At 29.6% G+C, this 137,738-nt stretch overlaps 1 protein-coding gene across 1 annotated transcript; it reads left to right on the top strand.

The window, feature by feature from the left end:
- The first annotated feature begins 12,888 nt into the window (after positions 1–12,888).
- Positions 12,889–121,166, top strand: LOC142321290 (uncharacterized). The gene is made up of 7 exons (XM_075359286.1): positions 12,889–13,003; positions 89,120–89,353; positions 103,829–103,906; positions 106,694–106,875; positions 114,712–114,910; positions 118,442–118,548; positions 121,041–121,166. The coding sequence occupies exons 1-7, from the start codon at positions 12,889–12,891 to the stop codon at positions 121,164–121,166; spliced, it is 1,041 nt and encodes a 346-aa protein (XP_075215401.1).
- The last annotated feature ends 16,572 nt before the right edge of the window (positions 121,167–137,738 follow it).

The following is a 137,738-nucleotide window of genomic DNA, read 5'->3' on the forward strand; positions in this document are numbered from 1 at the left end:
CGATCGGAAACGGCACAAAAGTTTACACAGCTCAAGGAGAATCAACTCACACTGCCGTATCTATACCGGTTGAGTAGCGCTACCAACTTCGTGTCACAAAACAAAATTTCCCTTTCTTATAAAAAGATTACCAGACATTAACAATTTGGTAACAGGACTAAAAATCATCCTGTAGGTTAGTGAGTTTTCTAAATACGTTTTGTTTTTATATTTATAATTTTTTTTTCCATAGTATTATGATTATAAAGACTTTAATTTATTATTTTCATTGAACCGATATATTAACATTTTCTATTTATAAGGTTTTCATAATATCTCAAAGCGGACGTATTGATCAGTCTACCTCAATAAGGTTAAACAGTAAAACTATTTAGCGTATTTTTTTTATTTCTGCTAATTTTTTAAAACCTAACCAACATATTCGTCTACTGACTTATTTTCTACAAATGTGCACAGATTAATCTTAAATTTATGAGATTTCTGAGAGTAAACAGAATAAAGTAGGGTTCAGAATATATTGAAAAGAAACCTCACTCTTCATTAATCTTTAAATAATATAGCGTATCATAGCGTATTACATTGTATTATAATACGGTAAATATTTGCATTAATTAAATTACATTTTTTATTCGTTTTTTTGTGTGTTTTCTAATACTAAATTAGCTGCTATGAAAATCCAAGGTAGTTATCATTTATGTATTCTGAGTAAATAATTATAAGAAATTAATCAGTACCTTTCCGTTCTTAAAGAATAGAAAAATATGAATCGTTGTTACATCACCTACAACCATGTTCTGAATAATTTATTTAATAAAAAATCTGATGTGAACACCACATTAATTACATATACATTTTTTTTCTGTACTTCATTTAAACTTATGTCATTTAAAAGTGAGATACGATCCTCCAATTCTTTAATAAAGTGCACAGTTACTCAATTGTGGTGGATACCACATTGCATCAAATTATTTTGTGGTGTCCGTATTAGCATTTTAAAATTTTTTCGCGATTACGATTTTTTTTACTTCGTATAAGGAAGTAAAAATTTATTAAATGCCCCTGGACAATTTTATATCATATTATATCCAGAGAATGAGTTAACGTGCTACGTTATAACATATGTTGTTAATTTGAATTATAAATAAATTATAAATGATTTGTTGTCCATGATAAGAAACGTGGAGGGGAAATTTGATTAACTGGAAATTAAGAATAACAATTACAGTTAAAACAAAATTAATTCAATAAATCTTATTCCTAGTACGCTTATATAGATTGAAGGTTTTTTCTTTACGGTTGAATTGTAATGGCTGTTCAGTGATTCGTTAAATTAGTATTTAATGCGATGACAAAAAGTTCTAATGAAATAGATATTGTACTTCAGAACCGTACCATTCTACAGGCAACAAGTGTGAGTTACTTTTGGCCAAAAGCCGAGGGACATCTGCCAGAAGAATTCACCAATAATAAAGCGACAGCTAAGTCAGGAAAAAGAGCTATTACAGTTTGTATAACTGTAATTGGTCTATATTACATTATTATACTCTATATAAAATAAAATTTATGACAGCTCAATCCTATAGAAATATTATTTAAAGAAACTAGTATAGCTTTTTTTCGAAATTGGTCTAATTTTTAAATATTACTATATAATAATTATTTTATTATTAAATAAATTTTAATATAAGGATGTTAAAATGAGCTATTATCGAAAATAAAATGATCAGCAGTTCGTTTCTCCGATTAGTAATTCAGAATATATTTTATTAACATTGAGATAGTCATCATCGCATGTAAAAAAAAAATATTTGATTTAAATTTACAAAAAGAAGTTTATGTCTTTTAATTCAAATTGACAGAGTGTAATAATTTTAACTTATTTTTCTTTATATACTTCCGTATTTCTTTAAAATGCTCGTAGATATTTTTAAATTGTAAATTTCTTTGTTTAGAAGTAAAATAAGTTTACAAATACCTACAATTTTTTTTCATATATATTTCTTTTAAAAAATTATCATTTTGAAAAATATTACTTTGAACATTCATTCTTGATTAATGTTTTACAATTGAAAGAACAAATTTTTTTGGGGTAGGTGAATCAAAATTTTTAAAATAACGCAGCCCATATATATTATATACCTTTATAGAAGAAATTTAGTTTATTGAGCTACAGTTAGATTACAGCAACGGATTTTTTTTTATGAGGTCTTTGTTACTATCTTTATTCAGCCAAGAACTACTATTTTGCAGCCTTCTTTCACTAATCTCGTTGTTTCGAACGATCTTATCTATTTTCTGAAGAGTGTGGTTCTTCATAATGAGTGGCAAAGTGAATGGAATGCTTCCATCAACAATAAACTTTTTCCAGTTACGAACCCTTTGTCACTGTGGAGCTCTTCACTTAGGAATAACCGTTGTGAGGAAGTTATTATTTGCCGTTTGCGAATAGGGCGCTCTAGACTCACTCATGGATATCTCATGACTCAAGACTAATGGACACGTTTGTGTTCGTTGCGATTGCCAACTAACAATGCACCACATCCTTGTGGACTGGGTCTGTTATGCAGCCTTACATCACAAGTTTAAACTAGGGCCTAACGTGCGAAATATCTTCTTGACGATATAAATTTATTTATTGAAGTCATTTATATTTTTAGTAGTTGGACGGGGTTCGACTACCCATTTTAGTTATATATGACAAGTGAGCGGTTGGGACAGGTAAGCCGGTGGTGTATGGCACGGTGCTTAGTCCGCTTTCGCTGTTAGGTAAGATCTAGAAGCTATTTAGGACACTGGTCGCTAAACTGTTTCGAGGCTCAATAGCCGTTTGTCGCACATACATTCGGTCTTATGCTTTAGGGCGATTGAATGGGGAGGTGCTGGGAAATGCCAAACAAACCAAAAACCAATACGAATTATCTTAGGCAAGAATGTACGGATGTTATCTTACGATTGTTATGTCTTACGATTTCTTAAGGCCGTGCATCTGGATTCAAATATTCTATTAAAAGTAATCATGTTTCTGCATTTTGACGTTCGGCAATTTTATTTTAGGTTTTTAATATCGTTTTTATTTTATTTTACTTCAAATTTAGCATTCTGTGTAGACGTTTTACACAGTTTTAATTTTTAAGGTAAATTTTAATTGTTAATTTTTAATAATTTACTATGGTAATTTTGTGTCCGGGTGCTGATAACGACACCTGGTTGTGCGCATAGAAAAAAAATCTGATATAGACATCACATGACTTCCTTGCACGTGTATTAAATTACAGGTACACATTTTTTGCTGCACTTCATTTAAAATTATTTCATTTGAGATACGATCCTCCAATTCTTTAATAAAGTGGACAGTTACACAAGTGCATTGTGGTGGACACCACATTGCATCACATTTTTTTGTGTTGTCCGTATCATTATTTTATATTAGTTATTATATTAATATTTTTTTCACGTCGCTCACGTAGTTATGTGATAACGTGTCGGATTCGTAACCATCGGTTTGAATCCGACTTCATTTATTTTTTTTTAAATTTAATATACTGATCTATTAATAATTATTAACCTCTATAAATTTTTTTTAAATTAAAGTGAAAGTTCATAAAAGTTAGTTTCAGTATGATTTTTTATTTTTTTAATATTTTTTCAATCAGAGGTTGATTATTAATAAATCAATAAATTTAAATTAAAAAAAAGTTAAAAAAAAATATATGTATATGAAGTCTGATTCGAACCGATATGCCCTCCCCTTGTAAGATCAAAATATTTCATTCATTAAAATTTTATTTGGATATAACTCTGGAACCAATGAAAATAAGTACCACTTATGATATATCAAAAAGCTCTCAATGATAGTTTATTACTGTAGTTAAGATAACGTCCAAAATCCAAAACATTTGGATTTTCTGGACACTTTTAGTCCAATCGATTACAATCAAAAGGGGTGTTGCACGACTAATGTTACAACAGTCCTAAATTCAAAATTTCAACAACCTACGGCGTCAGTTGTGCGAGATACATACTTATGTACCGACGTCACGCCGATTTCGTTGAAATCTGAAAACCGAAATTTTTCGCGGTTATAATATTTTCTTTACTTCTACACGGAAATAAAAATTAATTCAATTAAATCAGTTTTTCCGCTTCTGTTGTTCTCTTGTCATTAATTTTGTAATAATTAATATTTACAGTAATTATTTGATTTAATAAATTGATGACTTACTCATGAATTATGCTAATTTTATATTTCTGTTTATTTTCAACAAACATAGGACATTTTGCATATGTTTTTACGTACGAATAAAAGGTTAGCAGAAACACAGGAACGCTATTAATGAACAAAAGCATAACTAATTTCCAGTAGCATAATTGTATGTGTTAACACAGTAAATGGACATGGTTCCTAAACGAATAAATGAATCGGTCAGCGTTCATTACTCGCAGCCTTAAGCAAGTATAAAAACAAGCAAATTAATAATAACCTACCTCCCAAATGAAAACTAATTGCTTATCGCAACCCTAATTGGAGTAATCAATTACTCCGAGATAAGCTACATAATGGAAAAATAAATGAATGTAGTTTATTTTAATAGCAATAAATAGTTAGTCACCTGTTTTAATGTAAAAGAGTAGATCTGAAGGTTACATTACTTATCCAAAATGTTAAAAAAATATTTTTTTGTATATTTCTTGGCATAGGAAATTCAAAAATAAAATAATGTTTTGAAAGTGTTACTGTAATAATATTGTTTATGTTGTTAACGATAAAAAATAGCATATAAATAAAACGCAAAAAGCTTCAAGGGAATGTATGTAAAAACAACTAAATTAGTCTAATCGTCAGTATTATTTTGTACGTATCAAACAACAGTAGCTCTGGATTAATGTTCGCAATATCAGTTGATTTCCTATTTTGTTTTTACAGAGCCGGAATTCTTTTTTTAAGTACTATATTTATAGACGTAATAAGAGAAGCGATTCCCTTATCGCAAACAACAGAGGGACATATAAACTACGCAATGCCTATAAATTCATTGAAAAATTGTTGTACTAACGACTTTTTAGATTAAGGGACCAAAAAATCCTCCAGACAATTAAATTTATAAAGTGTAATTATTTTTCGAATATCTAATCGATTGAAATAAAGATATTAACGTTAAATAAGCTTGATTAAAAAAGGAATGAAAAATTTTCTAAATATAAATATGTAAAAAAAATTCTGTAAACTTTCTTTTGTTATTTTTTAATTGATTTATTATATACTCATCGTATAATCAATCTGTTGGCTTTTTTTAACATTTTTCAAGCACTTCTCCATTCCTTTTACGTAGATTTCATAGGAAAGCTACCTATTGTAATGGGTACCATGTTTCGACTTGCGGAAAATTTCGACATATCGCGTTTCACATCTGCCGTACCCCAAAACCACCATCAGTTCAAAAGTTTATATATATATTTATTTATTTCACTTTCTTGTGGACACGATAACTGCCGTAATTTTGCGTCAATTACTTTCAAATTGATACATAAAATATAACGTCTCAAAATCTCTGTAGAGTTCGTTAATGGGCAAAATCGGACCATGGGGGTGGAAATGGGGGGGTTGCTTTTCCGAAAAAATAAAATATCGCTGTAACTTTTTTTAAAGTAAAATATCGAATTTGTTTAAAGTTTTTACTATTCTTTGGATAAGGGCCTAAAGCTTATCTAAGTAAATGTTTTGGTTATATCACCACCCATTGGCCTAGGGGTGGAAATAATGGGGTTTTGAAGGCAAAAAAAATCATACCTCTCTTAATAAGCACAGTATCGAATCGTAAAGTGGTCGTTAGTCCTGTAAACATTATCTAAAACGTTTTTCTGGAACAATTTTTGATATGCCTATCGGCAAGGGATGACTAAAATGTTGCTGGAATTGTAAGAAGATGGAGCTTGTCGTATGCTAAACATGTGAAACTTTTTGTCTCATGCAACCATTGTCGTAATGAGTAAATTTGAAGTTTTTCTTAAGTTTAAGTTGAAAATATTTTTTTATCCCCTACTTAGCAAATGAAATCTGCGGTGAAATCTGCTTCCGCCTTCCGGCGTGCCGAAAGGGATTTTTTTCTGCTAATATTGTAATTTTAATATAATTTTTTCTTTGTAAAATCTAACCTTTTTCTCCCGCTACAAATTTTTCGTTTATCGTTTACACTTTCCTTCATTACTAAAATTAACCCTAAATGATAGATTGGCCTACCAATCTAGTTTTTTGAAAAAATCGTTCACTTGTTTGAATAAAATTCTGTTCATTTCAAATATTGTTGACCCATTTAATTTTTAATTTGTACAGCTGAAAACTTCTTTCTTATTTCTAAATATGTGTTTGGTTCTACTAAATTTCTTTTCTGCATAAACGTTCCCCTTCCTTCTGCCACCTGATTGTAATATCTTCTATACCGCATACATGGTTTTTAATAAGAAAAAAAACACATAATGACAAAATTAAACATGTTTTACTTTTCTTAAGAATAACCAACAAATAACACAACGAATAAACAACAAAACACAAGTATCGTTTGATAAACATAAAACTGGAAAAATACCATTTTTCACCCTTTTTAATTACGTTAAACTCTAATATTTGAAAACTAAATGGAAACTAAATATTTAGCCATTATTTTAACCGTAATTCTTCTTACATTCAAGTATTAGGCATACACCTATTCAGAACTCGCAAACTATCCATGATTATGAGAATTTACGTCAGCACCATATCCTACGAGGGCATCCCATGTCTTTCTTCCAGGAATCTAATGCTGAACACTCCAGAATATTCTCTCACTTTACATTCTTTTCAAACTTTTTTCCATCGATCACCATAAAACACAATTCTTTCATTCAGACTGTAAATGTTAGGTCAGCTCGTACAGAGACCTCGTCAGAGGTAATTGAGATCAGAGATTTCAATTACCTCGCACTCCAGGTTAATTTATGAATTTCCTCCTTCTAAAAGAAGGTATTAATGATTTTGAGTTTATTAATGGACGGAAACTGACTTAAGAACTGTTGTTCAATTTGGTTTGTTGTATTTTCCCCAAAAGCCCCAACTACATTCGATAACTGTAAATTACCAACTCCAGCATTGAAGTCAACGACCACCAAAAAATAGTCTTTCCCAAAAATCTTATTCATGACCTTGTGGAGCTGGTCATTAAAAATACACGTTTCCTCCTTTTTCCCTAATTCAGGAACAGAAACACGTATAACTCTAAGATGACCTCACTCAATCTTAGACCCTTTTTTTCCCGTTGCCAGTGAGGATAGACCAACATTGTGAATTGCGCAAGCTCAGTGGTTGCCACGCCTCTAACCTCCCGGGACTCTGCAGGATCCGTGCCCTACGGAGGTCGCTCACGCGGTAGGCCGGGACTTGGTCTTTTATGTTGCCATTGTCTCTACTGTACCCCCTCCCCAAGGGATGGATCCAGCCAAGTCTCGGTCTTTTATTTTCCCACGAACTCAGGGGGTCCCCGGTCAGTCATCAAGGGCGGCCCACCTCAACGAATCGCTCTCTCATCAGCAGGGATGCCTCTGTGAGTCCCTACCTCCAGATTACACCCTGTCCAATTCCCTGGCGTGACATTCTTTGGCCTTTATAATCTGCTTGACCATGATAATAACAGTGTCTCATTCAAGTTTACCCCGTAATATGAACTTAAACCTAACTGTCAATATTCGTTCATTTATATAGGATTACTCAGAAATCCGTTTTTTCCACTTTTCATTCACCAGAATTGCCGCCACTCTAGCACATGCTCGTCGATTTTGAGGAGCTCCGCTATTTATCATGCAATAATTCTGCATGTCTTTGTTACTCTTTAATCTTTTCTTTGTCTCGGTTATTACCGCTATATCTTCCTACTGGCCTTTAAGGACGCCATTCAACTCAACTTCCTTTGAAGACATTCCTCTGACCTTCCACATTGTTAATTGTAACTTATCCGTAATCCCAAAACTTTTATGTTTTTAACTTTCCGGTTATTCTTACCCATAAAACCTGTCCCGTTTTCAAGGCTGTTAGCGAGTTGCAAGATAAGATTAATGATGGGGCTGCCACCTCCAAACATCTAGACTTGCTCTGAGTTTCATTCGGAAACTCACCTCCTAGATTCTTTCACTCTCACCATTGATATAATTTCCTCTTCTCCCGATTCCGGGACCATTGACCATTTTCTCACAGTTAAAGGGCAAGGATCCTTTAACTGGGTACTAATCGGTTTTTTTTACGAAGTTCATATACTCCTCCCCCTCCAAACTTCCCCCATCAACACTTCCTCATTCTCTTGCGAGAAGGGATCGTCTTGATTTGGTTATAATCGTAATTGAACCACGTAATTAGTTTATTTACACGTAATTATTTTTTTAGCGAATTAAACGTCTGCAGTCATTATTTGTAAACAGCGGTAGTACCCACTAAATTGATTTTAAAGACAGAAAATCAGCTTACGGTATTTACGAATAGGAGTACGGTTATCGAAAGCTAATTTGAATATAACTTTTTCCATATTTAAAACATAGATTAGCCTAATAATTTATTTTATCATAGAATATCTTCTTTTTTTTTAATTAAGGGCTCGCCTTAAAGACATTTACACATTTGCTTCGCTAACAATATCTTAGGTAACAATTGGATCTATCTTATATCAAATAAGACTTTTTTATCGAATTATAATATGTGATATTTGTTTGTGTTTTTTTTTTATATCAACCTTTTTTAAACAAATTAAGAGCCTATTACATATTAAAAATTGTTAATCTATTCATTCAGTGATGATAGACTAACGAAAATTAAAACTTTTTCATCATAAATAAAAATAATATTTTACGACAAAAATTAATTAATGTACTACATTTAATATAACTTACGCAGGTTATATTATTTGTTTTAATTCTAGAGTAGTACTCTTTTGTATACCAGCAATACCGTGGAACATTAAAAAAATTATGTATATATATAAATATTTATGAAAAAGGGGAATTTTCGTCAGACTTCAAAAAAAGTGTGATAGTAATGATACCAAAGAAAGCAGGGGCAGATAAATGTGAAGAATACAGAACAATTAGTTTAACTGGTCATGCATCAAAAATCTTAACTAGAATTCTATACAGAAGAATTGAGAGGAGAGTGGAGGAAGTGTTAGGAGAAGACCAATTTGGTTTCAGGAAAAGTATAGGGACAAGGGAAGCAATTTTAGGCCTCAGATTAATAGTAGAAGGAAGATTAAAGAAAAACAAACAAACATACTTGGCGTTTATAGACCTAGAAAATGCATTCGATAACGTAGATTGGAATAAAATGTTCAGCATTTTAAAAAAATTAGGGTTCAAATACAGAGATAGAAGAACAATTGCTAACACGTACAAGAACCAAACAGCAACAGTAACAATTGAAGAACATAAGAAAGAAGCCGTAATAAGAAAGGGAGACCGACAAGGATGTTCCCTGTCTCCGTTACTTTTTAATCTTTACATGGAACTAGCAGTTAAAGAACAGTTTAGATTCGGAGTAACAGTACAAGGTGAAAAGATAAAGATGCTACGATTTGCTGATGATATAGTAATTCTAGCCGAGAATAAAAAGGATTTAGAAGAAACAATGAACGGCATAGATGAAGTCCTACGCAAGAACTACCGCATAAAAATAAACAAGAACAAAACAAAAGTAATGAAATGTAGTAGAAATAACAAAGATGGACCACTGAATGTGAAAATAGGAGGAGAAAAGTTTATGGAGGTAGAAGAATTTTGTTATTTGGGAAGTAGAATTACTAAAGATGGACGAAGCAGGAGCGATATAAAATGCCGAATAGCACAAGCTAAACGAGCCTTCAGTAAGAAATATAATTTGTTTACATCAAAAATTAATTTAAATGTCAGGAAAAGATTTTTGAAAGTATATGTTTGGAGTGTCGCTTTATATGGAAGTGAAACTTGGACGATCGGAGTATCTGAGAAGAAAAGATTAGAAGCTTTTGAAATGCGGTGCTATAGGAGAATGTTAAATCAGATGGGTGGATAAAGTGGCAAATGAAGAGGTACTGCGGCAAATAGATGAAGAAAGAAGCATTTGGAAAAATATAGTTAAAAGAAGAGACAGACTTATAGGCCACATACTAAGGCATCCTGGAATAGTCGCTTTAATATTGGAAGGACAAGTAGAAGGGAAAAATTGTGTAGGCAGGCCACGTTTGGGATATGTAAAACAAATTGTTAGGGATGTAGGATGTAGAGGGTATACTGAAATGAAACGACTAGCACTAGATAGGGAATCTTGGAGAGCTGCATCAAACCAGTCAAATGACTGAAGACAAAAAAAAACAAAAATGTTCTTTTATTAATAATTTAAATTTTTAATGGACTCCTGATAATATTATCAAATCAACAAAAACAGCAACAGTAAAAAAAAAGAACAAACGGCGTAAAATAATAGTTTAACGATATTATTAATAAGTCCATTAATTATTCAGAAATATTGTTCAGGTAATAAAATATTTAAATAAAAAATTTTAAACGTATCTTCATGTAATATTTGTGCATTTGCATACCTTTACATTATAAATGTATTACTCGTATTTGTAAACAATATGCACATAATGTTTTTTTCTACTTTCCTTTTATCGTAAGATGCTTCAGCTCATAAATGTTTTTAAAATTTAAATTTCTCATATATATTTTAATATATGAAATATTCACCAAAATGTCCATTTTATGAAATTTAGTGTACATTGCGATTACTGCACTACCTAACATTTATACTAACCGTAACATTTGATTGGTTATACCAATCACACTATAATGTGATTACTAAATGTCAGATGTATATCAAATAATACACCGAAATCCATGATCAACACTACCTGATGAAATGTCACTGTCTGTCTATCTATAGAATATATATATAACTTAGACCAAGGGAAATTCATTACTTAGATGTGAATATGATATAATTCTATATTTAGAAATATTAAGACTAAAGCCGATCATCTTGTTCCAGTGTGTGTCTGTCGATATCACTGAATGATACAACGATACAGTTAAACAAGTACAAATAGTAAGTGCAATATATCCCCTTCAAATCCAAATTTCGCGAAAGAATTACCTATCAGTTGTAACCAAAAATGTTTCGTTTTTCCAAATAGGCAAAACTGTTAAGCTTATTATTAGCTCGTATAATTTTTCCTTCTTTTTTCTCTTTATACGTATAACACCTGTTTCCTGTTTCTTTACGTTGTCTATACTGTTTTCAATTAACTTTCGCAAAAATATTTTTTCATGATGTATAATGATAAAAGAGAAAGAATAAACATATTTTAAGTTGTAAATTGTGTTAATTTTATTAACTGTCTGTGTTAATTTTATTAACACAATTTTAAATAAAATTTACAAAAATTTTATTTTTGTAAACTTTTCGTATTATTTCATCCGTATTGTTTTATAGATGTTCTGTATATCTGTATTGAGTCCTAATTGTACTAGATGTGTGTGGTGTGAATACATCAAGTGTGAGGCCTAAGGCCTGTGATTTACATAATGAGGAGGATGATAATGACTTATTCTTGCTTGTAGAGGCTCTTTATTTCTACCGAGAGATCAGTATATTTGGATATCTTTCCGATAAATTTTATTTGTATGTTATGTCGTTGATGATGGCAATTTCGATTAAGTTTCATTTTTTTTTCTTTTTTGAATTGGAAAGTGATGTCTAGTGTATTGATGAGAATTGAGTTTTACAGGTATGAATGTCGATATCCCAGTGGTGAACTATTTTTTTGATTTTGGTCGCTGATTTATATTTATGATTAAGAAATAATTCATTGAATATTTGACTTATGTTTTAACACTTTTTATTGTAATGAGTAATATATTGATAAATGTAAATAGGTTAGTAATAATAATCTTATTATAGTATTGTTGAACATTGATTCAAGACTTATAACCTCACGTTTACTCTGTGGAATCTGAACTTGCATTAAACAATATAATAAATTAATAAAAAGTAAAATAAATGTCAACTAGTGACTGAATTGTAACACTTTCATATATTAAGGAGTAAGAAGAAGGCAGTTCATTTAATTAATAAAGAAGAAATGAGTTGAATCTGAACATCCAGTACAGTTTGCACTTAGTATTTTCGAGTAGGGATCTGTGTTTTCGATGAGTTTGTATGTTTTGGCTAGAGCTTGATATACTCTCTTCTCTTAAGTAATATCCAAAGTAATATCCTCTTCTCTTAAGAGGATTGGATGTCCAAAGGTACAACAGTAAGATGGCATCGTTACATAGGAGACTGCTCCTGCGTGTATCATGCGCATATAGGACAGTCTCCTATGATGCTGTGTGTGTCATAGCCAGCTCACCGCCTATCGATCTGTTGGCGGAAGAGAGGGTATTGCGATTCAAGGGGACACCTAAAATAGAGGCGAGGGCGAAATTAATGAACGACTGGCAGGAAAGGTGGGCAGCGTCTTTAAAAGGCGGTTGGACGAGGAGACTTATCCCAGATATAGGATGCTGGGTGGGACGGCGCCATGGCGAGATTAGTTATAGTCTCACTCAGTTCTTATCAGGACATGGTGATTTCGGTGAGTACTTACATCGGTTTAAGCTCCGAAGGTCTGCTGTTTGCAGGGATTGCCAAGAGACCGATGTCACAGTGTTGAACACACTGTGTTTAGATGCCATAAGTGGGATGATATAAGAGACAGGTATACAGCAGCAACACCAGAGACTGTAATCAATAGCATGTTGACGAATGAAGATATGTGGATGGAAGTAGCAAATATGGTTGGTGAGATTTTGAAGGAAAAATTTGAACAGGGAACCCCTTAAAAAAAGGGGTTACGAATTATGGCGGCGTCTAGGGACAGGGAGGCAGCTCCCATGACTAGGATGCCTGGGCATGCTCACCCACAAGAATGGGCATGTCTATGTACTTACGATGATGTCAAGGGAGACCCTCAAGGTATGAGCGGGAGGGCGCGCTGTGAAGGCCATATGGAATATATGTCCGGAACATCAGGATAGGGCCGGGAAGGGCAGCTCCTACATTGAGGGGTATTTGGGCTTTCCCGAGTGGGAGGTTCGTTTATCTCGGAAATATGTAGGAGACCCCGATGGGTGAGGACGAAGACAGGATGGGTGGGGGTAATCATCCGCCATTACATGCGGGGCCGACTAACGAGATGCCTAACGGCGATTCTGGTTGCCCCTGTATGTTAAAAGATGGGGAAAAAAAAAGAAAAAAAAAGAGCTTGATATACTACTTTAGCGTTATGTTTAGCTGGTACGTTATGTTTGGCTGTGTATCCGGTTCCGGCTAGAGTTCTTCATCTACCTATAATGTGTTTTACTGTTTCCTTTTTTTGATGGCATCTCCTACAATGTGTTATCTATAAAGAATGGGTCGCCGATATTGTATTTTTTTTTATTCCCGGTTGCTATGACCTGGTCTTGGATGAGAAGTAAGAAACACTCTGTTTCAGGGAATAGCTGACCGTCCTGTAACTAGGTGTTTGATTTTTTTTTTTGATCTGGTCTTTTGTGATGTGATGTGTGTCATGCAGTGTTTTTTGTGATCAGATGTTCATCTTTTATTGTTGTGATTGTCCATGGTGTTGCGTGGCTTTTATAGTAAGATAGGGCGAGGGATGTGTAGCTTTTGTCCTGTTTTTACTATCGCTGTATGTAGGCTGTTTGCTCCATATGAAAGTAATTTCTGAGTTTCTATATTTGTTTTGTGTGTAGGAACTGTATGTCGATGATTCCTCTCCACCTCTTTTCTCTCTGTGGTAAGACTTTCTTTGTATGTTTTGGGGTGTGATATCCTCTACATCCTTTAGTGAATTCCAAGCGGATAAGGATATGAAGTGTTTTTATATCTGAGTCTGCCATTTGTTGATGACAAAGGAGTACGTGAAGACGGTTATGGCAAATATGTGAATGCTTTGATGAGATTTTTGGAATTGAGTTTGGTTTTAAGAAATTTAATAAGCCCTCTTTGGAATTTGTTTTTGAGTTGCATTTTTACGTGTGAGTGATCAATTTTGATATTCTGATGGAAGCTTGTGTATTTGTATGTTTAGTTTTTGAGCGTGTTATGAAGTATTTCATTGTTTACGTTTTTCATTTCGGGGTGATTTTCCTATTTGCCTCTATTATTGTGGAGTACATTTACTTATTCCGAACTCTATATTAATGTCTGAGGTAAAAGTTTCTATGATTTTTAGGAGTCTTCTTGTGTCTCTGTGGCTATAGTTTTATGTCGGCCATGTAGACGAGGTGGTTAATTCTGTGTTGTTTTTTTTTTTTTTTTAGTCTAATGTGCCAGCCATAATCTGTATTGTTGAGTGCGTTTGAGTGTGGGTTAACGAAAAGACAGTACCAGAGCGCGCTGATTGAGTCTCCTTGGAAAATGCTGTGTCGTATGTAGAGGATTTGTTCGTCTGTTTGGATATTTGTCCGGTTTGTGTTTTCAAGTGGATTTTGGTTTGCCACGTGTGCATTGTTTGTGTAAGAAACTGTCTGAGGTATTGGTTGATGTTGTAGATTTCTGGAACTTTGATTACCCGGCTATGGGGTGGATACTGAGTCAAGGGTTTTTATTATTATTACTTATTATTATTGTTGTTGTTATTTATTTTATAAAGGAAGTTCCTGTGCCGATCCTAGTGCAATTTATTTCTTGATAATTTGAAAATATTTTAAGCCAAAGATTTTATTCTACATAGGAGATTTGTAGATTTTTTTTCTATTATTTTCATTACTTTGATTTAGATTGTTGATATTCAAAATAATCTCAACAGTCAAATAATAATTTATGAAAATTCAAGAAAATTATACCTTTCTTATTTTAATTAAGGCTAAATTGTCTTTTCATTTCTTACAAATAATTTTCTCCTATGAATACCATTTTTTTTTTTTTTTAGAGTAAGATATTTTAAACGAAAATAAAACTTAGAAATGCAAAATAAAATACGGTTTTTTAAGAAATTAAACTGACTTTCGAAAAAACGGCCTTAGTACTAAACGTGTATATAAAATTAAAGTTAGTGCCAAATTATAGATTAGTAATTTATCGAATGTTTTTTTTTTTTTAGAAGTCAAATTTTAAAAAACTGTTGCTCATATCGTGTTTAATTTTTAGGTATATATTAGAATGGTTTTTTCTTGAAAATATATTTCTGGTTGTTTGTAATATTGAAAAATGTCTTATCCTCTGACACGAAACATTTGAAATATACGATAACAGACTGCTATGTAATCAATTAACATGCCTTCAATCCCTGTCGAACTATCAAATTCACACGTTCTCTGATATACAATTGAACTATATAGGAATGTTATCGCTTTGACATGTTAACATTAATTTAATTTTCACTATCAAATTTGACAAGAATTTGTCGGAGCTATTTAAACAATGAGATTACCATAAAATTTAAATTATTTTATTTCCTACAAAAGAGTTAATAAAATTAAATAGAACTTTAAATTCAAATCCTACTTTGTTGTTCGCAGACTTCTTCTTATTTCCTTCATAGTATTATATTACATTACGGTTTATAATCATAAACCGTAGTAATTCAATCTCTTTTTGCTAATATATCTGAGGTATCCGCTTAATAAAGTTATTTCAACAAATTTATGCAACATATCTCTCTGTCGTATTTGATGCAGTAAAATTCAATGAAAATGTGAACATCAGTGAGTGTAGTTATTTGATCTAATCTGAATAGTTTAACCAATAGTTAAATCAAATAAAGATTCAAGGAGTGGTAACCAGAGGATTTATGTAAAACAATTGCAAATGTGGTTTTCGATTTTCAAACATAGCCTTTCATAGTATAACGACAGAAGTACTTTATTACCAATACTAGTTTTTAGATTACGTATACAATACTCATTTTACAAGATAAATCTTTATCCACATCTAAATTTAAATCGATTGTGAAGGTTGTTTTTTAAGAAAAAATTATGAAAGATATACTTTTCTGTTATATATTGAAGAAAATACGCGAAGATAGTTAATGCAACTACTACATTAGGAAAAAAAGAAGAAAACTGCAAATCGCCTTTTCGTACTTCACGGATACGAAAGGCTCTGACGAGACTACAATAATTGCGTTATGCGTTATATCTTTACCTATATGATTAAAGCTTACTAACTCCGATAAATCTCATTCCGTAATAACGATAAAAAATCATTGAAGTTGAATTTTTTCCAAGTCGTCTTTTACTCTCTAAAGTTCCATTTCATTATTAAAAATTTTTGCAACAAAAAACGGAAAAGAAAAGAACCATTTTTTGACTACCTTATTAACCTGCCCAACTTTACGTATAAGTTCCCTGAAACGCTAAATAGCTTTTTAAAAAAAAAATTAACTACCTAATTATTACTTTTTTATCAAGAATAAAAAGAAATCTCCGTGGCTGAATAGATAGCGTCTCGACATTTCGTGGGAGGTCTCGGGTTTGAATCCCGGTCAGGAACGGCATCTTTTCGTACACTACAAATTTTCGCCGGGATCATGACCATAGCTGTTGATGCCCGTCTTTCATAACAAAAGCATGAAAATCTTAGCTTAGTCCTCTACCAAAATTTGAACTTTTTAGGGCCTACGGTTTTTCAGTTAAAGGATATTTTTACTTCAAAACAAAGCAAATCCCGTATGTTTGTTTTAATAGGTTAAGTAAAAAAATTAGTGTAGCAAAACAAATTTAGCCATTATTATGATACCCACCGGGTTGGTCTAGTGGTGACCTCGTCATCGCAAATCAACTGATTTCGAAGTCGAGAGTTCTAACGTTCAAATCCAGTTACTTTTATACGGATTTGAATAATATATCTTGGATACTGATGTTCTTTGGTGGTTGGGTTTCAATTAATCACACATATCAGGAATGGTCGACCTGGGACTGTACAAAACTACACTTCATTTATATTCATATATATCATCCTCATTCTTCTCTGAAGTAATGCCTTACGGTGGTTCCAGAGGCTAAATAGAAAAAAAAACATTATTGTGATAAGGAAGAAGAGTAGTGTGAAAAAATAAATACAGAAATATATTTTATATATAAAGAAAAAATATAAATAAATACAGATTGTATTAATGAAATTTTTTTAAAATTCAGATTTAAAAAAAGATTATTAAAATACATTTTTAAGGCTTACTTGTCCTTAAAACAAAAAGCATTCTTTAAATATAAAAGCATTCTTATATATAACATATATAAGATTTTTAAAGATTTTTTTGTTATGCTAACATTTTGTTACATAAAAATAGGTATAAAATTCTGAACAAGCAACCTCAAGAGAATAGTTATTACAGATTATTTAAATCCTATAAAAATAGTATTAAATAATTATTTTATACCATTATACCAGCTTCTGTATAAAAAGAACAGTTTTGTATAATTTATATTCCTCTTAAAGTAATATTCTGGAGAAAGACAGAACCATAAAAGTAATTGAGTACCTTGGGTACATTATATTTTTACTTGATCCAAGATCATATTACTTTTAGAGATATCGCACCCTAACGGTAAATATCTGTTATTTATTTTTATACGTTTATTTTTGAACGATTTACAATGGATACGCTCAAAATTTTTTTATAATTTTCTCGGTCATTATAATATGAAATGTGTTTTATTAGTATAATAATTATAATGGATACTACGCCTAAATACTAACTTATATTGGAAATATTGTGCAATAACGTTATCCCTGCTTCAACCTTCGAAAATTAACAGTTTCAGTAGAATGTCCTGTTTATATATTCTATTTTAGACAAATTTATTCAAAAATGATTTGTCATAGGTATTCTTTTTAAATTTAATTTGTAATACTGAATTATACTGCAAATTATCGGTATTTCCAAACAGTTGACAACTTTCTATATATTTGTAAATTGTCTGAAATAATTAAATAATAAAAATAATTATTTTGCTCCTTGGCACATAACACTGGCATTGTTGTATATTGGATTTGAGACTTCAAGAATAAAGTTTCATTCAATTAATTTTTTATTACATTCCAGTTGTCAGAAGTAGATAAATACCTAACAACAGTAGTATTAAAAAATTACCCTTCCTACTTAATTTTTTTTTTTCATTACTTTCCAATGCTTGTTCTCTGGATGAAAGTAGTATTCTTCACAATTTTTACGAAGACTATTTTTAAATTCTCTTTTAAATAATTGAAATTTCTTTTATATAATGTAATTTTGAAATACCTTTTCAGGTTTTACTGAGAAAAAAAAATTATATACTATGATTCTGTTAGGGATTTAATCTTTAACTATAAATTCATGTGTCCGAATATTTTTCTACCTAATACAAATTCTACCTTATATTTCAGTATTCTACCTCATTTTTAGGCGATGTTCGATTTAAATTCAAGAAAAATCGGACTTATCAGTGATTGTGTTTCTGATCTACTATTAGGTAGATTTCATAAGAAAGCTACCTATTGTAATGGGTAACATGATTCGACTTCCGGAAAATTTCGACATATCCTCGCGTTTCACATCCCTCAGACTCCAAAAACACCGTCTCCAAAAGTTTATATATATATTTCACTTTCTTGTGGCACGATAATTGCCGTAATTTTGCGCTGGTAACTTTCAAATTGATACATAAAATACAACGACCCAAAATCTCGGTCGAGTTCGTTAATAAGCAAAATCGGACCATGGGGTGGAAATGGGAGGCTTTTTCGAAAAAACTAAATATTGTTATAACTTTCTTATTAAGTAAAATGTCGAATTCGTTTAAAGTTTCTGCTATTCTTTGGATAAAGGCCTTAAACTTATCTAAGTAAAGTTTTTTGATATCACCAACCATTGGCTCCAGGAGTTGAAAAAATTGGGTTTCGAAGACAAAAAAGAATCGTGCCTCCCTTAATAGACACAGTATCGAATCGGTTTAAAGTTGTGGTTAGCCCTGTAAACATTACCTAAAACAGTTTTTGATATGACCAACCCTTATGGCAAGGGATGACCAAAACCAAAAAAAAAAAACCAGTAAAAACAAAATATCGCTATAACTTTCTTACTAAGTAAAATATCGAATTCATTTAAAGTTCCTAAATTGATAGGAAGATAAGGTAATAGATTTTTATTTTCGGTATATTGGAACAAGGTAGGGTATCGATCGTAACCCACCGGGTTGGTCTAGTGGTGAACGCGTCTTCCCAAATCAGCTGATTTGGAAGTCGAGAGTTCCACCGTTCAAATCCTAGTAAAGCCAGCTATTTTTACACGGATTTGAATACTAGATCGTGGATACCGGTGTTCTTTGGTGGTTGGGTTTCAATTAACCATACATCTCAGGAATGATCGAACTGAGAATGTACAAGACTACACTTCATTTACACTCATACATATCATCCTCTGAAGAATTATCTGAACGGTAGTTACCGGAGGCTAAACAGGAAAGAAAAAGAAAGAAAGAGGGTATCGATCGTAAGTTGTAATACTTAATGTAGGTAATGTAGGCCTATTGTACTTTCAAATCATCTTCTCAACATCACTGTTGTTACATTTATTTATACATATTTTTAAATAAAACTTTCTGAAAACATTGTCTTCTTTTTAATCAATACAAAGAGACAAACCTAGAATCTCCCACTAATTCTCAAATAGGTGTGTTGTCAAGCGGTTCAGGAAATCTCAGGGAGTCCTGATAAATTTAGCAATAGCTTGCCGTTTAATGAGAAAGTGTAGTGTCCATAAAACATGGAATGTAATGTTTGATACGAGCTCGTACAATCAGAGTTCGCCTACCCCTACTTTGACCCGCTGAAATCTACCTCCGCCATCCGGCATACCGAAAGGGATTTTTTTTTACAGAATTTTAGGGCTTGTTTTAGGCATAAATTTTCACAGATACTTCTATTATTTATTGTATTATTAGTAAAGTTTGAGTGTGTACCGTATTTTATAGCATTATAGAGTGAGTAATTATATTTTCAGCCTCTAATTAAGTACTTTTTATGACAAGATGGAGTTATTTTACATTTTGTACAAAATTGAAATATAAGCTGATTATTTAAATCTGTATTCATTATCTTTGTTTATATATTTATTTTATTTATAAAACATTACACTTTACCAAAAAAAGATCTTATTATATTTTACCCAGCTATTTCAGTTTTACATTATTTTAATGTTACCTCTCTTAGTTATCGCAACTTTACTTGAAATATTTACCACAGGACTGTCCCTTCTTGATAAAAAATTGATTTTTTACATTTTATTCATTTAGGAGACACTTAACCAGAATAATAATAATTGGAGCAAAAATTAAATCCACTTTTCTTTATAAAGATTTTTTATTTTATTTACTCACTCAGGATGCATTTTAGTAAAACGTTTCAATGGAAGAATATGATTTTTTTAAATTGCCTTGGAAGTATTCCTTTTCATTTTTTTAATAGGCAACGGAGTTCATATTTTTTTCTAATTTTTTTTTTAAATCGAGTGAAAACAATTAAAGGAAATATATTTTGAATAACTTTCATTGAAATTGTTTTTAAGATTTTTATCAAGTGTTCCTTCCAACATTTAACTTGAAAATATTTTTTTTTCTTTACTGTGAGATGAGTTTGGTAAAAAATTTACGAGAACAACAATTAAATAAATAAAAATTGAAAAAACTTTTAAAAAATTTTTTTTTATTTTGATTGGGTTTATTTCCAGATAATAGATAAAAACTAATACCGAGGCAACACCGAATAATTTATTTTGTTTTTTGTAAAGCACAATATATCTATACTTATAATACCTTGTACGCATATATTATTTCTTAAGTAAGAATGTATTAAAAAATAAAATTTTTGGTATGCAACTGTATGCAAATTTGGTATGGTATGCAAATTTTTGTTATATGTTCGATTGTAATAAAAAGAAATCAATATTATTATTATTGTTAATAAAATAAAAAGCATAAAAATAGATAAATTGACATTTTTATGATAGAATTTTAGAAACAGCAAAAATGTTATAAGCTTTACTTCCAGGTAAGTTATTAGCGGTAAATATTATCAAGCTGTTTGACAATACTTTAACGAGATCATGAATCATGCTCAAAAAATATATACTGGTACATTTAAATGTTTGTTTAATGTAATGTTTTTTAAAGTTCCATAATTTATAATTCTTTTTAATAAAATTACTTTTTTGGGGGAATTTAAATACAAATGAAATATATACTATTTGGTTTATAGATAATTTTTTTTTAAATTCGTAATTAAAAAAAAAAAATATATATATATATATATATATAGTAAAAACGGAAGTTCCTTTTGGTTATTTTGTACCAAATTTTTCCTTCCCGAGTAGAGGTATAGTATTGCTGTAGTAAAAAATTATTCCCTTCCCAAATATTTCTTACTTCTCGATTTTTTTGAGATTTGAATTCTAAAATATTTAAATATAGATTAAAAATTCTTTAAAAATGCACACGTAAGTAAAAGTACATGTATGAAAAAGTATATGAAAGAATATAAATATTTTCACAAGTAAAAAAGGTATTAAACTTAAAAAAATATATTAAGCATTTAGCTTAATTAAGTCTTTATATCTAGCTTGTGTAGAAAGCAATTCTATTTTTTTCGGATCTAGAGGAGAGATAGGAGATATTACTTATTTTAAAAGCTTTATTTATTTTAAAAGAACTTCATTTTAATGAAGATTTAAATCTTAACTTTTTAGATTTTGTAGATTGTATCTGTTAATTACCATTATAAACAACGAATTGAACACTTTTCATAAAACCAAGAAGAAGCTACCGGAATGTCATTTTTTACAAATTGTTCTACCACCGACTCTTTCAGCGTATCAACTACTTTTGACGTGGAACATCTTTAAAATGAGACCGAAACATACGGGTATCAGAACAGAAATTGGTAGCGTAACGAAAAGGTCTATATCGTCCTGCCTTAATAGCTCCTAATAACTATTAGTCGTAGAGACGTAAATGCGATGTCATTTTATAACATAAAATCAGCTCGCCGATACGACTTCGAGTTTGCGTCACTGATGAACGGGTTGGTGGGGAGCGGGTTGGTACAGCGCACATCACACTATACGTGACCCACCGTGTTGGTCTAGTGGTGAACGCGTCTTCCCATCCAGCGTTCAAGTCCTAGTAAAGCCAGTTATTTTTACACGGATTTGAATACTAGATCGTGGATACCGGTGTTCTTTGGTGGTTGGGTTTCAATTAACCACACATCTCAGGAATGGTCGAACTGAGAATGTACAAGACTACACTTCATTTACACTCATACATATCATCCTCATTCATCCTCTGAAGTATTATCTAAACGGTAGTTACCGGAGGCTAAACAGGAAAAGAGAGAGACACTATACGTGACTCGCTGATATACAGATCGACCAATTTATCTGTAGAGTTGGCCAAATGAAGGAACTAATATTTTCCATCGGAAACTTTCAGTTTTGTTCAAAAAAATTACGATGGTGGCTCTCCCATAGAGTTAATCTACAGATAAGTTGGCCGGTCAGTAGCTTGGAGGAACTTCATTCAAGGTCTGCAACGTTTCACGTTAAACCAACAGCCGTGCGTCCCGACACAGCCCCGCTCGATTTTTTTTTTCTTTTTAAATCGTGTTATCACCAACGAAACCCACCAATTTGAATTTTAATACAATATTTTCCTTAAATCAACCGTTATCAAGTTGGGAATTGTTTTAAATCCTCTTGATAGTGCTTGGGCTAAAAGCGCCATCATTTTTAAATTCAGAAGTTTTTCAATTTTTCGTACTAAATCATTATGTACAAATCGTTGCCGGAGGTTTTTATATTTACTGAAAGGTAAGGAAAGTTCATTTGCACAATATCAGTTTGTCCTAATGTATTGAAAGCCAACATGTCAATAAAAAGGTAATTTAAAGAAAAATAACATTTCAGTTCTGTACTATGCTATCAACTGATCAAAGATATAAATATAAGTGTCTTCTTCGATAAGTGTCTTCTATAAGTGTACTTCTACTGGAAAAAATAAAAAATAACAAATTTACCCCATTTTATTATGTCTATACATTTGCGCATCAAAAATTCTCTGTATTTCTCTAGCATGCTTATATCCAAAGTTTCTGTATACAGAAATGAAATCATTGTAGGCGGGGGGTGAGTAATATATTTAAAAATTAAATATTATAGGGAAATAGCTAAGCATACATTTTGTTCGTAGCTGTGTATGTGCGTATGTATATATATATATATATATATATATATATATATATATATATATAAAAGATACCATATACATATGTATGCATGCATGAGTATAGTCAATTCTCCCTCTTTTCGCGAATTTGCTTTGCAAATTTGTTCAACACGGCCTTCTACATTAAGCTGCATTCTTCTTCCTCTTCTTTTCATCCCTTCTCATTCTCTGAGGAAAACTCTTTGTTCAGTATTTCAGGCTCAATGGAAAATCTCTCGTACTGTAGGGTATCTAAATAAAATAAATTCAGGCACTTAGAGTTACAGATAAATGTAAAATAAAGGTTTCAAAATGGTCTAACTTACCACATATCTAAATTCTACACAAACAAAATAGCCAAATGTTCTTCTTTATCAAAACGTTCATGTATATTATATACAAATTAACTAATACTCATAACCTAGTTTTCTTCTGTTTCAGTTTTTTTATACTGCAATTAATAATTTTTAATATAATAAAAAAAAGGTTACTAGTATATAATCTTATAAACTCCTCTGCCTGCCCAAATAGAATACTTTCTGATATCATAGAAAGTTGAAAATATATCCAAATAGTTATTCTTAGCATAAGTAGGTCAACAAAAAAAAAATTATTTCAAGATAATTTAAATGAGAGAAGGGTAAACAAATTTGATTAAGTGAAAAATCTACATTATTAAAAAATCGAGCGTAGTAAGCTTTTTAAAGTTTTATATTGTTTTAAATTTTGCCAGTATATTTACTTTAATGAGTAAACTGCTAAAATGAAACGTTCAAAACCGCTTAAAAGAAGTAAATAAATATAAGACTAGAAGCGCATTTCATTTATTAAACAGTCAGGATTCAGTTGATGTAGAAGAATGACTAAAGCAATGTAGAAGAATATAAAATTGTAAAACTAAAATTGTATAACAAAATTACAATCGTTAATCGCATAATTTACGCATTTTTTTGACAAAAAATGTTATATCTAAAAGTAGATGCGTAATTTTTGCGAGGAAACAATTTTACATAGGTTTATAATGAAAGTAAAATGTGATAATCAGTGAGAAAATTATTTTTATTTGATTGAATATTTTATTTTTGGATATTGTTTAAAAACTTCAAGTGCTTGAATTACGCGAGTAATTATAACTAAAAAAGATACTTACGAAGCACTAGGAAAAAATAATTAAATGTGTAATTTTTTTTAATACAAGATTATAAAATTAATTAATTTTTATATTTTAATTTTTTTTTTAAATTGTTGTAAAAATCTTTTATGAAAAAACATTTGGCATTTGTCTTGTTTAAATTTTGTTTGAAACAAAAATACAACAGTTATATATCACTGTTAAATTTTCATATAAATGTATTTTAAGTGTACATATATTTCATTCAACCTGTGTGATGGGAGGGGAACAGGATGTTTTGGCAAGTTTTATTTGCGAATTTGAATAGCGTAGCTATGAATCCGGTACATTTTTCTTGCCATCTTTTTGGAAAAAAATATTTCATGAACGTTTTCTCTTTATAAAAGTAATTGAAAGATTAATTATTTATTTTTAAAGAAAAAAGGATAATTGTAGGAAACCTACCCTAAATACTCGTATAATTAAGAAGACTTGAATCCTGTGCAGTTGGTGTTTGTAATATCTTCTAGAGTACCATTGGTGAAAAAGTTTATTTTAGTAATATTTAAAACCTATTTAGAAATTTGTTTTTGTTTAATTTTTTTTTTTTTTTTTTTTTTTTAAATGCTTGTAATATTGTTGAACTGTATAAAGATCAAATAAATATTTTTTTTTATCTGTTAATTAAAATTATAACTTTCATAATAAATAAAATTTATTTCATTAAATAATAAAATAAATCGTCCCCCTGATTCGGATTAAGCTCCTATATTGTATTTTTAGCTCATTTTTTATTGTTTAACTTTGTTAACATAATTTGCAAGCTAAACAGTAATAAACAATACTAGACAAAGAATTAAATTATATCATATTCACATATTATGTGACATCATGTCTAATACTGAAGAATGAGCCTTCATGAACAAGATTAATCATGTCTGTGTAGGTCAAAACATGTAGCTGAAAACACAGCTGTGTTGTTTGTATTATACACTGGATTTAGAAATGAATTAATTTTGTTCAGTCATATTGCTTTCTTAAGTTTATTAACAGTGGAGTGTCATAATGCCTCGAAATTGTGTAAATGATGTGGATGCCTTTTGTTATGTATGTGGTGAGTTTACCGTAAAATCAAATAGAATAAACATTACACCTTTAATTAAAAAAGTATATCATTTTTACTTTCAGTGTAAAATTAGTAATGAAGATAAGACGTGGGCTCGTCATATAATATGCACTAATTATTTTGTATATTTAAGAGGATGACTGAAAGGTACACGGAAGGCTTTGCCATTTGATGTAACTATGGTTTGGCGTGAACCGAAGAATCATGTAACCGATTGTTACTTTTGTTTAACAAGTGTGTCTGGAATTTCTAAAAACTCTAAACATACTGTAAAATATCCTTCATTGCAATCTGCAGTCAAGCCTGTACCTCACAGTGAAATTATTCCAGTTCCTGAGCTACCTGTGAATGTATGTTTCGAAAGCAGCGATGAAGAATCAGGCAGTACTGAAGAAAACAACAATGATTTTGATCTTGAATTACCTTCCAATAAGCCTCATCTTATATCACAAGGGGAATTAAATGACTTTGTTAGGGATTTAAATTTATCAAAAAATCAAGCTGAACTGTTAGGATTAAGACTGCAAGGTTGGAATTTACTTTTAAAAAAATACAAAATTTTCGGGCTTTTGAAGCCGACAAAAAGAACTTCCTCAGTATTTTTTCGATGAAAGTAATTTGGTTTATTGCATAAATATGGTTGAGCTTATGTTGCACTTAGGACAAGTTCATAAACCTAAGAACTAGCGCCTTTTCATAGGTTCGTCCAAGTATAGTTTAAAAGTGATTATACTACTCAACGGTAACAAATATTCTTCGATATCAATCGCTTATGGTATTAATTTGAAAGAGATATACAGTATGATGAAAGAGGCTCTTGAAAAAAATAAATTATAAAAAACGGATGTGGTGATTTGAAAGTTATATCTATTGTGTTAGGCATGCAGTTAGGCTGTACTAAATACATGTGTTTTCTTTGCGAATGGGACGGCGAAGCTACGGATAAACATTATGTTACCAAAGAGTGGAAGAATCGAGACAACTTAACTCCAATTTGGAAAAATATTATTCGTGAATCCTTAGTTGAATCCAAAAAAAAATATTTTTACCTCCTCTCCATGTCAAGCTAGGACTAATGAAAAATTTTGTAAAAGCAATGAAGAAGGATTGTCCCGGATTTTTGTACATCAGGCAGAAATTTCCAAATGTAAGTGAAGGAATTAAAGAAGGAATATTTGTTGGTTCTCAAGTAAGAGAGGGTCAAAGATTATGTACTTAACTCAATGTTAAATAATGTAGAAACTGCAGGTTGGGGTTCATTTAAAGACTTTTAAAAACTTTTGTAAACAAATTTCTTTTTAACAAAAAAAACCCGAAAATTACCACAATATTGTTAATCAACTTCTTTCTTCATACAGAACTATGGGATGTAATATGTCTTTGAAAATACATTTTCTCTATTCACATCTGAATTTTTTCCCGGACAACCTGAGAGATGTAAATGACAGAACACTGTGAACGTTTCCACCAAAACGTTTCGGTGATGGAAAGCCGCTATAAAGGGAAATGGAATACTAACATGCTAGCCGATTACTGTTGAACATTAATTCGGGATGTACCTGAGGCTACTTATAACAGAAAAGCACCAGCGAAATCATTCTAACACAGGTATGGCCATGCAAAATAATAAATTTTACAGATTTTAACTCTATTTTCCCTTATTTTTTTTTTTTAAGGGTAATTTATTGAAAACTACGGGTGATAGAAAAGTTGTATTTACAGGTTTGTAATTACGCAAAAAAGCAATTCAAGAAATGGTTTCACACTTAGAAACTTTAAAAATTTTTTTTGTCTTAGTGTTACTTGTTTATCATTTTTGTATAAATTAAGTTTATTAAATTTTCCTCCATTTCAATAAATAAGAAATATTATGTTTTACACTAAAGACGATAAACATCCTTCATACTTCAGTGGTTTAAGCTGAAAAAGTTTTAATGATTTTTATTCTTTTTCAAAAATGAAAAACGTAAACATTTTATAATTGAGTTTGTGTGCTTATTTAAGATAAAACTGGTGGTAAAACCTTTACAATAATATTCTCTAATAACTTCTATTATTGTATTCAAGTTAAAATATAAATTTAACTTACTTAAACTAACTTTATCTATTTGTTTGTTTTGTTAGATTTATTATAAGTCAGTTTCAGTACCTGGCAAAGATAAATAGTTCACTGTTCTTTTCTCCAAAAATCTTATTTCATTATTTTAATTTATTCGTAAATATATTTTTAATTATATTTAGGTTAAATAAACTATTTCATTGTTATTTTTATTTCTTTTTATTTTAAAATTAAACTTTTACATTAAGAGTACTAAATTATTTCTGAATATTAACTCTTTTTTTAATTTTTATGAAATTTTGAAATAGTTTATGGTTATGCAAAATTAAGTAAAATTAAATAACGAATAATTTTTAACTTCTGTTGATTTATACTTTTGATACATAATTTAATTTTAAGATAGAAATATATAATTCTAATTAATATTTTTACAAGATTGCATAAATTAATTAAATTGCTATCAAAAATACTAACTATTTTTATTAGATGTTATAATCTGACGTTTTATTGAATACAAAAAAATTTAAATGAATATCATTAGATTCTATTAAAAAAAGCATATACTGTGTATATATATATAAGAAAAGAAATGAGATGATTATTCACATTAATTTTCTATGTGGGTAACGTAGTTCAGAAGCTTTATTCAACGCAGTAGAGCGAAAATACGCATCTGTTGGAGACGTGTGTTGTGTTAGCTATAGATTTTAAGGAGTTTCTATTCCCTGTTGTGGAGAAATCTGTCAGACTTTGTAAGAGACTATGGTAGGCAAACGCTTCAGATATTTTGCGGCGTTAACACACGAGTACGTTACTACGTTCGTTACACTGAACCGCTATATATCTGTCCTTGTAGCATAAATGTGCGACCGAATGCCAGATGCCAGTCCGAGGTTTTGACCCGAATCCACAAAGAGCGAAGTGTGATACCCGACTACTGTAGTAGTATTCCGCTGTATTCCGTATAGTATCGACTGTTGAATTTAGCTTGCTGTTTTACTGCACCCTCCCGGCATTCACGGGAAAAGGGGGCGGGCAGTTCTCCTTGTTCATTCCCGTCTTTCCAATACACTCAACTGTATCTAGTAGCTAACACACACACTCACATGTATACGCTGACAGGAAGAGAGAAAGTGCAGAGGAGACCATTTCATCCCTCTCCTCCCTTTACAGTAATGGGAAAAGATTCTAAGTTCAAAATGCTGACTGGTACTTTAGCGACGCAAGTTGCTCTTTCTTTTATGATGGTTCATGCCGTTAATGTCAAAAATACGTTAAACTAACAATTCTTTTTGTACTTGCCTATTTTTTTTTTTTTTTTTTTTGAGTTACAATTATTTATTATATTTTATAGTAGGCTGTTACATATAAGCCATTGTAGAGCATATTAAATTGGAAATGTACATTTTAATATAGCAACAATATAATCAAGAATCTTTTTTTATTTCATCGCTCACACACACACACACACACACACACACACACACACCCGCGCGCGCATGCGCATGCACACATGCATATTAATTTTTTCGCAAGAAATCAAGTCAAATACTTCTTCATTATAAACAAATAATTGAAGGTAATATCATGAAAAATTACAAATACCTTAATGATTTTTACATTAAATACAATCATACTTAAAATACTTAAGCTGCTAAAACTCATACGAGATACTCATTACTTTTTTGTAATAATAATCTTTAATGCAGCTTAATCCATTATTTACAATTATTAAATGTACAACGAAATGAAAAGAAAACGAAGATAAAATCACCAAATCTTTAATTAAATGTATTAAACTAAATAATAAAACAAACGAAGGCCAGCTTTTATTAAATATATAATATATATATACATATAGGTTGAGACTTCATGGTCGATTGAGTCATAAAATTTTTCCCTGCCTAAGACTGTACAACTACACCAGATGGTTTCCCCTTCAAATAGTCCCTCGATATTAAGTCAAACCACTTGTCTCTTATATGCTTAACATTATGCTTAGAAAGACTGCTACTCCTATCAGTTATTTCAATAATAATACATTTTTTCACTCTCTATTTAGGATTACAATTTACATCCGATAGTATGCATCGGAAAGGATTTATTTTAGGAATATATAGTTGTTTTTTTTATTTTTAGTGCGTAATATTGTGCGCGCGCAGCTACTGTATTAAAAAAACCACTCGTTTGAAAAATCCATACTGTGGTTAATGATATACTTAATAATGGATCTCTGTAAAATAAAATGAGTTTGCTATGAGGTTAACATTAAAAAAAAATGTCAGTGTTTGGTCAGTTTAGATTACCGGTACTCAGTGTGTTGTAAACTACAATTTTAATTAAGATAATTAAATCTCTAATAAAAATAATTAATTTTTAACTGGTGGAAAGATTATATACTTCACCACCTGTTATTAATTTGTTTAGGGTTCTAATTCAAAAACTACAGAATCAATTTTCATGAATCATAGCCTTTTTTCAACCCTGTAGGTAACTCAGGTCAACCTGCTTATTGCTGGCGACGCCGAGAGTTACGTTGGTCTTGTGTTTCCTTAGTGGCCGCCCTTATGTCCGCTAACTGAACGGTAACTTACCCCCACCTTCCGAATTCTTCTCTTTTGCTCTTAAACTCACTGTACACGTCATTCAACGTTTATCCGTCAATAGGATCTAGCGGCTAAAGTTCCGATTTATTAAAAACTTTAAATTAACTAATAGAAATTAATATTGAGTTAACAAATAAGAAAACAATACAAAATATAATTTATATACAACTGATGATGTGGGATCCCACGAAAGTGCTGTTGGAATAAAGGGGAAAAAATAAGGTTAATGTCATTTCATTTACTTTGTATTTCTGTACTTGGGTTGTTCAAGTTGCTTTTTGATGATAAAAAAATACGATAAAAAAATCTAAAATTCATACAATTCACTCTATGGAATTAGTATCTACTTTTACTGTTTACAAAAGAACTACCCTACATTTTCTCAATGAATAGAATAATGTCACTATCACTTCTTGTTTTCGGCTACTGTTCAAAATGGAATGCTCGTGAAGCACCCTTCACTCGTTTGTTACCAAACGCTTTTGCGTTTGGTAACAAACGAGCGATTGATGAGCGATTTTTATCGCTCATCAATCGCTTTTATCGCAAACTGAACCAAACTCGAACGTGTAACTCTCACTCCGCTGGTGCTCAGCAGTATTGATATATGTTCTGATGCAGTAGCACTACCCGACCCGTCCTTTTGATTGTTCAAGTGTAATAATTTCCATTTTCCGCATCTATAACGCTTTTCAATCTATAACGCTTTTTTAGTCCTTTGTCGTTTCTTCTAGATTCTTTTTCCTTCATTTTCTTTCTTTTTTCTGAAAGCTTCTCTACCCGTTACACTGGCTCCTCCTTAAAGCTTTACGTCCCGAACAGCTCCTGATAAGCCGCCAAGCGGTCCAGATGAACTAAGGAGATTCTTCATTCTTGGAATGCGCAGAATTCTGTAGACTACGCCGTTAATTCTGTTCAGTATGGTTTGAAACCCTTCCCAATTCAATTTCAAGGTCTGACGTTACGCCATCTTTCGATTGTCCCTTCTTGAAACCCAAACAAATTTGCCTTTAAGTCTTATATTGCTTTCATACGGTCACGGCCATCTTCAAATGTTGTTTGACATAACGATGTACTTCTGTTAGGTGACAAACCAATTCTGGATTGTCCAGAACAGTTTTTCCGGGAGTGGCAGTCCGCGGATGTATTCCATTCGCGGACTGCCACTCCCGGTACGACTCCATCAATTTATCATCAAAAAATTCTATTGTGCCTAATAACTTTTGTTCACCGTGCTTCAAGCGCTGATCTTCTCCCGCTTTGGTCTTTCTCCAGCCACCTTCTCAGTTAATAGTGGCCCGATATCTGCATCTGCAAATTGTGTTTCTCTTAATTTTTACTTTTTACTAGCCTGATATAGTTATAGTTGTGGTTCACCGTATATCTGAAACTTTGGCTCATTCTTCTACCTTGCATCTGTGACTAGTCGACGTTACAGAATCGTCTGGAAAGAGCATCTACATTTGACTACTTCCTCCCTAGCCGATGCTCTGCGTTGAAGTCATAATATTGAAGACGTTCTACCCAATATGCTGTCTGTCCTTCGAGATTTTTAAAATTGAGCTGTCACGTGATCTCTGAATGATCAGTATGATAGCCGTTTTCTCATGATTCTCCACCTTGAATTTGGGAGAGTACCCCCCCGCCATCACCCATTGATATCAACGTTGCTCGCATCTGTATCAATGACGAATCTATCATTTGACCGAGGATAATTGAGAATTAGAGCTGAATATAATTTCTTGTTCAAGAGTTCAAACGATTCGGCTTCTTCTTGACCATCTATCTTTTGTTAGTTTGGTCAGTGGCTTAGCGGTATCGCAGAAACCTTTTATAAACGACGATAGTACGAGCATACTTCAAGAAAGCTCCTTACTTCAGGTTTGTTCTTCGGCGGCGGCCAATCGCGTATAACTTTTATTTTTTCTGGATCTGTAACCACTCCTTTCACTAAGACGACGTAATCAAGTATTGGAGTTCTTCACGAAACAGATTACTTCAGATTTGCATCTCACAGCCTTTCAAAGATTTTTTGCAAGTTTTGAAGTTGTTCTTCTATAGAACGACCACATCTATAGGACAATCACGTCATCCAGGTAGACTAGGCAGGATTTATAGCTTAAACCACGCAAAACTGACTCAATTAATCGTTCGAATGTTGCTGGTGCATTGCGTAGTCCAAAAGGCATCACTGTTAATTGCCACAAACATTATCCAATTCAGTCCTTTCTTCTTGTATTCTGGGTGGCTTAACCGCCATAGGACGCGCGCCTAGTTCTTGGTCTTGGTTGTGAACTTGTTTTCTTACCAATATCCACTCTTCAAATCTAGCCTAGAAAAACATCTACACTTAACGCAGAAAACCATTCTGCACCTTGAATCGTGATATTGTTGATTCGTAGTAAATGAAAGCAGTCCTTCGTAACGTCGTTCAGTCTTCCGTAATCCACGCAGAAACGTGGTTCACCATTGTTTTTCTTGACTAGAACAACAGGAGAGGACCAAGGATTGTCCGAATGACTCCTTTATCTTTCATATCCTTCACCATTTTGTGATACCGTGTTAATATCCCTGTTGATCAAAACTCCATTGATCAGTGCTTCTTAATCTCTTCGCAGATTTCCTCTTGCAGTCAAATTTCAAGTGCCCCTTCCTCCGCAGTTCCAACAGTCTGGTCGTCCGTAGTTCTTTGGTAGGGTAGCAGGCACATTTTTTCTCTAATTGCAATTGCTTTTTTAACTGGCCTCTTCACAGAAGTTTTGACGTCATTCGCTAAATCCTCGTAGCACATGATTCCGATTTTGAAGGCGAAACAGCGCGCTGGCTGCCTCTAGTCACAGACCCTGAGTAAGGGCGCTGTTGATCAACTTCGCTGACGCAAGAAAAAGGTGCCTCTTGATCTTGGTGACCCGTATTCCATCGATGAACGAGTGTGCAGCCTTCTCCTGGGTGTATGCTGGTGGCCACCCAACTAAAGCACGTTGTCCTAGCTGCTCGATAACGACTGCAAACTCCCCCTGTAGCATCTCGTTGGTCTTCTGGACTCGTCCCTGTAGCTCACATCTGTAGATAGCCGCCAAGTAATGCTGTCCGCAGCGACCCTCTAGTACTGCGATGACATGGTCATATCCACTCGAAGATGTTATACCCTGAAGAGTACCCTCTACTAGAGACGCTGAGGAGAACTGGAGACCCTCTAGTACTGCGATGACATGGTCATATCCACTCGAAGATGTTATACCCTGAAGAGTACCCTCTACTAGAGACGCTGAGGAGAACTGGAGACCCTCTAGTACTGCGATGACAAGGTCATATTCACTCGAAGATGTTACACCCAGAAGAATGTTTGGCTTGAAGTGCAAAAGGACGTGGCTTTCTTCGGAGCTGTCCAATCGTTATGACTGATTCTGCCTCAAACTTCCGCTTGAAGACAGCCCATGATGTACTTCAGTTAAACTTGGGTGGCTTAACCACCACAGGACATCCCATCGATGCACCTAATTCTTGATCTTGGTTGTGAACTGTACACCAATTCGCTACGGGCTACTTCTGTGAGCCGTGCGATGTCTTTTAACCTAACCTTTAACTTGTTTATTTTAAAACCATCTATTTTAAAACACCTATTTCATCTCTAATTCTGCACTAAGGTTTCATAATTTACCTGCAATACGAGAGGATGAATATTCATTTTTTCATTCATTTTACTCATACTTTCATCTAAATTCTCTTTTAGTTTATTAACGACCTTTTTATCCATATTTTCTTTCATTTTACTAGCATTTTCATCCATGTTTTTCTTCATTCTACTCAAATTTCATTTAGTTTTTGATATTTTCTTTCAAATTTTCATTCATTTATCATTCATGTTATTCATATGTTCGTTCATATTTTCTTTTATATTATTCATATTTTCATTTAGTTTTCTCACATTTTCATTCATATTTTCTTTGGTACTTTCTCATTCATGTGGATTAGTAGCTCAATAATGTCCTTATTGGTAGCAGCCAATTTACTGTTACTAGATTACAATTATAAATACAAAATCATATAAATAACGAAATATTTTTGTATTAGGCTAATCATGAAGCTACAATCCGGAGAATGAACATAAATATTTTATGTAGCCTAAACTTTTTATAATTGTAAACAAAATAACAACTATAAAATGGAATCTTTTCCATAATCGAATTTTTGTTAATTTTCATCCCCCTATTCATTTTGTTTTTAAACATAAATATAAATTATTTTGTACAAAAATATAAAATTAAGAGCTCAGTAAACGATTAAATTGTTTTTAATTTATAAGATTTTAAAGTAAAAACTTCAACGTATAGATTCGTTGTTACTAAATCTTATGTTTTGTAATATTAATTGTTTCTTAACTGAGTTAATTTTAATCAGTTTTCACATAAAACTTGTAGTTTAATCTTCTCATCGTATCACAAATTAATTTTTCACAATCTGAAATATTCATGTTAGATTAACTCTTCCCTCAAACTGTCTCTCTTGAAAAGGGAGGATAATATTTACAGTTGAGAGAATAGAATCAATCAGTAATTAAAAATAAAATTCCTGATGAGATATTAAAGTAAAATTAATAACTTAATGGCTTTTCTACCCCAAGAAAATAAAAATATAATAAAATTAATAATTTAAAGAATTGAAATTTTATAAATCAACAGCAAAAGGGACTGAGAAATAAAATAAGATCTTAGTCGATTTATTATCTTTATTTTGTAGAAATAATAATGAATCAAACCCATCAGCAAAGAAGTATGTAGTACAGTGGAACTTCAAAGGCTATTTAAACTTTGCCAGGGGAAAATGAAACCATCAATCAATCAATCTCTTGACAGTTATTCGTCATGCTTTGTTCATACTACAATTAATCGTTAATAGGCTTATATTTTATGCTTAAGATCATTTTACCGCGCTGTAATAAAAAAATAAATTTAATACGATGCTACAAAAATTAATCTTTTATAATATTCTCTAAAATTTACAACGTAACTAAAAATAATACATTAAAAGGTTATATCGTGAAATGTCAATTTAAAATTAATGATACTGCTCTGACTTTTTTGTTGTTACATTCTGAACAAACTAAACGTATCTTACATAAGTGTTGATACAGCAGTAGTTCTCAAACTAAAGATCCAACGATAACGCAAAAAACGTCGTATGATATTAAATTGTTTTTAACTTTACTGGATATTGCAAAAATCGTTTGTGTTTTCTGTGAGAGAAGAATCGGTTGAACAAATATAAAGTTTAAAAGTCATGCAGCATGCGTATTAAAATTCCATAATCTTTAATAAACCAATCAACAATCTAGAAACAAATCATATAAATTTAGACAACTAATCCTATAAATTGATATACTCATTTAGCAAAAAATAACAGCTACTTTATAATCACAAAGCTCCTTTTTCATTCCGAGTTTATTAAAAGGAACTATTACAACATGCTGCTGTTGAGTAAAGTTAATTCTACATACAAAAAAATCGGGTGGGTCTGTGTCGGGGCGCGCGGCCGTTGGTTTAACGTGAAACATTACAGATCTTAGATGAAGTTCCTCCGAGCTACAGACCGACCAACTTATCGGTAGAGTTAAATGAGCGAGCCACCATCATATTTTTTTTTTTTAACAGAACTGAAAGTCTCCGATGGGAAATTTTAGTTCCGTCATTTGGCCAGCTGTACAGATAAATTCGTCGGTCTGTATGTCAGCGAGTCGCTTTTAGTGTATTGGATTGAAATAAAAATGAGACGTTGACCACGTACTAAACGTGATTTTAACATAGTAAATGGTACATGATATTTATTTCGACTAATATTCAACGAAAATTTTGTTTAACATTGGTGTGTGATGTGAGAAGTAAGACATATAAGGTATAATATGAACATCAGTGTGACTGGTAAACATACAATCGATAATGGTGTTGCCCAGTCTTGTTATTTCTGTGGCCACGTAGTTGAGACCGAATTCATTCTTCATGAAGTCAATGAGGAAGCTTTGTCGCGGATCGTTATTGAAATCGCCACAGAGGACGATCTGAGTGTCAAAGAACTGGACGAGAGCTTGGTAATAATTTCGTCAAGTTCGCTGAATTTGGATCAGTCGCTTAATTCGACTGATGTTGATATCCATCAGTCCGGGAACGTCTTCGACAGATGTATGGGTGTTATCTTCACTCATTATGTTCTTTAGTTCGTGTACAATAGCGGTAGAGGTGCTCGCGCCATCGGTCTTCGATCACTGATCACGCCGTGCCGCGCCAGCTTTGCGTCGCTCCCGAAACAGTCTCGCTCGCTCGGTACCGGACATTAGGGTACCTGTGCGTGGCTCATAACCTCCCATTTCCAACGATATGCATAATTTTTTTTTCCGACTGATTTTTGCGCGGGCTGAGGCTGACATATTGAATTTTTATACTTTTAAAATGTTTACTTTCATCTTTTACGCATAAATATTGTCCAAAATACATGTATTATTACTTAAATTGATCTATCTCGATATACTCTAAACACGAGTCACCGCGCTATCACGTTAAGTCGTGAGTTATACTGAATGGAAATGAATGAGAGCGCCAGTTTTGGCCGACTTCGCTGTGCCCCCTTCCTACCAACCCGCTTACCAGTGACGTAAACTCAAAGTCGTATCGACGAGCTGACTCATGTAAGTTATAAAATGAAACCGCATTACGTCTCTGAGACTAATAGTTAGGGAGTTATTCAGGCAGAAGGATATAGACCTTTACATTACGCTACAAATTTCTTTTCTGGTACCCGTATGTTTCGATGTGATTTTAAAAACGTTTCATATGAAAAAAGATAAATTTTTAACAAAACGTATTTTGTTCAAAACGCATTTCACGCGTAATGTTCATCACAAAAAATTAAAAGGAATTGTGAACGTTTTACTATAAAATTTAAATCATTTTTAACTCAAAAAGTAGGAAAGGAGATGAATCCTTCCAATTAATTTCTCTTTAATTGAAAAAAGTAAAGAAGTAAATGAAATCAAAGATAAGAAAATTAATTTTACGTAATAGAGGTTAACGTGCCTTTTTCCATTATAGAGAACTGAATTCGGAGCAATCGTCCAGTTTATCCCCAACGATTTTCCTTCTTCCTTAGATTTACCAAAAAGAACGTACTTTTAAAGTTTCAATGAAGTTAGGTGGTGCTATCTGATTTAGACATCGATTATAATATCAATTATTGTTGAGTTGTACATTATCGAGTATCATTTATACATTCATTCAAAATACTAAGGCGGTTCAAAAAGTAACTTACGTTTGTGCCTAGCGTGGAGATGGGTGGGGATAGAGCCGCCATCTTGGGGATAGAACCACCAAAGAACACCGATATACTAGATCATGGATATCGGTGTTCTTTGGTGGTTAGGTTTCAATTAACCACACATCTCAGGAATGGTCGAACTGAGAATGTACAAAACTACACTTCATTTACACTCATACATATCATCCTCATTCATCCTCTCAAGTATTACCTGAACGGTAATTACCGGAGGCTAAACAGGAAAAAGAAAAGAGCCGCCATCTTGGCGTTTCTACATTCGGTACGCTTCAAGCTGTTGTAGGGTGTGGACTGTGATTTTTCTACTTTGTACGTTGTGAATTATTTAAATGTGCGTTTCAATAGAAAATCCCGCGAGTTGTGAGATGCGTTCAGCGATTAGGTTTTTACTTGCAAAAAACCTCAAACCAATTGAAATTCATCGGCAACTTTGTGAGGTGTACGGAGATGGAATAATGAGTGATGGTGGAGCGTGGCAGTGGGGCATTCGGTTTAAAAATGGCCGCATCAATGTTTATGATGAGGACTGCAGTGGTCAGCTTAGCCTTGTGACTGGAACTGATGATGAAATTCAACGATAAAATTCGTGAAAATCTTCGCTTTCCGATTACAGAACTCTCGCTTCATTTCCCCCAAATTTCACGAAGTTTACGACATGAAATTGTATCGGGGAAGCTTAGTTATCACAAGTTTTATGCCAAAAATCTAAGGCGGCAGATTTCTACAGGGAAGGAATTGATAAGCTTGTGTATCGTTATGATAAGTACTTCAATTTAAATGGCGACTATGTAGAAAGATAGTTTAAGATTGTCCCTTTCAAATGTATATAATAATTTTTTTTTTATTTCGAAACCTAAAATACTTTTTGGACAGCCCTCGATTTAAAGTAGTTTTACTACATAGTTTGAATAAAAAATGAATTCGTTCCAGCAGTGTGTGCTAAGAAATGAATGAAATGTACGAAAGTATGTCATTAATTTTGAAAGCTGTCTAGTACGATAAATATTTCTTTGATATCTGTGTAGACCTTAAATTTAAAACCGAATTTATTGTAGACTTACAGTTTAGACACATTACGAATCGATGTCACGCAGTTAAATAATTACCAAAAAGTAAATATGTCATTCCATGATAGCAATATTTTGAGAACTCCATATTTTCCCGCATGAGCTCTCTCGTTATAATTTGATTAACATATAAAATACTTTCCGCTTACAAAGACTTTCTGTTCAAGTTTTAGATGAAGAACACAAATATTTAAATAATTGAAAAAGAGTTTATGCTTTTCATCGAAACAAAATTAAAATAGAAAATAAATTTTCACTTAAATTTTTATTCTGGCGATTAGCGATACGGAAATCATTTAAAACCATACCTGGGAAATAAAAATACACTGCAGAATCTATCTTACGGAAAAGCAAATTAAAATTATCATTTAATTCTTAAGCAGTGTTTAACATATTGAAGACTGCAATACAAAAGAAAAAGCAATCAAATTTATAAAAAACTCAAAGTATATTTTAAAAGTTATTATAAATCTTTTATACTTCATTAGTGTCAGAATAATATTATAGGTCTTACACCAACGAAGAAGTACTATTAATTTACGTGTAAAAACAGGATCCTTATGATGAGTATAATAATTGACTATTTCTATTAATTATTCCAATTTGTATTGAGATTGTAATTATTTCACAATTTCAATACTCCTTCCCAATTTTAATTCTCCTTCCTGAGACAGCAATGTAATTAGCTGGTAACTGTCGTCATAAACAAATATGCTACTGTTATATTCAATCTTTCTATTTAACTTCCTCTTTGCAATGATCAATAGATTTCTGACATTAAATTGTTTTCTAGCATTTATATAATGCATCTTTCTTATTCGTATAATATTACTCTGAATTTTGTTATAAACTGTAGACAATTTATTAAATTTTTTAAAGATAGCCAGAGATACATTTTTTCTTAAAGTTTACAATTTTAAATCGTTACATGATCATCTATATTTGCTGAAATTGTTTTCAGAATTTTTTTTTAGAATGATTAGTATAAAACTGTTAAGGTGTTAATCCTGTTTGGGAAACGGTTTCTGCTAATTATATGGAACTAATATTGAATAAAGAAATTTAAGAGTTTAATAGTGAAAAGAAATCGTTTCCAGAGATGCAGGTTTTTGGAATTTAGAATCTAAGAAATATTGAGAATATCACTGCGAGGTTGACATTGCTGAATTGATAAAAAAAATATTGAAATCATTCTACTTACTAGAATTATTAAACGATGAACGAAAAATGGATTTTAGTTATAAGTAAAGGGTCTGAATCAGCTAATTTTTCTAAACTAACACTTTTACAATTTTTAATATCATATCAGTGATACTTTTAATTCATCACTTTTTTCTTTTTCTTTTTTTATATTCCTAAATGTAAGAAAAACAATAGAATTTATTCTACTACAAGGAAGTATTGCAATTGCGAAAAATTTCGGTTTTCAGGTTTCAACGGAAATATCTACTTAACCATTTTGATATGTACGTATGTTATGTATCTCGCATAACTCAAAAAATATTAACCGTAGCATGTTGAAATTTTGTATTTAGAACTGTTGAAAGATCTAATTATGCACCTCCCCTTTTGATTGCATTCGACTGGACCAAAAGTGTCCAAAAAAGCCCAAAATCCAAAAATTTGGATTGTGGCATTATGTTCAGCAGTAAGCCCTCATTGGGAGCTTTTCAACGATATTTCATAAGTGGCACTTATTTTCATTGGTTCCAGAGTTATAGCCAAATAAAATTTTAATTAATGCAATATTTGGATCTTACAAGGAAAAGGCACATCGGTTCGAATGCGATTTCATTTCCTTTTTTTTTCTTTTTTTTTGTAATTTAAATATATTGATTTATTAATAATTATTAACCTCCGATTGTAAAATATTTTTACAATAAATAATAATTCAGTAATAGCAAAATAAAAAAAATTGTAATAAAAAATATATGTAATTTAATAGGCGTACAAGGAAGTCATGTGGTGTCCACATCAGATTTTATTTTAATTGGTAACAACAAAAACGAATAAACACATGGCCCTGAAATACATTCAAACCCAGGCCTTCAGTCTTATTTTGAATTTTACTAATCGAAACTATAAATATGTTTAAATAAATATTTTTAAAAAATATACAATTAATATATTTTTATTTTCTCTTTTTCAAAGATACATATAACAGGGTATTCTATTCGTAAAGAAGGCAACGAGAAGCCATTACACTCCTTGTTTTTCCACAACACTAATGTAGTAAATCGTTATGCCATTTTTGTGAATGTCTGGCGTCTAATGCCAAATTTAATAACTCCTATTTTTGGCACGTAGTATACACATGGTTTTTCCTCCCCAGTTCTGACTCAAAACATAAATTAGTAATAATTTACATAATGAATTGATTTGTTTATTCTTAAATTTTAACAATGATAGCTTACGTTTATCTGAACCGAAATCATTAGTTAAAAAATTCATGTTATTGTATATATAAACACTAAATACTTTCTAAACCTCACGGTAGCAAATAGATCTTAATTTTCATAAATTTCGTTATTTTAAAGTAATTAATGAAAATAGGAATACTGCAGAACAGAAAATACAGAGTGGGAGCTTATACTTTTGATTTTTAGTTTTTGTATAGAATAGCGATTAAGAACAAAAATTAAAATTTGCCCCTTTTCAGCAACAAGTAGAAATTAATTACAATCAATGAATGTGTATGGGTTCAATGCTAAACCACGAGATTAGTATTTTTTCGATAATGCAAAGGATAAACGAAAGTCAAGCTATCAAAAGAACCTAGAGACATTTTATTATGCAAAAAATAAATCTATTGATATCAGACATAAGATTGAGACAAGAATTCTTTTAATTATTTAGTTTTTTAAAAAATGGCGTTTTATTGCAGCGAAACATAAATAAAAAACTTTTGAAACGTGATGTTACAAGAGAGCAATGAAAATTAGGTGGGTTGATAGAGTGAGTTGTTAACACAAATTGAAAATAGAATGTGTGAAGAATTTTTTTAAAAATGGACAGAAAAAAAAGGCTGGTATATATAGTAAGTTAGCATAGTTAAGGAAATGGAGTATAAAAACAGTAAATTAAAACAAGATTAGAATTTGACTGAGATATGTTGAGATCAAAAAATTTAAATTAAAAATGGAAAGTACAAAAGCAGTCAAATCGACTTTTATTTTTTTTAAAATAGTTAATTAGGTTAATAGTTTTTATTACTATTTGTTATTTAGGACGGTCATTAGATTCGTGGGTCAATTATTTTTAATTAAATTATCTACAGCGTTATGATTGTAGTCACGGATGAGGAAGTATTTTGGCCGTGACTATAAAAGAACAAACTCTGACTTTTCAATATCATTAGTTCGTAAAATAATTATTTATTCCACTAATTCCAGCTCTCTTCGAATCATTATTGGTCAAGCTATTTCTTTTAATATCCAGCTGAATAAAAAAACGATTAATTTTGCACGATAATCAAGATCACATTTTTATATGATCTCAAAGATTAATTTCTCATGATTGGTTACACGATTTTGATGAAATTTTTATGCATATCATTGTTAACTTTTGTACATATATTCAGCAGTTACAGGTAATTTTTACCAAAATTATTGAAGAAAATCACGTTTTTCTGTTAAAACTCTTTATTATCATCTGCTATTATTATAGAAGTATTGACGGAAGGGTCTTCGTGTTAAGGTACTACGTATCTACAACTAAAACTGAAAAAAATAACTATTTCTGGCATGCGGGTAATTTTTGATTTAACTCTTTTTAATTTCGATGAGTGGCCAACATCTTCAGATTATTGTTTGTTTTGTATTAAAGTTTACATTTTTTTTAAATAATTGCAACCAGACAAATTTTCAAATATTATAAGCACAATTAAGCCTTCTCTTTCTACATAAATCTAAACGTCTATATGACATGCATACTTCTCATTATAATCAAAAAGTATAAGTATTACAATCAGACGAATTGTAGGCAACCCGACTTAAGATACTAATCATTGCCGAAAATTGGCGTATTCTAAAAGTGACAGGCTTACTAAGGAAGTGAAAAGTGAGGTGGTTTCTCACGGCATTATTACCTAATCCTGTTGCACTGTAGTGAGAGACAGGAAAAATTATTTGGCTAATCTGTCATCTGATTTTCAAATAAGAACAATTACGCCTTAGTTAAATACAATTCTACAAAAATATTTCACAGTAATAGTAACTATTATTAATAAGATTGAATCGTCGAATGAAAACCACGTCCAGTTCTCATTTGAACAGGATGTGTTTTTTTTTTATTTCCACCTACTTCACTTAAATGAGTCTCTAAGCGCTACAGCCACATAATTCCATGTCTTTAGACGGAGTCCCTTTCTTATTTGTAAGGCTTTGGTTATTATATACTTGCCCTCCAGGCTGCAGTTGGCAAAATAACAGCTTATTTCATTTTCAGGTAAAGTGTGTTTGATATTCAGCAAAGCTAATTCTCCTTGCAGAGAACGCGGAACTTCTCCCATTGCCTCAATGACTACGGGTGCTTTCCTGACTGTATCCTTTTTCTTTTTTAACCTCCAGGTCCACCATTAGGTGTTGCTTCAGAGGATGAGATAAATGATTTGTAGCGCGTATGAAAATGCCATGCCTGACCGGGATTCGAACCCGGGACCTCCGGATGAAAGGTCTAGACGCTACAACTCGCGCCACGGAGGCCGGCTTCCTGACTGTATCCTGGTCCTAAATTTCCTTAATCTGCTTTATTTGCGCTCTGTATTTAGAAATCATTATGGTATATCGATTATTTATGTTCGATGCCAATGGAATCCTCACATCGATATGGCTTTATGTCCTTTGTGCATAAAGAAGATTGTTGGCGTATTACGTTCCACTGGTCTATGTGTAAATATCGTTTGTTCATAATACAGCTTCAATTTTTTATTCTTCTAAACGAGTAATAGGATATACGAATAGGAAGGCATAGATACGTTTATAAGACCACTTTTTTAAAGCAATCTTTTGGTGAAGAATTACTGCTAATTCATTATGATTCAAGTTATACTCTTTCGGAGCTAAAACTTGACATCATCCAGTTGTTATGGTAATAATGGTAATTTTATTATTTTAATTAAGATATGTAATGTGATATATCTTTGTTTGCACAACAAATATATCGTGTCTGGGCGAAGATAAGGCGGAAGCGTTTAGAAAAACCAAAAAAAAAAAAAATATATAATTCTTATTACTACCGTTGCCATCATTTTTTTTTTTGTCAGATGTAAGGATGTATATGACGTTAACATATAGATATACTTACCATTGAGAAATTTAAATAAAACAGACAATGATGCATACAGGGTATAAACTGCTCGGACATTTACATAAAATACAAAGATTAAACCGAAACATTAATCAATCAAATAAAATATGCAAATAAATGTTTGGACAATACCATGTAGATGGTGAGAACTCAATGTTCAGGAGTAAAAGGCCTTCGTATATGGTATTCTCAGCCAACATAACATACGTACACTGACGTTCATAGGCTTACTAAAACGGGTTAGCAGGCTTGCAGATAAGCAGCTATTATTTTTTCTTTGCCAGTTTCTAAATCAACAGCGATATTCACATTCTCACATACACTATACATTGGTCTGCGCACGCGCGCGCGCACACACACATACACACACACACACACACACACACACATACACAAGCAAACAAACAAACTTATATCAAACAGGTCATTCTTAGATGGATTTATCTTTTTCATTTTTAAATTTCTGTCACAGATAATCAATAGTGGAAAGTTTCTGAGAGAAGGGCTATGTCATCAGTAAATCGGAGACAGTTTACTGAATGATATATTGGTCAGTATAAGAAAGATTTAGGAAATTAGAGTGTTCAACCACTCTAATTTCCTAGAGTGGTCCACCACTCCAGGAATTTCCTACATTTTTCTTAAATAAACAATTTAGCGTAACAGAAGAAAATAAGGGATGGTAAAAAATGTAAAACCTTTTAACCGATAGTATGAAAAATAAGAAGAATCCACTATATATATCGTCTCATTTTTTTCTTGTCGCCGATTCATACCATAATAATGTTAAAATTATAATTTATTTAAGTTTATATCTGAAGTAACTCGAAGAAAGATTTCATTATTTGACCCTTTTAAGGTCTTCAATAGTTTAAAACGATGTTTAATCATTATAGCGATAGTACTACACGTGCGCTCGCGCGTTTGTGTCATATTCAAAGTTGGTTCTTTTGTTATTCTCTCTTCTAAAGCAATCAAATATTTTCACGTTTAACTCGCTTAAACATATTTTCAAACCGATCAAATATAATCGATGAAAATGATTTTTAAATACATGTTTATGTACGTATTATATCTAAATTACGTTTTTAATCATTAGGTCGATAGATGGGTGGAATATATTGAAGAGTTATAGGGAGGAAATGAATTAGAAAATGGTGTTATAGAGGAAGAAGAGGAAGTTGAGGAGGATGAAATGGAAGAAACAATACTGAGATCTGAATTTAAGAGAGCATTAAAAGATTTAAATGGCAGAAAGGCTCCTGGAATAGACGGAATACCTGTAGAATTACTGCGCAGTGCAGGTGAGAAAGCGATTGATAGATTATACAGACTGGTGTGTAATATTTATGAAAAAGGGGAATTTCCGTCAGACTTCAAAAAATGTGTTATAGTCATGATACCAAAGAAAGCAGGGGCAGATAAATGTGAAGAATACAGAACAATTAGTTTAACTAGTCATGCATCAAAAATCTTAACTAGAATTCTATACAGAAGAATTGAGAGGAGAGTGGAAGAAGTGTTAGGAGAAGACCAATTTGGTTTCAGTAAAAGTATAGGGACAAGGGAAGCAATTTTAGGCCTCAGATTAATAGTAGAAGGAAGATTAAAGAAAAACTATCCAACATACTTGGCGTTTATAGACCTAGAAAAGGCATTCGATAACGTAGACTGGAATAAAATGTTCAGCATTTTAAAAAAATTAGGGTTCAAATACAGAGATAGAAGAACAATTGCTAACATGTACAGGAACCAAACAGCAACAGTAATAATTGAAGAACATAAGAAAGAAGCCGTAATAAGAAAGGGAGTCCGACAAGGATGTTCCCTTTCTCCGTTACTTTTTAATCTTTACATGGAACTAGCAGTTAATGATGTTAAAGAACAATTTAGATTCGGAGTAACAGTGCACGGTGAAAAGATAAAGATGTTACGATTTGCTGATGATAATGTAATTCTTGCCGAGAGTAAAAAAGATTTAGAAGAAACAATGAACGGCATAGATGAAGTCCTACGCAAGAACTACCGCATGAAAATAAACAAGAACAAAACAAAAGTAATGAAATGTAGTAGAAATAACAAAGATGGACCACTGAATGTGAAAATAGGAGGAGAAAAGATTATGGAGGTAGAAGAATTTTGTTATTTGGGAAGTAGAATTACTAAAGATGGACGAAGCAGGAGCGATATAAAATGCCGAATTGCACAAGCGAAACGAGCCTTCAGTAAGAAATATAATTTGTTTACATGAAAAATTAATTTAAATGTGAGGAAAAGATTTTTGAAAGTATATGTTTGGAGTGTCGCTTTATATGGAAGTGAAACTTGGACAATCGGAGTATCTGAGAAGAAAAGATTAGAAGCTTTTGAAATGTGGTGCTATAGGAGAATGTTAAAAATCAGATGTGTGGATAAAGTGATAAATGAAGAGGTATTGCAGCAAATAGATGAAGAAAGAAGCATTTGGAAAAATATAGTTAAAAGAAGAGACAGACTTATAGGCCACATACTAAGGCATCCTGGAATAGTCGCTTTAATATTGGAAGGACAGGTAGAAGGAAAAATTGTGTAGGCAGGCCACGTTTGGAATATGTAAAACAAATTGTTGGGGTTGTAGGATGTAGAGGGTATACTGAAATGAAACTACTAGCACTAGATAGGGAATTTTGGAGAGCTGCATTAAACCAGTCAAATGACTGGACAAAAAAAAAGTTTTTAATTTAATATATAGAAAATACATTAACTTCCTGAAACTTGCGTGTTCTATTGGTTGATTAAATTTCAGTACAGTTAATATTCCTATTTGAATCAATTTCATAAATATTTGATAAATTTGCGAAATTAGATTGACTGATCGATAATTGTCACTATCTGAACTTATAACAGGCAACTTATAGGATTTTTTTTTATCCATTGTATTACTAAAGAGAACAATTACAATAATTACGACAGTTCCTCTTTATTTTGAGATTAAGCTACCTCATTACTATTTCTACGCTCGTTGAGTTGATTGATTTCCAAGTGACCGTTCATGCGTTGATATCAATTAAACCCAAACGGTCATTGTACACCGACCCACAAAATACAAATTATCAAATTCTTTTATAAAAGTAGATATTCCTTTAAATATATTTGAATCATAATCCTTTAGCAATGTAAAATATAATGCTAATTAATTAAGGTATTTTGGTTTTTTTGCTAAATAATTAAAATTCTGTTCAAATTTTCTATTACCTTAAACAAAATACTTTTATTATTGATGTTGAATCAACTGTTTAATATAAAATGACAAACCATTTTGAAAGTTTTTTTGACATTTACCACAATTCTTATATTTTCTTTACAAAAAAAAAGTAACAAAAAGAAAGAAGTTTTAATAATAAAAAAGGAACCTTACGAACAAAAGAAGAATGGATGATCTTTGGTTAGGCAGTTTTTTTTTTTTTTTTTTTAAGAAATATTAGAAAAGGAGACAGCACATTGAAAAGGAAAAAAATTGTTAAAGACGCTCTTATGATCCCTTCACAAAAGATTGCGTTGGTAAAACTAAATTCGTGTAGACAAGTTGTGTGTCCAGTTATATTTATACATTTTTTTTTTATGACGTAATTATATTACTAAAATAAAATGATTGTATTTAATACAACAAACAAAGGTAGATAATCAACCAATAAAAATAAAATCGGTAATTTCAAATGATGTTTCGCGTTGTATTTTTTTTTTTTTTTACCTTTTAATAATGTAATTTTATATTTTTAACAAAGATTGTTAAACATATTTTAGTGAGAACTGACAAATATTGAGTTAGCATGTAAGGAAAATGAAATAAAACAGTTTTAATGTACGTACATAAGAGCCCTAAATTATTTTCATTTAAATTTATTTTGGTTGCATTGATATGTATACAGCCAATCAACTTAGTACCATTTAAGAATCCATTTCATTGTGATCTGTAACGGATTGATTCGAAAATACTAGGAAAAGCTTAATACTGTAACACTTGGAATATAACCAAAGTTGTTTAGATGGAACAATTAACTATAATTTAAATATTATTATATTTTTAATATTGTGAAATAGTTATATTAACCTTTGGTGAAATTGAATTCTACTTCTACCTAAAAAAGGTATGAAAGTATACCTCTATATTGTTTGTTTTTTTTAAATTTATTAAACGTAATATTGTTTTAAGAAGACTTTAAGAGGCCTCGCTTTACGTGGAATGCATTTAAGTATCAGGCGTTTTGTCTAATCCTCCCACAGCATTCCCAGATTATAGGCAGGGATTTCCGGGTGTATCTTAGCATCATCATGATGGAACTGTACAGGATACAGAACCAAAAAAAAGGAAGATAAAACAAGGGTAAAAAAAAGGAACGGGTGGTGACAAAGAAAGTTCTACCCTCCTAGGAACCACAATATTAGATAAACAACTCTTAAGGAACTTAAGAAACTCTTCTTACTCTCTCTTCAGGAAACCTCGAAATAGTAAATTCCTGCAAAATTCTGCCCTTCGAAAAATCAGGACGCTTTATCCAGGATAGAAGTGGCACATTCTTAGGCAACAACTTTATGCTGACAAATGAAATATATATTTCGAAATCAAATGGTTTTCCTGCAGAAATTGAAATGCCATCTGAGTACTGGTCAGGATTGATAAAGGGACAACCTTGTAAATTTTTGAAATTTTATAACATGTATCCAACTGTGACAAAAAACCGCTTAGCAGATTGTATATGTTACTGCATGTCATCAAAGGAAAGTAAAACTTATTTGCAAAAAAAAATATTAATAGTAAAAACATCGGATCACAGACGATCTTCACTCTCAAAGTTCAAGCTCACACAAAGTTTGACTTATATAGGATGAAATAAAAAAACATTTTCCTCTTACTTTAACTGATGTGTAAACATTAATTTTTGTTTAAGCTGTTTTAAATATAGCGGAAAAGTAACATTGGAAATGGAATTTACAAAATGTTTACGTATTTAAAAATAATTTTATGAAAACAAGGTAGATAATAATAATAATAATAATACTTTTGAACTTGGTTTTATTTTAAATATTCGGTGTTTATACAAGAAAGTAACTGGTGTGAAAAGTAACTTCGTTGTTGATAAAGTTATTAAATGAAATTTCTTCTCTCTCATTCTTTTTCTCTCCCTCTCCCCCTCTCTCCATCACTTTATTTATGTATTCTGTTTCTCTCTCTTTTGAATGAAGTTGTACATTGATTTCAATCCACTATATGATAAACGTTCAGGTGGATGAAATAGAGAGGTAATATCAGTTTGTTTACCTTTACAGTGTGCGTACGGTGAGAGGTTTGCAAAGCTTCTCAGAAAACTTGTTAAACTGTTATCAACCACAGCTTTTACTCATCACAAACATCATTAAATCCATATATATATATATATATATATATATATATATATATATATATCCTTTTCTCTCTCTCTCGCTCTCTCTTTCTATATATATATTATTGCAATTATTTGTTTAACACTTATTTTTGTTGAAAATAAAGTAAGTAATCGCTTTGAAAATGTTATTTTTAATTAAGAAAACCTTTTTTATTAACGATTTTAATGTGAAATAAATTAATACTTGTAAAATAGTTTTAATAACTTATTAATTAAATTTTACAGTAACTAATAATGTTAATTAATTCTTTGAAAAACATAAAATATATGAAATAAACTTATTCAATAAGATGGCAAACTGTAGAACTACGAATATGTTAAAAAAAAAGGTTATTAATTTTATTAGATAAATGTGAAGAATACAGAACAATTAGCTTAACTACTCGTGCATAAAAAATCTTAACTAGAATTCTGTACAGAAGAATTGAGAGGAGAATGGAAGAAGTGTTAAGAAAAGACCAATTTGATTTCAGGAAAAGTATAGGGACAAGGGAAGCAATTTTAGCACACAGATTAATAGTAGAAGGAAGATTAAAGAAAAACTATCCAACATACTTGGCGTTTATAGACCTTGAAAAGGCATTCGATAACGTAGACTGGAATAAATGTTCAGCATTTTAAAAAAATTAGGGTTCAAATACAGAGCTGAGAGTAAAAAAGATTTAGAAGAAACAGTGAATGGCATGGGTAAAATCCTACGAAAGTACTACCGCATGAAAATAAACAGAACAAAATTAAAGTAATGAAATATAGTAGAAATAATGTAGATGGACCAGTGAATATAAAAATAGGAAGAGAAAAGATTACGGAGGTAGAAGAATTTTGTTATTTGGGAAGTAGAATTACTAAAGATGGACGAAGCAGAAGCGATATAAAATGCCGCATAGCACAGGCGAAACGAGCTTTCAATCAAAAATATAATTTGTTTACATCAAAAATTAATTTAAACGTCAGGAAAACATTTTTGAAAGTGTTTGGAGTGTAGTTTTATATGGAAGTGAAACTTGGACGATTGGAGTATCCGAGAAGAAAAGATTAGAAGCTTTTGAAATGCAGTGCTAGCAGAATGTTAAAAATCAGATGGATAGATAAAGTGACAAAGTTGCGGTAAATTGATGAAGTGAGAAGCATTTGGAAAGATATAGTTAAAAGAAGAGACAGACTTATAGGCCACATATTAAGACATCCTGAAATAATCACTTTAATATTGGAGGAACAGGTAGGTGGGAAAAATTGTGCAGCCAAACAACGTTTGGAATATTTAAAACAAATTGTTAGGGATGTAGGATGTAGGGGGTATACCGAAATGAAACGACTGGCACTAAGTAGGGAATCTTGGAGAGCTGCATCAAACCAGTCAAGTGAGTGATGAAAAAAAAGTTTTATTTTCATTATAATTTCTTAGTTTTATTTATGAAATTATATTTAATATATGAAATTATGTTATATATATATATATTATATTTTATGAAATTATAGATTATATATATTATATTACATTTAATATATTTATATTATATATAATTATATATATATATATACACGAGTATACATGGGAGCAACTTAAAACCGAATCGCTATAGAGTAATAATTTATGAATGAAATAAAAAAAATGAAAAAGTTCTGTAGCTACATTAGAAAATATTTTCAACTTACACTATTTCTAGAAAATATGTTTAAAGTGAGCTCCCTGTGCAGCGATGCACTTTTGTGCTCGAGTGATAATATTGAGACACAAAACGTCGTCAGTGCCGTCGAATATTTGTTAAATTTTGCCTTCAATTCATCGATGTGTGGAGGATTAAATTCATAGATTCTATTTTTCAAATAACCCCAAAGAAAAAATTGCACTCACTTTTTTCCCCCCAGATTTGCTTAATTTGGATAACGCTGATTCCTCCTCAAAAGCCTGTTGAACACGTGCTAATGAATAACTTAATGTGTGACTTGCTCCGTCTAGTTAGAAGAAGCTGTACTATTTTCACGATCTGTTAACTGAACTATAATTCTTCGAAAACTATGCGGTGAAACTTCTGCTGTTAAAAAATATTTTTTAGTAACCCCCCCCCCCTACACGAATACAAGAAATAGCAGACTATACGCTTATTTTCTCATCGTGAAGTGGACGCTCAAACGTCCGATGATAATTTTAAAAATTAAATACATTTTCTTTGACCTTATTAAACCCCCAGGAGCAACCGGCATCCGCCTTTCGTCATTACCTCAATTGCTCCCGATTGTCGTGGCAGCAGATTGCCCCACCCAAACTCAGCACCTACCAGAGCCGCCCGTCGGGATCTCCCCTGCATCACAGGAACATTCTGACCTCCTCTTCTGAGTGGCCGAAATGTCCCTCCCCAGGGAAACTACCTTTCCCGTCCCTATCCTACAAGGATCCGGACATGTGTTGCGCATGCCCTTCACCTGTCTTGCGCCCTCACATACCTCGAGGGTCCCCCATGCCGTCATCAGAAGCACCCCGACTCCTCCACTCTTGCGTGTAAGTGAGCCAAGTAATCAAATACTTGATTTTGTGCTGATTAACGTGCCTAGATGAATGAAACCATTCCTTGTCTGACATGAAATACAACATCGGGTCTATATGTCCGTAACATTGTTTATGAGAAACCAGTCGCAATAATTAAGATGTTTCGGTTTGTCTCTTCTCTTGTGTTGTTGCACGCTTACACGTCATACTTTCAAATTTAAAACATGAAAACTATTACGGAAAATGTGTATTTTACACCATTTTGTTATGGTAACGTATAGATTTTTTCGGACTGGCCAAAATTCTTCTTTTAATATTGACTATAGCCTCTAGAGACGTAATGGAAGGTTGGCTTTTGTTGTGTGATTGAAACCGACTCCGTTGTACGCCACTTTTTAACCAAATCGTATATGATACTCTTTGCTGGAATACTGTAATTGGGAAAATTTTTTACAAACATTTGATGCGTTTCTAGAAAGAATCCAACACACACATAGCTTCCATTACAGTAACCCTTTCCTCAATCGAATAAAGCATTTTAGAAAAACACAACTGGAAAATACAAATATAGTGCATCGAACACGAACAGTTTACAACTTATTACAATAAACGAGAGTAGTAACATAACCAACAGTGACGCTAGTAGTAGTAGTAGTAGTAGTAGTATTACTAGTAGTAGCAGGATTAGCGACGGTAGCAGCGTTAAAGATGACCTCAACTGTAGTTCGATGCGGGTGGGTTCAGGTTTTTAGCAGCTCACCCGGCATATATATATATATATAAAAATGTTAAGTTCGTTTGTGTACTCTTCAAAAACTCAAAATGTTCTGCACCGATTGAGCTCAAATTTTAGCACGATATATAACCCGCATCAAAGATTGTTTTCATCTATTTTTAATATATCTATCTTTGTAGATTTGTACATTTTTAATTTGGAAATGTAAACAAAGGAAAACCAATCAGATCAATGCAAGATGGCTGCTGTCAAACACAACGACCAATCACAAAGAGCCTGTATAGCCGTTGCCAATGTAAACAAAATCACAACTGATAAAGTAACAAATTTCTTTGAATTATATTTAACAGCTAAACATCTGTATTTTATTTAAAAAAAAAAAAAACAAAACAAAAGAGAAGCCACCAAGAAGGATGACTTACAGTAAATAAATAAAAACACCCAACTTTCTTATAGCCCAGATAGACTTAAGACTATGCAAACAAAAAAAGTCAAAATAACCAAATACACAGAAAATAATATCCCTACATAATGACCAAAAACTCCTTTGTTAGGTTAAATATTCACTTTTGTCTGAATTTACAGAAGGCATTTACAACGAAGCATTGATAAATATTGAAGTCAAGTGCTTAGCTAATGCAAATAATGTTCTTAGTCAATTGGAAATGCCAGCACCCACCCGAGCTGCGATTACTTCTTTTGATGTGGATTTACGCCGTCAACAGAGTTACAACATTGGTGATCTTCAGTCATATGTCCAATCAAACATTCCCAAATTAACGCGTGAACAGAAAGGCATTTATGATCGCATAATGCAAATGATAAATGACGGAGTTGAGGGACCTTCTTTTTGGATGCGCCAGGAGGAACTGGGAAACATTCCTCATTAGATTGATTCTAGCAACGCTTCGATCAAAAAATGACATAGCCTTAGCTCTTGCTTTGTCTGGGATAGCTGCGACATTGTTACCAGGTGGAAGGACTGCGCAATCAGCTCTGAAGTTGCCATTAAACATGCAAATCATCGAGACTCCCACGTGCAATATTTCCAAAGCATCCTGTATGGGAAAAGTATTACAAAAATGTAAACTCATTGTTTGGGATGAATGCACGATGGCGCATAAAAAATCGCTTAAAGCTCTTGATCGATAGTTACGAGATTTGCGTGGAAACGTTCAACCATTCGGGAATGCTTTGCTATTGCTCGCAGGAGATTTTCGGCAAACATTGCCTGTAATTTCTCGATCGATACCAGCAGACGAAATAACTGCTTGCCTGAAATATTCAACACCTTGGCGACACGTACGTTCATTGCAGTTGACTACGAATATGCGTGTCCAGTTGCAGAATGATCCATCAGCTGAGATATTCTCACGACAGTTACTGGACATTGGAAACGGAAATGTGCTTTTCACATGGACAACTGTATGTGCGTGTTCCCGAGTCGGCAAACCAGGTAGCTTTTATATCTACGCAGACAGTGGAAAAACAAAAAGTATTGTATATCCTCAAGTATTGCAAAATTAAACTTCTATGAAACGTATGCTTTGTTTTGTTTCTCATTTCTCATCCATGCAACCACAATGTGCCACAGCGAAGCGTGGCGGGTACAGCTAATATATTATAAATTAATAAATTACATATTTAAGGTTTAAGTTTTATTTCCAAGACCCATACTCAGTAAGAATATTTACATTACGTAAACGATTTGGAAATTAGAAAAAATAAAAATCATGATATCTTTATAGCCTTCTGAATTCAAAATTTTATTGTTTTTCGGTTGACAACTTTAATTTTGACTGACAGAACTTTTATATATCTATTTTGTTTCGAATTGGCCTATCTGGTGACTGACTCCACACAAGATTTTTTACTTTCTTTCACAAGGAAGTATTGTAATCGCGAAAAATTTCGGTTTTCAAATTTCAACGGAAATATCCATTTTGACCAACCCTGAATCCATTTTGACTAGTTTCATTGTGACATCTAAACGTACGTATGAATTTATTTGGCATAACTCAAAAACGATCAGCCGTAGAGTGTTGAAATTTGAAATTGAACTGTTGTAACATCTAGTTGTGCACCTCCCCTTTTGATTGCAATCGACTGAAGCAAAAGTGTCCAAAAAGCCCAAAACCTACGAAATTTGGATATTGGACTTTTTCTTAACTTCAGTAATAAGCCCTCATTGAGAGCTTTTTAACTATATATCATTAACGGTAATTATTTTCATTTGTTTCAGAATTATAGCCAAATGAAATTTTAATTAATGAAATATTTAGATCTTACAAGAGAAAGGAAATTTTTTAAAACTTTTTTTTAATCTATATATATTGATTTATTAATAATTATTAGCTCTGATTGTAAAAAAAAATTACAATAAATAATAATATTCAATAACAATAAAAAAAATGTTTGAAAAAATTCATTAGTTATTAATGAAATAAAATGTTATGTACTTTTCATTTTAATTTAAAATTTTTTACAGAGGTTAACAATTACGAATATTAAAAAATCAATATATTTAAATTAAAAAAGAAGTAAAAAAAATATTTATATATATGAAGTCGGATTCGAACCGATGTGTATATGGTTACAGATCCGACACGTTCTCCTCTCACCTACACCACCTAACTACTTGAGGAACGTGAAACAAAATTTATATAAGACTAATATAAAGTACTGATACGGAACCACAAAAAAATGTGATGCAGTGTGGTGTCTACCACAATGCAATTGTGTAACTGTCCACTTTATTAAAGAATTGGAGGATCATATCTCACTTTCAAATGAAATAAGTTTAAATGAAGTCCAGTAGAAAATGTGTATATGTAATGTAAAAAGCGTACAAGGAAGTCATGTGGTGTCCACATCAATTTTTTTTAATTTTATATAATAGAAAAAATACTGGCATCCTTATTTTTTTCATTTCCTCAAATATCTAATCCAAAATAAATAGGGACTTTTGATTTACGGTGCAGGGAAAATTTTTTAAATAATAATTATAATTCGTATTATTAATGTCAGCGGTTTTCAACTGAATTTTAGAAAAATGTTCACATTGCATACTAGATTTATTGCTTTCTCGAAATTTCAGTTGACTGTGTCACTCTAAGGTATATACTTTTATACAAAGCATTATTTTTATCAGTTATTTTCCTCTTTTACCAACTTATTTTTTATATTTTAAATTCAAGATCAGATCATACAAGATTTTTGTTTTAAATTCAATAATTTCTAGGGTAATCACTTTTTTATCACAACAACGGAAAAAACGGGTAAACTCGTTTATTTACAAAACGTATAAACACATATATTTATTATTCAAATATTTCTCTTCGCTACATTGCTGTATAAAAATTGTTCTCTATTGTTACTGTATAATTTTGTTCTGCCAAATTATTTTGTTAGGAAGTTTTGTTCTGAATATTTTTTCTACAACTATATTGTTTTTATTACAACGTTATTTTTATTATTTTTTTACTATTTTTACTATTTTTGCATTTATTATTTTTTATTTTAATTTTTTCAATACAATCTTTGTTGCACGCAATTGTTCTAGAAAAGGTTAAGATCTATGAGGCTGTTTTACGTAAATATATGACAGATTTAAATATAAATGTTTTATAAGTAATAATAATAGTGATCTTACTGTATATATATATATATATATATATATATATATATATATATATATATTAGAATGGAAAAACTAATAGGCTGAAACACGTCATGAGAATGGAAATATTAAGTAAACAATCTAGAAGGATCAGCATAAAGGACTATGAAAAAAGATCGATATAAAGGAAGTTGAAAAAATTGAAAATTGTAAACGGTCAAAAAAGAATTGGGAGTAATCAGTAACGCAAGGTTTAGCTGGAAATGAAGAAAATGGAAATGAACTTAATGCAAGGGACCTGTCTTAAATGAAGATGTCCTAATGAAAATAAATGTATTGTTATTTTTGAAAATTATTTCATGCAATTACGGGCTTTTAGTCATGTTGTTCTTAAAATCATAAAATACTTATTATTATTCTTTAAAAACAAGCTCATTTTTTTATGCCGTTCAGAAATAAACTAATTTACGTTTTAAAAACAAAAAGAACTTGAAGTAAGTATACCTGATATTAACTATTAAGGTGTATAACAAAAGGGCATTGTAGCAAACAAAGATGCGTTAACTTTGATATCGACCTGAATAACCTGTTGGCAAATGGGATGAATATTTGGACTACAACAGCGAGTGAATCGCCGGAGCTAATGTTAGGTGATCGTCGTGGAGTGGAATGAAGAGTGGTACGATGATAGTATAAAAGGAGGGGTGGATTTAAAGAAGGATATACACGTTGGCAAAGGTCCAAAGCTGAACATGGAACCCTTGATTACTTTCATGGTTACACTACACTGTACAATCCCTGTCCTCAGGGTTCTGCCTCGTCCTGTCATACCTACTGCTATTCTATTCGGTACCATGCCGTATTTCCTTCCCCTTTCTCTTTTTTGTTTCATCACTTCTTCTCTTCCAATCCTATCTTTGTTGCTTCTCTACTCTTTATTCTCCTAATATAAAAAATCCTCCTGTCTTTAAAAAAAAACTAACATTAAATACTTACTTCTTTATTCTACATACTGATATGTGTTGTACAAATTTGACATGACTATTATAATGTTTCAGATAATTACTTTAGATCAACTTCATAATTACCGATCTCATCTACATTTTATTTATGAGTGTAGGTAGGTTGCCGAAGGGCAGAAGATGGTTGAATCAATTTTAGTTTAAAAGCTCTTACGCTAGAATCTAAGCAAATCGAGTTGAAATTTTTGAACATTTCATTAAAAAGGTGTAATTTCCCTGCCATTATGCTTCAAAAGCTCACGTTAGGTTATAATTTTTAAGTAAAGTATTTCATTTCTGTGTAGTTATACGTACCGGTTTTTTTCCTGTTTAACTTCCGGGAATCAACGTCAGGTATTACTTCAGAGGATAAATGAGAATGATATGTATGAGTGTAAGTAAAATATAGACTTGTACAGTCTCAGGTCGACCAATTCTTTGGTGGTTGAAACCCAACCGCCAAAGAACACCTGTATCCGCGATCTACTATTCAAATTCGTATGAAAGTAACTACTGCTTTTACTAGGATTTGAACGATGAAACTCTCGACTTCAAAATCAGCTGATTTGCGAAGACCCGTTAACCATTAGAGCATCCCGGTAGGTTAGTTATGCATACCTTCCTTCCTTTTTCCTGTTTAGCCTCCGGGAATTACCGTTCAGGTATTACTTCATAGTTATACATACCTGAATTGATTTAATAAAACTGTCTCTGATTTGTTGAGATAATTTTTTTTTACAAAAGCAGTAAAATATATATATTCTTTATTAGTCTATTTTTTAACTCTGTAATTAATACTAGCAGGATTAAATTAATATTTCAGAATTTCACGATAGAAGGATAAGATTTCAGTAACTCTAGATTTAAACTCAATCTTACGTAATCAAACGCTAAATTATATTGAACATTATTATATTAACATTGTTATATTGAACTTCAAATATCAATTAAAAAAATTCTAGAATCAAAAATATGTATTTTTAGGTAAGTGTATTATTGATAAATAATAATTAAAATGCAACATAATTTTATAAAACCTTTTTATATATAAATAAAAGATTATGTAAAGTGAATATATTATTGTTTTTAACAAAAATCTGCAATATGTACATTTTTTCTGATCAAGTCTTACTTACAAAGTATGCATCGATTCTTCTCGTATTGTGGAGGAGTTTTACCTTGGCTCCGTAGATGCCATTTCTACAAATTGCCATCGACGAAAGATATTTTAAACGAAAAATTACATTATGTAGACGGTTTTATTTTGTTTTTAGGCAAATTTTTATTTGTTTGTCATCAATACTTAATAATGGAATATTTTAGCATAATGATATATATTCGCTGAAGTTATTTGATATTCAAAGAATTTTTATTCAAAATCTCAGGAAAATTTGTGGAGTAATTTTCGGTGGAAAAAAAAGGAAACATATATATATATATATATATATATATATATATATAATATAAAATCTGGCAAAATATATCATGACTCTTCCGGTTGTTAATAATAAAAATTAAAAGAGTTAGAAAAAAAAGAAAGAATACTTATTTTTTTATAGGTAGGGAAATAAATTTTAAAAAACGTTTTCTAAAAATATTCATGTTAATCTTAACAAATTTGCTGGAGTAAAACATTTTCTAAACCTAATAACTCCTTCAATGAAGGCTAAAATAAGAAACAAAAAAAAATCTTCTGCATTTTATGTACGGGAACTATATAATTTTAAAAAAATTGTAGACATAGGTCTACGTATATATGATGTATAAATTTTTTTTAAAAATTGAAAAATAAACCGTGGGAAGGTAAAGCAAAAGACAAAAACGTTTATTTCAATTTTAAAAGGTAGGTGTTGAATTTTTGAAAAATCTTTTTGGCTATATATACATGTTAGGCAACAAATTTGCTTTAATAAAGTTTTCAATAAAATACCTCTGAAGAAAATCGAAAATCGAAATTGGCTTTTCCAAATCCCCCACCCACTAACGATTTTTTTTTAGATTAACCATTTTTTTTTAGATTAGCCATGCCTCATACTTAGAAATATTTTAGCCGAATTTGAAGAAAATTGATCTGGTCAGTCCTGAAATTTTTTTGTCTTCAGTCATTTGACAGGTTTGATGCAGCTCTCCAAGATTACCTCTTTTTAGTAAAAGATTTAGTGCTAGTCACTTCATTTCGGTATACCCCCTACTTCCTACATCCCAAACAGTTTGTTTTACTTATTCCAAACGTTACCTGCCTGCACAATTTTTTCCTTCTACCTGCCCCTCCAATATTAAAGCGATTATTCCAGGTTGCCTTAATATGTGGCCTATAATTCTGTCTCCTCTTTTAACTATATTTTTCCAAATGCTTCTTTCCTCATCAGTCTGCCGCAACACCTCTTCATTTGTCACTTTATCCAACCGTCTGATTTTTAACATTCTCCTGTAGCACCACATTTCAAAAGTGTCTAATCTTTTCTTCTCAGGTACTCCGATAGTCCAAGTTTCACTTCCATATAAACGCTATTCTCCAAAAATATACTTTCAGAAATGTTTTCCTGACATTTCAATTAATTTTTTATGTAAACAAATTATATTTCTGACTGAAGACTCGTTTCGCCTGTGCTGTTCGGCATTTTATATCGCTACTGCTTCGTTCATCTTCGTCTTCGTCCATTCAGGCGGGGACTACTAAGGAAGGGGTCGTCAGAAAATTAAAAAATAACATTCTTCAAGTCGGAGCATGGAATGTTAGAAGTCTAAAAATCCTGGGATATAAGGCCAAAAGTAATACGGCGACACACATACGTAAATACATACGCACACTATATATACATACGTATGTTTTCTTGATCAGTCATAAAGATTTGCAAAACTCCGATACTCCATTCTAGACACAATCACCATACTTTCCCTAACTATTCTAACTATACGAGGTGCTACCCAAAAGTTCGGGGAATTTTATCATAAAAATAAAATAGCTTTCTATAACTTATAATTTCCACTGTCTCCTTCAAAGTAATTCCCTTGGGCATTGATATAGTGATCCCCGCGGTTTTCCCATGATTCCATGCATCTCTGGAAGTCTGCAGGTAAGTGTTCGAAGCACGTTCTGCGTTTCTTCCTGAATCTCCTCTACTGTGTTAAAATGACGGCCTTTCAATTGAAATTTTATTTCTGGAAAGAGAAAAAACTCGCACGGAGCAAGTTCAGGCGAAGACTACCGTCTTTTTGGAAGCCAAGAAATTCCGAACGGCTAGCGATGTGTGCGCGGGCGCGTTGTCATGGTGCAGAACCCAGCTGTTGTTACCCCACAGATCTGAACGTTTGCGTCTAATGCTTTCACATAACCGCTTCAAAACTTCACAATAGAACATCCCATTTACATTTTGACCAAGAGGAACAAATTCCTTATTGATAATGCCTTTGATGTTGAAAAAACAATCATCATGGACTTCACGTTGCTGCGAACTTGGCGTGCTTTATTTGGCCGCGGTGAACTTGGCGACTTCCACTGCGTCGACTGCTACTTAGTTTCAGGGTCATACCCGTATACCCATGTCCCATCACCGGTTATGATGTTAGAGATGAAGTTAGGGTCATCTCTTGCTGAATTTTTCAATTCACTTCAGACAGCTACGCGATTTCGTTTGTCTGTTTTGTTGTTCATCTGTAAATTATGAAATTGTGAAATTTATTCAGCTAGTTATCCATGTTACCAAGAAATTAATTTACTAAAGATCATAGGAAGAGAACTTCAATTAAGTCTATTTAATTAAAAGAGTTATTACATAATTTCCAGAAAGTTTAACCAACAATTTAAGTCAACGGTGATTTTCAGAAAGCTGAAATAACATGTATGAGAGGTTGAAATAGTATTCGTTTTCCTGTACCTCAACAAAATATAAGCAATTTTGATTCACTAGTGGATATCTATTTGTTCCATTTAATTTTAAGTATTTGCTTTTTACCATATTTTTTCAGATTTCATTTGATTTTTCGTTGTTCTATTTGCTTGATCCAGTACCTTTACCTATCGTACATTTTTTTTGTCTTTCTCGTTAATGTACTTGAATTTCATTTAACGCATGGATTCAACTATATCAGTAGTATTGGTTTGTTTATAAAGTTTTTTCTTATGAAATTTTGTTGAAAATGCATTTTCAGTTCGTTGATAATCTTTATTTTTTATTTTTTTTTTCTTGTTCTTAATAAAATTTATCAAAGTCTAAACAATTTCTTCAAAATATTTCTTTTAAATGTTTAAATAATTACGTTAAATTTTTTTCTTAATTGGTCTGATTTTCCAAATTGAGCTTATGCCGTTATCGATGATTCTTAATAATACAGTAGTCCTATAATTACAATGAATTCCAGGAGAATTTTTGTTGGCATATCCGAACAGTCGTATTTGACCTTTGTGAGACATAAGCCTCTACCGAAAATGGCTTAACCATTCCCAATAAAAGCCATCCTATATCAGGCTTACTAAGAAAAGTGGACAGTTAAATGGCTTCCCAGTGCTTCTGTACCAAGCTAAATATAATTTTTTGTATACCGACATATCAAGCTTTATCTCTTTAATACGTCACCTTATAAAGACTTTGCTCTCCGATAGCAAGATAACCAAAATATTATTATAATACTTAATTCTTGAAAAGTAATTATTAAAGACTTTTTAACTATTGCTTGAGTAGTAGTTGAAACATTTTTTATTAAAGAACAAACCTAGTCACCGTATTAAAAAAAGGTGTTTACAATTTCCTTTACGGAATATACTGATACACAACACATCAGTATTCCAAGTGGAAATGCAGATGATGTTTAACCCTACAAGAAAATAACATTATTACTTTCTTCATACCACGAGGACTGTATAATGAATTGAAATAACCGACTAGTGTCTACTGTATCTCAGGTGATTTATATTCATCACAGTCGTAAGAAAGACTGGGAGAATTATAATAGAAGCAACAAATTAATGTCGAGAAACAATGCGTTATATACATTGTCTCTGCTCTGTAAAGAAAAGTTTGGGTTCACATACATATATTCACAGCTTTTTAAACGATTTTACATGTCATTATGGAAAGCTTTTCAGTTTTTTTTTTTTATCTACACTCCAAAGAGTTTTTTAAATACTATTTTAATATTTAATCAATACAAAAAATTAAAGTCTTCATTTTTATGAGCTGTCCTACTTTTAATTCCATTGGTTTTATCATTAAAGATCTATATTTTTGAATATAATGTGAAAGAAATATTCAAAATTTCTGCTTTTTTAGTTATTTATAAAGTGGAAAAATCAGCGTATTTTGTTAATCACTTAAACCCCTAATAATTAAACAACGAAGGTTTTGAACTTCATGAAAATATTATACCTATGAATATGTAATTATGTACGTACTATGAATATGTAATATGTATGTAATTAGAAATTATATCTTTGAAAAATATGTTTGTAAAATCACCATCTACCCTTACAAGGTAATTCTTTTTTTTATATATATATTTTTTTTTTTAACTTAGGCTCTTCTAATCTGTTGACTTGGAAATTTTTAATGTGTTATTCTGAGTGTAGTCTGCTCCCAGACAACATGTTTAACGGTACATTTACACTTACTTTGCACTACATCTGCAGCTACGTCAGGCCTGGCTGGCCGGTAGCGGTAATTGCATTTGCCTATATATACACAGTCAGACCCGGCTGTAGCTGAAACTGGTTGGAAAAAGCAAAAAACTCTCAGTGAAGCGTTATCAAATTTAAAAAAAAAAAACTGTTCTTATTTTAGGATTAGAAAATCACAACCTTTGTTCACGTAATAAAAAAATTAAAATCAAACAAAATTTTAATGTTTCAGTCTACTGATGTGATCATTTTTTATGAATATTTATTTAGGTGGAAACAGTATACAAATTTTAGAAGACGGTTCACGGGGTAATAAATCCCTACACATTTAAAAGTAGGATTTGTATTCATTGTTCTAAAGTTTTACTATTTCAGCCTATCAAATTAAAACGTTTTATTATATATTTATCATTTTGTAAAAGAGGGTATCTAATAATTTCCAAAGCAGAGTAAGAAAATAAATAATATAAAAGTTAATTAACTACATATAATTACAAAATTTTATTCAGTTACAAATAATTTCATATAATAACAAAAATGTTGTGTTATTTTTAATAATATTTTATAATATCTTAAAATTAGAGTACCTTAACAAAGGATTGAACTTTTTTTTATTATTACTACTTCCCTGTACGAGGTATTGTGATCGCGAAAAATTCCGGTTTTCAGATTTCAACGGAAATATTCATCTTGACCATCCCTGAATCCATTTTTACTAGTTTCGGCGAGACGTCTGTATGTACGCACGTATGTACATATCTCTCTCAAAAACGATTAGCGGTAGGATGTTGAAATTTTGGATTTAGGACTGTTGTAACATCTAGTTGTGCACTTTCCCGTTTGATTACAATCGACTGGACCAAAAGTGTCAAAAAAAGCCCAAAATCCAAACAATTTGGACGTTTTCTTAACTGCAGTAATAAGTCCTCATTGAGAGCTTTTCAACGATATATCATAAGTGGCACTTATTTTCAATGGTTCCAGAGTAATAGCCAAATAAACCTTTTAATTAATGAAATATTCTTCTTACAAGAGGAAGGCACATAGGCTCAAATCTGACATCATCATCTTTTTTTTTTTTAACTTTTTTTCTTTTAATTTAAATATATTCATTTATTAATAATTATTAACCTCTGATGTAAAAAAAAAATTACAATAAATAATAATTCAATAATAACCATGAAAATGAAAATAAATATGAAAAAATATCAGAAATTATTAATGAAATAAAAATTTACGTATGGTTAATTTTTAAAAAAAATGTGTAAATGTAATTTAATAGGCGTACAAGGAAGTCATGTGGTGTCCACATCATTTTTTTTTTTATTCGTAAGAAGTAATTAAATGAAGAGGAAACGTCATAAGAGTAATAAAAATGTTCTAATTTTGCAGTGGGGACGAGTTAAATTTTGAACTGTCAGTAAATATTAGGATAAAAAATCAATAACAACCTTGCTAAATTTATTTTTATTTTTTTAAAAAAGCAAAATATTATTAAGAGTAGTGATAATTTTTTAGTTAATACTTATTTACATAGATAAAGCTTAAATAAGCGGGCTGTAAAATTATGAACTTTTTTTATGAGTATTTTTTTCATAGCCTCATTTTACTATGGAGGCGTATGTAATAGTCGGTACATATGCTTTTCATCTACAATAAAATAATTCATAATTACACATCATTATTTAACCCTTATTATATATAAACTGATAATAAATTACGATCCTTCAAGCGCGTACCATGAATGCTGATTTATGGTCATCTATTATGCAAATATATTTAGCATATTGTAATACGTTTCTGGTATATATGAGTTTTGCAGTTCAGTGGTTCGGTAATACCTAAAAACTGATCCAATGATTTGCATACTTTGTGTGAAAATCCATTTTCAATTTATGAGTATTAACTGTTGACTGCGATAAAGGAAGATTGATTTAGGTTTAATAGCGGTAGATTTATATTTATTACACATTTCCTATTTTATGGGCTATTTTAAGTATTTTAATAATAATATATATATATATATATATTTACCATCATTACGTCATTACTATGGTAAATTATGCCTACATTTCTGCTTACTATTTGGTATTTTTCACGTAAAATCTGATAAGGTAGAAAGCTAACGCATTGCGCATCGATTACTTTCCTTTTGTAGTATCCTATTAAATTCCTATTTCCAAACGTTTTTGAAACGATCGTCATTTGAAAAACCTACTTCTTGTTAAATTCAACTGAGAATCTTGTATAAAAATTCGGATTGAACTATGTTCAATTTGAAACTTTTCTTTCACTGTTAAGTTTTGATGGGGTAGCCTAATGGAAGTACAATTGAACGTCGATTAAAGGAATTAATTGACGATACAATCGTCCGGTTAAACAATTTATCTGTTTAATCAGTTTTCCTAACGTGCACGTTTTGTAAGCGATACACAGTACATTAATTTTTAACTTATCTTAAATCTACTGGAAATGTTTTATTATACTAACCTTTTCAAAAGATTTATAACTGATGATTGATGAATTAGAATAACTTTTTTATTCTTCATTTTGCTATTGAAATAATTTCAACATTTAAAATAAAAAACTAAGAAAAACCAAAAATTAAAGAATAAATCATTAACTAAAGAACATAAAATTATTTAAGAAAAAAAAAATTAACTAATGTACTTTACAATTGTTAAGTAGATATCATCAGCAGATTCACGGGAATTAATTAAAATAAATGTAAATTTAAATAAAAAATTAAATAATTATATACTTTCTTACGATGTTAAAAAGTATTCTTCACTGATATTTCTGCTTTGAAAAATTTCATTTGAGTCAGCTTTAAATACGGTACAATTTCATCGTAAATTTTTTGTCTTCTGTAATGAACTCAGATTACATACCTAAATCCATTTTCTAATAAAATTCCAAAACAGTTAATCCACATTATATATCCTAACCAGACTTGTCAGTTTCTAACATTACTCGTCAGACAAAAATCTTTTAACTGCAAGTGGGTTCTAGAAAAATAGTATCATTAGGGAAACTATTTATACTACTTTAGTGGGCTTTTTTATTCCAACAATCAGTAACATTTAACCCAGTGAAAAAAGTAACTGAAAACAATGGTTTTCAGTTGCCTTTTGTATTCCTCACTTTTTCTTCTGATAATGTTTCCTTGTTTTTTTTTTTTTGAACGTAGCTGTGATATTTTCGCTTATGTTTGTATCTCGTTTTAAGTCATCAATGACCATTGAGATTATGACATACACATAAAAGCAGCATCCTGACCCCCCCCCCCCCCCGGAGGAGAGAATACCCGCCTTACGACGATCCCGATTGCCACACCAGCCTTAATGGGCTTTACCGGAGGTTGTCTTTTAGACCCTCTAAAATTGATAACGCATCAGTTTGGCCTCTGTCATGATTCAACCTCTGTAAATGTCTCGGTGACGTTTCCATCAGTGTATTTATACAACCTACTATCTATTGCCTTCGTTTGGCAACTTCGAACTACGATCACCTACCATAACTTACAACTCTCAACTGTCAAATTAACTAAGCAGCAGTTTGGTTACATAACACAGTTTCCTGTGTTATGTGTTATGTACACATATATATATATATATATATATATATATGGGTGTGTGTGTGTGTGTGTGTGTGTGTGTGTGTGTGTACTTACTGAATAGATATATTAGTAAGAATAAAGACGACAAACTCGTTAAAAAAAAAAATTATTTCGATCCAAAATACATATATATATAGCCTTCTTTGTTTTAATCACCCACTCATTTTAGTTTTTCGTAATGAAAAATGACGAAAATTTTAAATTCCAGTACTTCGTATACGATTACTTATTGAATGTAAATTCACTTAAAGAATTGGAATTACTGTAAAGTGCACCACCTAATCTTTGACGTAAGCTCCAGGATTTGGATGAATTAAGGTTAAAATGTTTTTTTTTGGGGTTTTTTTTTCTTACGTTACGATGTTTTTATAAAAGATTGTTCTTTCAGTAACATCTTATTCTATATTTTTTTAGGACTAGGTTTTTCTTTTTATCATTTATTTATTAAAATTTCATTTTAATTTTTTCATTGTAGTTTGCTCATTTTGTTTTTCAGGTTCTTCTTTAAGTTGACTTAAAATTAAGATCAATTTAGCTTACTAAATCGTTTTCAACAAACTGGATACAATCCTCTGGGACTCAATCAATAAAATGCTTTCACTTAATTAAAATGTTTTTCATTTTTAATATTATTTTATTACTTTTTTTTAATACCTTGAATGAAGAATTTTCTTCAGTGATTTAGGTTTGGACAAAGTTCACGGTTCATCTAAATATTCTATGTAAACTTCTCATAATGTAGCATCATAATATGATCCATCTGAAAATGTAAGAAAGGAATCGATCTTCTGATTTAGAGTTCTAGGCTGATTAAAACCTGATGCATTGACATATTTTTTAATCGGTTTTTTTATAGTCAAAAAGTCCGTCATAATCTGAAAATTCAATTTATGCATGATCATAATGCTTCCTTTTTTTTAAAAAAGGCTTCTTGACATATATAAAAGAAAGCAAATAGATTTAGAATAATTTCTTGTAAAAACCTTAATAGACCAAGCCCCGTTATTAATGCTCTTATCGTATTGATAGATCGGTTTTCAGATGAATACTGAAATTAAGTTAAAATCGGTCAAGATTATTATATACGTAGGTGTGCGTTGATTGTAAATCATTTACTACTGACATCGTCGTACAATGTCTTAGAAAGGACGTCTACCTGTAAAGATCCTACTGAATCCCTTCTGCCTGCCTAGGAAAAACCGAAGTAAATTAAAAAAAAACCATAGTTAAGCTGATACCGTAAAAATACGAGATGCTAGTTGAAGTTTCAATTTGAATGGTAAATTGCACATTGCTTTTTTATTAACTAAATCCCAATACTTCATTAAAAAAAATCCCTTTCGGTACATACGAAGGTGGAGGTAGATTTCACTAGTGCTAAGTAGGGGATAAAAATATTTTCACCTTAGTTACAAAGTTTCCATGTTTATCATACAAGTCCCATCTTTTTCAATTCCAGCAACATTTTGGTCATCCCTTGCCGTAAGGGTTAGTCATATCAAAAACTTTTTCAAAGGTTTTAGGTAATGTTTAGAAGACTAACGACCCTTTTAAATCGATTCGATACTGTGCTTATTAAGGGATGTATGATTCTTTTTTGTCTTTGAAACCCCATTTTTTCAATCCCCTGGGCCAATAGTTGGTGATATCAATCAAAAAAATTTACTTATATAAGTTTTAGGCCCTTATCCAAAGAATAGTAGGAACGTTAAACTAATACGATATTTTACTTAATAAGAAAATTAATAGCCCTATTTTGTTTTTTTGAAAAAGCCCAACCACCCCTACGGTCCACCCCTACGGTCCGACTTTGCCCATTAACGAACTCGACCAAGATTTTGGGTCGTTATATTTTGTGTATCAATTTGAAACTGATTGGCGCAAAATTGCGGCAGTTATCGTATCCACAAGAAAGTGAAATATATATTTATATATATAAAATTTTGAACTGACGGTGCTTTTGGGGTCTGTGGGATGTGAAACGCGAAGATATGTCGAAATTTTCCGGAAGTAGAATCATGGTACCCATTACTAGGTAGCTTTCTTATGAAATCTACCTAAAACTGGAATGATGTGTTTGAATTTTCCCGGAATTTAAATAGTGCTTAACTATTCTCCTAGTAATTAATTTAAAATGTACTAATACCTGTAAGACCTTATTTATTTATCTGCTGGCTTATTTTTTTAAGTATAGAAAGAAATTTTTTTAAATACTATTATTTTTTTTTAATCGATAAGCAATTATAAAAATTAACTCTGATTCAATGATAGTCTAAGTTACTCAATTGTGACAATATAAAAATTTTCTGTCGTATAGTAGACGTCGAGCTGGTAAGGTGGGCGTTGATCCTATGTTAGCAAGATCACTGGTTAATAATCCATTTTATTTCATAACCCCTTCTTCAATTATTTTCCACTAACCGAATTACTTTAAATTTCTTTACTTCGCCACAGATGCAAACACGAGTAGCTACATTTATTTATTTTTTATTACAGTATTTTTTTTATGAAATCTAATAAATAAAAAAAATTTATATATAGATAAATAAAATTTATTAAGACTTTAAGGAACAACTGTTGACGAGATTTAATTTGTAAATTTAAAGTATTTTATTACAATTTAATTAATTTTTATATTTTAGTAGTAATTTCTTTCTTTGTAAATTTTCATAAATTTAAATTCGAATTGCTTTCTGAATTTATTATATATCTGATATTTATTATATATCGATATATATATATAATAAAAAGAAAGCTTATCACAATGATTATTAATCATGATTCATTTTTGTTTTTTTTTTTTTTACATAGAATTGTCTTACCTCCTTTTTGCCATTAGACTCGCTACGGTACAGCATAACATAATACGTAGTAAATTCACCAAATAAATATGTAAATATTAACAATTTATTCAAAAAAGTTTATTTATCCTCCGCCTCCTTGATAAATTTGTACACTGTTCCTACCGCATTTAAAAGGAAAATTCTCAAATTGATCGGCGGTAGAATAGGTAAAAGGTATAAAAATGTATGGAACTTTTATTTTTAGAGGTAGGATTTTTTATAATGCACAAACCCTTTGATAAGATTTTTTAACCGTTCCCACTATGATAACGACCTAAGTTTATAGGTACGAACAGTAACGTTTAATAGATGTCTCATTATTTGATACAGGATTATATTACCTCCAACCCACGAGATAAGACTTAAAAACAATTTCTACCTTTATAGAGCTACTTCATATTTTTAAATTTTAAAACTTCATATCGATATTTTGAAATTGAAAAAATTAAATTATGAATCATATTTTTACGGATAAGAAAAATAGTTTTATAGATTTATTTTTTTGATTGTTTAGCAATAGTTAGTTCAATAATATTTCCGATGATATCAATTTTTGATAAGGTAAAAAACTCAGAAGCGTAGAATTTTCATTAAAACTATCTTTCTTTGAGGTATAGTCTGCCCTCAATTTTCCCCATCTCTTTATTATATATTTTTTAAATTTAACGAAATCAGTCCAAGGATACTTAAATACCAAATCAAATTTCATGATTCTACTACACACCGATCGATTCTGTAAAGGGAAATAAAATAAAAATATTAATCCTGAATACTATTGATCTTGGACTGGTTTAAATGTTCCAACCCCCTCCCCCCTTCCTCGATTATTGAACTGTCAAACCATTTCAGGATCGCGGTTATTTTGTTCAAGAGCAGGACTGGGAAAGGTATAATATTTAATATGTACGCTAAAGAAACTATCAAATATGCCCTTGAAATGTTACAATTTATTTTACAAAAGAAAAGGAAGAATTGAGCAAGAAAAAAATAGTATATGTTCTCAGGCTTGCTAAAAGAAGATTACGAAAAATGAAAATGAAATAAAAACCAGGATAGCAACGGCTAAAAAGAATTATAAGAGAAAATAAAAAACAATTATTATGTTGTAAATTGGAGTGAAGAATTGAATTATTGTCTTGTGAAGTATGAATATAACACCTGAAAACTAAAGAAAAAGGGATAATTAAAGACAAGAGGTATTTAAAATATGGGAAGATGAAGAAGGATGAATAATGAAGTAATAAGGAGAATGAATGAGAATAGAAGCTTAATCAGAACAATCTAGAACAGAAAACGCAATTGGCTAAGGCATATCATCAGAGGAAGAGGATTGATTAAAATAGTTCTAGAAGAACCAGTAAAAGTAAAAAAAAAAAAAACAACGGAAAAAGTAAAAATTATAATCTACCAAAAATAAAATAAAATCACATTGAAACTCTTAGTTAGTCACAGCATTTAATTAAATGTAAATAAATTTTATGTTTATTTAACAGAGATAAAAATTTGTCTAGTATTTATAATTGGGCATAATTAGAAATCATTTTTATCGTCTAAAATTAATTTATGTAAATTTACAGCTTTGAATATATCTTATCAGCAAAATAGACAAAAACAGTTCTAATAATGAAAATGTTACTTTAAAAATTAAATGATTAATGTTTTCAATTTCGAGTTAGCGTTGTTTGAGATTGGAAATTATTGTTATATTAATATTATAGCCCATTATCAGCGCATAAAATACAATAAACACGTTACTAAATTAACGCATTCAACGTATCAGATTAACAGTATAAATTTATAATAAACATTGCAGGTTGATTTAAATTCCAATTAGATTATTCAACAAAGTGAAATTATAATAATCATTAAATGTAATACTATAATTACAGGCATCACTGTGTAATTTTGATGAAGTATTTATTTACACCTTTATTATAAACTACAATATCCTTGCTATGAAATATCATTCAGATTACACCTTGAGTTGTTTACTGTAATTAAAATGGATTTTATGTTAAATTGGAATAATAATAATAATAACTAATGTTTTAATTTTTATTAATAATAATTAGATGTGATTTCTTAGGTAATTCATTAAATATCTCATTTAATATCAAATTAAATGATAATGTTTTTCGTAAGACCTATAAACAGAAATAACATTGATCAAATATCAATATTTCGTTTTGGATTTTCTGCCATTACGGCTCTTGAGCTATGCTGCAAGAAGGGAAGTATATGGTAATCTGTCTTTTTTTTGCATTTCTCGACGTTTCATGACCCAGGAACTCCAAAAACAATAGTGGGGGTAATGTTCATACGTACGTATGTGCGTGTATTGGCCTGTTTAAAGCTTAATAACGTTTCACTGGTAAAACAATTTTGATGAAATTTTGTACAGTTTCGTGTATGTGGAGCAATTTATTGGTAATTTTTTAGGTTCAATATCTCTAGTGAGTTGGGTAGATAGTTTTATGGGTAAATTTTATCAAGATTTTGTAAACCTATAATCCCCACAATATTAAACTCAGTACATGCGTTGCATACTTATCTTGTCATTTTGCTCCAAAATTCCCCCTTCTTCAAACATCGAAAAAATTGATTTTTATTTTTATTGCATAATTTTTATATTAATTTCTTTTTATGTCTTTCTAGGCATAGTAGTTGAAGTGACAAAAAAACAGATACTTTGGGGACAATACTTTGCCGATCTCCGTAACGGAGTGGTAGCGTCTCAGCCTTTCATCCGGAGGTCCCGGGTTCTAATCCCGGTCAGCCATGATATTATTTATACGCTACAAAAATTTAATTTCCCAAGCACAAGCATCAAGCTTATATGGCGAAATCATGAAGCCAAATTACATGATAAAAGTTTAAAAATATCGAAGTTTTAAATTTTTTTAAAACGTTTTTGGGCTTATTTAAACTTTTAATAATAATATTATAATCAAATTTCATCATAATTCACCCTCCACCCACAAAAAAAGAAAACTTAGCTAACTTTTTATTGGTTGTATATTTTTCAGATGAATTATTTTTAGTCCCTTCCATTTCACATAGTAAACGTAAAAAGTCAAAAAATTATCTTGGAAAGTAATTTTGAAGGTAGTGGTGCAGAAAAATTAAAAACTACTGATTTTTTTCACCTTTTTTTGGTTTATTTAAACATAATGATAATTTTACAATAAAACTTCATCATAAATTACCTTCACCTCAAAAAATAAATCTCAGGTAACTACTTTTTACATGTATTTTTCCACTATAATAAATAACCAGTGCCAGGAAAGTATTACAACTTTGTTGTCAACTTTTTTTTAGGTAAATGACATACTTACTAGAGAAGCATGAAGACTGCATTAGAATTATGGCAGGGAAAAGTTTAGAGTATGAAAAATATACTAGCTTCCAGAGTTTGACCGGCATTCAATCCCCCCTCCCATAACTGGAAACTACCGAATGAAAATCTATTTGCTTCTAATCTCAGTCTAGTTATTATGATGCCCAAGTAAATTCTATAAGATTAATTATGTACATGAGCTTTTTTTAAGAGTTTAAAATCCAGGTCGTTCTCTATACAATTTTTAAGCAAAAATTAATTTTTTTTTTCTTGAATTAAACAAAATAAAATAAAACATCATTCAATTAAAAATAACGACGAATACAACAGTGGCAGCTACATTAAAAGAATGAAATAGAATTACTATTTTTCTCCTGCCTACCCCGTACAAAAATACACCACTTTTGAAGCGTCCTATGAATGCTTTTTTGTTTTATATTATCTGAGAAAGTAGTGAAAAACTACAAAACGAAGTCATATAGTACATAAAATTCTACTAGAAAATTCAATTAAGTGTTAGAACGTACATGTTGCCCAATATTGCCTCTGAATATTACGAGTATTTTAATATTGAAATTTTCTATAACCTCGCCATTTGTGAACGGATCGACAGATTTGACCTTTTTCTTTTACAGAAAATAAACCAAATATTTTTACTATAGATGTGTATTTCATACCCGTTGCTATTAAAAAAAAACATTTCCGCTATTTGACATTATGATGTCATTTTAATGATTCACATTTTAATCCTACACAATCAATCAAAATATTGAGAAATAAATACCTCTGATACGGCAAACTAAAAGAAAATCTATATTTATTAATTACTTCATCCTTCTTGCAATACGAAAAATATAAAATGAAATTTCATTACTTTTGTTTTTTTTTTTTTTTATATATTAATTATGGTTCAAACAGAAATTTTTTACTTTCCCGTCTAGATAGCGCTGTAGCTGAGTTATAGTTCTAGAAGGAAGACCCGGTCCAATTTTGGTATTTGCGGTTTTCACCGGATCTTGACGTTTTGACACTTAAGGAAGCCAAAAAACCGGATGGAAATTTTCTGGATATTAAAATCGTATGTACGTGTGATCGGTGTTGGCCTCTAAATCACTTTATATCTCCAGAACTACTGGACCGATTTTGACCAAACTTGATCAGATTACTTTTATATATGGGGCATTGATGCCATGTCACCCTCAGTATCTCGAGATTTCGCCTAATTAAGGTCATACTTTTATTATGTACGTTATTAATTAAAAATTTTTGCAAAATCGCACCCCGACCCAGGTGACTGCTGTGTTGTGACTTCACAGGTGAGCGATACAATTAAATAAATGAATAATATTTAAGTGTAAAAAAAGTAACTCGGTTTGGCTGGGTCTTGAATTCGATCGCCCGGTTGATTCAGTACCTGGTGCGTTAAGCCTTGCGGCTACACCAGTCTTTCGACTGTACAAGCGAAAATATTTCTATGTAAGCTGTAAAATTACATTAGTTTAGTTAGTGCCGACCGTTGCCGCTAATACCGCTACTCCCGCGCGAATTAAATACGGTATGCGCGCGCGCTTTAGTTAGAATATTGAATTAAATATACGGAAAAAAAAATTATATTTAAATAAAATTATAAATTACGTTTGTGTATGAAAGCCGTGCATCAGATACAACTGTGTTGTCAGCTTTTTTTTAACAGTATTGGATAAGTTTGGATAACATGTTGGATAAGTTTGGATTCCCAAACAATTTGTTAATGGTTAGGCTTAAAGTTTTACTCGATAAAAATTATTTAAAATACTATTTATTAAATTTTAAGCCGGCTTTCTTTAAAATAGCTTACTTTAAATAATAAGCGTGGACTTACTTTGATTGTTTTTTTCGAAGACAAATAGTAGAGTTTACATTACTAATTTTAATAAAGAGTTTGCATTTAATTAGGAACGTACCTGGATTTCTGAACATAAGCATCTCACTTGGGATCGAAATTCTATCCATCCGTAGGATGTTTTCAGATCGGCCTCTTAAAAAACATTCATATTAAACAATTTAACAATAAAAATTGCTCCAATTTTCCAGAGTAGGATAATGTCTAGATATAACCTTTTACAACACGAGATTTTTCAAGTGCTATCACTTACAACGCTAAATGTGATCTTAAAGATTAAAAATATGATATGACTGATAATTGTTTTCTCTTATTTGTTTCCAAAAACTCTCGTTTTTATATTTTTTTAAAGATTTTTCGTCCATTAAAAAAAAAATTGAAAAATTTATGTTTAAGCAGAAGGTGCTGGATAAAACAAAAGCGTAACGGGGTTTCCAAGTGAACAGTGCAACAATTGGTAAAAAAAAAAACGCCCTTATTTCCTGACAAGTATAATTCCATCCAGTGCTTTTGTATAATTAGATACTTCAACCGACCGTATATCAGAAGAAATTTGCCACAAATATCATTTAACTTTTCTAAGCAGTTTCAATACACAAATCATTAACATGATACAAAATTTTGAATGTTTCACTACTGTGTTGTCTTCAATCGCGTACATTCTCCTATGTAAAAATTCAAATGCAAGCTTCGCAAATCCCCCCACCTATGGACATACCAAATTAGCATACCAGTAATTTGTCTCACGTTCCGCGCACAACTTACATGAATTTTCATCGATGATATTTTTCTTTTCTAATCAGTATTCTTTGATTTATCAACATTTATGTTACTGAATTTTCAATGGCCTTCCATCTAATAAATAGGCTTTGAGGAATATTTGGAACAAAACGATATCTAAACCTACTGAACAAAGTACGACTACTGAACATTTCCTGCCACACTTCCTTCTATCAGTCCCTGCTCTACAAGCCTAGAAACAACTACTAACAGCAAAACCTTCTTCGTAATTTGCATCCATACAAAGTCTTCTGATTAATTGAAGTGTAAATAAATGATTAATTGATTCTGCATATATATTAATGCCTATCGTCACATACATTATGACAGGATCCTAAATGCAATCAGCATTAGATTTTGTCGAAATAAGGTCCTACATCAATTAGCAAAATTGACCCTATCAGCCCAAATGGATGCACCTTATAGTAGTAGTACCGGTTCTCAAAAACAGGGTAAAAAATTCAATTACTGTTCCCTTAAAACCCCTACACCATTACTGAGTCCTTTTATTTTGATTAATGAATTAGTATTCTAGTGAAAATTGTAAATCTATAAATGAATCTTATATATCAAAATTTGTACCCAAATGGCAAACAGAAGTTCAGCAACTTCTGTTGCTGAACATATTCTGAGTTACTGATTATACATTTCAATAATATGTCTTCACTTGGCCATGCAACTGTAGTAACATCATTTCAGTAGTACTTACGCCATTAAACTACATAATTTTGCCGGCCTCATCTGCAAGTACCAACGTTCAAGCATAGTACTTAGAAGAAAATTTTGAGGAAAGGAATCTAAAAATAAAGCCGGTAATGAAGGTCATTTCATTTTTTCTGGATAAACCAGAACGTTTTTCAATTCAATCACCTTAAGTTCTACTTTATCTTTATGATAAAATAATTCCTTTTTATTGAAAAGCATAGCCAAAATTATGAGTTCTTTATTTAAAACTAATTATTTCTAGACTTTTTAAACATAAAGTACTTGTTTGATTATATTTCAATATCTTAATTCTAATTTTTAAAGCAAACATGGTCTACCAAATAAAACATTAACCAAAATTTTTAGTATATTAGCATTAGATTTATTATCGAAATTTTAAAAACTGGAGACACATGCGTGTGGGAGGGCTTTTTTAATGATTAAAATATTCACTAAAATTGATTTTAAATATAATCGCAACTTTAAAAAACGTTTTTCCATTTTTTTTTTAATTTAGGAGCTCCCCCGCTAGGGGAGAGGTAATAAGCTATTTTAGTCACTTTAAATAATCTTTTTTATAAAAAAAGGGTGATCACTTATTTTGAAAATAAATTAGGAGACAAATTTCTGTTTTGAAAAAGCGTGGTGAATGCATGAATAGTGTTAAATATATAAATAATAATAGTATAAATATTAAATAAATCAAGAAAAATACTTGACGGGATGTGTTATATATATATATATATATATATATATATATAAACTTTAAATTTTATATCTGGGGCATATATATATGCCCAGATATAAAATTTTAAGGGTTAAAAATCTAAATTTTATGAACTTTTCATTTTAAAAAATGTTTACATGTGATTTATTACACGTACAAGAAAGTCATCTAGTGTCCTCATCAGATTTTTATAGTAGTTACTGTGAAACTTTAATGCGCTCCAATAAAAAATAGAAATGCTAATTGAAAACTGTTTTGCACATAAGGTTACATTTTTATTCAGGATTCTTTAAAACAATCATTCATAAATACATCATTCTTATTTATTGAATAAAATGAATTTGAAGTTACGGAAGGTGTTAAACAATAACCCTATTTTAAAGATTAAGGGGTAGCGTCGCCGCCTGTCTGTCAAGTTGTCATACTTGCCAGAGGCGGCGCTAGCTAGCGACGACCCTCGATACGTTTTGAGCATTAAAAATATAAAATTGCAAAAAGATTGCTTTTTTCTTTCATTTTTAGGCTCCCATGCCAATGCGGAAGCATTTAGATAAAATTAAATTACAAGAAAATACCGCCTAAGTTATGATATTAAAAAAGAACTTTATTAAGATTGTTTAAAAATACAAAGGTAAGTTAATTAAAAATAAATAAAATTGTAATTTTTTATTGGGAGTGAAAATATTTTGTTAATTTTTTTTTTCAAAAACTACTAAGAAGATTAAAAAATTAAGATCTTTGCATTTAAAATGCAATAGATAATTTGTGAGATGGATTTTAATTTAAAATAAATGTTTAAAAATCGTTTTTTTAAATTTAAAAAAATTGTATTTCGGCCGAAATACCCTACTCCTATTTTTTGAAAAACTTTAATTCCTTCTTTCACCCCAAAGGTAGTGCCTCTTTACCTACTTTGAAGAAAATCGGTCAACGGGGTCCAAAATTATAAGACAGGCCAATACACACAAACATCTCTGTCAAAATAAATTTTTTAGACTTGGAGAACCGGATTAATTTTTTTCATAGATTATTTACAATTTATTTAAATTATTATTTTGTTAAAATTTTTTAATGTCTCCTACAAAACTTAAACAATTTTTAAACAATTAAACAATTTTTTAGATTTTTTTACCTATATTTTTTTTCCTGTTATTGCTGTAGCAGCATATATTGCTATAACCAGGAAAGTAAAAATCAATTTTAGCTTTCTTCTTGACATTATTAGTTTTCCTTTTTGTTCATTTACGATTAAGTAAATTAAGTATTATACAAACTTTTAATAATTAATAATAAAAAATTAATTGGTCCTTTTCATCTTTGGAAAATTTTTATTTAGTTTTTAATGCTACGCAAAAGAATTTTTTTTATTGTGTTTCTTGTCAAGGTATTTTTAAGTATTTACTTTGTCGATTATTTAATTTCTGTTATGTTATAATTGTAACAAATAAACACTTTTACAGTATTTTATTACATACTATATTTATTATTCCATTATTCAAAATCTACCCGTACAAAAATTCCCAAACTAGCTGATTATTTGCAAACTACAATTACTTCGATTGATGAACACTAAATAAATTTTTCCTGAATTTCCTGTGGTTCGATTAAAATAAAATAATGACAAAGTTGAATCTGGTTTTTTCATAAATATACTCAAAAATATGTTTATAAAAATTCTTATTGGTAAAATGTTCTCATGCTTCTATTTATTATGTTGTAATATAGGAAATAAATAATACATAACATACTGATTTTTATAAAATAGTTATTAAGAAATTGTAAATGTTCATTGCATTTGCGGATTGTAATTTTTACTTCCTTGTACGATATAAAGAAAGTATTGTGATCGCGAAAAATTTCGGTATTCAGATTTCAATGGAAATATCCATTTTTACCACCCCTGAATTCATTTTGACTATATTCAACGTGACTACGTATTTTGCGTAACTCAAAACCCATTAGTTGCAGGATGTTAAAATGTCGGATTTAGGACTGTTGTAATATCTAGTTTTACATCTCCCCTTTGTATTGCAATCGACTGGACTGGCAAAAAACCCCAAAATCCACGAAATTTGAATTTTGGACTTTTTTTTAACTGCAGTAATAAGCCCTCATTGAGAGCTTCTCAACGATATATAAGTGGTATTTATTTTCATTGGTTCCAGAATTGTAGCCAAGTAAAATTTTAATTAATGAAATATTTAGATCTTACAAAGGGAAGGCTCATCTGTTCGAATCCGACTTTATATACATTTTTTTTTTTTTTTTTTAATTTAAATATATTGATTTATTAATAATTATTAACCTCTGACTGTAAAAAAAATGTTTACCAAGAAATAATAATTCAATAATAACAATACAAAAAGAAATATGAAATAAAATTTTATGAAATTTTCTTTTTTATTTTTATTTTTTAAATGTGTATGTATAATTTAATAGGCGTACAAGGAAGTTATGCGGTGTTCACATCAGACTTTTTACTTTTCATGGTTGTTTTAAAACTTTAATAATTCTCAGATTAATTTTTGTGTTGGATTTATGATTTTATTTTTAAATATTTATCATGCATTAAACATTTTTCATCAATGCAATATTGAAATAAACTATTTATGTTAGTATTATGAAATATTTAGATCTTACAAGGGGAAGTCTCATCTGTTCGAATCCGACTTTATATACAATTTTTTTTTTTTTTTTTTTAATTTAAATATATTGATTTATTAATAATTATTAACCTCTGACTCTAAAAAAAAAATGTTTAAAAAAATGCAATATTGAAATAAACTATTTATGTTAGTATATGTATTTATCAATTGTTGTATTAAAAAATTTTAAACTCAGAATAGCAAAACAGTAGATAGTAAAGAGTAAAGGTTTTTTATTAAATGTAATAAAGAATTTATATTTATTCTGTTCGTTTATTCCCAACTCAGGTTTTTTTTTTTTTTAGTATTGGTAGATTTTCATTCTGATAAAATTTTCCACATCGAGACAAACGATGTCTTCAACTCTGCTTACCTCGCTTTTAAATTTTATACCAGTTTATATCTTTAAAAGATAGAAATGTTATACAATATTTTCTCATGGTGTATTCTGTCTTATATCTAAAATTTAATGCCTGCTATTTCCTCAAAATAATATTAAGTATTCCTAAATTGTTACAAAAAATGAATGAAAAAATGTCGTTTTGATCAAATTTCCATTTTTGTCCTAGAATGTTTCTGCCCCAATTGTTTTTATTAGGGAATGATAATATACCTTTTGTAAAATGTATTTTTTCTCTAAAGTTACTGCAATCTTTTTCATATTTTAATTTTTTTCAGGTGTAAGCGCATTACCCCAGAGAGCAGTTATTTGAAAATGACTTATACAAACCAATTTTTTATATTAGCCCACAAAATTAAAATAGCATTTAAAAATGTACTTGGTTTGGAATATTTAAGAGATTTTAGAGGAAATTCAAAACACTGTTGAGGGGTAATAAGTACTGATTAAAATAAACGAAAGAAAACGTTTGTGGAGTTACTGTTCAAAATTTAGGCTAAAAATTTGAAATCTAAAGGCAAGATTTTTTTTTCGTTAATTAAATTAGTACTTTTTAGATTTATTAAACGATGTACAAATTTTCGATCTCGTACTATTAATCTTCTCTTTTCTCAACCTCATACATAACGCAATACGTTAAAAAGATGATTTTCAAGACCAAACTTAGATTTCAGAAGATTTACCCACAATGATATAGTTTGAAAAATCAATTGACCAATAGATTTTTTATAAATTATATCTATCACTAATGTAATTAGTATTAGATATAGTACGTACGTATGTATCTCGCATAACTCAAAAACGATTAACCGTAGGATGTTGAAATTTTGGATTTAGGACTGTTGTAACATATAGTTGTTTTTTGATTGCAATCGACTGGATCAAAAGTCTACAAATAAGCCCAAAATCCAAACATAAATTGGATTTTGGAGTTTTTATTAACTGCAGTAATAAGCTCTCATTGAGAGGTTTTCAACGATATATCATAAGTGGTACTTATTTTCATTGGTTTCAGAGTTATAGCCAAATAACATTTTTATTTATGAAATATTTGGATCTTACAAGAGGAAGGCATATCGGTTTGAATTCAACTTCATATGCATATATATTTTTTTCATTCAAATATATTGATGTATTAATAATTATTAGCTCTGATTGTAAACAAAATTTTACAATAGATAATAATAACAATAAAAAAAATAAAAAAATATTCGAAGTTATTAATAAAATAAAATTTTATATACCTTTAAAAATGTGTATATGTAATTTAATAGGCGTACAAGTAAGTCATGTGGTGTCCACATCAGATTTTTTCAGGATACAATAAGTTAGTGTGCGATATGAAATTTAATGTTACTTTTACTTTTTATTTTGCAGTCGGATGCATGTGTAGACTATATGAAATGGTGCCTCCACTTTGTTAAGACCAACAGGCACCCGAATTCAACATAAAATGTAAAAGTAATATTAAATTTCACACTGCAGACTAACATACTGCATCCTGGAAAAAATTCTTCTAAGACAAGAAGAAAAATTTGTTTAACGATTTTTTTGTTCGTTTTTCACAATTATTCTAGGTACAGAGTGTCCCATATAAAACGCAACCCAACCTTATATGGGTAGGTATTGAAATAATAAAAAGGCATGTGTAAACGTAAATGTAATTTTTATTATTACCATCCATTACCTTACATTTTGAGTAAATGTTGGAAGTGGCCGCCATCTTCTGGAATACAAGCTTCAATTTTTTTACAGCGTTTCTCGCAATTTTTTCTTGCAAGTTTGTGGCTGGATATTTAATACAGCTTGTTCAATATTGACTTTCAATTGTTCAAGTGTTCGTGGTTTGTTGATGTAGGCTTTTTCTTTGAAGTAACCCCGTAGAAAAAAATCCGCCGCAGTCAAATCTGGAGATCTTGGTGGCCACAAGCCTCGACCGATAACACGATTACCAAAGAATTCCTCAACGAAATCAGAAGTTGAACCTGCGTAGTGCGATGTCGCACCGTCATGTTGTAGCCAGCAGTGTCTGTCTTCCTCTTCCAAGAGTGCGATGAACTGAAATAAAATATCCTGATATCGTTCTGCATTAATGGTGTACTCGAAAAAAATAGGACCGATTATTTTCTTCCGCGATAACTCGCACCACACGCCCGACTTCTGCGGGTGTAATTGTTTTTCGTGATAAACGTGGGGATTTTCAGCGCTCCAAATTCTACTTTCTACTTTCATCTGTGAAAAATAACGAATCCATAACATTAATTCCCTCACGCAGAAATCGACGGAACCGTTGACAATATTGTAGCCGTTTTTCTTTGTCGGGCTCAAGAAGTCGATGAACCGTTTGAATGCGATAAGGTCGTAATTGTAATCGTTTGGTCGCCCGATGAACAGTCGATTTAGACAAATTAATTTCAGCAGACAAACGTCTGATCGATTTATTTAGCGAGGCGAGTAATCGGTCTTTGATTTCAGTGACTGTATCTGTATTCAACACTGACGAAGATCTTTTGTGTTCCTTGTTATTAACAGAACCGGTCTCTCTAAATTTTGCGACTAACCTTAATACTGATGTTTTGTTAGGTGCTGGTTTATCTGGGTACTTACGGCGAAAAAAATTTTGCACTGCAACCACTGATTTCGTACTGAAGTACGACTCGACAATGTAAACACGTTCATCTAGCGAAAACACCATCTTGTTTCTAGCAATACACTGAACGTTATGATTGCATTGTTGTTACTATCGGTAGTGTTCTACTGCGTCGCCGCGATATTCAGATGCTGGACGAGTCCATTTCAGTAACGAGTAGGGAAGTAAGCTTGACTTTTGAAATTTCATGGATGAGTGATTGATGGGTTGCGTTTTATATGGGACACCTGTAGATGTGTACAATTAATAATCGGGATTTTGTTTTTTAATAATTACTTTATTACAAATATTTTCAGTTATTTCAGTTGTTTTATAGATATCTTCAATAAAATGAATGGAAAAAATATTTATTTTCGTTTAATTCGCAGTTACATTCCAGAAATTACCTTTACATATTATATTTTGTGTAGTATACAAAATGGAACAAAACAAATTATTTCAAAAAGTTAATAAATCTAGTTAAGCTATTATTATTATCTACTTATGAAAATTCCGAAAGTCTCCAGATACCTTATATAACTTTATCGATTCCGGGGCCCGTAGGCAGCCGCGACCCTTGTTCGTGACGAGTGAGTAAGGTGTACTCTAGTACAGACTCAGGCCGATCATACCTGGAACGTGTGGTTAAGTGAAACCCAACCACCAAAGAACACCGGTATCCACAATCTAGTATTCAAATCGAATAAAGCAGTTGCTTTTATTAGAATTCGAACCTTCGACTTCGAAATCAGCTGATTTACGATAACGAGTTTTACCACTAGACCAACCCGGCGAGTTAAGCTATATGTTAATATCATACTGATATATGATAATATTTATCAGATAAATAATGATAAAATCAAACTGCTTAAATTTTAAGTAAATTATTTTCAAAATTTTGATTTATTGTAGGATTACACTAACTAAACCGCCATTCAGATTCGATAGGGTAGATTTTATGAGCTTATATTGATTTCCTGTACACAATCGCTAAAACTGCATTCTGAATTTTAAATCGACTTTTTACAGAATTGTAAAACAAGATGTGTTCGAAGTTTATAGCGTTTTGTCTTTCCTAAAGTAAGTAATAAATTTATTTAAAATTTAAAACATTCCGACTGTTAAACTAACCTCTGCATACAACTATGTATTTTACAATTGTATCTCGTCAATCGGCATTCCTCAACGAGAGTCTGTGCATCTCATTTAAATTTCTTTTCTTAATTTTTCATTCCAACAATACTCTACGTGAAAGCTTTCTTCTATAAAGTTAAAGATTTCAACAAACACATCAAATTTTGAAAATTTTTTAAGTTATTTTAATTAAAACAAGAAACGTTTTTCCTCATCTATAAAAATTAGGATCTAATTCCAACTGTGCATTCATGGTATCTTAAATCGTTTTCATAATAAAAAACAGTAATTCCATTTTATTTATAGGCTTCTATAAGCTGTAATAAAATTAAGCATCTGATTTTTTTTAATTATCAGCAATAAAATTGAGGTAATGTGAGATACTAACCTGTCGTTTTTATCTAGAAGCTAGGCAACATAATTTAAATTAATTTGATTTTTTTTTTTTGTAATAGAATTTCTATGATAATCAGTCGCAGGGTAATAGAATGCAGTAAATTTTGTAGCGTTTTCTACATGTTTTCATTGAAGTAATTTTTTCACATTGTACAATTTTGAATCTGGAACTATCTGTGTATGCAATGGTAACGTAAATTGTCTACAAAAAAAGAAAAAAAGACGCAGTTTTAATTCTGCATAATTTACGGACATTGATGAAATTTTACCGGCCTTAGAATATTTATCGAGTGTAATTTATAAGTGTGACAATATGATGTATGATGTAATTCTAACCAGCGAATCAGCGTTTGGAATTTTTTTTACGACAAAACACGATTTAAACTTTGATTTTTCTGTAAACACCCTGTTATTATTTGTTCTGCAAAAATTGACAGAATTCAAAAACTTGAAATATGTTTGGATATATTTTTGTAATTTGTATGAAATAAAAAAAATCCCTTTCGGCACGCCGGAAGGCAGAGGTAGATTTCACCGGTGCTAAGTAGGCGACAAAAAAGATTTCCACCTTAAAGTTACGAAAAACTTCAAATTTACTTAATACGACAATGGTTGCATGTGAAAAAAGGTTCACAAACCCCTTGTTGTTTATACAACAAGCCCCATCTTTTTACAGTTCCAGCAACATTTTGGTCATCCCTTGCCCTAAGCGGTACACATACACGCCATGATGATGGCTGCGTACACACACCCATCATCATGCACACTCTCAGGTACTTACCACATACTTCACAGAACTTACTTATACGGAACTTACTTTTCCGTTGATATCTGAAAACCGAAATTTTCCGCGATCACAATACTTCCTTTACTTCGTACAAGGAAGTAAAACTGAACTTTGAAATAGATACTACTAAAAATCGTAATATTTTACTTATCTAGTGGAGAAAGTAGAGCTGAAATTGTGGTTTTTCTAAAATAAGTTAAAATTAAGTATATTGGCTTAAGCTGCAATTTCTTCTTTTTTTTTAATAAAGTAAGACCGTTTTATAATGATACTGATGAAAACACGTAATTATCAAAATTACATCCTGTGTAATATTGCATCAATCTATTATAGTATTATTTGAATGTTTTTTGTCAGCAAGAGATTTTTCAGTTTTAAAAAACTCTACGCTGAAAAAAATTGATAGCCTAGCGGTGGTAATAAGTTGAAGATAGGTAAAATATTTTAAACTTTCTGATGATTTATTCGTTTAAACACTCTAATTGCTCGGGAAACTTCCGAGATTAATTAAAAATTTAATTTTTAGAGTAAAGTCATACGTAACGTAATTTCTTCTGATTTTGTAGACTATAAAAGATTTTTTTTGTTTTAAAAATAATGTTACCTAAATACAAGATAGTTTTAATAAACATAAAAAAAGGATTTCTCGAGTAATAGTTCCTAGTTTGTTTTTAGCACTCAAGTTGAACCATAAATAAGGGTGAAAAACCATAAAACGAGATATTTTTAAGAATAATACACCATTAAACTAGAGAAATTTTGTACGTCATGTTGGCAACGATTCAGTTGCAAAATGCGATAGTAACAATGTCGTGTTATAGTTGTACGTATGTTGGCTACATTACATGCATTTTACCTAACAACCGCGGAAAACGACACCCAATGGCAATTTTTATATTTTTTATCTTCCTTCGTAAATTTACTACACTAACTTCATTAATATTTTACATTTTATTCCGGAAAACAAACGTAAAAGTTTTTTTTGTTGTTTTTTTTAAGTTAAATCGGTTAAGGAATTTATCTTTTTTTTTATTAATATTCTTATTAGTTCATTTTAACTACATTTCTTTATAAAATGTTGCGATCAGTAGCGAGTGATTGCTAACGGCAATCTATAAACTCAATTTCAGACAACAAATATACGAAATCGACTCTTTGGCAACTCTCTAGACATAGGCAAAACACTTTTTAAAATATTTATTTGTTAATGATGTAACGATAGAATAACACGCTCACCTACGGTTCCCGAGACAACAGTAACATCTACTAAGGAGCGTGTAACAACCGATTCGACTGGAATAATCTGCGCTGTTACTAGAAGCCAGAACATTTTAATCGGCGTGATAGCTAAAATGTTAGTATGTTTGTACTTGTTTTCCAGTTTCTACGAGGCGATTTGCAAAGGTTCATTCTATTTTTGTACTTAGGTTTATACATAATCATTGTATCCGTGGCCCAAAATATGCATCCAGTTTGCTCAATGTAGGATACAAATTCAGCTGTTGTGCACTACACTAAATAAACTTACTGGTGAAACAATTTATAAAACTTAATTTATAAAACTGAAGCAGTTTATTTAAAGATAATAAAAATGAAATGTGTGTAAAATTTTGGTAACTTTTTTTTTACAGATAGATTTCGAATTTTTTTGAATTTTCTACAGACCTCCGTGACGGATGTTAATGTTCTGCCAATCATACTCATACTGTAGGACTAAGTCGAATCCTAGTCAAGATAGCATTTTTTGCAAGCAGTAGTTTCATTTAAAAGAAAAAAAAGATTGGATAAAATAGCCGTAAATAGGCGTAGGTCTGTAGGTACTGAAGAGAATACTTACATATATTTATACATATTTCCGATTCAGAAACTAAGGACGAACGTTACCTTTTCGTATAATTTTTTGTCTAATTTCCGTTTTCTTCTTAAATTCTAACTTTTAGAAAGGTGTAATTTTTATGATGGATAGATATATCGCTTTTATCCTCACCACTTTTAATTGTGGGTGAGTAAATTTCAAACATATCACTATAAATATTTTTGTTCATAAATATACATCATGTTTGCTTTATTTTTACAGTGTAATATTTGCTGTTTATATAAAAATAAATAACAGGCTAATACTACATTCCAAACTTCACCACTATAAAGCGTTATTAGTTCATCATTTTTGACGTGAAACTTCTTTAAAATCATATCGAAACATACTGGTACCAGAACAGAAATTTGTAGCATAACGAAAAGGTCTATATCGTCCTGCCTTAATAACTCATTTAGAATAAATTTAACTGGATCGCTGAAAAATTTTTACAAGCATAGTTCAGTATTGGTACTAGAAATAAATTAAAGAAAAAAGACCACATACATACATACATACATACGCGCACGCGCGCGCGCACACACACACACACACACACACACACACACACACACACACACACACACACACACACACACACACATATATATATATATATATATATATATATATATATATATATATATATATATATATAATGAAGGTCTGAAGGAGTTGCTTATTAAATACTGTATAGAATCCCATGTCAGAATTCATGATTTTCTTTTTCTTTTTCTTTCATAATAAAATAATTTATTTACTCTTGATAAAAACGTGGATATTTTCGTTGTCGGCTTTTCTTTACTTTTTAACATCCTCCTTGTTTATATTTGTTGATGAACTATTGTTCATCAGTAAATTTTATTTGAAATTTGTTCTTCTTATACGCTACATTGTAATTTTTTAAGAATTCTCTTAGGCTATAGTCACGTTTGCCTGAATAGTTTTATTTTTAAATATGAAATCAGCAAGGACGGCACTGAGTATTAGTTTTATTTATATAAATAAGAAAAAACTATACATACTTTAATATTTTTAAAACAATAAAAATAATTCCTGAATTACAGGTTGTAATTACAGGTTTACGTAATAAGTAAAATATATAGGACATATCTTTGTTGCCTGTTCAGAGATTAAAAATAAATTTATTATACTGAATAGCATTATTTGAAGATTAGAAAAATATAGAATTAATTTAACTTTAAAAAAAAAAAAAAGTTAAAAATCCCAAAAAAATAAAAAGAAAGAATACTTTTACACTTTTTTAAATTTCAATTTTTTAGTCTGTGACAATTTAAGTTTTAATAAGTTGGTAACTAATATTAAATTGGCGCTGATTTCTAAAACTGAAAACTTCAACACTGTGTTATCTTACAGTTGTTTCTTTATCATCATATACTGTAGCTGGTATATTTCTCTATGTCCCTTTAAATTCAGTTCAGTCGTATCAGTTTTCATAAAAGTTATCGAACAATTGTTATCAACTGCGTGAGTGATGCAACTGATTTAAAAACAAACATATAGGTAAGTTACGTACATTAATTTTCCAAATTGAAGAACGAAAGTCTTTTGTCTGTTAAGTATCAAATAAGAGGGTTTATATTTCTTTTGAAGATTGGTTTGTACACTTGAAACTTGGATGTTGAAATTTAGGATGGAAATTTTTTTAGTTTATTAAATTTCAAGCCTAATAGAGATTTAATCCTTCAAATAAGAGGCTGAAACATAACTGCTTTGGCACTTCGACAGATAGTAACCTTTAATTAATCTTTAAATCGGTAATTTCAATGTAAACACCTTATTCTGTTCTCTAACACTGATCAACAATGTTTTTATTAAATGAGAGTTAATAACTTATTCTTATAGTATTTTTCAAGCTGATTTCATATGCGAAATCAGTATTTTTCTATCAGGCTTAGTTTATTTATAACTACCATTCTTATATTTAGGTAGTATCTTGTATGAACTCCATAAGTACAGCATTTTTTGAATGTATTTTATTATATTATTTATCAATTAAATAACTTTGTTCACTACAGTCGCTTATTTACTTATAAACTGCCATTCAGACTAGAGAAATACTTTTAATTCTCATTCAAGTCCAAATTCTTGTGTGTGTAATATTCAGTTTTTGTAGCTGGCTTTCGTATGTTGTTCAGTAAAGTGAGTGTATGTTTATTAAATTAGTATATTTCTTTTTTAAAAAATATTAGTTATTGTAATGTATTAACAATGCCTCGCAGTTGCTTTAAAAATCCAAACAATTTTTGCGACATCTGTGGTGAGGTAACGTTGAAGTCTCAGAAAAGAAATATAACTTCACTGATAAAAAAGTAATATGAACTGTAATTTGGATGTAAATTAGGTGTTCAGAACAAATCTTGGGCTCCTCATATTTGTTGTACTTCTTGTGTAACATTGTTGACTGGTTGGCTAAATGGATCTTTAGTCACATGCCATTTGCAATTTCAATGGTTTAGAGAGGATCGAAGGATCACATCACAGATTTTTATTTTTGTGTAATAAAGATATCTGGGATAACAGCTAAAACTAGAAGTACTGTTAAATACCCTGATAATCCCTCTGCTATGCAGCCAATGCCACAATAGCCAAGAGCTCCCAATTTCAGTACCACCAGAAATATGGAACTTAGAAGATGAAAATGTTGAATCTTGTACTGACTTATCAAGTGCTGAAGAAAGAGATCCAGACTTTTTAGAAAATAGATATGCTGAACTCCATTTAATTAATCAGTCAGAATTAAATGATCTGGTTCGTGATCTAAATTCATCAAAGAATCCAGCAGAAATACTGTCATCAAGAATGAAAGGACGGCAACTGTTACAACCAAACACTAAAATAAGTACTTTCCATGATAAATAGTCGGAATTTGAACTTTTCTTCTCTCACTATGAAAATTGAGTATACTGTAATGATTCAGACTCTTTACTGGAAGCTTTGGGACATATGCACCATCCTAATGAATGGTGACTTTCTACTGACTTGTCAAAGCTTAGTTTGAAAACTGTTCTACTTCACATTGGTAATAAATACCCATCAAAACCATTAGCATACGCAGTTCACATGAAGGAATCTTATGAATGAAAATATGAAACTTGTAATGGGCAGGATTCAGTATGAGGAATATTTATGGCATATTTGTGGAGATCTGAAAGTAATAGCGCTTTTACTCAGATTGCAACTTAGATGCACTAAATTATGTTGTTTTTTGTGCGAGTGGTACAGTAGGCATAGGAAAAACCATTACATAAAAGAGCACCGGCCAAAGAGAGGGGTACTGACTGTAAAACACAAGAATGTTGTTAGTCAGGCATTACTAAAACCAGACAAAGATTATATTCTGCAACTACACATTAAGCTAGGTTTAACTTTTGTTAAAGTAATGGATCATAATGATCCAGGGTTTCTGTTTCTAAAAAACAAATTCCCTAATGTAAGCGATATTAAAATTAGGGAAGGTATATTTGTTGGACCACAAATAAGAAAATTAATGAATAATCAGGCATTTGAAGAATGTTTGAATGACTAAGAGGTTGCTGTGTGGATATCATTTCAAAATGTGTAATCAATTTCCTTGGAAACCATAGGGCCACTAATTACAGAAAACCTGTTAGTGAACTCCTTCAAAACTACAAAGAACTTAGGTGAAACATGTCACTCAAAATCTATTTCTTTCGACTTTTTCCTAACAACCTCAGCGCTATCAGTGATGAACATGGAGAACGCTTTCACCAGGAGATATCTATAATGGAAACATGATACCAGGGAAAATGGAACCCAAAAATGTTAGCTGACTACTGTTGGAATCTAAAGAGAGATCTACAGCAAATTACAGCAGAAAATCCAAAAGAAATAGATTTTAGGTGAGTACAAAATACGTGTAATGTATTGTCGTATTACTTACCATACACTTTTTGTTTCAAAAGAAATTTCAATTACAAAAACTGAGCCTGACAGAAAAATTATATTAACACATATGAAATCAGCTTAAAAATTACTATAAGAATCAACCTTTCACTCTCATTTAACAAACAAAAAATTTAATTTTGTTGATGAGTGTAATTTATCATTGTTGGAACATGATAAAAAATTAAAAAATGTTTAACCTGTAAGAATAATAAATAATTTTTTTTCTAATTTGACTGACTAAACCACATGAAGCAACATTTTGCATTCATTTCTCATTCTTCTGGGCGTTTTCTTTCTGGTCTTCCAGTAGATTTTTATTCTTTCTCTTCTAACCAAACATTTATGGTTTCTTTTTTCTCCTTCTCTTGGACACCCTTGAAGCAGTTTTCTGAACATTGTTCTATCTTTTACTATTTCTTCAGATATTTTAATTTCTTTTAGGTCTTTTTGAATCACTGAAGTCCATGATTTCTGTTTGTTTTGTTGTAGCAAATTTTTTTATCATTCATTGTCATAAGGTAACAATAGAATTTGGTTCTTCTTTTTATATGAAAATTGACATTTTCTTAGTTTCAATGTATTTGTAAAAATGTTTATTTCTAAATATGTGTTCGTTTTCACCTATTTTTATTGTTTCTAGGATTTTTCTCAAGATTTTCCTTTATTTACATTTACCTGATTTCAAATTGAAGATGCATATAGGTCTTCTGACTTGGTTACCGTTTTTTAATGTCTGATTTTACCATTTATTGAGATATTCTTTTTGTTGTAAATATTTTTAGTTAGTTAGCAGGCCAATTTCATTTTTTTTCACTACTGTTTGACTGGATTCTTTACTTAAATGATTAATTTATATTATTTCTCCCAGATATTAAAATTTATTAACTGTTTTATTTTTCCATAATTCGTATTTAGAGACCATCCCCTTGTCATACTCCGGTTTTAGTTTTGAATTCTTCTGAGAGTTCTTCTATGATTTTACTTTTGATTTTTAATTATTTTGGAACATACATGGAATTCTTCTAGGATGTTAGATAAAAAGTTCTATCAATTGAGTCATACGACTTTTTGAAATCTACAAAGTGAACTATACAGTTTTTATGCCTTCTCATTCTACCTTCTTATTGTTTTAAGGTTCCATATTTGTTCGATCCTATTTTGAAGTGCTTTTGAGATAATTCAATATGTTACATGTAAGAGGAAAATCCCTCTATAGTTATTTACATCTTTTATTTAGTTTTATAGTTTTATTTCCTTTTTCATGTAATGGATGTATTAGTGCATTTTTCCAATCTTTTGGAATTTTTTATTTTATCATATCTCTTCTAGAATTGATGATGGTCATATATCTCTTCTCTTGGTAGATTTCCTAATCCTTTCCAAAATTATTATTCAATCAGGTTGTCATCTGCTGTTTAATTTCTGGATAATTTTGTTTATTTTTATTTCATTACGTGGTTGGGAGTTTTTGGTTCGTGGATTTTGTAATTGGAATCTTTTCTCAGTTTCTTGGCAGTTTAATAGTTTTTTATACATTTTGCTGAAATTTTTCTATCATCTTTGTTGTTAAGCCCTGATTTCCTGTTTTTATCCTTGAAGCAAAGACTGGTAGTTGGTATTTGGTAACATCTTCTATTGAATATTTTATAGAAATTCCTCATCTAGTTTTTTATTAAGTCATCCTCTTCCATTTGTTCAAGTTGATTCTTTTAGTAATTCTGATAATTTTGGATTTTTGTTTCCAGATTGATCTAAATCTTAGATAGTTTTTGTTTTTCTTTGAAGAGTACCATTTTTACCAGGCTTTTAATTTTTACTTACACCTTCTTCACGTGTGTCATTCAATCATCTGTGTTTTCTGTTTATGTTTATTTAAACAATAGAGAGTTGATAGTTAGTAACTAATCTACTATCACCAATTATTAACAGCAGTTATTAATTACCAGTAATTATTAGTTAGTAATTATTATCTTTGCTCATTTATGTTAGTTTAACTTTCAGTTTCTTCCAGTTTTTTGCTTTACTGTCTTTGAAGTTGGAATTAATTTCTGGTTATTTCTTAAATTTTTAATGTCAAATCTAATTTTTTTAGTTGGCCTTTTGATAACTTTATTTTTTTATGAGCTGGGAAGTTTCCTACGGTTATCTGATATAATATTACTTTCCCATTATGCGTTGAAATCTGCTAAAATCTTTTATTTAATCTTTTGGTAATTGTATGTATTTCGTTTTCTAATAATTACCAAGATTTTTTTGGTTACTTCTATTATTTTCATTAATTGGAGTATAGGCATCAATTAATAAGTAATTTTTATTTCCGTATCTGATTGTTAGAAAGGTTAGAAACGTTCGGAGGGTGAATAGAAATTTCTGACTGAACCATTTCTGTTGATTGAATCGTTGATTTGAATCATTTCTGTTGATTATAACTATTTCCAAATGTAGCTTATTTTTCATTATTGTTTTTCCAGTTTTCCCATTGAAAATTGTTTAGTTTTCTGTAATATTTAACTACAATTTTTTTAACTATAGTTTCTGTAATAGTTAACTATATTTTTTTATAAAAAAATTAATTATTTAGTTTTTGAAAGTTAATTAAATTATATAATTATAACTTTAAAAATTTGTTTTATTTAACTACTTTATAAACATAAATAAACTGCTGTTGATGCATAAATAAATAAATTATATTATATTATTAAAAAGGCTTATTTTAATAAATCTATGTCGGATTAAAATGTTTTCATTTTTCTGTATTAATAAGAATAAATATTAAAAATAAAAAAACACGACTGCCAAAAAAATATATAAGAGTTATCGGGACATATTATTAAGGGCTCAACGCCTAATGTTGTTAACGGTAACGGGTGGTTACCGTATCATTTCACGGGAGGCAGTCTTGGTGATTCCAGGCGTGAAACCGATAGACTTGATTGCGTCTGAGAAGCAGCAGCCGTATGTTGCTAAGAAATCCGGTGAGTTGACTTCGGATAAAGTTTGAGAAATTGAACAACATGGCAATGCCTTATGACAGACCAGATGGGATGAGACAGATGGTGGGCGTTATGATCTCTCTCCAAATGTTGTTGGTTTGCGGTACGCCTCTTGGTTGCACACTAATAAATATGTGACCCAATTTTTTTCCGGCCATGATGCTTTTAGGCACAGACTGCAGAAATTCGGCTTGGTAGAATCTGGGGTGGGTCCTCAGTGTGGACAATTGAACGACACCTACCATGTGCTTTATGAGTTCTCGAAAACGAGTTAATGCGTACGGAGACCATGCGTCCGTCGGCTTGATCTTATCGAGTCGGCGTTGGATCTCCGTGTAAAATGGAAGAGCCAGGCCGAATGGGCAATAGTGGAGAGTTTTGTAGTGTACTTAGCAAAGGAAAGGATTGCTGATGGGATCTAGAGCTCTGCTTGGATTTCTCTTCTATTCTATTTTTGTTTTATAAATTATGTTTTTGTTGTTCTTGTCCTTGTTTTGTTTTGGTTCAACATTACTGTGTTGTTATTGTTCCGTGTAATATTTTTATGTTTTGTATTGTGTGTTGAACTCACTTTTGCCTTGCATGAGTAGGTAGTTCACTTCCTTTGTTAGTTATGTATTTTCAGTCTTGCTTAAGACTTGGTGAGCTGTGAGAGATTGTTTTCAGTTCATTAATTAATAGTACACCGATGGGAATGTCACTTGTGGTATCCTGGCGGAAGCGGTCTGGAATTGGTCAAAAACCGAAGTTTCGAAGATAACCTCCGGTAAAGCCCATAAGGGCTCGGAACGGAGGGGGAGGCGGAGGGTGTCTTCCCCTACGGGGTCAGGATGTTAAAAAAAAACAATGCTAACAAACATTGCTCTTTAATGTAGGATAATTACAGAGCGTGCGGGTAACGATTTTGTATATACTATAATTTTTTCAGATTTTTTAAATCTATTTAATCATTTATTTATATATATATATTTTAATGTATCCTGTGACACTCCCGGTAATGTAAGGATTCCAACGCGGAGTTAACTATTTAATCAATTATTTATATTCTGACGTCGTCTTAAAAATAATTATTAATTAACCCTTTCGCGATATTTGTATAAACCTTCAAATTTACCTGGGAAGGTGATAAACCTTTTATCTCCTTCCCAGGTGATAAAAGTTGAAAATGATATACTCCTGTGATAAGGTATTCTTCTTCGTTTTTTTCTTTTTTTAACCTCCGGATCCGCATCTTTTTTTCTTATTTTTCTGTTTAGCCTCCAGAACCACCGTAAGCTATGACTTCAGAGGATAATATATATGAATATATCATGAAGTGATATATCATGAAGTGTAGTTTTGTGGTCTCACGTTCACCATTCCTGAGATGTGTGGTTAATTGAAACCCAACCACCAAAGAACACCGGTATCCACGATCTAGCGTACATACAAATCGGGGTCATTCATGTAAATCGGTTCAGCCGTTCAGCTGGTACGGTGGAACAAACATACAACCTAAATACATTACACTCCTTTTTAGAAAGTCCAGTAATAATTAATGCAAAATCGAAACGTAAATAATATTTAAAAATGAAATTAGTTTAATAAATAAATAAATATCATAGATATGATTTATTAAAATTACAGTTTTTCAACTATGTTACAAGGATATTATATTAGTACTATTATTGTTTTCATAAAATGGATGATTGAGTTGCCTGAGAAAGAAAGAAAAAAATAACAAATCGATAATACTCGTACTTTGATCTCTCTTCGTCAGCTCTTGACTTAAGAAAAGTATCTACCGAACGCACACCCTCGGTTCTGCAACCGAATTTTTAGTTACTCTATTTTGAGATTGATTTCTTTTCTACATTTAGGTAATATTTTATTCGTTGGAAGCATGTTTGTAGTATAATAACTAAGATTAGATAGCTTACTACGTAAGAAAAAAATGACAATTATTAAGTAAACTCCATTTATTTATAAATTAAATAATCAAATTATATCATTTTAGAAATATAAAAAATATCCTTTATTAATTCACTCACGAGCGCGCGCGCAAGTGTGTATGTTTTCCCGCACGCTCGTGGTAAATTAACTATTTAATCAATTATTTATATTCTGACGTCGTCTTAAAAATAATTATTAATTAACCCTTTCGCGATATTTGTATAAACCTTCAAATTTACCTGGGAAGGTGATAAACCTTTTATCTCCTTCCCAGGTGATAAAAGTTGAAAATGATATACTCCTGTGATAAGGTATTCTTCTTCGTTTTTTTCTTTTTTTAACCTCCGGATCCGCAGTCAAGCAATTCTTTCCACAGAGGATGAGATGAGTGTTTGTAGCGTGTGTGAAAAATGCCATGCCTGACCGGGATTCGAACCCAGGACCTCCGGGTGAAAGGCCGAGACGCTACCACTCGCGCCACGGAGGCCGGCGTGATAAGGTTTTCGCTCTTATCATATTGTATATATTGATGAAAGTATTTCAAGTATCTTGTGCTATTTGAAGAAAAAAAGATGACTACTTTTTTGAGTAAATTTTTATTTTATGTTATTAAAACTTAATTTTATGTGTTTCTTGTATTTATGCTGTATGGCGTATGCCAAATGGGAATATTGTTGTTTTAATTTAGATTTTTATTTATGATATTTTATTGAGGTTTTATTTCGCCTTTAGCATTCGGCATAGGCACTTTATATAGGCACTGTGCGAGGAATATTTTTCGTTATGATATTGCGCGTTATAATTGTTGATTTTATTTGTTTTATAATTGTGTTATTTAATTTATAAGTTTGGTGTTATAAACCTAAATTGTTTACTATAGAAACGTTGTGTCCAGGCGCTGATAACGACAGTTCGTTGTGAACCAAAAAAAAAAAAAAAAAGCATCACTTTTTCTTCCTATTATTTCTGTGACTCCAACCACTGTTGATTGGTCTATCTCGTTTATTATGTACACCGTCAACCGATCAGCATAAAAAAAAAGTCTGATGTGGGCACCACATGACTTCCTTGTACGCTTATTAAATTACATTACACTTTTTTTTTTAAATGAAAAGTACATAAAATTTTATTTCATTAATAACTTCTGATATTTTTTCATTTTTATTTTTTTATTGTCATTGAATTATTATTTATCGTAATTTTTTTTGTAATCAGAGGTGAATAATTCTTAATCAATAATGTATTTAAATTAAAAAAAAAAGAAAATGAAATCTGATTCGAACCTATGTGCCTTCCCTTTCTAAGATCCAAATATTTCATTAATTAAAATTTAATTTGGTTATAATTCTGAAACCAACAAGTACTAACTTATGATATATCGTTGGAAAGCTCTCAGTTAGGACTTATTACTTACTGCAATTAAGAAAAAGTTCTAAATCCAATTTTTTTGGATTTTGGGCTTTCTTAGACCCTTTTGGTCCAGTTGATTGCAATCAAAAGGGGAGGTGCACAAATAGATGTTACAACAGTCCTAAATCAAAAATTTCAAAATCCTACGGCTACTCGCTTTTGAGTTATGCGAGATACATACGTACGTACGTACAGATGTCACGCCGAAACTAGTCAAAATGGATTCAGGGTTGGTCAAAGTGGATATTTCCGTTGAAATCTGAAAACCGAATTTTTTCGCGATCACAATACTTCCTTTACTTCGTATCAGGAAGTAATAACCAATGAGCCAGTAGATATTTATTGTATTTTTAGAATAACTTTAGCAACGCCGTAGCTTGATAAAAGATTGTTTTTTTTAAATATTAATTTATTATAAAATACGAGTAAACTTAATTAGAACAAAAGTAAAATAATATTACTATTCAAATCTTGTTTAAATTTCCACTATTTCAAGTAATATTACTATTCAAATCTTGTTTAAATTTCGACTATTTCAAGTACCTGTAATTTAAAAATACGTCAAAAAACAGATAACACTATCACAACTTAGTAACCTTTAATTCGGCCCCAACTTCAAAAGTCGAAAATTAAAGTCGACGATAAATATTATTTTTACACTTTTTAAACTATTTTAAAGCATTTTTGCAAATTTGTAAATCTCTTACAAAAAATTACTAACCGTAAATGAAAACGACTATGTAGATAATTGTCGTCTTGGAATAGGTGATGTGGATAAAAGTTAAAAAAGTAACGGGTGATATAGTTAAACGATGTTAAATAACATATTACCGAACGCAAGTTAAGGCTGTCGGGAATCCGGGAGTACATGTAACTATTAACTTTACCTCTACCTCTTGAAGATTCTTGTCGTGAGATCATTTTGAATATAAAATGGTTTCTAGCAAAATAAAAATGTATTATTATTTATTATTGTTGTTATTATGATTAAAAATTATATCATAGTAATAATAATAATATAAATAATAATAGAAGATAATCTGTTCATTTATTTTTTTTAATTTCAGTTTTTAGATATCAGCGACAAAGTAAAGGTTAGTTAATAATGGAAATTGTATTTATCGGGGGCCGACTTCTTAGGTTCTAAATTTCAAGAATAAATGAAAAAAGAATTATTTTCTACTTTTTAATTTGTTATTCTATTACTGATATTTTCTATTAGGGTTACACTAATTAATAATTTTTAATTAAATTTTTATTTAAATTACAGACCAACAGCTCTGCTTCAAAGAAATGAAAAAACCAAAACACCAACTTTTTCATAATAATAGGAATACCTAAAATAAACAAAAACAGCTACCGAATATGACCTAAGATTTTCTGAATGCTGCAGTACAGATTATTTTTCCCTAGTTTTTAACAAGTATTCTTGAATTTTACGCGAAAATACTTAAATAACAAAATAATTTTAGAATAGATTTTTTATAATGCTTCAGAAATGCAATACTAATTTACGATGATGATAAAAAAAAGAAAAATATCTTCAAGTCGTCATTAAAAGTAACAAAAATTTTCTACCTAACGTTTATATAACTCTTACAATTGGGGAGCTTCTACAAATTAAAAATAAACACCGAAATCGGTTCTTATGCTGAAGATATATAAGCTATGCACATACATAGCTATAGATATTTAGATATGTAGAGATATAGATATAAACCTATATATATATATATATATATATATATATGCACACATACGAAATGAATCTGAAACCTCCTCCATTTTTGTCGTCTGTAAAAACAAATCATTAAAAACAGAATTATTATATTTTTAATTTCTACAGAATTGAATCGATTGATGATGTGATTTATTGTGAATATAAATGTAGTGATGTGTAAATATATATATAAAGAATTTTTTTGTTTTTTTAAAGAGATTGACTTGAATGTGTTCAGGTATAACCATCAGTACTGGAATTACTGGGCAGTTATTTGAATATTAATCTGCTTTCAAGTTAATATTGAAATAGATTTGTGGTTTAGCGTTCAAGAGATGTGGTTTCGATTTTCAGGTCGATTCCTGAAATATGTTTCCTGTGGTTTTCCTTTAGGTTATAGTAAAGGAAAACCTGAATAGCACCTCTTTTCTACAAATAATCCACTAAAACTACAAAATTTGTACATAATATTTATCTTATTCTTTAGTTAATTGAAAATTTATTTTATGTCATGTTCACTACCTCGTTTTAATCTTTTTTCATTATCTGTCAAAATCTGTCATGCCCCTTCCATACTGTAATAATAATGAAGTAATTTTACATTATAATACCACTTTACTTTTTTTTTTTTTTCTTTTAATATGAAGAAAACCTTTTTTAATATTTTAAATGGAATTATAAAAAACAGATCATATCTGTCCACAATTATTTTTATTGATTTTGAAATTAATTTGAGTTTTTTAAAGAATATACAATTTTTGTAATTTATTTTTATAATTTTGTTATTATTTTTTCTATACTATCTGCTGTAGTATGTAAAAAGGGAAATAATTGGAATAATTATTTTATTTTTATTGTTATGTTAATGAGAAGTATACTAAAAAACATGTATTGTAACGATGAAGATGAGCTAGATGAATTGATAAGAGAAAAGATGACAGACTCTTTTGGAAATTGAATCCGAGATCCCAGCTGATCGATCTAGACCAGATGTCCCCTTAAAACAAAATCTCTCCTCCCCAGATTTTATGCTATATTCCTCAACTTCTGGAGATCCTAGAGTTATAAATGCAAAAATTTGATTTAAAAAATTGTGTGCGACTTCTGTTTGGCTTTATATCAAAGGACTTGTTTAATTTAAATTCATGAAATCCTGTGTGGTAGCTTGTACATTAGTTTTTTTTTTTTTAGTAACCTGTATGAAAATCTTATTTTCAAAAATAACACTACATATTACTATCTCTACTAGATCTACTAGATCTACTAGATCTATCTCTACTAGAAATATGTAGAGATATGTACTATCTCTACATATTTAATATATTCTAATATTTAACTATTTCAGACACTGAAGTTTGAGTTAAAAAAATACTTAAATAACAAAATAATTTTAGAATAGATTTTTTATAATGCTTCAGAAATGCAATACTAATTTACGATGATGATAAAAAAAAGAAAAATATCTTCAAGTCGTCATTAAAAGTAACAAAAATTTTCTACCTAACGTTTATATAACTCTTACAATTGGGGAGCTTCTACAAATTAAAAATAAACACCGAAATCAGTTCTTATGCTGATATCAGTTTTATTTATTTCCTTTCTCTAAATAAGACATTTTCAGCTCCTATCAGACTCTAAGGGGTTAATAAATCAATCCGCTCCCCAAAAATAGAAGAGCAAAATAATTGATAACATTTTATTATACTCTAAGGATAAAATATTTTAATAAACATAAATATTTCTAATTTTTACAGTCTTAAGCTTTACTCAAAATCTGGGAAAGTTTATCATGCTGTTGTCAGGTTTTTCAAGTTTATTCTGAAAAGAAACTGGTTTGTATTGGTTAAAAAGCATTAAGGACTTTTAGTGATGATTGCAAAGTAAAAAAAAAATTACTTTTTTACAATTAGATTATTTCAGTACAGAATGAAATCCAGTAATCACTTATTAAATGTTTTTCTTATTAATCTACAATATTACATTTTCCCCTTAGATTATAACTTTTTATATATTTTTTTCACTTTTCTCAACATGTTTTAAATGTTAAAAGAGTACTATTTCATTGTAGTATATTACTTTGAAGTGTTTGAATTTTTCAATATTTTTTTGGAAAAACAAACAATAAATAAAACTTAGTTTAAAAGTAATCAAAACATAATTCATAAATCAATTAAAAATAGACTAGATATTTCAAGATGACATAATTTTGTGAATCGCAGTTTTAATTCTATTTATTAAACCAAAAGAATTGATATATGTATGATTTTTTTACTTACAATAATACAGAAACTATAAATAGTCAGCATAAAAGTTTTTCAAGTAGTTATTCTGAATAGAATGTGTAACATAAATTATAAATATACACACACATACATTATTCTTTCACTATAGTGTATGTAATTTCTGAAGACAGGTCAGTAGTTTGCTGTGGCATCCCTTCCACTGCTCTTATATCACTCACTGACTTCTCCTCACACAAACAGCCAAAGCAGTGTATTCCAAAAGTCATATCCATTAATTTGCAATGCCTTGCACCTTATCCAATTACGATGTTACTATTACAGAAACAAAATGTTCTGGTAATTTGTTATTAAAAATAAAATTATTTATTCTTAATATTTTGTTCAAGATGTATATGAAGTAATTTAATTATTTATTTCTTAAAGTATATGTTTTTTTTTCATGTATGTTAAACTAAGGTTTTGCTATAAATAAACAGTAACAACGACGTAACAAAATTATTATGAAATGAGTTGTTTATTTGTTATAGGCTATAATGTTATGATTTTCTTTGATATGGTGTAGTTATTTACGAGTATTATTTTTAAATAGCACATACGCATTACTTTTGTTGCAACTAGTAACATGTGTTCTGCACACCAGGTTATAGGAGTGGAATAGAGGAGGCAAGTAGAGGCAGTTTGTAGGAAGGACCGGCCTTTAGATTTTGCATACCCTATACAGCATATATTGATTTTTTCATCAATTTAGAGAAAATTTTATATTCATAAATATTGCTCCAGCACAATTGCTCTTTATCATGGGATGCAGTCTCATTAAAAAAAAACTATGTTCGTTTAGTTAATAAAATCAGTAGAATTACTCAATTAGGTTAAGTTTAAATTAACTTGTTTTATTTATAATCAGACATATTACCTATACATTCAAATCATATATTTTAAAACTCTTTTTAACAGACCATACCAGTTAGATAATTCAAGACAACCTCCATATTATAAATGGATTATTTAATTACATAAATCAAACTGATCAGCAGTTTTTTTCTTTTGAGTTTTAATTAAAACACAAAAATGTTCCAAACATTTAATTAAAATATTTAAAAAAGGAAATGAAAAATAATAAGAAATTTTTTCATTTATGTTTCTCAGAAATGTGTAGGAATTTATTATTCAATCAAAAAAAGGATAACAAATTAATTAATATATTAAACAATCAATTGATTAAGTATGGCAAAAAGCATAATATGTGATACAGATATTTCCCTGCCTCACCAATCCATTGATACTTTCTCACTCTTAAAGCGTAATTTCTAAATGATCCCTAAAATAACTGAACGTTTTCTTTAAAGAATATAAGCTTCACATCTTACCAAATAACAAATGATTTAAATTAAGCTTGCAATTAGCTCTAGCTGAAGTGCAACCATTACAGAAGAGAAGGGCTTTGATTATGTGATTACATGATTACTTGTGTAATAAGAACCAACCACTCTTTGGTAGCTTTTGTTTAGTAGATAATTATGGAAGGGCAAAAAAGAAAGGAGGGAAGCATGATATTTATAAAGCAGCCTTCTTCTTTGTCATCAGCTTCTTCTTCTTCTTCTACTATGTCTTCTTTTTCTTCTTGTTTCTTTGTTTTAAAATAAGGCATTAAGACATTATAGTGATATCTTTTCTTGTAAATACTTATTGTTATTCCTTCCATATATTTTAGGGAAAATTGTTATTAAGTATTTTATTCACAAGTCCTATAATTATTAAAATACAATTTTCCTTTCAAATAAATAAGAAGAAGAAGAAGTAACTTGAAAACAATATTTTTAAAGTAGGTTAATAAGTTTTTTCAAAATCTGATAACATGAGATAGAGATTAATTATACTCATGATTAGAGAATGCCAAATTAAAAAATTACATTAAAACATTCGAACATATTTTTATTTTTGTTTAATAAAACCCTTTGTTTCAGGGCTTTCAAGGTACTTTCAAGGGTTGTTATTTAATAAAAGTAACATATAGCAAAGAAATTGTTTCTCATCTTAAAATATATCCATCTTCTTTTTTTTTACGTGTTGATATTGCCACATAAATTTGAAGCTTTTGCATGGGATATGGAAATTAATTCTTTCTAGCGTATGAAAAATGCCATGCCTGACCAGGATTCAATCTGGGACTTCCACATGAAGGGCTGAAACGCTACCACTCCACCACGGAGATCACCAGAATGCTATATTTAATCAATGTATGCATATTAATTGGTTAGATGTTTTTTGTATTTCATCTTTCATCTTATTTGTTCAGTTTAGTGAGTCAGATGAAATCAGTTAATCGTAATATTACATTGGGATATGATCATAAAATTCAGCATTTCAAATCAATTAAAACTCTGCAAAACTGCATTAACTGCAAAAACTGCATTAGTCACTTCTAACTTCTTCAGATCACCTTTTTCTGGATATTCCTAAATTTCTTGTGCCAAAGTTGATATGTGATGACTAGATGCCATGTGAAAGTTTCAAGATCCAGTCAGCTGCTATTCCTTCAATATTCATTATTCCCTATAATTAAATCTACAAAATGAGTTCTTTCCTGTCTAGATCACTTTTAAAATACACCTCTTATGCAACTTCTTTAAATACAACCTTATTTCTTTAACACATCCCTGTCATCAAACTTCACAAATGTAGCACTTATGATGAGACCAAAAGATCATTACTTCTTTCTGGCAAGTTCCAAAAAGTATCTGATAGAATTGAGATTTCAGATCAAATAGATCTACTTCAAAATTTTAACTATGTGAGGCCTGAGTGGAATACTTGTTATAATCTCTCATTTCATGACATGCAACTTACTAAATCATCTAAAATTACATTTATATCATGTAACACACATTTATTTAAGATTAGATTATTTAATAATGATGACACACTAATCGCTTTTGAAGCAGTTTAAAGTGATTGATGTTATTCCAGATTAATATCAATCTGTTCTCCTAAAAAGATTAATCTTTCGAAAATATCCAAGAAAAATGCAGGGGGGGAACTTGCATTATTTAAGTCTTTACCTTCAGTTTAAATTAATACAAAATATTATTAGCATGTTTTGTATGTTTCAGCTGGTACAAACCTGGTGGGTAAGTTTACACAGAGTGTTCGCCGGATTGTCCAGGATGTCAAAGATGAAGGGACTGCAAGTAAGTTTTTTCATATTTATTTTTTTTCTTTGTTTTATAACTTTACTCCTAAAAGCATAAAATAATCTTAATTAATGGAAAGAAATATATACAGTACATTTACATATTTTTCTTATTTTAAATAAATAACATGATAACATTTCACCAAAAATGTTTTAAGCATTAAAAATTTTACTAATTGATAAAAGTAAATAAAAAGAAAAGAAAATCTGTAAAATAACAAAATGTATATTAGTTTATTCAAATATGTAGTAGTTCAGTATAGAAAATAACAAACTAAAAAGGATTTTCAGCTGCAGTACTATTGTTTTAGCCTTTCATATTAAAGAACATGGTAAATTTCAAGCATAGAATAGTGAGTGAGAATCTGTTTACTGTAGTTAACAGTAATGAATAAAGTTTCATCTTATACAAAGCAAAAATTTAGTTTTCTTCTTTGTGATAACCTGATATTTAAACAGTATATACAATTACATTTAAAAAATACCTTGAATAAGTGTAGTATAGAAGAATATAACAAATAACAAGGTGATAATTTTTATTTAGCCTAAATGTAGTAAACTGATCAGGGATTTAGGTAACCTGTTTAACAAACTAATTTTTCATCATTTAAGTGCATCAGTCAATGTGACAACAAAACAAAATAATAATAATAATGAATTATTATTCATAACAATTTTATTCAGATTAAAAATTACAAAAAAAAAAAAAATGTACACTATATATTTATGCATTTCCTGTCAAGTTACAATTACATATGTGTACAGCCCCAACAAACTGCAAATTAAAATAGAATTCAAACAAAAGAAAAATCTTTTTTTTAAATATATATTTACTTTTCAATTCTGTACTTGAAGTATAACTGAAATACACAAAAGAAAAAACTTTGAGATTACATTCTTCTCATCAAACTTAAGAAAAAGAGTTCCTGTAACCAACCTTATGTCTAGAAATATTTAGTGTTCCTTTTGTTGTCATTCAGTAATATTTTAATAATAACACTAATATTTAAATATTAGATTTTATTTTTATTTAAAATTTTCAGTTGATTTATGAAATTCTGATACAACTATCCCTGTGAGTAATGTAAAATATTTCTTATATTTTTAAATATAAATAATAATTATGTTTTACACAATTTGTACAAAATGATGGTAATGATTTAAAACCTTATTTATCACTAGCCCAAAATAATTTCTATTATTAATCCTTCTTATTTGTTTGCAATTATTTCTACATGCTTCCATTCTAAACATCCCAACTTTCATAGCAGTATTGAAACATACCTATCTTTATTCAAAAGGTTCTGGGTTTGAATCCGATTTAAGTTTGGCATTTTTTTCTCAGGTTACAAAGATTCATTTTTTTACTTAAAAAGAAATATAAGGAATCTGTAATTGAATATAACCCTATAGTTACCAAAGAAAAAATAAATAGCATTCTACCTCATGTGTTTTTATTTGAAATGATTTGGTTCTTTATTTCTTTAATTGTTAAATGCAATCTACTCAGTGTTGAGATTGATACATTGGCTGATTCAAAATCAGCCAACATATATTTAAGTCAATACATAGTAATTTATATATATATAATCCAACTTGATCCACCTAATTACAGAAATTAAAAAGCAAGATGGTATTTACCTTATTTTTTCATAACCTTTACAATAGCGCTTTTGTGGCAACCCACATCTTCAGTTGTAATTTTCGTTTTGCAATGAAACCGCTATTGTAAAGGTTATGATAAAATGAGGTAAGTGTCATCATATTTATTTTTTAATTTCTGTACTTAGGTGGATCAAGTTGGATTATGTATACAATATATATTAGTACAGAGGGATATGGGTCTTGAAAAGATTGACTTTAAAAAAAAAAATATATATATATATAGTGTAGCCAAGTCAGCTAGAACTAATTCTACTTAATCCCAGGATTTTGCATTTACATAAGTAAACTATTATTCATAATGATAGGATTTTACTAAGTAAATACTAAACTTTACATAACATTCAAAGGAAATAATTTAACTTACGTCTTGGTTTGCAGTTTTAAAGTGCTATTAACATGTATTTAAACATTTTATTAATTTAAAATGTTTAAATTCATACCTGAAAATCATTCTTTCATAGTTGGACAGGAACACTCTAAAATCTAATACACAAGACCAAAGGTACATGGACTAGTCAAATTCAGAAAATATTATTTCATTGCATTTTGCTTGAGTCACTGCAAAGATAATGTGAAATTGCGCTAAAAACATTTTACTACCCTAATCTAATAAAAAGATGCACTAGTAATTCTGAATTCAAAGTAATTAGTGACTGAGAGCAGGAAGGATACTAATATGATCTAATGCCAAATAGAAACCCTACAAAAAAATGCTATACAAAAAAAAATAAATAAAGGTTGGTAGTTCAAAAATAACAAAAAATCAACCCCCACAATAATATAAATTAGTGACTTCTGACTTGATAACATTTCAAATGGAAAAATAATAAATCCACACATCACCAAAAACAAAGATCTTTCGAAACCTAATCCAAATATCAGTGTCTCACCTGATAGCATAGTAATGCTCAACATTCTGTAGCTAACAGTTTTATGTACAATACATTCCTGTACAATGTTTCTCTAATTCCTACTTTTATATTTTGTGTTCATATGTTTTTACAGTGATTATTTTCAGGGTATATTTAATTGTTTTGATGTAAACAAATTCTTATTTGTTCCAATGTGTTTTATGCATTTAATTTATTTATTTTTAAAATATTTACAATCAATTTTTCAGGTGGTCTTACAAAAGAAGAGGTTATTGAAACTAATGAAAGATTACGAGCTGTTAGAATTCGACTGGAAGAATCGTATGACACAGCTAAACGTGCTTTGGTTACACTAATGTCAAAATATGCTGACAGTAAATCAGTTCGTAATGTCTTCCAGCGATACACTATGCTTAAAGCTATGATTAAGGTATGCATTAAAAAAAAATGAAACGAGAATTTTTAAATTATTGAGTAATTTGTTAATCCTTATTTATAGGTCAAACAAATTTTCTATAAAGAAATTTTGTTTGAAAATCTTGAGATTGCCCAACTCAAGATTTTGTGTTTTTTGTTCCATAATATGTTTCAATTAATTGATCTGCATGAAATCATGAAATTAAAGTTATTATTAAAAAAAATTAACTATCAATAACTCACTTTTTAAATATGTGAAACTGTGCTTCTTAAAGAACTATTTGGATTTATCTTACCATTTCTTTAGCCAGTGATGTTACAGGTGGTGTCATTAAAGCACCTTCTTAAAGTCTTCTTAAAACAATTAGAAAATTGCTTAATATTTAGTAAAATAGTGTATGTGATTGTTGCTGAGTTTGTTTATTGAGTATCTTTTTTTTTGTAAATTTTCATGTATTTATGAATTTCATCATATTGAAATCATATATTTTTTGTACTACTCATAAAATTTAGATTTTAAAGATAATATTTTGTATTCTCACCTTATTTTTATGACACAAAGGTATTTGTGTGTCTTAGTGCCTTTAAATGATTGTGTGACTGTACTGCCCAGTGTGTGTTTAAACCACACTGATGAATAAAATGACTCAGGAATATACAAATTAAATTAATAATTTCACTAAATTCAGAAATCTTGTTTAATATTTTTCCACAGTACATCTCTTCATTACTTTACGATTGGTGACTTCACTACTTGGCTTGAAACTTCAGTTCCAAGCCTTTTGCTTTCATACCAGTTATGCCAATAATAAGGGCATAAAAGAATTATTCCTAGACATAAAAACTGGCTCAGCTAGCAAACTTTGAAAATTTAACTACTGAAGGTATAGAAGAAGTCAAAACTTAATACAACACGAATTTCCAAATGGATATTTGTTAGAGCAGATGCAAAATCTCCGAAAAAAAGATGAAAGAAAATATTGTAATGAAAGAATTGTTACTAAAAATTTTTTTTCCTAGTAGATGAAGCAGTACAGAACATATTTTTAAAATTATTTCAAAAATGGAACTAAAACATAAAAGGCAGTCAGGTCATTAAGAAAAATACCTGCCAAATAAACAATGATGCAGAGTTGCAGAAAAAAATCAGCTGAATAAATTTTTTTCTACTGAATATTTTTTTACCTATTTATTTTATCAATTTTTCTTGGATGGTATTACATTAGTAATACAATATTACACTGCCCATCACGTGATATTTTTAGTCTCTTTTTAAATGATCAATTTTGATTTCGGACTGATGTGAATAAAATGAAAATGACTCATCACAAAATGAATCATTTATCTGGTTTGAAAAATGACTGGCATACCAAAAAGAATGTTATCCAGCTATTTTTTTCCTTTAAACCATTTCATGATTTGACAATTAGGAAGTGAGTCATATCACACAAAATAAAACAACATAAAACATTTGTAACAGCTTTATATATAAATTTTTGTATAATTACAAATGGTCATTAAATTTATTTCAGTATAAATAATATAGTGTAAAAGTTGCCTTTTCTATATTCCATATTTGTAATATCATTCCATTCTTGCAAAAGTTAATATACTGTATATCCCTTACAATATCTGCAAGTTAGATATATCGATTAATCAAATAAACCTTTTTACAAGACATTCATTTCCCCAATTAATTTGGATAATTAACTTTCTTATTGAACGTATAATTCTTACATTTTCTATCTATATTTGGTTTATTTCTATTATTTTATCTTTATCTTTATAATTTTTTATAATAATTTAAAACATTGTTATTCTTCTATTTTTAATGGTAAAAAAATGCAGAATGTCAACTATAGATGTTATAGGATGTTGGGATAGACTATAAAAACTATCCCACCAGGTTGGTCTAGTGGTGAACGCATATTCGCAAATCAGCTGATTTTGAAGTCAAGAGTTCCAATGTTCATCATATCCTAATAAAGGCAGTTACTTTTATACAGATTTGAATACTAGATCATGGATCCAATATTCTTTGGTGGTTGGTTGGGTTTCAATTAACCACCCATCTCAGAAGTAGTCGACCTGAGACTGTACAAGATAACACTTCACTTACACTCATACATATCATCCTCATTCATCCTCTGAAGTTATACCCAACAGTGATTCCTGGAGGCTAAACAGACCCTCAGGTCAGAGAGTCATTGAAAATGATTTGAAGTTGTCCCCTATCAAAAAGTGCCTGTATTTCAAAAAGTATCCTATTTAAGTATCTGTACACGCATGTATTCATGTGGATAACTTGTATTTCACAAATTAACTAATTGATTATTGCAATACAGTAAATTATTTTAGCTTCATATTGGTTGGATGGTTTGTTCCCTCATCAAAATAGTTCTCAGTTATGACAATATCCCCAGGTTTGAATTATTTTCAGGCTTAGTACATATTTATTTTTTTTTTTTTTTTTTTTGAGGATTTTAAGGTCACAGTGGACCACTTTAGTAGTCAACTTTGGTTCATCTTTTCTTTTTCTTTTTTTTCTCGATTGCTTCCCAATACTTCATTCTGTCAGATCTTGCTTTTTTGAGTTCTTCTGAACAAACCCTTGTTGTTGTTTTCTTTCCTTTAATTTTAAATCTGGAGTCTGCTTCTTTTAGTATTTTTATATTGTCAGTTTTGTTTCGTAAATCTTCTATTGTGATTTCTAGTTCTTGCATACTTGTTTAATTTCAGTTATTCAGGTTGGTGTTTTGGACATTTTCCAGTATTTCTCAACCAGTTTCCTGACAAATCTGTTAGTTCTGTTATTATTATATGTCTAAAGAAGGAGATTCTTTTCTTTCTAAAAAGTCTAGAGCTGGTTTTATGTCTTTTTGTACCTCTTGGTTTGGTATGAGTCTCCATTCTCCCCCATCAGTAAGTCGTCTTTTATTTATACATGTTCTTAGAATCTTCTTTCTATTCTTTGCATCTCTGCTGAGTAGGAAATGTTAGATTTTAGTTTGAAGAGTGTTTCGCTTTCATATAATATTATAGGTCTGATTACAGTTTCGTAATGTCTGAGTTTGGTATTTATTGAGATGCATCTTTTACTAAATGTTGTTTTGGTGGTATTTTGTGCATATTTGAGCTTTTTTGATCTTTCTTTCCAGTTTATTTTTTCTTTGAGGTCATGTGTGATATTTTCTCCTAAATATTTAAACCGTTCAACTAGCTCGACTTTATATCCGTTTATGTTTATGTAGTTCAATACCTTTATATTATTATAATTATTATATGTTATGTTATGTTAGTACATATTTATTTTGTTTATGCATAAAACATACCTTCATCAAAAAATAACCATTAGATGTGTCATCCCGACAACTAAAGCAGCTAATTAATATTTTTCATATGACTAAAAAATTTATCTTTTTAAATATGTAAAGAACGTTATAATAATAATTTTACCAATATTGTGATATTGTACCTCTTCTTGCAGAATTATATAAATATTATTCTTCTGTATGTTATTAAAAATAGATTTTTATATTTTTGAATTACCTTTTTTGTAGTTTTATCAAATACAATCAACTTATTCAAGAATAACTACTTCTCAGTTTATTCCAGTTTCTTTTTAATTTTTACCCATAAATTAGTACTTCATATGAAATTCAATGATTAGAAAGGTTATATATGTAAATTTTTAATAAAACATTGTTACTATCCATGAAAAACATGTATTTTTATTTAAAATGCTTATATCTGGTGGAAAGAAACGTGAATCATCTTTCTCTTTTTTCTTTTGCTAATAAATCAACTAAAAAAAAAAGCAGGAAAATACTTTCAGCTGTTTTCAAAAGTAACAAAATTCATCCTTTTAGTAGTTATTTTAAAAAATGTAATAAATGAAAAGTGGAACTGACATCATGGGTTTAACTTTAACTCTCATGTTTCTGTATGGCAGTTCAGTTTATCTGTGGTGGATAACAATGAACCCTTTGTGTGTTACAAAGCATAGAACACAGTTTGCATATTTAATAAATTAATATTTTACATATTCATGAATCAGTATTTATTAACCCTTTAGAATGTATGTTTATATATATATATATATATATATACACACGCACACACACACACACACACACACACACACACAGTAATTTTAGTACTTTTGTCTATCAGCTTTATGGTTAACATTATTATTATTACAAGAAAAAGTAAAAATTTGTATTTTACTCATAAGTAACACAACTTCTTAAATAAAAAATTTAAGTTATTGATTAATATATTTTTTATGAAAGCTTTTATTTCAGGTGATTATAGTTGTTGGAAACTGCTTCATATTTCAAAACTGAGGAATAGTAGAAGGTAGAAATAAGTGTAGATCTTATAGTTAAAATTATGCTACTTAGACATTTTTTCTGCCATTATGATGCGCCATATTGAATCAGATTTTTTTTTTAAATAGTAAGGCAGACATTTGCATAATTAATGATTATGATATTAATGATTTTTAATGTAAAAGTTTATGAGAAAACAAATTGGCAAAAACCTCTTCTCAGTAAATGCCTTTGTTTTAAAGTTGTAAGCAGTCAAAGTTGCAAGAACAGAAAATACATCTAATAAACTTTATTATACAAACATATTAATAGTTAATATGGAAATTATTGGCACAAACACTAATAATAATAGCCTTCAATATAATAAATAATACTAGTAATAAAATAACAGTAATACATAACTAATAATTTGCAACACTACTACAACTTAAGTGACAAAGTCAGCTGATATTTTTTTTTTTTAATTAACACAATATTTAATTTTAAAATTTCATTAAATATTTTCAGTCCTAAATTACTTAATTTAACAAATTTTGAGACCATACCATTTTACAAAAAATGTTCATAATGCTTCCCAACTACATCTTGTTGGTACACTAACCTTGAATAATACACTTTCATAACTTGTTAAATCATGTTTGGTGGAATCGTGTTTAGTGACATTCATCAATTATATGCTTTTCAAGTCATCAATACAGATTTTGTTTTGTATGCGTTTTGTTTTTAAAGTAATTCCAAAAATAATACTCTATAGGAGACAGATCTGGAAACCTGTCAGGCCATTCTATGACTCTTTCACTTACCCAATGATCTATAAATGCTTCATTTAAAATCTCCCATGCTCTTAGATAGATAGTAGTGAAGTGGCACTTCATCTTGCTGAAACCACTAGTAGTTATCTAATTTTTGTCCAAAATTTTCATGGATATTTGATAAAATCCTGTTGGCTAACAAGTTGCAACAAGCATCTCCTGTAAGATTTCCATCTAAAATAAAAGCCCCTTCAATATGATTACCAACAATAATTCCTGTCCAAATGTTAATTTTCTCAGGGTATTGTGTATGACCCTCTAACATTCATCTGGGAATATCATTACTCCGTTATTGACAGTTATGCCTATTCACACGGCCATTTAATATAATTCTTTCCTGGAAATTTTTATTTATAGATCTATCCTAGTGCAGTTACCCAGATTTATAAATTCTACTTTAAAATATGGAATGGAATTTTTTTAATGTATAAAAGATGCCTGCCTGATCGGGATTATAACCCAAGACCGAGATCGAGACCACTTGGATGAAAAACTGAATTGCAACCTCTCTGCTATGGAGGCCTGCAAAAATGTTAATGTTATTTTCAAAAAAAGGAGACACTTTTTAGGAGTAAATTGTGGCATGTTGAGTGATACACAACCAATATGGAATTTAATATATTAGATATATGTTACAACCAAGTCATAAATAATTTTTAATTCAACTTAATGATGCATATTACATATTGTTTACAGTTATTTTGCTAGTTTACCTTAAAACAACATTAATAAATTTATTAAAACTCTGTGAAATCTAGTTTTTACAATCTTTACTTTGACTGCTAAATTATATAACTTTACTTAGTTAATGTAACATTAAATGTTAGAAAAGAATCAATTTTGCAAATTTAAGATTTTAATTCATAAAAATGTTTTATATAGTTAAAATGAAATATCTTTTATTTATATCTTCTTAAATTATTTTTTACACAAAATTTCAGTTTTAAACTTTCCATAAAAAGCACCAGAAAATGACCAGGGTGACTTCCCTTCTCCCAACCATGCTTCATACCATCCTCACTACTATTGTTATGGTTCTACTATTTTTGTTTTTGTCTTCTTTTATTTAAATTATAGATGCCTGTTTTTATATTATTGTAATCTTAGGTATCGCCTTCTTTTTTCTGTTTTTCCTTTTTTTCTTACCTATTTTTTAATTAAATTTGTTTCTGCTTAGTTTTATCAGAACTTTTCTTGTTAAATTTACTCTCCGGCTTTAGTTTTTTTTTTTTTTTTTTTACTTTCTTAAACGCTTTTTACAACTAGCAAGTGTTATTTAGCCTTGTGGTTCTCTTTTTACAAAGGTATTTTTTTGACTAACCTTTGTTTTTTTTTTTCGGGGGGGTCACTCCTTTTTTATAGCCTCCTAGATTCTTGTTTAGATATTACTAGATTTTATATAATAGAACTGTTTGGTTATCTTATTTTTAGGGGGTTTGTGTATTAGTTTTATTACTTAATTTTACTCTTTAGATTTCTCTCTTGAACCTTTTTTTTACACTTAACAAGTTTTCTTTTGCTTATGGTTGTTCTATTTAGAATTTTTTTTACTTTAAACTTTATTTTCTTGTTTTTTTTTTACAATCCCTTCTTTTTATGTCCTCCTAGATTCTTGTTTAAATCCTCCTACTAGATTTTATATAATAGAACTGATTGATTTTGGTCTTCTCTTTGGTGATTTTGTTTACCCTTTTTAATTATGTTGTTTCTTCTTGGTCTTACAACTTACTAAATTTCCTCTTACGTTTAGTTATTATTACTTTCTTGAAATTTTGAAGTTGAGCTGAAGTATTATGGATTTTCTTTTATAAAAAGAAATTACAGCTCTTTAAATTAGCATCCAGCTAAACATTAACTAATATACTAATATATCTGAAATATCAGATCATTGACATCAGAAATATCACATCATTAATAATGTCTACCTAATATCTTTACAGTAAATTTCAAGTTTTTAAAATTTAATTAGAGGCCAGCATACTAGTATAATGGATTTTGCTTTACCAAGCTCAGTTCTCAATTGATAAAATCCATCTGGTCTGCTCAACAATAGATCCCACATAGTAAGTACATCCTAGATGCAAGAGACAAAAATATGAATTCAGGATCATACAAATTTCCAAATACTCCAATAAGCAGATTCCTCCTGATGCTTAAGTCCCAATAAGCATCAAACAACTGAGTAAAATGAATAAAGAAAATCAAATATAATGTAGTTTTATTAATTTTAATACACTTAATCTACCTGTCCTCCACATATTTTCACTTTTTATATGGTATAAGACTACATAACAACTACATTCGGAAGATGTTATAAAATAATACTTGTGTATCTTGTAACTTCATAAGCTTTAGAAGTAAAACAGCAAACAAGAAAATAATATAAATCAGTTATCAAAATTAAAGTTGTAGGTTATTAATAATCTGCTATCATTCATCATTATTTGAATGTAAGCCATCATATGTAGAGCCAATGTTCATGGAGAATATACTAATTAATGCTTGTCATAAGAGCATTTTATTCTTTTTAAGTTGTGATGAAAACATGTTTTTGCTTCACTAAATTCATTCCTTTCCCCTCCCAATCGAATTGGTCATTTATACCAATTACAGTAATCAAAGATAAAGTTATACCTTTAGAGGTAACTTCTAAATGATTGTAATTAAAAATAGATATTGTTAAATAATTATTTCTGTGATTTATAGGAAGTTATACGTTTAGAAACTCAATACTGGACTTTGGTAGACATTCCAAGACAGGAAAAACAAGAAACAGTTCCTGCATTTGTCCTACGAGCCTGTACGATCATGGAAAAAACTCAGAAATCTGGAGAAGGTGTTAAAACAGCAGCCAAAATTGCAGAGGAGGAAGAAAAGAAGAAAGAACGATTGGAGAGACTTAGCGGTTTGTATTTTTTTTTTTTAAACATTCATAACATATTTTTGTATATGTAACAGGGTTTGTATAAATTTAAAAAAATTTTAAATAATTTTTCTCTTTCTTTTTTGTATGTAACAGTTAAAGATGAAAATTATGCTAAATTAATCATTTTAATGACAAACTGACCAAATTTAAACAATAGATCATCTTAATTAAAAATGTCCAATCAGTTTATCTTCAGTGGCATTAGTAAAGTTTAACTTGCTAGAAGTAGTTGTAGGCTAGACTATAGTACTAATGATCATAAAAAGTGATTAAAAATATTTTAACATGTAAATAAAATGTTTTTTAATCTAAAATCTAAACTTTGGTTTATCTTTAAAATTTTGTCATGCTGTATAATTTATTATGAAACTTCTTCTTCCTCCTTCACAGTTTAGGCCTTATTAGCCTGTTCTGGCACCTATCGACGTTTCAGTCTGCCTGCATCTATTCTTCCAGTTGGTTTATAATATCACACACGTAATGGCAACCTATGTTAAGGTATTCGTAACAGGTGACTCATCCATCTTTCTCAATATCATCTGATTGTTACGTTGTTGATTGATTGTACCTTATTCTCTTCGCAAATGACCTTATTCCTAATATGATCCTCTCTCATACAACTCTTCACACTTTGCAAGAACTTCATCTCCGCCACTTGTATATGGAAATCAGACAATTTGCTCTTAGACCGCACTTCATTATCATATCTAAGTAAAGGAATGACCATTGTTTTATAAAATTTAATATGGGTATCCTTCCTGGTGTAACCTTTCAGAGTATAATGTATCAGTCCACAAATCACACTAAAATTTAGTCAATTTTCCATTTATATCATGTTCGTGATTGAAGGACAGGTCACACGCCAGACATTTGAAGTTTCCCACCTGTTCCACAATTTCCCCATCAATCACATCTTGGAACATAATGACCATTTTCCACAAAATAACAAAATTTTGAATTTCTGCTGCAAAATCTTCATGTTGAATTCTTTGCTGAGAAAATGGAGCTGATGAACTGCCACTTGTAGCTTGTGTTCGCTTTCCTATACAATCATCAGCAAATGTTAAAAAGTCAAGAAAAATTCCTAGTCCAAGCTGCACAGCAGCGTCAACTTTACCTCACCAAATTGATATTAGCTCATCCAGTTAAATATTAAATAATGTTGATGATATTGGACAACCTTGTCAAAGACCCTTGTTTATTCTCAGCTCCTCAACTACCTTTCCATCTCCCACATCAATCATAATAGTTGTTTGGGAATATAAACCAGTAACAGAAGTAACAAGTTGTTTGGGGTATCCATTATCCAACATTATTTTTTACATCATAGATCTACAAACATTGTCAAAATCCTTTTCTCAATCTACAAATACCAGATATATAGGACGATTAAATTCTTGGTGTCTCTCAATAACCATTCATAGTGTATACACCGACATGGTGCACTGACGTAGTGCATTATCAACCTTTCCTGAAACCCATCTATAGTGAGTTCCTGTATTTGTTGACTGTTTCAACCGAAATTGAAACAGTCAACAAATACAGGAACTACCTCTGATTGGAGTATATAATTTGCTTTCTTGTGAAGAATCAGACTTTATGCAAAGTAAAGCTAGTCTTAACCCAGGAAGACTAGAGAGTCTCTGAAGAAGCTGAGTATAGAATGAAAGTTAGGTCAGATATAGGTAGAGTTTTTCTAACTTTGACCTTAAAATAAACAGTATGAGTATTTAGTTGATTTTTTTTTTAATTCTTTAAAACACTGTTCATCATGGATATCAGAACTAGAAGTATTAATCATTTTGGATATATTTGTTTCTATCTTTATAAATATTTTATTTTGCCTAGAAATGAGTCAGTAAGTATGCTATTATATTCATTAATGTGTGGTAGATATCTTACAGTGATACAGTGGTGGTTTTCCTGTGTGATCTTTAAATGACATGGTATGATGAGTAATGTGTTGATCAGATCTCTAAAAGCAGATAGTTTATGTAAGACTGGATGATTTGTGGTGTTGTGAATGAGAGTGTCCACCATTTTTTTGCTCTCTGAGTGTTTTGAAACTATGCTTTTTTTAGCTATTACTTATAATAATGATGTCTAGAAAATTTATTTATTGTTTTGTAAACAATAAACAAATCAAGTTTTACTTTACTTTTCATATTCAGCTGTAAAATCTGATTTATAATGTACTTTGTTTATGTATACTGTAATTTATTAAGTCATAAATATATTTTACTAGATAATTAAAGATAATGTAATTTAGCCAGATAACACGCAGCTTAAGCCAACCCCGTACAAAAATTATTATTATAGCAGTAGTAGTTACATAACTGATAGTATTATTTCATTATTTGTTCTAAGTAGCTGCTTGTTAATTTAAGAAGCAGGTTATTTGTTAAATAATAAAAAATAGATCATGTATAAAAAGAAAAGTTAAATAGCAAAGGAGAAGCTAAACATAAAAGAACTGTTCAAATTAAAAAGACTTTCAAGATCAAATAGAAAGAAAAACCTCAAGACAAATAACAACAAAAGATGGGGATGTGTGAACTTTGGTCTCTAATTATCTGCAATAACTATTACATAAATAGTATATTATTGGTTTAAAAATATTTTTCAAGTTTCATTATTATTAATAACTGAGTGAATAAAATGAGTTCTTGTTTTAAATCAATCTAGTAGCATTTCATTTGTGTTTTGTAACACAGTTATGGTTGCTGATTTTAGTGGAATCTGCCAGTAATGTGCCTTATTATTAAATTCTACAATATGTGCAGTATGAATTTTTGTAAAATTTCTCATTTCAAATTAGCAGCCGTCATCTTTTTTAGACAGAGTCTGAAGTAGCAGTGCAGTGGAGGTAAATTTTATTGCCAAGCTAGTGATCTGAACAGACTGTGCACATGGTTCTTCTCCACTCCTGAAGCAACCTACTCCTCATATCAGTCTGTCTCTCAGTAGTTATGCCTACAACACTACTACTCTTTCTTGCTTTACTCAAATTTTACTCTTGCTTTAACATTTGATTCAGATACAGTTCTGTCATTACTGTTTAGCAACAAAGCTTTATCTAACCAAAATATTAAATATTTAATCTTCCTTGTTTTTTGATAAATTTATTTTTTGTTTTCCTTTCAGATAGCATTTTAACAAACAAGAATTTGTTTGCATATAAAAACTTATAAAACCAAACAGAACAGAAATATAGTGAAAAGTTCCTCCTCAAAATTCATCATTCACCTACCTCTAGTGTCCTTGGAAACAGTATTTACAATAATGCTAACACATAAAATTTATTTTTAACATTTGCTAGACCTTCTGCAATCAAATACATTTGACAATTATTCTGTGTATTATTTATTTGAATTTTCACAATATTAATTCAATTATTTCATTTCATTGCTCAATTTGTTAAAGGTAGTATAAAATAAATGATATCTACTGTTACAGAACTTCCAGTTATGTTATATTACTTAACTTCTTTATTTAAATACTTTGTTTCAGATATGGTAACTGCTCAGATAGAAGCAGAAAATACTCAGATGACTAATGATTTATATCGCCTGTTAAAAAAATACACTGGGCTAAGGAATTTAATACGCGAATTAAAAGTAAGTACCTACAATGTGATAACTCTGTTACAACTTGTCCTGTAAAATATTCTTATTTTAATTTGGATGTTTATATTAAATATAAACAGTTAGCTTATTTTTATTTTGTGCTCATTAATATGCTTGGAAAAATAAAGTTAAATTTAAAAAAACAAAAAATATAACTCATGACCTGTGCTTCCAAAAGATTTTTTTAAAGATATTATGTGACTCCATTGGAGTACAAACACGCAATTATAAACCAATATCTTGTCTAAATGAGTCCATGTTGATTGAGTATATTAGAAAAAAAAAGAATGAAAAATGAATCATGCATTTGTTTTCATACCTGTGAAATATAAACTATAATGTTGTCAGTTGAATGCTTCTTTGTCACCTTGGCATGCTGAATCAAAAATGTAACTGCTTACTCTCATGTGAATAGGTAATTTTCTTGAAGCCCGACAATTGACAAAGTTATCAGTCCATTTACTGTACTCTGGTAACTAAATTTAACTAAATATTTAATAACCACTCAGGTATGTTGCCTGTTACTTATATAGATGTGTATATCATATACCTATATAAATCATCTGTACATTATTAATGACATTTTAATTTTATGTTGATTAATAGGAGAGAGTTGAAGGGTAACAAATGATAATATCCCACTTACATGACTGAAAATGTTATACATTTTGAACACATTATTATACATTGTTATAATGAAGTAGTACCCCTAATTAACATATGGTAAACATAGTCACAATAATGTAACATAAACTGTGATGTAATCAGTGGTATGCTTCTCTGATATTTTGGCATGCTGATCAAAGAAGGATACTGCTCACTCCTGGATGTGTGAGTAGTAATTTTCTTGAATTTTTTTTGACAAAGCTATCAGTTCATTAAGCGTATTTTTACTAATATATCAAAATATCTCATTTGGATGTAAGCATCTACCACCACACAAATCTTTGTTTACAAGAGGACCTCTGTTTTATAAAAAATAAAAAGTAGAAACAAAATATTTCTTTTGCTGTAACAGACGTCCCCTTACAGAGAGAACATTGAACCAAACTATACCATAAAAATCTAATCATGAGAGACTGAACTTGTGAAGGAAACAAAATTTATGGATTTCAACTCAGTTTTGCTTAAAAGAAAAGATTTTTTATATAAAGAAAATATACTGAATGGTAAAAATGTAAAAACTAATAAAAAAAATTGCCTCAAATCATTTTATACAGCTATTAAATTAACTCATTTTTTTTTTTCAAAGAATTATTAAAAAGTGCATAATTATTATCTATAACTTTTTTCTCTGTAGATATTATTTATGATTGTGTATCACAGATATATATATATCCAAAATTATGAAAATTCTTTAAAAAAATCATATGAATTAGATATTAAAAAGATCATTTCTATTGATGTATTTGAGGTTAATTTTTTTTACTGTGAACTACTTATCTCCCTGCTTGAAAAATTGTAGTTTTGAAATACAGTTCAAAATAAAAGAATAAGCTTATTAGTCATCTAAACAGTCATTATAATTTAGTTAAACTTAACTTACACCATAATTTTTAAATAAAATGATGTTGGTATTTGTTAGGTATCCCAGATCTGCTAAGGTTCTTCATTTGTGTTTTAACTATAACTCTGCCCCAATTTATTTGTAATGTAACTGAAATGTGGAGTAGAGTGCATACTATTAAAATAAAACCTTGCTTGCACATGGCAGACAATCACTATACAAGGCGTTATATTACTCTTTTCTTTAGGCTCATCTCATTCAGTAACTGAGTATTTTGCAACACAGTATGTTGTTTAACTATTTTCATAAACAGCAAAAATTCTTTTCATAATTAAAATTTATTTCCATTTTTTTAATTTCAGACAATAATCTATTTAAAAATATTTAGCATACTTACAAATATTTCTTACTGTTTACAATACAAAAACAAATAGTTTTTACTTGTATTAATAGATTTTATTACACACCCTTCATCAAGTGAGTCATAAAGTGAATGTCCACTTACATGAATGAAGTTTATCAAAATACTTCATTTGAGTTATATTTATATGCGCTTGTAATTGGTATAATATTGATGATGTTTATACTAATAAACATCATCATTAAATAATAGGACTGCTTATTAAATAATAGGATAACCATCGACTCTCAGTGATTCAGTACATCAGAGGAGCTGACATTTCAGGCTAGGTAAATGGCAGTCCAAAAGTGTTTTATTTATTATGCCATAGTTTTATTTATTATGCCATTTTCAAGTCAGATATCTATAGAAGGATTGCAGTGGTAATGAATAATACAGTCTACAGAAAAGGTTATCCAAACTAACAACATTAGTTCATACTGTACTTTGTTTTCTTATTTATATGTACTTGGACTATTTTCAGTTTGCCGACTGTAATTTAAAAATGTATAAATTGTTGTGTTTATGGCTTTCATAAAATTTATATTGTTATTAAACGATTTTTCTAATTTTTAGACTGAATATGTCAACTCAAAAGTGTACCCCATATTTCCACGATACACAATATTAAAGGATCTGATAAAGGATATAATGCGTCATCCTGACTACATGGAAGTCTGCCATGAAGTGGAACCTGTCTAGTTTTCAACAAAATAAAATTAGTAAACTATGATAAACCATTACTGTCATATATAGTGCTACAGTAAATGTATTTTTTTTTTTTTTTTTTTTTTATTATTATTTAATTCTTTGTTTTAATGCTAGGTAATTTCATAGAAGCTTGCATTGTTGTTATTATTATATTGTTTTCAAAATAGAAATTAAAATCATAATCTTGGTATTTTAATTAATTTTTATTTTATTTATTTTCTGATAGAATTGCTTTTTTATTTTTAATCTTTTTTAAATGTATTAAAAGTGTCTAGTAAAATCGTCTAGTAAATGTTTAAATAACAGATCATCTTATGTAGTCAATATTAGTCAGTCATTATGTCATAGATCTATGATTATTTAAGAATTAAAATAGATATAATATTTAATAGCTTAATTGAATTTCTTAAGAATTTTATAAGTTTGCAGCTATTTATTTATTTGTAGTCTGTAATTTTAATTTAAATCTTTTTTCAAAAAAAAAAGATGTTTTATTATTTCTTTAATTTTGCATTCTACAATTCATAAACAGTGATTTTTTGATTTTTTTTTTTTTTTTAGGTTGTGTATGATTTACTTTTTTTTCTTATTTGCTAGAATTATGTAGTGAAAGAAACTTTACTGTTACTAATATTAGTTTTGGAACTTGAGTACCAAACAGTTTAATAATGTTAGCCACACAACTCAATCCTTGATTAAATATGCAAGATCATCTTGCATAATGTGTGCCTTTAATAATTAAAAAGCCTTTTTTAATTTAGTATAAATATTTTTCAAATGATTTTCATTATTTTGCATAATAATGATAATGTTACCATTATTATTAATAATATTAATTAATTAATCAATAATTATTATCATTATTACAAACAGAAAATAAACAATTAATAAATTTGTATGAATTTTAAGATAATTTTCTATAAATGGTAAAAACTGATTGATTAATTCTTCTGAAGTTTTAAGAGAGTTAAGTAAGATTAGACAATTATTTTTAATACTACTCATTATTATATTAATTTTTTTTTTTTTATTGCTATTCATAATCCGTTATAACATAAAAAATATATATATTACAAATAATATTTTTTTAAATATTGTGTTTATTAATGCACTTTCTGATGCTGTATTAAACTGCTATCAGTTTTTACTTAAAAAATCTTATTTTAATTAAGTTTCTTTGCCTCTGTTACTGCTATTAATTACACATATAACATCATTATAATATACTCAGTAGTGTTTTTCAACCAAGTAAAGCAGCATTATCTGATTGTTTTCCAAGAAAACAAAAAAATTCCATAGGTAGCAGGAAAAAAGAGATGAGTGAAATAATAAAAGTACTTGTAAATGGAAGATTCATATTTTAATGTACATTTTATTATTTGTATGACAATGTAATACATTTGCATATATTAAATATTATACTTAAATATTTAATTTACCCAATCCCAAATTCATTAAGTTCATTCTTTAAAATTAAATTAATAAATTTTCTCAAACCAAAATAATTGTATAGCAATAAAGCTTTTAAGGTTTGTACATGCTATTACAAAGAGACAGTTTTTAACAAAAATCATAAATTAATTAATGTAAAAAAACATTAATTCTATTATTTATTTTACATAGCTTTACATTAAAGTACAAATTATCATTGTATGATGCTGATAAGAGGAATAAAACATGTCAGAATGATTATTTAGAAGGAAAGTGTTCAAAATGGTCTCAATAAAGTGTAGTATTTTTTTTTTTAATGACTTTTATTAGATTTAAAAGCATAGATCTAGATTAATTTTCATTACGTTTTTATAAATTGATTTGTATAACAATATTATTCAATATTAATTAAATACTGATATTTTTCAAAGGAATTTACCACAAACAGTAAAACTAGCAAAATCTTAATATTACGAATGTCAATAGTAAGACTAAATTAGAACAGTTTAGGTACAAGAAAATTAAATATAATTATTAACTATCGTTTTACATCTGTCCAGAAAACAAACTTGACTCATATCTGTTTTCTGTATGTATAGATGATGTCTTTGTATGTTTACTTGTAGAATTTAATTTTCATTTATCAATCTCATTTCCTTGTTTTTATATTACATTTAAAAAGTTTATGTTTATGTTACATGTTTTTTTTTTTGTTTTTTTTATTAATTTACCACAGAAGCTTACAAAGAAGCTTGTGCTTGGGAATATGAAAGTGGGAATTTTCTGATCAATTTTCCTGATCAAGATTCATAGCCTGGACTTCTGGGTGGAAGGCTGAGATGCTACCACTCTGCCGCGGAGATCAGCATATGTATTTATATGTAGTAAATATCATTTTAACATGTCACAAAAAAGCAGTTGAATGCTTATAATGGTTTTATTGTACGAACACAAGTAAATAATATTAACAAGGAAGATGAAATAAATGAAGTAATAGATGAGAAAATAGGAGAAATATATATTTCTCTATGAATGTTAGTCCATAATTTTTCCTTATGCCCATATCCATAACAATAACAGGAAAAGTAAAGTCCCACACCATAGTTAAATATTTAAAATAAAATAAAGTACTGCTGACTTATAATACTATATAAATTTATTATTCTATCATTTTAAAGATTCACAAAAGAAAAAATATGATTAACATAATTTTAACTCAAGTATAAATATGCAGTATGTAATTTTAATGAATTCTAATTTTCTGTACTGATAAAAATTCATAATAACATGAATTTCTGAATCTTTAGAAATAAAGAATTACTCTACATAGAATTTGTTCGTGAAACAATATTTGCATCTTTTAATGACTGATGCATAAAGGTTAGATAACAATGAACAACATTGTACATAAAGAAAAATTGTTAGCGTTTCATGATTATATTTAAATAGAATTTTGTTGGTTCAGATTAAAAATGTTATCTATGGCAATAACGACTTATTAAAACTACTACTGTAAATACAATATAATATTAAATGTTCTGGAGGTCTGATATTACTGAACATCAAATGTACTGAGTTGCAAAATTTCATGAGTGCAAATTAGTTAAGTTTCTTTACAAGTAAGTTTAACTAATTAAAAATATATTATATATAATATACTACATATTACTACTTTTATATATACTACATATTAAAATTTCAGTAATTTGATGAAATATGACAATATTCGTAATTATTCATTTATTTAAAAATACCAAAAATAGAGAGTTAGAGCCATTAACTCTAAGATCATTTTGACTGGGAACAGTCGTTTGACCCTGTTGTTCTTCCATGTTTTCAGTAAACCTAGTAAAAGATCAGTATTCTCCATAATATTTTTTTTATTATTCACTTCTTTTAGTACTTTAAGAGTACTGATTTTTTTAAATATCTGCCAAAAGTTAATTATTTATCATATTTATAAAGATAACTTGATTAATCATTGATGAGTTTTTTTGTCTCAATTAGTTAAATATAAAATACCAATATACAAGTTATTCCTGTCCTAATTTTTTTTTTATTTTTAAAATCAAAAAAATTATTATTTTTCTCTTAACATCTGTTGCTGCTATATTAATTTGCACCATTATTTTACGTTCTGTGAGCTGTAAAAGGTTGAAAAACTCTGATGTGTAATTTAGCAACGTATGGTAATTCTTAAAATTTATTTATAATTCTGTTTGTATGAAAATTTTACAACCAAACAATCTTGTATAATGTTGAAAATTTTGATGTTCTGTAAAATAAGTAATGTTGTTTCTCAATGTCATAGTTATTTCAGTAAGTTTGGAAATGAGAATAATAATTTATGAAAAGTGTTTCTTTAAAATCAATAACTTTAAAAGTATAATTTATGTTAAATTTTTACTATAAGAAAGTTGTTAAGCATCATGATATATTATGTGAAAAATTGTCACTGTTTCCATACTAAATGCAATACAACTACATTCAGGTGATTCCAAACTGGTATTCAACACTTATCAGTGCAGTTAGTCTGAATTCCTAGTCTCTTTAAACAATTACAATCCAAAATTAATTCAGTTGTAATTATCTATCAGTTGGTTTCTGATGTGTTCTAACTATGGATCAAGAATGTTATCTAGTATTCTCAAAGAAGTAAATTCTAAAAAAAAGTACAATATTGCTTAATTTCTGAGTGAAATTTAAGACTTTTTTATTTAAATTCAATTTGATAGTATTTAAAGTAATGTAAATCTCTTTCACGCCCACTTAATGTCAAAAACACTAAGGGGACTGCTTATATTTCAATTATATGTTACTTGTGACAAATGTATATTAATAATCTGTGTTACTGATACATACTAAATGATCTTCTGTACCAATACATCTATTATGTCGTCAAAGGGAAAGGATAGCTAGTAAGCGAATGTAAATTACAGATCTAAACAATTATACCACGTTCATCTAATGAAACTATCATAAAAGTTCTTCCAAACATTAAAAAAATTTAAAACATTTGCATTTAACAGATTTTAGTTTTCTTAGTTTGATTTTACTTTTTGTTTTTAGTCTTTAATATTATTAAATTTTTATTTTTTTATTTTCCTGAAGCAGTGCAGAACCCTAACGGGTTCTGCAGGCACATGTTAGAAACCACTGCTATATAAAATGCATTGTACTATAGTTACTACATTGTAAAATAGCTATTTTATTTGCATAAATTATTATTACTTGATAACTATGGAATGGCCATTTTCAAAACAATAATAAATTCATGTAGTACCTTATGACAGGGAAAACTATATGTGTACTTTATAATATAACCTGTACTTTTATGGGAGAGACATTATAACAAACTCAAAACAGCCAAGTTAAGTAATGCACTTGATAAAACTGTTCATGTGCCTAATTCATTTAACCATTTTTGTGGAAAGCAATTCTTCTTTTTTTGAAAGAAGATTTTTTTAAAGATCTGAATTTAAAAGATTTCTCTACATTGATTTCATCTGATTTAATAAATCTTTGGTATTTCAGGCGATCTCCAGTCTTATTTCACACTGATAATGTTGTACTGTAAAATAGTATGGTAACATTTTGATTTATTGTGTGGTATGAAGTTATGTTCCATTTCCTAAGTATAATTTTAGACTTTTAATAATTTTAAGCTCTGTGTGTGTTTACTTATATGTTGAATATTAATAAGGTCACAATTTAGCAGTATATCACTGGAATTATTTTTTCTAAATAGATTATTTTTATTCTGTTGTAAACTTTTTAGTACATTTAGTTAAACTGGTATATGCTATAAAATAATGTAGCATTTTTATTGTAATATAAAATTTGGCCTTGTATTGATTTTGTTTAATTAGTAAATATTAGTATGTTTTATAATTATATTGAACAATTATAATATACCTCATTTATTGAAAAAACAAAAACCAAATAGGTCTTGAAGATAAATGTTGTTTGTTGTTGCTGTGTAGTGGATGTTTACTGTCAATAGCCAAATACTGAATGTTGTATTTCTTAGTTTTACTATATTATTATTATTGCAATTAATTATAACTGTGAGTAAGCTAATACATATTTAAATGATTTAGTTTAAAAAATAGAGTAAATTTATTATTTATTCATGTGTATAATAAGCAAAAAGTATTATGATTTTAAAAAAATGATTGATTTTAGTAAGTTAATTAAATAGCAAATATTAGGATAGTGATATATGTGTGTTAATTGGACTGGATAACACACAATTTAAAGCAGGCTTTTTTTCAGTTCTAATAGTCTTATTAAACCTACTTTAATTAATAAGATCTAGGAGTGGAGTGGTTACTAGTGTTTAATTTTTTAATCCATGAAACAGTGTCAGGAGTATTGTCAATATTATTTATAGTGTGTTCCAGAAAACAATCTTATGACTACGTTATATTATAATTCCAGTAGTAAATGAAAGTTAATAATATTTAAAAAAATGAAATCTATTATCCCTGATATATCTTGCTTAATATTACTTGATTCAATAAATAATTGTTCATATTGTTGGGAAATTTAATTTTAAAAAACACCTTTTACAATAAAATTTAAAAGTTCAAATACAATTTATTTGAAGTATTTTTAGTGTTTTCCATTATATTTTGAATTTTTTTATACACATTTGTCTTTAAAAATAAATTGATATACTTTTGTGCTATTTATTGATATTACTTTATTTACTGAATTATAGAAATGGATGAAAGCATTAATATACATATTTCCACATTTCACCTGCACGACTTGATAATTGGATTCATTACAAAATATTTGAATATATTTATTTTTCTCACAAAAGATAAATTCTGTACATGTTCATTTTTTATTTTTTTTCCTGTTCACTATTACTTTTTATTACGACGGCATTGACTGCTGTAAAGTATCATTTCATACTGTAGGATTCTGATGTCTGTGATTTTGCCTAAAAAATAAAACTACCAGATTGTAAAGTTTTCACATCCTGTCTAACACTTTTTTTTATTAAATTAAAATGATTGAATCCATAATTCTGACTACTCGCTCAATAAATTTGGGATTTTTAACTTTTTTTATGTCTTATATTGAATGCACAGTTGTAAAATTATTACTTATTCACATTCTGCCTTGTGGTATTAATTTTTTTTACAAAATAAATGTCATTTCCCTCTTCTTTTTGTATTTATTTAGACAACTTCAGTTTTTGAGACTTAATCCAGGACCAGAAGTTATTTTTATTTTCTTTTAATCATTGAGAAAGTCGGTTGATTTTAATCATTAAGGAAACATGGGGTGTTGGCCTACATACCGTATCGCAATGAGGGACTACCTGCTTAGGGCTGTTGTGCTGGCTCACCATTTCCATTGATGAAAGCCTTACTTCATTTCCTGTTGGAAGAATTACTTCCTAAAACTATTGTATTTGTTTTATATTAAAAAACTTCTATCATTAGCTACAATATTAGTAGAGCAGGAAGAAAATATTTAACGATGTATATAGTTGTGTTTGAGAAAATGAAGTAGGAAAAATATATAGCAATTATTATCTCACCTTTCATACATATCTGTACTTTTTTGATTCGGACAATGTCTTTTTGAAGAATTATAAATAAATAAATTGATGAATTTTGATGTTTTCAATTGACAGCAAACTCTTGCCGAAATCTTAAGAATATTATTGTTTTGGTTGTTTGAAATCATCTGTTTTTTTTGTTTTCTGTTCATTCGTTAAATTCTATGAAATTTTAGATGATATACCATGTCTAATCAATAACTAGTCACCTATTAATAATAAAATTCTTCTTATTTTTATGAAAAAACAACTTCAAAATTCTCATCAAATAAAGCACTTGATCTTCATGAATAAAAATATTTTTTTTTTCACTGCAGTAAAAATGAAATTAGTCTTGATGTACTTCATATCAGTCAGTTTTTCTAGTCGATATCTAGTCATCTATTAGTATTTGAGTTTTTATTTTCACTGATTTGAGCAATTACAATAATAATGAGAAAATGGTTCAGCATTATTAAAAATATGTTTTAATATTGTTGACACAAAATTATAAAAAAATACAGGTTTCAAAACAGTAAAAAAATTGAATATTAATTCTAAATAAATATAAAGCAATATAATATATATATGTCTGTATAGTCATATATCTATATACATGTGTACGTATATGTAATGTGTGTATATATACATATAAATATTCATTATATGTAAAATTCTTCAAATAAAGTCAAAACCATTGTTAAAACCATTGTTAAATTTATAAACACTTTTTGTTGTAACACTTTTTTCTTTTTGTTATGGTACTAGTTTGCTTATAATTTTAATTTTACATGGCTCGTTTAAATATTTTCATTATATTATATATAATTTTATTATATATATATATATATATATGTATGTAACTTGATGATGTCCTTTTATACAGAGTAAAAATAATTATATGGTAATTCTATGTTTTCTAAAACATAATTATTAATTACATATGCTACAGTATTGGCATTTTCGTTTTTTCAAATGTCCTATAACTCTTAAATGAATGTTACACATTCATGAATTCTGTAATTTGTCATTTTTCCCCATCTCATCTTTATGATGCTGAAAGTGGCTAAATATGGAGATTATTGTATTTGGAAATAACTTTCATCCAAACCTCCTGTTTAGGAATTAAATATTCTGCTACCCAAGAAAGAGAGAGGTTTAAATTAAAACTTCAGATAGAAAAATATGTACTCAGTTTTTTTCTTGGAGGGAGGTTTAAAACATTCAATTTATATTATTATTAAGTCATAACATACGGCAAAATTAAAATAATTAATCACATTGGAAAATAATTTGATAACTTCAAAAATTTTAATTCTACATAAAAGTTATTTTATTCAATTTCTTACATTTTTTCTTTATTCTTACAACTAAATGAATACTACATTGATTTATAAGTACTTTGGCTGTTACATAATCATATTTACAGTTAACAACAAACACTTCATTAATTTTTTCACCTATTACATGAATAGATTACTTTAATTAGCATTTTATCATTTATACAATTTTTTATTATAATTATTCAGTTTTATTTTATTTTATTTTCAGATTAAAAAAATATGACTGATAAAATGTAATTAATAATCTAATATCATAAAAGTTTTATGTCACATATTTGTGGGCTTGTTAATGCTTATAAATTAATAAAATATTTATATGCATAGATCTTTCACACTTTGCGCTATGTACAGTATTATTATACATTATACTTAAAAGTATTTATTAATGTGTTATAAAAAGAATTTTATTTAAATATCTGACATCCTGAAGATTTTTTATATTGTATGTGTCTTTTCTCTGTAAATTTTCCTGTCTGTATTTTTACTATCTAATCTGTAATTACATATAAAATATATTTATCTATTTATACATAAATTTTTTTACTTCAAATTCTTTATCTCATTCTAGTCTTAATGTTTTTAAAATAAAATTTTTTTATAACAAAAATATTCTTCTTAATTATTATTCTACTTTTTGTAAAATAATGTAATGCACATAGCTGTAATACATATATGAATATGGTTTAAGAAACTTAGAAATAATTTATGTGATGGGGTCGGTTTATCAGTTACAAGAAAAAATAACTGTTTTCATCTTATTATTATCTTTAATGTTTTACTTATAATGAGTGATCTTGAAATTCTTCACAAACATGCATACAGATTTTGATTTTTATTCATAATTTATTATTATTTTTTATTTTATAAAAATTTGTGGAACACAAACAAACATTTTTATATTAATCACAAATCTTATTTACTAAGAGGTTAGACATTAATATAATTACTGTGAGTTACACTGAGTTGGTGTATTTGTAAATTACTATTTTGTAAAGGACGTTTGACAGTGATTAACTTTTAATGCTGCGGTTCAAATTAATGTCTCAGTTCTAGAGCAATCAACCTGATGTTTAGTTAGAAAGGTCAACTACCTTACAACCATTTGGGCTAATACCTTGTTTTGAGGCAGTATTATAATAGTTGGAAAAGATTTTATAAAAATTACATAATGAAATATCAGTTAAAATAGATCATCCGGTACACTCTTTGTTATGTACACCATTTCTAGAATTTCTTTGTATATTTTTCTATGCGTGCATGTTTGTTTGCACCAGTATTTACTTTAAACTCAAGAACTACTGCATAGATCTGGACAAATTTTCTACCATTTTATTTATTGAAGTTTAAGAATGATTTTGGTAAACATTTTTTCATGTAACTCCATCATTAGGTGAGCAAAAAACTTAAAAAGAAAATAATACTTTACACCGCTATTTTTCATGTATTACCATTTTGAGTCTCTCACTATATAAGTGATTGTGTCACACACTATAAGCATAGCTGTATGGTTCCCATAAATTAAATTTACAAAAACGACTGAATTTTACTGTTCCACAATTTGCATAAGAAGGCAAGTAATATAATTATTTTTAGCTAAATGCTATTAATGTACTGTATATAAATAAAGTTATATCTGTAAATTATTAAGATGTATTTTATATTCATGTTATGTTTCTGTTTCATGCACCTGAAAGAAAGTAGCTTTTTTTTCAATGATTACTTCTTTCAATTTGTGCTTATTATCTCAGTTTGTGTATTTTACTAGTTGTACAGGAGTATGAGTAATAACATAATTTGTTCTAACTAAAGTAAAATAGATTACAAATGAAGAGGTTTGAAAAATTAACTTTAACCAGATACTGAAGTTAAAATCCTAGAAACATCTACTTTTCTTAAGATGAACCATTAAAATACTGCCCTTTGATAGAAAATCAATATTTATTGTTACTCACTCAGATGCAGTTTGCAAAAAAATGAGATTAACAGGACAAAAAATTAACCTTTCTTCCCTTATTATATTGTTTTTGCTCAATTTCAGAATGCATCTTCGGAAAAAATCAGCTACTGACATTTAAACCAAAAATCATGTACATCAAATAAACATTTTTTTAAATTTCAAATGAAGCTCCTTCTCTCATTTAGTAAGGAGTTTTTTTTTTGTGATTTGTATACTGTGGATGAATTTTAGTAAAATATTTTATAAAGGACAACAATTAAAACAAATAAATTTGAAAAAATATTCATTAAATTTTTTTTTGAATTTTTACTCTTTTCGATCGTTCTCTTCTTTGGATCGTTCTTTGGATCTTATCGTTCGATCGATACTCTTTTTGAAGTTCTTTTCGAGATAATAAATAAGATCTGATATCTGGAGGAATACTGCATTCAGCTTGTTTATTAAAACACATTTTCAGATCAGAACAAATTATTGAAACCCTTAATTTATTGGTTAGTTGTGTAACTATATATAATAGGATAATCAATATTTATTTTAATGCAGAAATTTACTAAGAATTAAAAATTAGCCAAACTTTGGTCATAATTTTTATAAAATCAAATTAAGGCAGAACAAAATTCAAATTAAAAAAGTATGTATGTGAGCAATCATCTTTACTTGTGATAAATTCACAGTTAAAAAATATTTCCTTATGTCCATTTTTGGTCTTGTGAATGAAAAGTCAGTTTTTTTTTTACTGTTAACAACTTGACTCAATAAACGCAATAATTTCATTCACATACAGACTGTAAGTTTTTATATCTTAACATACACAGACAGTGATTAATGCTCATTATAATCACTCCCCTCTATATTTCTGAAAATTTTATTTAATTAACAAAAAATGTTGAACATAAATGTTGAACTTCAGCTTTATACAAATTTAAAATTATTTACTTAAAAATTACTTTAAAATTATTTTATTACAGCTGTACCACTCTGAAATCACTATTTTTTTTGTTTAGATTCTTGCAAAACAAAATCTGAATTAAAATTATATGAGCATAATCAGGGTTATAGATGATCAAAAATTTAAATTACTTTTTGAAGAGATATAAGTGTTAAGTGTTATTATCTTAAATACTTAATTAATCATATGTAAAAACAAGTGTAATGTTGCATTGTTTGCTGAATTATTGTTTTAAAAGATGTAAATGTATGTATTTACTCTAAGTAAATTATATTTAAATTTAAAATATGCAATTTGCATTTATTAAAAGTAAGTGCTAGTACTAAACTAATTATAGTTGCTTGAAAGAGTGCAATGAGGTTTTAAGGGTGAGAGAAAGTTCATTGGGTAATAATTGCAGTTTTTGAGAGTTGATCATAAAAGTAGTTTTTTGTTCTAAAGTGTTCAGATTGTGTGGTAAGAAAGACATTATTCCCACTATTTGTACTATTATGACTACAATTTGATTTTTCTAGATGCAACTATTGCAATGTGGAGATCGGCATCAAGAATAAAAAAATAATAACAAACTCTAATGAAGACATCATCGAGACTAGTAAAATACTATTGCAGATATGCCAGAGTAACATAAAGCATGTGATTCAAGTAAAATAACAAATTGATACTTCACATTAAAGAATTACCACATTTTATAATAGTGATAGTAGAAAGTGGAAGAATGGATAAGTAGTTAGAAGGAGAGAATGGATTCAAATCCTAGTTGTGACATTTTTCAGCCACTACAAATTTTTCAATCCATATTCCCCAAGAAGCTACTAGTTTATGCGGCAAATTAATTATCAACCAAGAAAAACAAGTAAAGGCAAACCAGTTCTGCTATTCTAAAAAAACATTATTATGGGATAGTGAAGTGCAAACAGTTTCTGTCTAGGACAAACTACTAGCTTATCTTAAGATAATCAAAAGGCATTTGCTCTAAACAATAGAAGCATAAGTAAAGTATACTGGTGCAGAAATGAAATTTTTTAGGAATGTAATTGGAAAAATCAACAGGAATAGATTAGGAAATGAAGAGGTCAGAGAAAAGTTTAAACTTTTTCTTTAAACTTTTATACTTTTTTATTTTTTTGCTTCTTTCAGTAAACTCTAGTTTACTGAAAGAAGCTAAAACAAATTTAAGATGATTTAACATTGAATGAACAAAAAAAAAACTGGAAAAAAAGGAAACTAGAGTTAGAATAAGACTGCACTCACAGAAATTATGGATGAATTGTCAAGAAGGAAGTGGATAGAAAATGTAACCTTAAAAAATGTCTGAGAAGTAGTTTTTTCAAAGGGAAACATGGAAATGTTAATGTTAATGGCCCATTCTGTAGAACCCAGCTAAGAATTATAACAAAAGTTTGGTAGTAATTAATGAAATAGAGCAGTTAACATCACAACTCAGTAATTATTAAAATATTAACACTGAATTTCCAAAAATGTTAATATTACTTACTACATTTTGTACAACTATTGTGTTGTAAAATTTAACATTATCAGAGAACTTATGTGATCACTTTTTAACTAAAAAATAACCATTTTTTATACATTTTATAAAGAGTTAATTTTCTACGGCTCAGATTACTACCCAATTTTTTAGAATAAGAGATGAAAATCTTATTGGTATTGGAAACAGTCATAACATATTGGCTTCCCATTATTTTTATTATAGCTTTTAAGTATTGTTTATGAATATAAAAAGTAAGCTACAGAAAATAATAATACAAAAATAAAATCATGAAATATTGAACAAACAAATAAACAGATTTTACAGTATACATTCCACATGCATTTAGCTATATTATTACAAGAAAATGTCAGTTTGAGACATTTCGTAATGTAATGAAACAGCTACAAAATCACAAATTTCAGTGCTAGTGCACCATTTAGGCTGTTGCAGTTGGTTGCGTGTATTAAGGATTTTAACACTGTTTAAAAGTTCATTGCCCATTCTTGTGAAAAGAAACCAAACATAAATAACTGTAAGATTATTATAAACAAGCACTTTTCTTTACGGTCATTTAAAAAAACCATTTAGAGTAAAAATTACATTCGAATTATTATTACTATATCATTTAATCATTACCATAATATATATTATATATGTTGTTTAAATAATTAGTCTATATTTATTTAAAATGTTGCTAATTAAGCTGTCAATAAGGGTATTAATCACGCTTTAATAAACTACTTTCTGACTATCATATATTATACTGTATATGTTTGTGATCATATTTAATGTATGTATGTATCTTGTCTATTTTTTAAATGCCTTACAGTTCTCTTATTTATTATTTATTTTTACTTTTTGGGACCATGAACTTATTTTATGTATTAATTTTTTTTATTTTGATGAATTATTTGTTTGCTTTATGCTGCTGTACGCTTAACTGCATATAACTAGTATTTTTATTTCTATTGTGCATTTTGCTGTCAACATCAGGCTTAATTTTCAAAAGGTAGTTTTAACCAGTTGTAATTTTTTTTATGGCTAAGTATCTAATTGCAGAATTGTTCGGAATAGTATGTTGTTAAAAGAAAAATTATATCTATATCAGATTTTCTTTCTGAAAATTGTTTTAATTATATAAAAAAAGCAGAATAAATTACTTGTCTTTTGAAATAAAGTATTATATAAAGAGCAAGTAATATCTGCTTTATTACTTGAAATGTGTGATATACTCTTATATTTTTATCAATGTATTTGTTAAGTTTCAACATTTAATGTATAATTCTACAATATTTTTATATATTTCGTTAAACCGTATGTTAAATTTATACTATTTTGTTAGTTTTGTGTTTGTTTAAAAATGTTTACTTTTTTCTTCAGATAAAGAGAACTGTTACCAAAATTTCATTATGTAACTAACAGAACCAAAAAACTCAACAGTTAATGTTTTTTATCTTACAATGAATGGAATGGTTTTTTTTTTGTTTTAATTATGTTCTATGGTGTAAATTTATACTTATTTTACCTAATTTATTAATTAAATTAAATTGCTTTATTAATTTTTTACTTATGTCCCTTTTGAAATCATTCGACATTGATTCAATCACATCATATTATTGTTTATCAATTATTCTACACATTATGAACACACACACACACACACACAAACACACAATATATATATATACCTACATATTCTATATATTATGTAGTATACAGTAATTTTCTTCTGATGTGAAACAGTGGGTATAACACTACAGAACACTTTCACTACAGAAAGGGGTACATTAATCCGCTCCTTTGAACTGCCTGCCTCAATCTCTCTTATACAGTGAAACATGAAAAAATAACGTTGTACAGGTAATAGTCAGTGTTGCTTTCTATGAGAGTAATGATATTCACTGTACAGTCAGTTCCAGTGGTAAAGAGACTGTAGAAATCACTTGTAGGATTGAATATCACTTATATCTTGGTGGGATTGGCAACAGCTGTTGTGATATGTATATTCAGCTCAGTGACATAAGCTCATGGTAGTAAGCTCAAGTAAGTTCATGGTAAGCTTGGCATGAAATCCTGTTATTCTTAAAGATGGCTGTATTAATTTTGGAAGTGACTTGGTATTCATATCAAGTCACCTACAACTTTTATGGCATTAAAAAAAAGAAGAAAATTGCATGCCATTTTTTTAAAAATTTGATTAACACAAAAATGTATGAAATTAATAAAATACATATTTAATGGGGTTCTTAAGCATTAGCAATGACCAGTAAACCATTTATTAAATCTGATTTAGTATCAGATTATGTTTTATACACATTATAAGAGTTTGTAAGGAGGGCAAATATAATTACCATTTTCAATCTAATGTTAAATATTTTCCAAAGGTGAATAAAATAAATAAAAATTCCTTAATATATCTTCAAAAAGCTTTATTTTTTATCTGCCATTTTATGCTTTTTAAACAGAAATTCATATCATAAGAATAAATGTTTGGAATATATAAAACAAATTGTTAGGGATGTAGGATGTAGGGGATATACTGAAATGAAACGACTGGCACTAGATACGGAGTCTTGGATAGCTGCATCAAACCAGTCAAATGACTGAAGCCAAAAAAAAAAAAATTAATTAAATTATTTTACCAAAATTCTGTATACATGTTTAATAAATAAATAAATCTTATGTTATAGTTTCAGAATTTTAAAATTAATATTTAACTTTTCAGTTAAATTAAAAAATCAGTTTTTTTTAATTTAGTAAACCTGATCGATCTTACATTGGTTGCCTGAAAAATTACCTTATCCTTCAAGTTATCGATTGGAATTACAGTAATCATAATGGATGGTGTTGTAGAATTAATGGGAAAAAGTTGTTTAGAAAAAATGATTGGAAAGATAAACAAAGATATCTGGGACATAAGAAACAGTTTGTATGACTAAGGTGTTAATAACTCACAAAAAACCTTATTCTCTGTTTTGGAACTAGAGCATTAACATAGTAGAGACCAATGGAAAATGAAATATATTCAGACATGAATTTATAGGAAATATTTTATTTATTTTATTGTTCTAGATCCCTTCTTGAAATTACACCATTATTCATGTTGCAATATAAAAATCTTTGTAATTGATTGTACACACAAAATTTGTTTCAGATGAATATTATTTATTAAAATTTGAATTCATTACCCGTTTATTGACAGCTTAGATTCTTTTGAGTTTTTTGGTTCTTCTATTAAACTTTCATTAATTAATTTATAATAAGATGTTTTAGTGGGAGTGCAAGTCAATTAATAATAAATAAAAGATATTTTTATTAATAACATGTAATTAAAAATATTTTTATACAATGTAACAATTTATATTTTGCTGCAAATAACTTTTATTAAATCATGATGAGAAACAATTAAATGTTACCGATACGAATTAAATACTGCGGCCTAAAGTGAAATGATCAATACCATAGGCTTCAGTGGTTGTATAGCAGCACTTATTGTTATCACAGAATTACCTGTTTGTAAATTTATTTTGCATATATTTCGCTATTAATAAAAAGTTAATAATACCTACACTTTTAACTTTACAATGATTGCTTGTGAATAATTTTGCACTGTCATATTTTTATATTTACAGTTTATCATTTATGATTTTTCTCATAAATTTATGGCTTTTCAGCTATGAATTTCTCCACTTATTTTAAACCATCCGTTTTTTGAATGTGACAGAAAATGCATAAATATCAGTAAGTTTTTTTTTGCAATATTTATCTTTATATTTTCTACTTTAACAAGACTGTGTAGCTTGTGAGATTTCCCTAAATTTACATAAAAGTGCT

This window comes from Lycorma delicatula, chromosome 3, assembly GCF_047948215.1.
Source record: "Lycorma delicatula isolate Av1 chromosome 3, ASM4794821v1, whole genome shotgun sequence".
Classification (NCBI taxonomy): Eukaryota; Metazoa; Arthropoda; class Insecta; order Hemiptera; family Fulgoridae; genus Lycorma; species Lycorma delicatula.

What these genes read in the sequence shown, in the direction of transcription:
- LOC142321290 (XM_075359286.1), top strand. Translation starts at nt 12,889, where the DNA reads ATGGCGGCGTCTAGGGACAGGGAGGCAGCTCCCATGACTAGGATGCCT. An exon ending in TGTCAAGGGAGACCCTCAAG is followed by an intron (nt 13,004 to 89,119) that starts GTATGAGCGGGA and finishes TCCCAATTTCAG; the next exon opens with TACCACCAGAAATATGGAAC. An exon ending in ACAACCAAACACTAAAATAA is followed by an intron (nt 89,354 to 103,828) that starts GTACTTTCCATG and finishes TGTATGTTTCAG; the next exon opens with CTGGTACAAACCTGGTGGGT.